A 121,101-nucleotide genomic window follows, 5' to 3' on the forward strand; every position below is an offset into this window, starting at 1 on the left:
CAAGGGGTCAATTATGACATTCACTCTTTCAAAAACCATTTTCGAGTATATATGAAAACAATGTCAAACATCAGGAACAAAGGATTTGGTTATGACTTTTCGTAGGATTGGTTAATTTGCTTATGTGCATGAGGAGGATATGTAATAATTCCTGAGATAAAGTTATAGGTTATCATTGTCGCACTGCACCTAAGACTGAAGGGTTTTTGAGTGTTTAAACTGATAGCCCCAGGAATGGAATTGAAATCCATTTCAAATTCGAATTTGCATCCAAACAAACGCGGCCTTATATATAGGTTATGTCGCTAGCATATGGAATTCTTTTATACTCGATCAGTCATGAATTTCAAAGGAGGTTCTTTGTGGGAGATCACTAGAAAGAGACCAAGGAGTATAGTCGCTACAGGTGCTTCGATTAGCTTTCTGATTATAATTACATGCATCCGCGTAGCACTGATTCTATTAACGCTTCGTGTTTTTCTAGTTTTTCTTGCATGTTTTTTAGCATACAACCGCCTACGGTTTCCTCTCGCTCTAGGTTTTGGTGGTTTTATCCTCACCGTCTTTATTAGAAAGATGCCTTACCAAGCAAAGAAGGATTTGGCTCGAAAGCTTATTACTACTGAGCTAAAAAGGAAGAAATTGGCTCGATTTGCGGTTCGAATTTTTACTGTTTTGTTTACATACTACCGCTTGACATTGCTGGATAAAGAGAAGCTAATGTCGAATATTATAACTATTCTGCTGAAAGTAAGAAGAAGAAGAAGAAGAAAACAAAATCCAGAAGATGAAGAAAGCAGCAGTGCTTGTACTAGCTTGTGGTCCAAGCAACTGCCAGAAGATATCATGCAATTGATTCTACAACGGCTACCCCTATCCGATTATCTTCAATGCAGTAAAGTATGCGTTTCTTGGCGAGCTACTGTTAAAAAGGCGATTTCGAGCCAGCATTGTCGTCCTCTTCCTCAACTACCATGTCTTCTGCTCTCATCTCATCATTTTTCCCTCAATAATCATTGGTTCTTTAGTCCGAGTGATCAGAAATTTTGCAAACCGAGTTCACCATATATAGATAGACGGAACTGTATTGGGTCATTTGAGGGGTGGTTGATCATGTCTGAGTGCGAATGTTTGCGTCCCGAAGGTTATTTGAATCCTTGGTCAACTGACCTACTGTATATGCAGAACCCTCCTACCTTTGATTCTGTAATCTTCTTTTTGAATCCAATATCATGTGACCGAGTCATGCTCCCATCCCCATCCACAATTTCATTGCCCAACAACTATGAATTTTTCTTCTTCACCAAAGCAGTAGCCTCTTCAGCACCAACAAGCCGGCACTGTTTTGTGGCCGGTTTGTGTACGGGGAATTGTCACTTGGCTTTTTGTAGGCCAACAGATGAATCATGGACTCTCATAAAGGCAGAAGACATCGGCGAGCTTGTGTTTTTCGATATAGAAATAATTGATGCAAAATTATATGCTGCAACTTGGAAGGAACCGGAAGTTTCAATAGTAGTGTTTGAAATCCAAGATGCTGAAGATGCCAATAAGCCCCTTAGCTATAGGGTTGAGAGTTTGAACTTGCTTCGTTCATGGCCGACTCCGGAGTGGTGGATGGCTGATGGACTCCACGTTAATGACGGGATTTACTTGGCAAAAGATTCTTCATCAAAGGAGTTATTTATGATTTTTCATAGGAGAAGTTTTGCCCTTGAGGAGGATCCAATAATCTCTTGGGAGGAGATCTTATATTGTCAAAATTTCAGCATCCCACCTAGGACAGAAGGATTTCGAGTGTTCAAACTAGAGTGCAATGTTAATGGTTCACGGTGGATAGAAATTGAGGACCTGGGTGATCGAATATTGTTTATCAGTAACTTTAGCAACATATTCATCCCGGCAACTAATAGCCTAAATCTTCATAACCCCGCTAACTCGCTTGGAAGAAACTGTATCTATTTCGCTTTTGATAATCCCTGTTTATCATCATCATCAAGTGGGCGCGACGTTGGGGTACTTTCCTTCGAAGATCGGCGTGTTGTGCATTTCAGTTTCTCCAACGATCCTTCTCAAACCCAACTATTCACTGAACCTGTCTGGTTCACGCCCAATCCTTGGTAGCTAGCGGAATTGAATTGCTTTTTCTATTTTCATCAGACCCGACTGTCCTAGTACATGTCACAAAGCAAAGTCTTAATTTGTTGCAAGTGCCAAGTTCACATGAACGATGATTGTATTTCATTTTCCCAGCAGTACTGAAAAGTTTGGTTTCTAGCACATGGTTTCATTACCTATTTCTATTTGAGATATTCTAATACCTATTGGCATAACACAGCTAGCAGACTAATGACTAATAGGGTAGAAAGTACAGAAAGAAGGTGAGCAAACTTGGCAGTTCCCAAGCAGAAAAGAGCAAAGCAAGTATACCATAATGTATCTGTGTAGTTAAATTTGTGGATAGTGCAGATTAGTCACATTGAAGCTAAAACTCTACATATAAGCATAAACATGCAAACCAAAAGATAGACCAATGATTTATAGTCTGACAGAAGGCAGCTGACATCATCAAGGTAGAAGTTTGAGTTGCCATCCCATATAGCTAGAAAAGGTTCATATCAATGGCATAGTGCTTTTACTGACCCAGTTCCGCAAGAGTAACAAAACTGAAAAGCAATCCACATAATTTAGCTATCTCCCTCAGTATCTTCTTCTCCATTATTGTCATCATCGTCACCATTCTCCTGCACGAGCAGATTCAGAAGTTGTCAGAAATCATTAAATTTAACAATAACTGTAACCAACATACAGGACTCAACTAAACGCACTAAATACGAAGCTACAGTCCAAGTGAGAGCATCACTAATCTTTACGACAATAGTATAGGTGAAGTTATATTTTTTACCTCTTCATCACCTTCAGAGTCCTCTTCATCTGCCTCCTGCAACAACAAATTTGAAAGTTACACTAGCGTACCCAGGTTAAATTGAAAAGTAAAACCTTTCAAAATCTAAAATCTCTCAAGTCCACACTTAAATAAACGGGGAAAATTTTGAAGTACTTAAACTAGAAAGCACGCATATATGATAAGAAATCTTACATTGTTGAAGTACTTTAGAGGATTGGGCCATAAATCCTCCTTAATTATCTCTGCCACCTGCAATTTCAGTAAGCGATAGAGCAAGAAGCAAATGAAAGGGCACTCATAGGAAATTTCCATTGATTTATACTGAGAATTTGAGATCATCAAACGAGTTTTTTTTTTTTTTTTTTTTTTCCTTAAAGAAGAGGAGTATGTATATCATAACTCAGTGAATAGAGTACACGGGTTACCTCATCCTGAAACTCAGCTATATCTTTCTGCTCAGTCTCACTAAACCAACTGAAGAAGCTGCAATAAAAACATAGAAGTCAATAACAAACTTAAAGGTTAAAAAGAGAGCAAGCTTAGATAAATATGACCAGAAAAATGTGAACACAATCTAACACAATATTTTATGATCTTGGTTCAGATGTATGAAACAAATGGACTCCATACATTGTACCAAGCAACCGAAGATCCTAATAGCTCATAACTTCAACCACAGTTGACTTGAACAAAATTGGCTACAAATAGACACATGATTCAAAGAATATAACCTCTCCTCAGCAGGTGGTCGTTTGTTTCCCTTTTTCCCGTGATTGGCTCCATTTGCTGTACCCTTCACAGTTCACAATTTTTGTAAATTTTCTGAAAGGAGAAAATAAAGAGAAGACAGCAAGGGCCAAAGGTTCAAGGGTTCTGTTAATACCATGCCCTCCTTCCACTTGATGGTGGTGCCAGCAATTTTAGTTGTCCCATCATCAAAGAATGTGAAGGTTTTAGTCAGCTTTGTATCTTCAAAATAAGGATTCTCGTTAAAGTTCTGAAAATAGAGGAATTGGAAGAAGTATTAGCATAGGGTAATTCAAATCTTAGGGGAGCAAAAGGACAGAATATATCAGAATCAATATCCAAGAAGAAGAAGCTTACAAATCTGATAGCATAACCTGACTTAACATCTTTGAAGTCCTCCACATCAAGAGAACTTAAATATTTGAAGATCTATGCCAACAAGAAAATAAATGAAATAATAAGTTCACACCCTGCAATTCCAGTCAGCTGACATAACTAAGAAGACAATGATTAGGGAAAAAAAAAATTGAAACTTCCCAAAATTTGTAGTTTTTGGCCCATTATCAATATTAATAGTCATACCTTCTGGTCTTCCTCACTCAATAGATCGCTTAGTGCAGGATGGCTAAGGAACTGCATAGATCAACAATGTACAAGTCATACATATGCACAAATTCTCAATCAATCGTTAAAATTCTCAGAAAGACAAATTGGAAAAAAGCATGAATCACTAACAGCAGTTAGCCAGAAGTCAGGAATGGTTTTTATTATTTCATTCCGTTTCAAATAGACCGGTCTGCGTATCACATTATACTTCTGCTCAACTTCCAACACCTTGTCACTGGCTTCTTCATTAACCTATTGTTTGACAATGCCATATCAACCTTCATCAGCATGACATAACAATGATAGATCTTGAGTTCAATGAAAGGCACAATTATAAACAAGGTACGAATACGCATAATAGGCAAACTTAATATCTGTTACAAACTGAAGAAACCACCCCTTACCCTTTTGAAGGGCAAAAAAAATACATTATATTCACGGTGTTATGACCAATTGAGATTGCCAAGCACACTTACTACTAGTACATATATGCTACTAATCTCAACCCAACTCTATAAACTGATTCCAAACAAAGCTAACAGAAAGACGATCCTATGTGTTTTCCTTGAACAAAATGAGTCTCGCGCTTCATTTTCAGCCTCTCAATTCCCAAAACCTTGCGAAAACCGAAAATCCAAAACTCTAAATTAGACAACTAAACATGTATATGGATTCCGCATCAAGCTACATTTCCACAATACCGACACCAACCATCATCCTCATTCAAACAAAGCGAAACCCCGAAAATGCGAAATGCGAAATCGAAATCCACAACAACCACACGCATATAAATACTTCGTAAATACGGATACAACTACAATACGCGTACATATACATAACGGAGACGAAGAGAGGGGTTACAGAACCTTCTCGAGGTCGTCTTGAGCCTCCTGCAATTTCTCGATGGAAAGCACGAGGTCGCCGTCAATGTGATCGGCTTCGGCGTTCTCCTCCGGAGCTCTCTCGGCGAGCTTGGCCTTCTTCGCCTTGTCCGCCACCATTTTGATTTTTTCCAAGGGAGAAATGGAAACCCTAGAATTTCAGAGCGAGGGAAAAAAATCAGCGAGGGTTTTAGTGACAGGGAGAAGATCGAGGTTCCCAAAAAGGAAGAAGGCTCTTGCTGGGCTGGCTCAACAGGCCTATTTATACTTGGGAGGGTGGGGTGGGGGTGTTTGTGTAATTTCAACGCATTTCTGTTGGTACAGTTGAAATCGTTTTCGGGTCTCCATGGTGGGCTCTTGCTATAAGTGGACCCGACTCCCGGTTTTCTGGAAAGATTTTTTTTTTCCTCTTTTTTTTTGGAATAACTCTTCTTTTCTTTATCTTTTGGAATGGAGTTCGGAAAATCTGTATGGTTACATGGGGATGTGTGTCGTGTATAATGTGGGAGGATTTAGAGCAGCGACGTGATATCAATAGTATTATTACTTTTCTATTGTGGTAAGTTATACATAACAGTAGTGTAGTAGACAAACTCTACACAATTGTGTAGATGAGACTGATGAAATTGGCTGTGACAAGCATTAGAAGCCAGAATTAGCAATATGACTCTTATCATAAGGCTCGAAGGTAATGTAATGAAGAGATTTATTGTATACTCAAGCTGAACTGCATAGTACACATTCCCAGAAGAAGGAAAAAGATGGGAAAATTATCAAAATTTCGTATCGAGTAAAGAATAAGAATCAAAAGCTATTACAGTTGCACAAACTCGATCTTAACTAAGAAGAAAATGGGGATTGAACCCCTTCCATATTGCATCCTCTCCTCTCAGTTTGGAGATCAAGTCATCATTGGTCGGACCAAGAGCATCTTCATGAGATTTAAGTACTGAAAAATACAGGTTAGAGATCAGAGGGTTCTTCAGAAATGGACTGATAGTTCTCCCGACTTCAACAACATCAGACAGTAGATGCGTATTATCTTCCGTATTCCCTTTCAACATGCAGTTCGAGATGGCATGAAATGCAAGCAAACTGGAATACAGGGGGAGAAATGAATCCTTATGGTTGCCCACTCCACCAACCCAATCGGCTCCACCTAGTTTCGCCATGCGGTCCTTGGCAAACAACATCAATTGGCGGGAAAACCTGAGTCTCCAATCATGTAAATAATCCCTAAACTGCTGTTTGTCTGAAATGTCGACAGCACAAGATTTTGTAATCGGAAGCTTCTCTAATTGAGAACAGCAAAGCTGGCAGATCAAAAGCTTTTCCTCATGATGATTATCGATTTCCTTATCAAATACCTGTCTCACAAGATCTCCTTTGGACACCTCATGGCTTGCTGCATTCAGTACACTGTGTAAAAGAAAATCCAAATACCCAATCCAGTGACCAAAGATGGAAGTTAGATGCTCGAAACTCGACTCTATCACTTTCTCCACTTGAGTTGGAACTTCTCCAGTAAGAGAGCTTCTTCCGGATCTTTGGCAAGAAAAACACCTTTGAATACCCATGGCGAGCCTTTGCCTAATCTCGTCATCTTCATCCTCCAGCAGCTTGATACATGTGAACCATATATCTACTATTTGATGAGCATAGATATTAACCGCTTCTTTTCCTTCAAAATGAGACGATGAACTTTCCAAATGGGTTTGGCTATTGAACACAGTAGAACCAATCAACTCAGCTTGCTCTAGCAAACCAGATGCTATGATAGACTCTGCTGCTGCCTTACGCATGTTTACCGGCTGAGATGAAGCACTATGTTTCTTAATTAATTCAGTGAAAAAGGAAATTCTACTATGAAGTGCGCCCAGTTTTTCTAACTGATCAGACTCATTGTTGTCCGTTACATCAGAAAGAACAGAAGTTGTAAATAAACCTGCAAACCTCTTTATGCAGATTCCAATGCAGCATACGAGTGTTTCTCGAGTCTTTGCATGTCTTGTGAGATTGTACAAGGAAATCAACTTATCCCAAAGCAGAAACACAGAATCACATTCCATACTACCAACATAAACTGATTCAGTGCATTTTTCATCCCTAGGCTTCTGGAACTGTAGCGCATTCCAAGTGAATATAATTCTCAGAATGTAATATGAGCATCTGTAATACTTCTCCACATCTAAGAGATCAACCAATGAGGTCTGGAGTTTAGTTCTGATCCAGTGGCGAATGATCCTAACCTCACTGCTAAAATTATGGAACCCACTACCAGATTCTGTTGATGTTAGGAATTTCAGTAGCCACTTCAATGTTGCAAGTCGAACTTCGTATTCCGAATCTGACAGAGACCGGACCAGTCTTTCCTGGAGTCCTATAAAAGCATTCTCTGTTTCAGGTATCTTCTGATTAGTTGAATCAATATGAGAGTACCTCTGAGGCATCTGAAAAGCCTCTGCAGCCATTTCCTCAGTTGCTTGAAAGACGCAACTGAAATAGGATGCTGCTGCTTGTTGCCGGAGTTGAGCTATTGTCGGATCATAATAAGAGAACCCATGAGAAGCTTCTACATCTAGGCATTCTGTAGATAACTGTAACAGTAGGTTGCGGAGGGCATAAAAATGTCTGCTGGTATGGCTTGTCCTCGCAATACTGAGCATGTGGTCCAGCAGCTTTAAGAAAGAGGCATTGAGGATGGGACAAGGGCAACATCTGGGCTTTGCCATCCATGAATGACTTAGAAGAGCTTCAAATAAGTCACCTAAAATCTGATCTTTCTTTACGACATCGGCCAGATTTCTACAGTTTGTATCCAGGAGAGAACTCAACTGCAACAGAACTCCATGAATCCAATTACTTCTTCTGGTTTTGTGAAGTAGCAAGGACGACTCAGGAGTCATTGTAGCTTGGTTGTCTATGCTAGGCAACTCTGATACTATATTGAGAATAACAGTTGGCAATTTCTCATTAGATACAAGGCCTGTTAAAGCTCTAGATGCAAGGACACGGACTCTGAGATTGCTTTGGGTTGAGCAGCTCCTAATGAACGGCATGAACAAAGAAGGATCTAGGTCATCTCCAGCCTCACTTGCAATAGTTGAGGGCTTAAGCCTGGATAACAGAATCAACACAGGACACAAGCTTGGGTGCACAGCATCTTCCAGATTACACCCAGACTGTCCAGATGGCCCATCCCCAAGCAACTCAGTTGCAGCTTTCAGTTCCTTGAATAAAAATGGATGCAAAGAGGGATACCTTCATACGAAAAGACATTCTGATTTAGTGGTTACTCACGAAAATGTAATTAATCTTGGTGCGCTGAGCAAATATAATAAGAATGTCTAGACCTATGCTTAACCCCACAGGCATTAAGGTTGCGAGCTTATCTTAGAAATTCCTTTAGCAGGCTTCAGATTGAGCCTTTAAAAGCCAAAGGGAAAAGTGTAACATAGAAGAAAAGATTTAGGCCTTTCTTAACATGATATTAATTATGCTGTGCAAACTCATACAAACTCCTCACACTAACCGTCATATCAAAGATCACCAAAAGGATTAAGGTGAGTCAATGAAAGTGTATACAAAGCATAGTGGTACTTCTATGAAATTTCTTCATTTTATCAGAAGCAAAATGCATTACAAAAGCAATAAACAAATCAGAAAGATGCATAAACAAAATGATCAGCTAATGAAGTGGTCACCAACGAGTGGTTAGTATCAGGCTCATGGTTCGCTCTCATGTGGGCTGAGGTTCAAACATCCTCAGTCCTTAGCTATTTCCTTGAGTTTCCCGTCTCCTAAAGATTTAGGGTTCGGCAAGAGGCCCCAGCTTCAAGCCAGGGTCAACAAAGTAAGGGGGACTTCTGGGGTATCAACAAAAAAAAAAAAAAAACAGTAACATAGTGGTCCTCCTAAAAAGTTTATTTTCGTCAATGTGGAGAGTGACAAATGAGAGACCTTGTGAGGATGACAAATTAAACTTCCAGCTCAATTATGACAAATTTTATACTTTCTTGGATAGTTGGATCATCATATATACTTCTGAAAATATAATAAATTTCAAGTTTGAAAGAGGCATTAGCCAATTTTTTTTTTTTTTTTTTTTTTTTTGGGGGGGGGGGATATCAACTTTATCAAAGAATCCATACCTATGAAAAAATTCAACCCCAGTTAGTGCACGCCTTTGCGACTCCCGTTTCTGGACATTAAGGAATCCAATCATGCGACGTACTAAAGCAGTGTATGCCTGACAAGCACTGTTCCGAACCTCCCAGTAGGGAGAAGAAAAGGAGCGAATTGAAATAATCATAGCCTCAGCAGAAAACCCTGATGTATCAGTGGCCAGGTTGGTGTCATTGAAAGCAGCCCTAAGGACATTGAATGCATGTACGGTAGGAACGACACCCTCATCTCGGATCTTTGAAACTTTGTCACTTATATTTCTCTCTGATGGCAGTGCAGAATCAAAACTATTGTCCGACTTTGTCGAACAAAATTTACGCATGTCACCATTGGAGCTGCTGGTTTCAAATTGATCCATAAAAGACTCTTTAGCAACATCTATCAGCCACCGCAAGGCCCGTGGGAGAAGTTTCTTAGGTGCACCTTCAGGCTCTGAGAGAAATAGAGCTGTAAATGCAGCAGGAATACCTGCACTTCTCCTTAGCAAGTCATCCACTACTTGACCCTTGGCCACAGTTCTTTCCATAAGTTGCTCCATCCAGGACTCTGTTAACTTACAAAGCCTGAAAAAAGAAACCTATTAGAAAATGGATTCATCTAAACAGTAACAATCTCAATGACGCAGTGAAAGAGTTCATCAGGCATATACACACGTAAATTTCTTATAGACAGAACGAAATTAAAATCTGCTAACTATAAGGATTTGACAAGTAATCTTCTGAATGGTGAGCACTTGATTGAACAAATTAAAGTCATGAAGTCATTATATACATGAATGACTTTACTATAAAATTGTGCTGAAGACATCGAATATAAAATGGAATACAATATTAGAATGTACCTAATTGAAAAACAGCTCAAATGAAACAGAAAAAGAAACATACCTAGGATCATTTGAGCAAAGTAAACGGTTGCAAAGAGCTGTAAATCCAGCCCTTGTTTTATCAATGGCACCATTATGCTTCATTTTAAGAAGGACTTCCAAGAAGTGATTCCCAATTGTTTCAAGTTGTTTCAAATCAAGCATTGCATCCGAAACCATCATATCTGAAACTCCAGAAGCACAAGAGGTGGCTTCTGCATGTAATGATTCTGAGGAAGGGCTACTTGGTAAAGGAACCTTTCTTACAATAGTTCCCAAAAGAAGACTCACCTGAAAATTTTGCATAATTAACCTTTAGTGCAATGAAATTTACTAAACTTAGTTTTGCCAGTACATACTGCATGCTACAATAGACCATCCTAGGGCCCAGGCATTTGATGGTAAAAGACTTTTAAAGTATGTTTTTGCTTTAATTGGTTTACAACTTTAAGTATATTCGTTCAACTAACAATCTTTTTCTAAAATAACTTATCCCAACAATGAATATTAGTTGCATATTTCAGTGCAAAGAAAAAGGTAAAAAGAAAAAAAAATTCAAATACCTCTTTCATCGCCAGCCAGCAACCAACCATTACAGTTTGTTCCGATCGCCTATTATCCTGCAGAAGTGTGGAGTTATTGTCTCCATGCTCCAAAAGAGATGTTTTTGCCTCCACCTCTTCTGGAACCTCGGATAAGAAAGTTTCATCATCAACCATATCATCCATGTCCTCAGGAAGCTGCAAAGCATCTGCAGAAACCACCCAAAGTGCCAAAGAAGTTATTCGCATCACAAGCTCCAAGAGCTTCTCTAATAGATGTCTCATCTCTGAAATACTAGACAGTACTCCATCAGTGCTGAAGTCTAGTTCCTCAAAAGTATATCGTAGTGTAAGTAATACTCCATGGACAAAGCTGCTTTTGCAGGCTTCTGAAAGATCCCTCTCCCCTTCCACTATGGAAACATCCAACCAATCAATCAGTGATCTAACATATTCTATCACAGGGTGCCTAGAATTATAAGTCTGACAATCTCCGTTTTCCAATCCAGACTGTGATTGAATGCAAGCTACACAAACTGAAGCTTGAACTGTCCATCCTAGCTGTAAGACATACTTCCTGAAAATTAGCCTTAAAGCCAGAGCTCCAGCATCACTTTCTCTCACACGCGGACTGCAAACTAATTTCTTAGCCCATGAAACCACGTTCTGGACCATATCTTCGTCTGAAATTCCCGGAAGTGGATTTGGAAAGTGTAACAGTATACGAAAGAAACACTCTCTCAGCCTGTCCCAACTATCAATTATTGATCCAACTAACAACAAAGTTGTATCAGGTGAAGTCGTTCCCTTATTATAAGGATAGAGACAGCCTTCTAAAGAAACAGAGCCAAATTTTTCTTCAGTAGCAGGCACAATGGACCAAACATTAAGCATTATCAGAATCAGCTGTGTGGCCATTATTTTTCTCTGATAAGGGGCAGAAGGATAGCATGAGAAAAATAGAAATGAACTTAACCACCTCATGAAATGAAAAAGATCACTTGCTCTGTGAGCTTCAGTGTGCTCACTTCCATTTGAAAGATGTTTTCCACTGTTGTTGTTATCCTCAATCGGCTGCCAGCTTCCCTGCTTGAATTGTCTCTCCAAGGCTGTTCGCACACGAGAAAAAAACTTTCTAAACAAGCTACTCCACTTCATTTGAAAACCTGTAGAGCAACATCTCATGTTAAGTGGGACTGCTTCCCTGAACAACATGAGTTCTAAATGGGAAGGCAAACTAGCCGTCTTGGGATTCAAGAAAAGAGTCTCTGCAGCATCCACACGTAATGACTCATCAACATGGGTCAACGCAAGCACTAACCACTCGACCACAACTTCAACTTTTGTTCCCTTGATACAAACAAGAGCATACTGATCAGAATCTTTGCACCAATCAATGTCCCCTTCAATCAAAGCAAGCAAACGAGATACCTTGAGCAATGAAACTAAGATTGCCACCTTTTGTTCAACCCTCAATACTATGTTATCACAAAAGAGCTCAGGATTTAACAGTTGATCATCACCCTTACTCGGACCAACTGAAATAAATGCCAGCATGGAAAATAAGCTGTCCTCATCCACTTCAAGTAAAATTGGAAGAGCATATGTGTTCAAATTAGAGCGGAGCCTTGAAACCCCAGAAGAAAGTCCATACAATAATGGGGGCAAACAATGCCCTCTGTAAAGTGCATAACCACCTTCAATACCATCGCTGCTCCAACACTCGTCACGCAAGTGCTCAAGAAAACACTTCAAAAATGATGTGACAGCACAGCAGACATCATCATCAACATAGGCATGTACAATCTCATACATCAGGTTAGGACTCATATTTAACATAGTTTTTGCGCCCAATCGCTTGGTCAGTGAAGCTAAAGGAACATACCTCCCCTTGCAGCGAGGACCCAAACGAAGAAGATCAGAAGCAATATTTTGCAAGAATGACCTTATTCTCTCACTACCTTCTGACCAACAAAGGGTGGAACGGATGTCTAGGAAGAGATCAAAAATAAGATGAGCTTGTTTAACTGTTTGACTTAAAGGATCTTCCAGATTATTCCATGCAATTCTCAATATTCGGGCTCCCATTTCCACTGGGATTGGATCATAATGCTCCGAGGGTATTGTAAGATTAGCTAACATTGAGGATTTTATTTGTTGCAAGCAAATCTGCAATACAGTTAACGCATGAAAGTTAAAATGGCTATCTGTAGGGTTCTCGCAGTAGTTACACAGTTCAGGCAAAATTCCATCATACAGTATAGACTTAACATGATCATCCTCATTTATATGTCCCAGATAGCCATTCGAATTACCCCCGGACATATCAAACCGGGTATTAAGCACTGTCCTTGAAACCGCAGTAAGAATCCCTCTTATCAAGCAAAGTCTACTCATATCACACAAACATCCTATTTCAGAGTACACATCCCCTTTATATGGAACTTTAGCAATAGCATTCTTTAATTCACTCTCACAATTAGAGTCAGTTCGACGAAATATACCTTCAATTATAAACCAGCCAAGCTCTGCAGGACCAAGACACACTTGCAGAGCTGCACAGAAGCTCACACCAGCAGCCACATAACAGTCCCTTGAAAACGCCACCGACTTCAAAATGCTCAAAATGACAGCCATACTCATCTCCAAAACACCCGAATCCCCAACCTCAACACCAACCCCACAAAATTTAGCCGGAAACCGTTGAAGCAAGTAATACAAACAAGACAGAGCCTCCTGGCATTGCTCCATTACAATCGGCGAAGGCCTAGCAGCGGCTTTCGTCTCCGAAACCAAAGCATTCAAGCTCGAAACCGCATCCAAAGCGATCAGAACCGCACATTCCTCCACAACCTCAACCAAAAACCCCAACTTGGGCATACCCATCACCGACAACGCCGCCCTCGAAACGCAGAACCGCTTCCCTTTACCTCCACCATACTCCTCGCAAAGATTCCGGAACCATTTTCCGATCAGAGCCTGGAAAGTTCGGGCCTTTGCCAGAGCAGAGACTAGGGTTTTATGCAAAGGCAGAGAGTTTTCCAGAAACAGAAGCTCCAAGTAAAACGGCGCCGCTTCGGCGACGAGAGCTTCGTCACCGTTGGCTAATAAGTCGCCGAAGGAGGAAGAGAGGGCCTTGGTGTGGTTGAGCTGGGCGTATGTGGAATTAAGGGAGACTAGGTCGCTCAATTGGGAGAAGAATTTTGAGGTGGAGATTTGGGGAGGGAGTGACGTCAGCGAGGCGGTGTAGGAGGCGGGAAAGACGACGGTGTTGTAGGTGTACTTGTGGCGGTGCTGAATCGCGCGCCATTTGGAGGACATGGTTTTTTTGAGGTTTTGGGGGAGAGGAGAGGAGAGGAGAGGGGTTTAACAGTTTGTGTTGGTTAGGAGAAGTTGGGGGCTTTTTAGAAAATGGAAGTTAGGGCAAACGTCAGATTGGAGGTAAGTAAAAATGTTTTACAGTTTACTGTTTTACTGTTTTAGTCTAATCGGGTAAAAATTTCGGGTCGAACCCCGATCTCGGAATTGTCATCTAATTAGGAAATAATCTCATCAAAATATCGATGTTCTTGTGATTCGAGAACTCTTATATTTCTAAGAATGTGTTTTACTCTCGTAAATTTTATTTTAGCACAATCAAACTTCTACATTTGACATAGTCATGTTGTTTCGTATTACAAGTTAAGCACTTTGATCTTTGTAGTTTTTTACATACACGGTATCTTGACTCCCTTGAGAGATCCTACTTTCCTAGATGTTTCTAACTTTAAATTAGTCGTTTTTTTATGAGAACTTTGAGAATTTAGAATGGAAGAAGAAATTGTACTCCAAAATGTGAGTGATAAAATAAAAACGAGCGATAATAGACACCATGTAAAAAAAATTAAAATTAATTTTTTTGAGAAGAAGAAATTATATTATGTACAGAAGTGAGGAGAGCTCAACTTACCACACATGATAACCTAGATTAGAATCTCAATCTTAAAACAATTAATCCTTATAAGTTAATAGTAGACAAAAAAAAAAGGAGAGGTTTATTAAGAGGTAAAATGTAATTTACAAGTTGTTTTTAGGGGGGTGTATTGTATATGGAATTAGTAGAACTTTTTAACAAATCTATGGAATTTAAAAGTCCAGGTGTATTCAATATAGACTTTTAACAGTCCATGAAAGTCTCGGGGTATTCAATCAGGATTTTAAAAGACTTTATGAATTCCACCAAAATCTAGGAGTATTCAATTAGGACTTTTAAAAATGAATGAAAGTACAGATGTATTCAAAATATCATTCATACTTAATGACTTAAAAACTCATGGATAATTATGGACTTTGTAGTGTTAATTATACACACCAAACTCTAATAATTTTCCAACCATCAGACCAAAGATTTGGAAAAGTCTATGATAGACTTTCTTTATGCGTGGGAAGAGGTTGATCTTCCATCATCTCTCTTTCTTGTTTTTTTTTTTTTTTTTTTTTGTTTTCTTTAATCATTTATGATATCAATGTTTTTGGTACCCAACATGTTCACTAATACCCAAATACTGTAGTCTACCCTAAAAACCTAGAATAGTGTTGCCTATGAAATATTGGATTGTGTCTTCTTAGTTATTCTCATTTATTTGAGTTTATATTTACAGTTCAAATGAAGCTTGAAAAATTGAACTTCAATTGATTGAATATATATATATATACAGATCTTATCCAGAGCGGAGCTCCGCTTTGAAATTAACGTGTGAACTTCGAGTTTTTGGTCACTTTTCGGTCGCATATCTACATCTCTACCGTTCAGTTTTTAGGTACTACTGTATAGATCATCTCTGCAAATTTTCAGCCAAATTGATGATCGTTAAGGTATCTAACTTGCTTAAACCAATGGACATACTGAATTTGTCAACCTGAACCGTACGCTTTAAGGCAGTTATCAATGCCTTAACCATCATCATTTTGGCTGAAAATTTGCAGAGATGATCTATACACTATTATCTGAAAACTGAACGGTCGAGATGTGGATGTGCGACCGAAAAGTGACTCAAAACTCGAAGTTCACATGTTAATTTCAAAGCGGAGCTCCGCTCTTGATAAAATCTGTATATATATATATATATATATATATATATATATATATATATATATATAAAGACAGTGACCAATATTTTGTTATGATATATGTTAATCAGCGAAAACAAGATTGATGAGAATAATTAACTTTAACTATCAAGTCATTTATATTTTATCTTTATGTTGGTTGGGAGATTAGGAATGAGAACATACTAGCTAGACAAAGTAATAATCATTCATTTGAATCAATATCTACCAGAAGATACTTGACCATTGAAAGAGTCAACAAGCTATTATCTTGTTTTGCATTTGGGATGGATTGGTTTTATTTTTTATTCTTTTTATGTGTTGGGAAATCTATAAAAGTCATTCATAATAAAAGTATATAGATTTCATAAATCAATAAAAAGTCTATGACTAAAATCAATGGTTTTTAGAAATCAATAGCAGTCTATCAACTTTTCAAAGAGTCGATGGACTTTTCAAAAAATCTGTCATTTAAAAAAAGTCTACACAAATCCAAATACAATACACCCCCCTTAGTCTTTAGATTGTTTTAGCCTTTTGGGATCCCATAACTCATAAGTTTTTGTATTCTACCTAGGTCAAAATTCCCGGTCAAAATTGGTTAGTTTTTCCCAGTATGCCTGTACTGTTAGTCAGTGGCATGCAAATTGTGCTCCCAAGGGCCAAGGCACCAGTATATGCATGAACGAAACTGGGTTCTTCCCATCTGAGCATCCTTATAAATAGACACATGGTTGCTCTTCAGTCTTCAACTCGTAAACTCAAACAGAGTGAGGTTGTAGATAAGAGTTGAAGGACGCTGAACCAATTCTAGACCAAAAGATCTTCTTATCTACCCTAGTATGGTTCGGTTTCCTCCAACATCTTATCTAGCACCTCCTCTCCGACATTCATTCATTGTTCTTTTGGAAGCCGTATGTGAGAATTTGAGAGGACTAAACAAATCAAACTCTCAACGAAGAACTTTTAGTTTGTTTAGTTTTCTCCAATATCTCATTTCCGGCATTTAAAGTAAAATTTATGGTTATTTTCGTTAATTCAGAGGTTGTACGTGAGAACTGGAGGGGACTAAACGTATTAACCTCTTAGTGGGAAATCCCTAGCTAGTTTGTTTAGTTTCCTCCAATGTCTCATCTCCGGCGTCTAAAGTGTAATTCTTATATGTATTCTACGTTTAGAAGTTGGATGTAAGAATTAGAGGAAATTAAGCAAATTAACATCTCAGTGAGTGATTCCTAATTTGTTTAATTTCCTCTAATATCTTATCTCCTACATCTAAAGCGAAATCTCATGATAATTTCTCTATTTAAAAGTCGTATGTGAGAGTTGGAGGATACCAAACAAATTCACCTCATAATGACCGCAATTTGTTTGGTTTTCTCCAACATCTCATCTCCGACTACTAAAATTATTTTCCGGAAGAGCTTTTGAAATTTTGCTGCCAACTCCCAGTGTCTTTGTTGTCCCTCTGGTGTTCACTGTTGCCTGAAGGGCTTCTATGTATTCCTCAGTTTTTATTAATTTTATTATTATTATTATTTTATTTGAAAAAAAAACAAACAAACTGAGGAAGGCATAGAACCCACAGGCAACATTGAACACCCTTTGATTCCTTGTATGTGCAAGTTTGGAACCAGTCTCTCCCCCTTACTGCTTCTCAGGCTTTCCTTTTCGATTCCTTAAATGTTGGTTGTTTGAGAGGTTTTAAGTTGTAATCTTTATTTCTATTTTTGAAAAAACAGTGAACACCCTTTCTCAGTTTATTTTCTTTTGTTTGCTGAAATTATCCATATCCTAATTAATTTCTTTCCTTGTAATGAATATTTTCTAGTTCATCAAGAAAGAAGAGAAAATCTGTGAGTGATATCACCACCAGCAATCAAGAATATTTGCACAGATATTCATTCTAACAGAGAAGAAAGTGAATAATTGCAAAACACCAAACCAGATAAATAGAAAGAAAAAAAAATACATAAAAGCTCAGACTACAGCTGAACAACAATGCTAATCAGAGAAGAGTCAGAAGACCGCGTCCAAAGTTTAGGTCCAGAAGAAGTGTTGATATCATCGAAATAACTATATATAGCGTCGAAAACAGTTAACTTTGAAAATGTTTTCTTCCAACGCAAGCATAGAACGATCCCACAGTCACAAATTTAACGAATATGAGGAAATACTTGAACTGTGGGAATTAAACAAAGAGGGAGTCGATTGAACTTCATTGGAACCCACCCAAAGCCTGTAAATATCCAAGAAACAATATTCCAACTAGCCAAATGTAGGATAAATTATACAGGCTTGTGCCAAATAACAAAATAAACCAACCATATAGTGCTTCTTCAAGCAAGATACCTGTACAATTTTCTATCTGTTTTATCCCTCTCCAAAAACTCCCGCTCAATGAGGGACTCAATACGCTTCTTTATTACTACAGGATTGGGTAAGAATCGCGCCTGCAGCTGCTTCGTGACCTCAGCAACTATATTATTGTGATCCAGTACCCGCCTTGACTTCATGATCCTCACAATTGCTGCTTCAATCTGGGGCTTTCTGTCTTCCTCTACTCTCTGCCGGGTTTCTAGGTTTTCTGGTTCAGACTCCCTTTGTGCAACCACGGTACCTATCTTTACTTTAAAGAACTTGCTCGTGAACTTGTCATTGAAGAAAAAGGTATCATCCTCAACTATGTCCTTGCTCATTGGCTCCTTCCGAAGAACATTCTTCCCCTTAACACAGGCCAGAGACTGCAGGCACCTCTTCAATTCAGTGGCTGGGATCTCTGTAGCCTGCTCGATTTCCTTATACGTCAACTGGTCAGCATTGTTGAATAGCATCAGCACACACATCTGATACGTCGAAACATTCAGCTCATGCTTCTGGCCCTTTCCAAAAGTTGTTTTCAAATCAGCTGTTCCCATATTAGTTTGCCAGGACAATCTCCGCCCAGTATGGGTCCCAAGATAATAACTCTTGAACTTCTCACATACCCACATAATTTCAGCTGGAAGGTTGCATGTCACACTTGGCTGAGTGGGCCATGAACCTGTGGTGAGGACCTGGACAGTTAGTGTTGGGCTATCACCTAACTGAGGGCCAACTGCAGTGTAGAACCCATGCATTGTATCTTGAGAGGTTTTCATATCAGTGAACATACCCTCCAACTTGGAAGTAAATTGATATCCACACTCTGTTTTGAGCTTTACAATCAGACTTCTTTCTGCATCGTCAGAAACAGTTTTGCCTGAAAGAAGCCTCTTTGCCAAGTGTTGCTTGTAATACTTTTCAAACACATCTTTCTCCTGAAGGTAACGGAAAAGCATCATGACCTTGTCCAGTACAACCTCTACATCCTCCTCGCTAACCCCTCTAAGACCTTTCCGAAGCTTGTCATCCACAAAGAGAGAAATAAATTCAGGGGACCGGGCATTCAAATTAATGAAGTACTCAAAAGAAGAGTTTAAAGCATTCTGGAATGTCTTGTCATTGTTAAATGCCAAACTGATGATTTTGTCGTACTTATCCTTCATATCAAGGAGACGTTGCACAAAGTCTACAGGATCCCTTAACCTTTCTGGGTCAGTAACTAGATGCTTTCCAGTATCTCGGATGTAAGCAGTCATGACATCTCTTACAATTACAAGCCCATTCTGCACTCTGCGAAACAAGTTGTACATTCTTCCCAAGTCTTCATATTTGTCATCTACAAGCATATTAACTAAACCTGAGCTTTCCATATGAACTAGCCTGTTCATGTGACTTTCAATCATCTCCTTTTCCACCACACTGGTAATCTTAGCTTCACTTTTAGCATCTAAGTAATGGGACACTCTCTCCATCTCCTCATTTAGGCGCCTTTCGGCCTTCTTTAAATAGTTTCCACAATCACATGACTCGATGAACTCTTGAGACTCACAGCGGTAAAAATCAGCTGAAACTTCAAGAAAATGCTTCTCAAAGTCTTCTTGGTAAACATAAGAACCTAAATCCATTAACATTTTTATAATATTCCGCATCAAGCCTCTGTTGATTACATCACCATTTCTTTCTCGAAGCACAAGCTCAAGAAGCGTGTCCAAAAGCCTAGACTGGGTTTTGCTTGAGTGAATGACGACATCCCTCCAAAGGTTCAGACCAAGCTCATGAACAGGGGTTTTGTGGGTGCTTGGAATAAAAGTTCTGTCCATGTACATCAATATGTCTCGAATCATCTGCAACGCCTTGTTATGCTCTGCCCATTTTCTGTTAAGCTCTTCCAGAAACAGCTCTCCCTGAGCAGCTTCAATCGATTTGGATATTTCCATCAGATGATAAGTCATGGTTCTCACCAGACCAGAGTACAGTTTCTCTCCAAATTTGTGCAGCACCATATTGTAAGCATTCCTGAAAGACATGTACTTAAACATCAGAAGCATAGAGTTCTAATATCTGAATCAAACTGCAGTGAGAAAGTACAACTCCTAGGCGCTTGCAACTTATCTTGCAATGAGAATATAAAGTAAACTATTGAAAATAGATTCCAGACAACTTTCTTAAAAAAAGAAAGCCAGCATGATTAAGACTTAAGAGAGTGGAATAAGAACTCTAAAGCTTTAATCTTATAATCAATGATGGTTAATATTATAACCTAAACATTATTTTGTTCATATGAAGTGCATAACAGAAAGACATCAGACAAATTGACTAATTTGGATAGCAGTACAAATCACAAGTCATATTACAGGACACAAGGTAAAAATGCTTCTTGGTAAAACTGTTTGCTCTAACATTAAGCATGATAGTATTGGCAAGCCTCAAATGAAAGGGGACCTACCATGTCAGACAAGTTTTCAGGCTATCAACTTTTATTGCATGGCTCACTAACTTATGCATGGTCTTTCTCTTTTCTTTTCCCTCTCATATATTCTCATTGTTAACTAAACCTGCCCCTCTTTCCCACTCAACCACATGGGTATAATTCTCAAATAGATAAAACCTCCAAGAGCTTGTCAAAAAAGACATGTATAAATATTTTTTTGTGTGTGTGTGTGTGAGAGAGAGAGAGAGAGAGAGAGAGAGCAGAGAGACAGAGAGAAGATCTCATTTCTTGATAAAGTAAGAGTCTAGTGATGCATATCTTTCTCAATACACACAAATCCAATCAAGGTACAGAAATGGGGTAGGATATGTAGTCCAAATTTATCCTTATGGATACACAAATCAGGATCATTTATTAAAATATGAAAATACAGACTCTATAACTAAAACAAGAAACAATAGAAATAAACAAACTATTGAAAGGAAAATTCTCAAAAAAAAAAATAAAAAAAAAATTGAAAGGAAACCCACATTCTCAATCATGAATAAGCCCAAAATATACATCTGAAAAGATATAGACAAATTACATCTTACTAGATAATACAAAAGTTCTCCTAGGAATCCTAACAAAAACCACAAGCTCAATTGACATAAAAATGCAGATATTGTTTTACTATTCTCATGTTTTTTCTGAAACCTGAGCACAATTTTCCCTATGGAATCAATATGCCTATACTCTATTAGACACTCCAACTCTTCATATAGCAAAGAACCATGCACCTTTCCTACTATAACACGAGGACGAGAATCCATGTAGACCTTTCTTTCTTAACACATCATCAACAAAACGATTACGGAAAACACCACAAACATACATGAGAATAAAAATCCAACAAATTCAGAGAGCTCCGCTACAAAGTCGCTTAATATGATCAGACTAAACCCAATCGTTACGAAAATAATCGAGTCCCTAATCACTAATTCCTTGTAACAAAATAAAAAAGAAAGCATCCGAATCAGTACTAAAGCATAAATTTTTGTCTACATGCAAAGCAAAGAGTAGCAAACCTATAAAGCTCTTCAAAACTGAGCCCGCTAGCATTGTGATTATAGATTTCTTTGATGGCATGCTCCAGGATCGTCCAAGTCTTCTCTGCGTATTTCGGATCAACCACGACCCGATGCTTAAACGCCTCAATTTGGAAGTTCCTCTTCTTCTGAGCACTCATCTCGTCGAGCTTCGCCTGCTGCAAAACCCTAAATCGAACTTCAAGAGCAGCTTCGGAGGACTTCAATTCGAAAACCCTAAAAATCGCGATTGAGTATTGGATGGGGTTGGTGGAGTTGGTGAGATGAGGTTGGAGCGTGAGGAGGGAGAAGCTAGGGTTTGAGATTGGGGAGCGGAGAAGTGAATTAGCTGAAAAGGGAGGGACAAATTGGGGATGATGAATTGATGATGATGATGGATTCAGGAATGCGCTTGCTATTTCTATTTTTATTTGTGGGACTATCCAAACACCGTACGCCTCCACGTCGAAAATAAAATCATCCATAATCAATAATAGATAATCAATTCCTTTCTACCTTCTTCATTCGTTGCATGTCATGTGTATTCCACTATCTACGGAGAGTTCATCTTGACTTGTTGTACGTATTGAGAGTGACAAAATCTCAAACATACATAGTTAATCAAAACAGGAATGTTAGCAACTTTTTCCTTTCTACTTTCTTCATTCGTTGCATGTCATGTGTATTCCACTATCTAAAAAATTCAAATAACCTTTCAAAAAAAGAAAAAAAATTCAAATAATTAATACAATTAAAAGGTAAGTTTTCACTTCCCCTCTTTATCCTCATATAATTTCACATGCATTTAATTAAGTAATTAATTTCAGTTTCTCAACATTTTTTTCTTTCTTTTGTGAATCATTTTTATTTGCAATTTATATCATTCTTGTGGGCTTACGTACGTATTTACATAAGAAATATGTACATATTGTAAATACATACATATATATTTAAGAACATACTTCAAATTTTTTCCCAAAAAAAAAAAAGAATTGAAATTAAAAAAATGGCCAAACGTTTGCTTTGCTTATATACATGTATCAAAGAGAATTTTTTGTTAAAAAAACAAAGGAGAAAAAATTTATATAATCATTTAATGTCAATAAGCTTTACCATTTTTTGACTTTCTCGAATTATATATTGTGCGACCAACTAAAGGAGATTTGCATCTAAAAACTAGTACTTAAATCAACTAAGAATTCCAAAAAACTAACTTCTCTAACATGAGTCTAAGATGGTTATAAATCCTTGCTGTCAAATATAGTGACAACCCATCAACAAGAGTAGCTCAAATTCTACTCGATTAATATGAAAACTTGGAACCACAGATAACGTAGACTCACTATAAATACTTCACCCCTACAAAATGATTTTTTTAATTTTATTCTAGAAATTTTATGATGTATCTCGAGTCGAATCGTGCACCTTCCACTTATAGAAGAAGAAGAAGAAAAATTTCTTCCATAACTTAAAAGGGCCATGGACCAAGCCATCGGGCCTCTTCACCAACCCATCCATCCAGAACAAAGAAGCGTGGGCCTTCCGGGCTCAAAGACAAGTTGATAGGCGCAGCCCAACCCAGTCACATCCCTAGGGGCAATAGAGTCATTGCGGCCACGCGAGTAGGGTTTAATCAGTTTTAGGGTTTGCATATAAAGCGAACGTGGTCTCATTTTGTTTCATTCCCTCGCCTCCTCTCACTCCTTGGCAGCTCGCGCTTACCCTCTTCTCGGAGATCTGAAGGAGGAACTCAACCATGGTTCACGTCGTCTTCTACCGCAATTGTAAGCCCCTCACCTCTCTCTCTCTCTGTATGCCTTATCTCTCTGCAACGATTAGGGTTTTGAATCAACTAGTTGTCTAGGTTTTTAGGTTTTATTTGATCTGCGATATGAGTAATCATCCAATCCCCTAATTTTTTTCACAGTGATCTGCGAATATGAAGCTGCTATATCGATTATTAGTTCCTTTTTCAGATTGATTTGCTTGCAACCGAATGATGGTTGCAATATATTTCAATTAAACTGTGTTAGATGTGGCTCAAGTTTGTCTTGGCTAAGGCGTAGTGTTTATTTTCTTAATATGTTTTCTGGGATGGAATAAAGTCCTGAAAATTTGAGTTTTTTATTTTTAATTTTTGAAACAAATTTGGTTTTGCGAGTAGTAGTAGTGTATAGTACTTATGAAATGAGAATGGTGGAATTTGTTCTGTTGATCTGTTCGAGTTGTGATTCAATTTGGTAGATTATTTGTAAATTTGTATTCGGGTGAGTGTCAAAAAGTGAGTTACTGTTAGTGTGTTTATGCAATTTGATAAGTGGTTGTTCTGTTGTTTTGGTGTTGATTAGATGGAAAGACTTTCAAGAAGCCAAGACGTCCTTATGAGAAGGAACGTTTGGATGCTGAGCTGAAGCTTGTAGGAGAATATGGGCTTCGGTGCAAGAGGGAGTTGTGGAGGGTTCAGTATGCTTTGAGCCGCATCCGTAATGCTGCCAGGGAACTTCTTACCCTGGATGAGAAGAATCCTCGCCGTATCTTTGAGGGTGAGGCTCTTCTGCGCAGGATGAACAGGTATGGGCTTCTGGAAGAGAGCCAGAACAAGCTCGATTACGTCCTTGCACTCACTGTTGAGAACTTCCTTGAGAGGCGTCTTCAGACCCAAGTGTTCAAATCTGGTATGGCCAAGTCCATCCATCACGCCAGGGTTCTCATCAGGCAAAGGCACATCAGGTATAAACCGTGTTTGCTTTTAGTGGCTAGTTAATGTGGATTTGAATTGATAATGACGGTGTTTTGAGTTTCTACTGGTTATGTTTGAATCTGTTTATGTGGTTATGGGAGGAAGTCCTAATTGGAAATAATGTTGTGGTTGTACTTTGACCAAAACAACTTGAAATGACTGCTCCAAGTTTTCTCTGTTCTCTGATGGTTTCTAAGATACCTGTATTCTAATGTTGGGGCAAATACTTTTATTGCAATGGCCTAATCAGGGAGGTGCACTAGTATTAATTGTTATTTTTGTTTGAGCTTAAGGCAGGTGTTTAATGGACTACCCTGCTTGTATATGCCCATTGATTATTTGGACTGCTCTGTGTTGTTCTTTGGTTCACACCTTTGTCAGTATGTAGTATTATTGCAATGTTTAATTGTAATAGCATCAAGTGTTATATTTAATTCTCTAATGTCGTTGACAGGGTTGGAAGGCAGGTGGTGAACATTCCATCATTCATGGTGAGAATTGATTCTGAGAAGCACATCGACTTTGCCATCACAAGTCCCCTTGGAGGAGGCCGCCCCGGAAGAGTGAAGAGAAGGAACCAGAAGGCCGCTGCTAAGAAGGCAGCTGGTGGTGATGGAGATGAGGAAGATGAGGAATGAGCAAAGGATACAGACATTTAGGCTTTATGGCATTTGAATCTCATTTAAGTTTATGCTCCTTTTGGCTTCTTGCTAGTTACCTTCCCAGACTTGAGTTTATTATTGTAGTGAATGTTTGTCAAACTATCCTGTTCTGGTTTTAATTCGCGTTAGAACTCCATGTTTTGCTTTGAACATCCCCATATAGCTGGTCTTAAGTAATGAATTTTGTGGTAGCTTATTCCTATTGTTTCTTTCATTCAAGTTTTCTCGTCCCATTTACTAGTTTGTCACAGATGATGTTGGGTTGATTGTGCTTGGGCTTTGCCTAGTAGATGCAGAGATTTTGGCCTTATGGTTTGTCGGGTTGCGGCTTGTTAAAGCGGGCTTTTGGGTTTGGGATTGGATTTCTCCGACACACAGGGTCAGGTTTACCTTGAATAGTTGTTGATGTCCTCATTTACGTACCTGATTTGCAGTTCTAGATTGGTCACTCTCGTGCACGCATTAGAATTAAAACGGATCACGGGTTTCATATGAATCCTTACCACGTGTATTGGTTCTTTACAAAATCTTTTCATAATCACTCTGATCATTCAAAGCTTAATGTGATGGAAGTCGACTTGACCCCCTTCAACCCCGTTCGACCGCAACACTTGTCCCGACATCCCTAAAATATCCCCTAAATTAACACATGGCTGTAAACCTCCCAACACGTGTAAACCATTGTATTACTAAATTCTCAATCAGATTACGGATGTAACTGAAATTTGAACACGAAGGATTTCATCAACTTGATTTACCAGATAACAAAGACTGGGGTTACCTATAATCACAGTGACGTGGCATCCACCCCGTTCGAACGGGGCCGTTGGAGCCCGGGTGTCCAAGTCAGAGCTCTGTTAACCACAGTTTCTATCAGGCCTACGACACGTGACACCCCTCTTTTCTCTCCCACAATTTCCACGTGTCGCTCAACCACAAGCTTCCTACCCAGTCTCCCCGTCACACTATAAAAACCCAAAACATCCTCCAATCCCAAAACGAAAGCTCAATTCCAAATTTCCAATCACCATGATCACAGTGAGACCCAAGCAGGAGGAAATGGAGGTCCGATTCGCAACGAAGCCGAAGGCGGCGGCGTTGGTGGCTTACGGCACAGACGACGACAGTGCCGGGTCGTCGGAGGAGATGGAGTCGCCGAGGTCGGTGCAGGGGAGATGGAGGAGGAGGAGGTCGTCGTCGGAGAATAAGAAGAAGGCGGCGTACGTGCACAGCCAGATCTTGAGGATCAGAGAGGAGGACTCGCAGCTCGGCGAGAGCTACTTTGGCGCGAAAGAGAAGGCCGCTCACGCCGTGGCTTCGCGCGTCGACGTTGTGATTTTGGCCCGGCCGGTCTTGCCTTCCTCGCCGCTCAAGAACACCGTCAACGCTTTGCACTGAGCGCTCTGCTTATTCTGGTTAGTTAGGGCTTTTTCTTCAAATAAGTAATCAATTTGTTCGTTTCTGCGAGATGCGAGATTTTCTTTCAGAGAAAATCTTGATGATCATGCAAAATTCTTGATGATTTCGTTGTTCTTGTTTGTTTCAATCTTCTGTTTGGATCATTGGATGCAAAGAGCTGAACCAAAATCTAGAGGATGAAGAAAACTATGAATTATGGATTTCGTTGTTCTTAATTATGGATATTTTGTTTTGCTAAATCTTCCAATCTGATCAAACTATGGTTTTGATTTCTTTTAGAGATGAGCTCATAAGAAATTCCATCGTTGGTAATTTTGGTTTTTGATTTCAAAGACGATCAGAAATTCTCAATCAAAAAAAAGGTCGGCTAGAAATCTCTGTTTAATTTTGAGAAAGTATATTGTTTGCTTTGTTTATTCATTTTCCCTCCATTTGGAATATCATATTCGCGCTTTACTTTTCACCTCTTGACAAATTTGACTACAATTTTTTTTTTCAGATATATGTAGTGGACTCTTGGCCTAGGCACAGATGTTCGTGTTTGTTTATATTTTGACTGGGTTCTGATTGCTTCAAGTTCTATCTAGGGATTATTTTGACTGGGTTCTAATTTTTCGAGTTCTATCTAGGTATAATGAGCTGATGGGGTCTTTTTAAGGGAGAGCAGCTATCTGAGAGACTGAGACCATGAAGATCAAAATTCCGAGAAGACCAAGAGTTCGAAATCAAGTCTTGCTTGACTTCGTCTCGCGTCTAGCTTTACTTTTTCTGTAGAATGAGTCCAGTCGTTTGTTGTGCAAACGTTTCTGTACAGTTATCAGAATTACATGACACAATGATGTGAGCGATTCACATTCCCTTTTCGGGAAAAAATATGCCCAGATATATTTGAACATCACAAATGAACATATCAAATTGAAGGGATGATAAATCGGTGGCACACCAAATTATTGAAAACAAAAGCTTCCGTTAATCCGAGATTACACAAATAAGAAAACTACGATGGCTTGTTCATGGTTGACAGACCAATGAGTCCATTGGCAGAACCCAAAACACAGCTTTGAAGACAAGCAAATTCTTTTATCCTCACCATAGAGCAATATCTAGTACTCATCATCCTCACCATCTTCACCCTCAGCTGACTCCAACCCAACTTCTTCATAATCCTTCTCAAGGGCAGCCAAGTCCTCCCTAGCTTCCGAAAACTCACCCTCTTCCATACCCTCACCAACATACCAGTGCACAAAAGCACGCTTAGCATACATCAGATCAAACTTGTGATCAATCCTTGAAAACACTTCAGCAACACTAGTGGAGTTAGAAATCATGCACACAGCCCTCTGAACCTTGGCCAAGTCACCACCAGGTACAACAGTAGGGGGCTGGTAGTTGATACCACACTTGAACCCAGTTGGGCACCAATCCACAAACTGAATGGTCCTCTTGGTCTTGATTGTGGCCACAGCAGCATTCACATCCTTTGGTACCACATCTCCTCTGTACATCAGGCAGCAAGCCATATACTTCCCATGCCTAGGATCACATTTGGCCATCATAGAGGCCGGCTCAAAGGCGCTGTTGGTGATTTCAGCCACAGAGAGTTGCTCATGGTAGGCCTTCTCGGCAGAGATCACTGGTGCATAGGATGAAAGCATGAAATGAATTCTAGGGTATGGCACCAGATTGGTCTGGAACTCAGTCACATCAACATTGAGTGCTCCATCAAAACGCAGAGAAGCAGTGAGTGAGGAAATAACCTGTCACAATCACCCCAATTCTAATTAGCAAGAGAAACATACAAATTGTCAATCACCCCAATTCTAATCTTTGTCCACATATGGAAAAAAATCATTCACAATAACAGAGCTGGGAAATCATGAAACATGTTATGTGCACAATAATCGTTATTGTCATGACTCATGACAATGGACATAGCTAGGCAAATCATCAAACACGTCATGACAACAACAGAGCCGGGTAAATCATCAAACACCTCATGTGTACACTAACAGAACTAGGCAAATCAAACAATAACAGATCTAGCCAAATCATCAAAAACCTTATGTGCACAATAACAGCATAGCTAGGCAAATCATCAAACACCTTATGTTCACAAGGTGAGGGTCAATTTTATACCTGAGAAACAAGCCTGTTGAGGTTGGTGTAAGTTGGTCTCTCAATGTCAAGCGATCTGCGGCAGATATCATAGATGGCTTCATTGTCCAGAAGCACAGCCACATCAGTGTGCTCCAAGAGCGAGTGAGTGGACAAAACACTGTTGTAAGGCTCAACCACAGAGGTCGAAACCTGAGGAGATGGGTAAACAGTGAATCCAAGCTTAGATTTCTTCCCATAGTCCACAGAGAGCCTCTCCAGGAGCAGAGATCCAAGCCCAGATCCAGTCCCACCTCCGACGGCATGGAACACCAGAAACCCTTGAAGCCCAGTACAGTTGTCCGCAAGCTTCCGGATCCGATCCAAGCACAGATCCACAATCTCCTTTCCAACTGTTCACACAAGGATCCAAAAAAATTGAATTAAAATCTCACATTTCAAAAAAAAAATTAGGGTTCCAATTGGGATTAGGGCTAAGGTCCTTACTCGTGTAATGGCCTCTGGCGAAGTTGTTGGCGGCGTCCTCTTTGCCGCTGATGAGCTGCTCGGGGTGGAACAGCTGACGGTAAGTTCCGGTCCTCACCTCGTCGATGACGGTGGGCTCCAGATCCAAGAACACGGCGCGGGGGACGTGCTTTCCGGCTCCGGTTTCACTGAAGAAGGTGTTGAAGGCGTCGTCTCCGCCGCCGACGGTCTTGTCACTCGGCATTTGCCCATCAGGCTACAAAAAAAACAAGAAAATGTCCAGACTAGGTAAGCATGAAATCGTTGAAAAGAGATGAAAACAAGGAAGATCGGAATCGAAAAAGACGACGGACGGACGGACCTGAATGCCGTGTTCGAGGCAGTAAAGCTCCCAGCAGGCGTTGCCGACTTGGATTCCGGCCTGACCGATGTGGATGGAGATGCACTCTCTCATTTTGGGAGATCTGGGTGTAGAGAAGGGAGAGTGTGACCCTGTGACGTATACAAAGACGTCTCTGGGATTTTGAAATTTTTTAGAATAAGTGTGGAAAAAGCGAAGAAGTGAGAGTATATAAAGGGAATCGGAAATAATGGGGTTGGTGGGTGGGGGTGGGGTGTGGGTAACGGTAACGGTGCCGTGTAATTCGGGTGGGGTTTTAAAATTTGAAAATTGGGTGGGTGGGTTACAGCTCATCGTGACCGGTCGGTGGGATTTTTGGTGTGGATTTGAAATTTGAATCTGGGTGGGGAAGCGGGAGAAAGGTTTTGGGTTTATTGGACTGGGCTGACTACCATACTAGGCCCAACGTCATTATCTTTAACCGGTATGAATGTACAGACTGCACACTCTTCAGTACACCACGGTACTAGAAAAAAGGGTCAGTCCAACAATGAAGACTCTGAAACCGACAAAGGGCCAACAGTGTTGGTAAAGTGATGTCGGCATACCAACTAGGTCATGGCTCTCCCTGTGAAGGGTATACATGTGCTCGAGTCAACTCCGCTTCCTAATGAATGAAGAGAAAAATTCAGTCACCGTCCTCAAATTATGCTGCCAAGGCCAATTTGATACTCGAATTCTCAAAAGTATCAATGTGATACCGAAACATGTATTTTGACATCAAAGTGATACTTCCGTAAAAAATTCCTAACCGGGCCGTCTGTTTGCTGACATGGCAAGCACGTGGGCCCCAAAAAAAAAAGTAACATGACCAATTTACCCTTTTTTAATTCTTTTTTTTTCTTTTCATTTCTTTTTCTTCTTTCTCTTCTTCTTTTCATTTCTTTTTCTTCTTTCTCTTCTTCTTCTTCTTCTTCTGGGATTTTCCTCTAGCCAAACCGCCGCAACTTCCGCTGCAAGCTCCGCCACCACATTTCCTTACTTACCTAACAACGTCATCAGCCACCAGCCACCCACCCCAATTTAATGATTTTAATCATACAATAGTACAATACAAGCCAATACAATTCGATAGCTCGATCAATCTAATCACGGTGAAATTGCTAAGCAACGGCAACGCCCAACCAACGAACTGGTCAACCAAGCTCCCAAGCATAACATGGTTCTGTCTTCCATTTGAAGTTATAGGAATTGAACAAACCACAGCACAAAGAGCACCGTATGCCACCGCAGCCTCTTGCCTCACCCCATAACCTTTGCAATTCAATTTCCAGACAAACAACATAACCAAAAATAATTTCGGCTAGATTACATACATGATTTTTGCATGACTCGAATCGCAAGCAAAGCCATTTTAAAATCTGATCCCTAAATATAAATTGAGGCATAATATGAAGCTACATACTTCCAATTTCAACACAGAAACTCACCAAGAGTTTCAGAGAGAGACTTTAACCTTGAAGAATCAGAAATCGAACCAGAAAATAACCAAGAGTTTCTGCTTTGCTGCTTGAGGAAGAGAGCAACCAAGAGTTTGAGGTTCTTCGATTGAAAACCCAAAAAGTAATGGAGATGTTCATGAGAGAGATTGATTGAAAACCCATAAAGTAAAAGCCCAGACAGATCGATTAGAACATTGCTTCGTCGTCTCCGATCTTGTCTCCGCCGCCTTCTCCGAGCCTCCCGGTGACTGGTCCTCCCTCCACAAGCTAGCCATTCTGCTTCTCTTAAATGTGAACACACCCAATCACAATCTCAAACCCAATAACCATAACATCAACCATCCTCAATATCACACACCCAGAATTTACCACCAAAAAAAAAAAATCTAATCTTTACCCAAGCCGTCGATGAACGCACGGCCGCTCGACCACTTCCGCCACCGCGACTCCGACGCCACCTCCGCCAGCAGCCGCTCATAACCCTCGACGTTGTCGTTTAATCTGAGTGACGACACTCCCCTCTGCCCCTGGTTCACAATTCGCCATTGGGGAGCAGCTGTGAGTGGGAAAACAACGGCGTCGTTTTGGGGATGGTGATCCTTGTCATCTTCGAAATCGACGGCTGCGGCGGCATCGTCGTCGTCGATGTTGGTGTCCGGATCGGCTGGTCGTGGAGGAGTACCAATAGGTACTATGGATATGGAGGCATGGTGGATAGTGAAGAAATCAAGGATGAAGTTGGTGAGAGAGAGGAGACGGGGGTCGAGAGAAGGAGAGAGAGCGAGAGACTGATAGCCTCCAAAGCCATAAAAACTCAGAAACCCGAAAACTAGAACCAAGTGGGGGGGGGGGGGGGGAGAGATGGAGCTCTGTGCTTAATTTTTTTTTTTTTTTAAATTAGTTAGTAGTAAAAGACTATTCTGTCCTTGATAAAAATATCACATAGGACCCCACGTGCTTGCCACGTCAGCAAACATACGGTCCAGTTAGGAATTTTTGACGGAAGTATCACCTTGATGTCAAAATACGTGTTTGGGTATCACATTGGTACTTTTGAGAGTTCGGGTATCAAATTGGGCTTGGCAGCATAGTTTGGGGACGGTGACTGAATTTTTCTCATGAATGAATACACGCAAAAGATTTATAACTTCCTTTACACGCAAATACTATAAACCCTAATTTGCCCAAAAGAATGACCTTACTGTTTATGTGGATGTTAACTATGTTAGCTTATATTTGGGGTATGTTTTTGGGTTCTGTTTTCTTTTTATTTTGTGTTGATTTGCTTGAGGAGCTGGGAGGATGCTTGTTCGGAATTTTAACATATGTTGCCCTAATTATCAAAACTGTGTTTGTTTATGTGTTTTTGTCTGTTTGATTTTGAAGTAGTGATGAATATGTGACCAATGAAATTGTTTGGGCTTGCATATATAAGCTTAAGGAGGAAGAACTGTATAATCATACTTTTTCTCAGCTTTGGAGTGTTAGTCCATTTTTTGGGTGACTGCAGTCCCATTTGCAATAACAGAATAGCCTATAAGATTTGATGATCATTATGATACCATTGACAGGGTTACAAGGCAATGTCCTATTGAATTTACGCAGAGTTTTAAACTTTTAATAGTGAAACATGTGCACTGTGTGATGTTATCTGTCATGATCTTGCTGATAGGGTTATGAGGGAGTCCTTTGAACTTACAGAATGGAGTTTATCCCTTCTACTAGATCATCAATTGAGAGTTTGCAGGAAGTGAGATTTGATAGTTTGGAAGAAACTGCTATTAAACAGAACCCATCATCTGCTATTTGTGAGGAGGATTTTGCCAAAGGTGGTGTTGATCAACTGATGAGTCCTTTACCTTGCACACACTATTATCATGTAGATTGCATTATCCAGTGGGTGATAAGTCACATGTGTCCCTTATATTGATAGGCAATGCCAAGTGAGGAAGTGGGCAAGCCTTCCATCCCTAACGGATGTTAAATTATACATGCATCTCCATTAGTCATGAAGTATGTGTCAATTGATCTCTGCGTAATTACTATTTTGTAGATTAATTCTAGAAGTGAATATACTTATCCAATTATATATCCTCTATCAAAATATGATATATGGAGTGAATTTGAGGCCCTGCCTAAACCTTTTAGGAGGGGAACACCGGCATTGGCATCATCCTTGTAGTCCCAATGCCTAAACCTGCAGTTGGCTCGGTCTGGATCAACCTCATGCCAATGTCAGAATGTCTGATATGTGTTGTCTATATATCTTCTAAGTTCTGCAGACTCACAATCTGTTGTAGGGAGCTGGAAAAGGTATGGTGCCTTTTCAAATGTTATTGCTCTCTAGATATTGTATAAAATTAATATAGAAGCATGCTCACAGCAGCAACAGGAAAAATCTGGTTCTGTTTTCTTGTCCTTCTAAAATTAAATTAAATCTATTTCCATATTCAATACGCATAACAAGCATGCATGGTGTACTGTTTTGGGAAGAAGATAAATTGGGTAGTTATATTAATGGAGAGAAATAGAAGAAAAGGAACACGATGAGGATTGATCCAGTGTTTTGACCAACGTAAGAAATCAACTTGCTTTCATAATGAACATGAAGAAAACCAAATTGTCTATTTATTTCAAACTGCTCCTTAAGTGTTGTGACCTCTTAGTTTCTTATGAACATGGAGTGCAGCTACTCGTGTACCTATGCAAGGGGAGCTAATTGGACATTCACTACTTTAAGTCCTTGTTTGCATTAATAATGTTCTATTCATTACGAACTTAAGGTTTTTGCAGGCAGTGTGGATTAAAGGAGATGCTTTGGTTGAATGGAAAGACGGTTCAAAATCATTGTTGGAATCTTGGAATTGCTAGAGGACTACTGTATCTGCATAAAAATTCTCAGCTTAGGCAGTGGACTACTTTATTGAGATTTCAAAACCAGCTCTTGTGGATTCAGGGAGCCACCACCAAAAACTTAGCAATGGGTTGTAGGTGGTTTGAAAAGGTATGGTGCTTTTATTGTTGCTCGCTACATATTCTATAAATTGATATAGAAGCATGTGATAGCAGTAACAGGCCAGGGAAGATTCGTTGCTGTTGTTTTCTCCTTCTAAAATTAGATTAAATCTATTTCCAAATTTAATGTCTTATATATAAGCCACTCTTTTGGGGATAACTCGATCATCTAAAAAATATGCACTGAATGAGAAATTTAGTTTTTATCAGTATAAACCAGGCATAGCTTGTTCTGTCAAGATTTGGCCATCATATGCAAATATCTTTGTCTGATATTTAATCCAGCCAATGTTGGAATTATAAAACCATCAGACATTGCAGGAGTTGTCTCCAAGCAGAAAGCCAAGAGATAAGCAGCAGATGCCCTCAAAAGAAAGGAGCTATAGTCTGGTACGAAGTGTGCCTCTTAAAATACTCTACTTTAAACAGACACGAATAATGGGATTTATGTAACAAGTCCTGTATTCATTGATACATCCATTGTTGTTTGAAGAAAGAGTTCGTAAGTTGTTAACCGAATTATGTAATAAAGCTTCTAGAACAATATTGAAGTTTGCTGATGGCAAGCTACATCTTCACGTAGGTAATAAGGATTAATTTAGATGTTTTTGGTGCAGCTCAATGCACTACTGAGTACTGACCTCTCTAGTGACTCCTGTAAGAAATGCTTTGAAGTAGCAATGAGAGACTTCCTGAAGACCATGGATGGATTGGTGGGTGTGTACATTATGCGAGTTGTTACATTAGATTCGAAATTTATCCATTTATTTATAGCCAAAACGTGGCTCTTTTATTTTTTGTTTCAGTTGAAAATTCTTAATTTAATAATTTATGAGCAAGATAAATGGTCTCTTTATTAATTCCAGCCTATGTATTGCTACAGAAAACGAAAATAAAATATTCTACTTGTTCTTTGTATATACTCTCTTTTACATATTTGAAATGTAGTGTAAGAAAACTTGGGAAAAGTTGATTAATCCTATGCCTAGAATACAAATAAGTGAACAACAGAACCATGGCAAACAACATTGGCATCATCCTTGTAGTCCCACAGCTTAAACCAGCTCCTTGCCTAATCAACAAAACCATGTTTGAATGAGGTCAAGTCTTGGTTACTCCAGTACAACTGTAATTGTATTAAATATTAATTAGGTGGTTTGCTGGATCTGCCGCCTCCAGCCAATGTCTGATATTTGATTTGTATATACGTTCACTTCAGTTTGCATGGATCAGTTTGTTATAATATAAATTCACTTTTTTGTTCTTTAGTTTGTAGGCAATGCATATAACCAGCAGCAGATTTGATTCTTGTGAAACTACTTTGAATCAGGCACAGCTGTATAACAGTTAGGAAACTTTTACAATGGAGGAGATTGGTGAATGATGATGAGGAAATGCCTGTGTAAATGCCAATGAAGGTGAGCAGCCAGATGTGAAGAACAAAAAGAAGAAACGTCTAGCTGAGGAGGATCATTGAGGTGCACAATGAGGTTCAAAATGTTGATCATAATGGAGAGAAAAAGAAGAAAAGGAACAAGATGAGGATTGATCCAGTGTTTTGACCAACGTAGGCAATCAGCTTGCAATGTGTTGAAGGGGGTTGGAAAAGGTATGGTGTTTTTCAAATATTGTTGCTAGCTTGCTATATATTCTACAAATTATTGAAGCATGCTGATAGCACTAACAGGAAAAGATTTGGTTCTGTTGTTTTGTCCTTCTAAATCAAATTAAATCTATTTCCAGTCTAATGTTTTATATATGAGCCACAAGCATGACTTGTTCAGGGATGACTCGATCATCCATAAAATATGCACTGAAATGAGAAATTTAGTTTTTATATAAACCAGGCATGGCTCTTTCTGACGAGAATTAGCCATCATATGCAAATATATATCTTTGTCTGAATATTAATCCAGCCAAACAAGTATGTTATATATAAATCAGGAGGCCATTGTTCTTACTGTCAAGAATAGGTCATCATATGCGGACTATATATTATAGATTGAGAAAAGAGCTAGTTTTACAAATTGCAAAACTAAGAACAGCTTTGAATTAAATAGTGTTATGCACATAACCATGCACCACTTCAGTTTTGTTTCATGTGTTCGTTGAGGAATTGAATTGCAAGATACAATCTCAATTATTCAAAATGTTTGGCTCAAAACAATTACCAGTCCCTCAATGTCACACATATATATGTTTCTGCATGTAGTAGCCTTTAGAGCTTTAAGCAACTATATGGGCCATGATTGTTTTACTGAGGAAGAGTTTCAGCTGAGGGGAAATTTGAGTATAACTTGGACAGGCTACTGCATAAACTACCTAAAGATGCAGCTTGTAACCCAGTATATCGTGTCACAGGGAGTTTGGGTTTACCTTCTGCACAGGGGGATTTGGTATATGGTATGGCACAATGTTGGAATTATATCACCGTCGAACATTGCAAGAGTTGTATAAAAGCAGCAAGCAAAGAGATAGAAGCAGATGCCCTCACAAACAAGGCGCTAAAGTGTGGTATGAAACTTCGTAAAGTACTCTACTGTGCCTTTCTTGGATTTAAGAGAGCCGACCAATGGGATTTATGTGACAAGTCCCGTAATCTTTGATGTGGATCCCTTTGTTGTTACAACAAACTGTACATAAGTTGTTAACTGAGTTATGTATTATTGCTTCTAGAAGTAAAAACAGGTTGGCTGATGTCAAGGTACACCTTCAGGTGAAGGATTTAGATTTTTTGGTCTGATTCAATGTACTACTGATCTCTCAAATGACTTTTGTAAGCAGTGTCTTGACGTAGCAATGAAAGAACTTCCAGAAGACCATGGAAGGATTGTGGGCATGTCAATAATGGGAGTTGTTATATTAGTTTTGAAATTTATCCCTTTATTTACAGTAATTAGACTATGGCTCTTTCATTTCAGTGCTCAAAACACTGCAGGGCAGGGGAGGTTTGCTTATACAGACCTGCATGTTAGCAATTTTATCCATCACTGAATCTAGCCTTTTCACCTTGCTGCCTTTTCTAGCTTAGATAATGAAACTTAATATCACTAAAATATGCTCCCCTTTTACTCTTTGTTTCATGCATTCTTCAAATTTACTACTCCAGAAAAGCTCGAGTTGATCAGTACTCTAGCTACAAGTATTGAAACATAGTACATGCAGTTACACTTCATTCTGGGAAGTGTCTAAGCAAAAAATAAACCTTATTCTCACTGATCCATTGCTTTCGAAGCATCGATCTCTCAAGGATTACTGCATCATTGAATACGGGTCAGCTAACCTCGTCGTGGTATATGACCTTTCTCAATGCAGGGAGATCTCAATAAAAATGATTGCCAAACTTGTGCATCAGGCAACTATGTTCAAGGCAGAAGGTGGCTTCCTATTGCAGTCATATATATACAATATTGCATGTCTTGTAAACACTTAATATTTATGGCTATAGCCTATTCCTATTCATAGTTAGAAATGGTATTATTGCAATCTTGTATTATTCCCTAGGGCTCCCTACCTTTATACACCTTTAATAAAACTCTCCTGTATACAAACAGTTGTCTTCATTGCCAAAAAATACAGTTGTCTTCATTCACAACAGCATGAAGACTCCCATAAAAAAACTCATGTAACTCGGACTATCACCAAATATAAATTGAAACTCATCAATATGTGTATCACTGAATCAGTAGCTATATGAACAAGTGCAGAATGAATGTGTGAGGAGCCAAATGTGAAGAAGAAAAAGAGCAAACATTTAGTTGAGGATATCGTTGAAGTACGTAATGAAATGTTGAGGATCAGGGAGAAAAACGGAAGAAACTAAGGACTAATCCAGTGTGATGATAATTTTGGCCAACTTTAGGCAATCAGTTGGCTTTTTTTTTTTCCTTACTATAAAACCTAGTGTTTTCATTTCAGCCTGCTTCTGTAGTTTTTGACCTCTTAATTTCTTATGGAAAACGAGAGCAGATATTGTTGCATTACTGGGATTTTGACCATAAATTCAAATGTTTATTCAGTTTCTACCCTTCCAATCTTGAAGCTAGCTTGCCTTTTCTTGGATTCTCGTAAAGCCAAGACCTGAATGGGCTTGAACTGAGAAAGATACACATGCCAGAGAGCATCATTAAGATAATGAGCACAGGAACTTTATGAATGTAAAGCCCTCCCAGGCTCAGCCTGCTCTTACTTTGGAGGCAATCATGCACCATTCCCACAACTAATAGTCATTAGCACTTTTTGAAAAGTAACCAACATTATTAGTTTCTATTGATTAATTCTCTCTCATGTTATTGGGTCCATTACGAGCTATGCTACACATGCAGTGTTTACTCCTAAATGGCTAAATAGTTTCTCTACTGTTTTACTTTACAGATATAACTCAAGCATAAACCAACCCTACAAACTTTAGAGAAAGTTTAAGCCCATCCCATGCTTGTTTTGTAAAGCTCAAATGTTTCTGTTAACTTATATTATAACATTACAACCTGAATGATGCTTTGTGTTTTGGTTCATAAAAAGCAAAAAAATTTACCAAAATATGAGTAGTCTATTTCTTCCAAATAAATCCAGAATTGGAGTACTGTAGGAGATTGACTAGTCAGTCTCTTGAGTCATGACCACTCATGATAATCGCAATAACGAGTCCACATCTCTTTTTCACACCTCTAAATGCTATGTTTTGGATCAAGTAATTCTTAACCAATAACATAGAACCTGTACTCCTGTAGTGTATACTCCATAAAGTAGGACTAATAATAGATATTATATTATCAGTCAGAATAATCAAGATTGTGACAAGCTAAGGGTGTGGTGCCGATGAGATTTTGTATATAGGACTCGGACTACAATGGACCACTTCACTTCTTTTTCCATGATTTTCAGGAGCTCTTTGATTATTAAATCTTCAACAGAATGTGCCTCTGCTGTCATGGTTTATGAACTTAGCTTTTGAACACAAAGTGGTCTCCAAAACAAGAATGATACAACAACACTTCAGTACACCAGATCATGTCAATTTAACTTGCTCGATATACAGATCGCCAAGGGCATAAGCTTTTGAGGACCATGGTTATTTGTCATTGTCGTTGGGTTTGTTCGCAAGAGATCCTAAGCTTGAATCATCGATCTAAATCAACTTGTTGTACATTGTTAGTTCATTTCCTAACAACTTAAGTTTTGAGGACACATTTATAGTTTAACTTGGTCATTTTTTAGTTTATCGTACTTGATTAATTAAGGTAATAAACAATGCGTGGTTGACTGGTTGAGGGAACAGACTCCAAAATGTGGTCCTTGAGCTTAATTAGACCCTTGCTTCCAGATTGTGGTCCTTATTCCTTCTGTGTTCCCAGCAGCTTCAACTTTTGCATGCTGGGCCAAGAATCTAATTGAAAAAGAAGATCAATTATTACTAATCTCTTTTAAATATTTCAAGAACTACTAAAAATGAATTAAACCCTTGATTTTAGAAGCATATCACATGCCTGGATATTATGTAATGCAAGCAAAACATAAACTAGGACAAAATTAGTTCACCAAAACGGATCTAGTGTCCCCAAAAGGAGCTACAATGAGACCAAAGCCACTTCAATTCATACAGAATTGCTTTTAGACCAATTGGGACTATGATTTATTTTTATATATGTACAGCTGCTTTCAAAATGAAAAACTCAAAAAGCTTTTTTAGACCATTGGGGCTTAGAGGTTACACAAAGTACACTTTGACAGTCAAATGGGTTTGATCAAACTTTTAAGAACAGACCCAGTTTTGCCTCTTTGTGAGGTTTAATCAAACCTTTGAGCATCTTTCTATTTGTTTTATAGGTCTCAGTCAATTGTATATGATATATTGAGCGGCTTGTCTCTGGCTTGACTGCTGTCACACTTATGAGTTATGGCTTTTAGAGGAAGAGTGGCTGAGGTTTTTTAGGGGTACAGATCAGACCTTAATAGGCTGTCACACTTGAGAGATCGGGGGGAGATCACAGATCATAATTGTTAATATGATGGAATAGATTGATCCAAAAGAACATCAGAATATGAAGACCTCATCTAGTTATACAGGGTCTGAAAGTCATGGAACTTTCATTTAAAGGGAGAGACGAAAAAGCTTGCATGTCAACTTGTTTTGTTCGTTAAGTTGCTATACTCGTAAATTCTTTTAAATAATTCTATTAAATATTTTTCTTATCAATACATAAACCCAGTTTGATGGTCTTTGAGTGAAACCAAACTTGCTATATACATGTGATGTAATAACAGCTGTTCCATTATTGGTTAGTTTTGAACCGAGTTTTGATAATGGCTTGCTAACAGCTTTCCAAGAAGATGCTAGTCACAAGCTCCATTCATATGTTGTTACAGCAATTAAACAAACATTATCTCTGTGATATACTTGCCGATTACAATATGATTAAAAGGTTCAACATTTTTCATATTTTTGGATAGTGCATTTTGATTTGTCAATGACAGAGATAGTAAAGATCCTTAAAAAAACTTAAGAGCATATTTAATAATACTAATTATTTTATAGTTTTTTTTTTTTTGAATCGAAATAGGTCAGTCAATTTTATAATTCAGCAAGCAGTACCAGAAACGACACATCCCAAATGGGCCGTTAGAAAGAGCCGTCCTTTAGGACATACAAAGAACCTAGTCTAAACAAATAGAAACCCCGCATTCCTGGGTACACCCACCTTTAAGGAAGTCTACGCACCTTTATTCTAACAAAAACCTAGATGCTCAGAAGCAGGTAAATAAAAGTTTCAACCGAGCTTCTGGTTTTTGCGATCTCTCCCCACTCAAAGAAGGAAAAAAGTAGTCATAACTTCTTTCAAAACAGAAGGAAGAATGACTAGAATTAAAACACAAAATAAAATAATAAAAGCCCAAAATAGCCCAGTCCAGCCCAAAGTCCACAGTGGAGCCCAACAATTCAACCTTCCAGAAACCCTAGCAGTCAACTGGAACCCCTCGCAGCCGCCGCCGAAGTTTCTATTGCCCAAAACGAGCTCGGCATCGTCGTCCTCCCTGCCATGCCGATCGCTGTCAAAACCACCACCAGGGACGCCGCCCTCACAAATGAAACCACCAGCCACCAAGGTATCGACTTCAGAGAAGCCAGAACCACTGGTATCTACCAACACGCATCCACCACCGTCAGGGCTCCACCCCTCACCGGAAGTCCATTTTGGTAGCACCTCAATAATCCTTGTAATTCCAGGCCGCCAGTCCTCAGCCCTAATAAAACCACTGCCATGCGCATCATTCCCCATGGAGACACCGCCAACCAAAAAGGACGACAACGCCGCATCACTCTGACGATCAAGAACCCAAAATTGGCCATCACAACCACCAGAAGAGACTACCACAGGACCAGAGACCATAACCATAATAGATATGCACATCAGCATGACCACGGGAAGATATCGGAACCAGATTCTGAAAGGTTCAGAAGCATGATAACGGAGAGGACCTCCATCTCCATCCAGGCACGGAACCAAGGGGTGGCTGAGGTGTGCTGCAGCCCACCTCATTTTTGAAAGAAATATATGCAAGGTATAGATTATAGAATAGTCTTAATATCCCCTAAAGACATTTCCCTCTCTCTCATCTCTAATTCATTTTCTCCTATTCTTCTCTTCTGTGATTCTTTTCTTAATTTTTTCTTTCCGTGTGTATTTAGTCCTTTCAGGTTCATTTAAGATAGACTTCTCTATCTGACCAAAACAAAATAAATGAATTCTCCAATTAATTTTATAATTTTTTCAATTAAGAGTTTAGCATTGAATTCTAATATAGGATCTAATTTAGATTTTCATCAAGGAACTGTCATAAAACAAATTAGTGAATTTGTTTTTTCCTTCAAACACATAACTTAGTTTGATTCAGCCCACCTTCTTTTACAGTCCTGGTTCCGTCCCTGTCTCCATCCTTCCCACGCTGATCGGATAGAGAGAGAAAGCAAACTACCCCGGCCATAATTTTCACGCCGCCGCAGAGAAACCCTAGCGGAGCCATTGGGTAACTGATGCTCTTGCTACTAATTATTTTATAGTTAAATTTTAGCCAATATAGTTAAATATTATTTTGGCTACTTTAGCTAAAATTTTACTTAAAAATTGATAGTTAAAAAATTATTAAAAACTAGCCAATTTAAAAATAGATAGGCATTAGTAATCTCTATTTTAGTTAGTTCTAAATTTATTTTATTTTATAATAAACAAAATATAGTTTAAATATATTTATAAATTACAAATAATAACTTAGAATTGTAACAAAAAAAATAGCAACTTAGAAGAAATGTTTTTTTTTTTTTTTTAGATGCAAGTCATGTGAGTATGTGACCCATGATTAACGACCCAACCTTCTCCCTTTTCCTATCCGCACAAGTCGGAGCGTTTAGGTTTGGGTGAAACAGAGTCTCTCGTCGCGCTTGTCCGGCGGCACCCTCACGACGACGACGGCTCCTTGCCTAGTCGGAGTGAGATGGGTGTAGCCGGATGGGCTATGGTGATTTTGGTTCGTAGTTCTCGGTGGAAGATGCGGTGCCTCTGTCTTTGTCTTCTCAGGCGAAATCAATGGCTGCTTCAAGGAGATCGTGGTGGTGGGTTGGTGTTCTATGGCAGATCGCTAGACCATGGTTGAGGGTTCTTCAGTATCTGAGTCAGATCAGGTCAATCTCTATGATTTTGGGTGGATCTGGGTTTGGATTATTGGGGACAATCTTCAAGGGCTGGATTAATGTGCGAAGGCGATACTGGAATTGGCAGCGGTGGGAATGGTGGTTGGCGGTGTACAGCTCTGTGGTCTACAATTGTTGGCTTGCTCTGGTATCTTCAGGCGATGTGTGGTGGCCTTCTATTGGAGGGGATGTGCAAAAGTTTTTCGTACTATGGCGGCGGCCTTGCCTTTGGACAAGGCTTTGTAGTTATGTGATTATGGGCACCAACCTCACTATGTGTTGTTCTTCTTGGTCGGAGTCGGAGTTTTGGTTGTGGAAGATGAAGGCTGACGTCGGCATCGACTCCTGCTATCTTTTACTTGCTTTTTGTTTTTTTAGGTTTTCGTCTTTAGTTCTTTGGCTAGGTCTTTTGAGTCCCTACTCTCTCGAGCTAGGGTTTGGGATTATTAGTGGTATGGTTGTGTTATTGTGGTGTCACTCTCAGAGACTATTGGAATTATTCTCGGTATCATCTTATGGTCGAGGTATTGGGGAAGAGCTCTTGCACGTGGTCTGGCGGTTTTGGGTCACGGTGTTGAAGAGAGTCATTTTCTTCTTGAGATTGGCTATGAGGAGGTATGGAGACTTCTGGGTTGGTTTATCTGATGAGCTATTGTTATGGCGTTACTTCCGAGGACTATATGTGATATTATCGGTGGTTTCTAGTGGTCAATATGGCGGCGATTTATCCTTGTACGTGGTCTGGATACTTTGGGACACTGTATGGAGGAGGATGACATGGCTGTTCTTAGTATTGGCGGCGAGATTTTATCGTGACTCTCGGGATTGGTATTATTATGTAGCCCGAGGAAATGGGCGACTAGTTTAGTTAGGGGTTGGGCCCATTTGGCTCATGGATGTCATGGTTGTTGACGGACCCGTAATTGAGGTTGTTATTAGGGAGGAGAGTGGGGAACTTATGTCCACCACCGGTCAGTCCCGTTTTATGTAATATTAGTATCTTGGAATAAAAAAAATTTCATTCTAAAAAAAAATGTGACCCATCATTAATAGAGGAACTTTGTGTGAGAGGCTTATTTTTAGACCTATCAAATGTAACTTGCATTTTCAGTTGTGACATATTGATATTACATGATACTATTAGAAGCAATTCACACCTTAACGTAGATTTGCCAACCCACCTACTCCTAACATGCAACATGCCATTGTTTCTTATTGAGTGCAGACAAAAGATAATGATAGGTTTTTAAAACCCCAAATCATGGTTTAAAAGGCTAAAATTGATAATGCAATTTACATAAAAAATTGTTCCAAATAGACTCTGTAATCTTATTTTAGGGCATATAGCCTAGAGAGAACATTTAGAGTTTTTTTTTTTTTTTTTAGCATTCATAATTAGCAGTAAATTGCCGGTTACTCAATTATTCATTCATGCTTCACAACATATATCCTACAACAATAGTCACATGTTAAGTAGTAACTTGTATTAATACACATTAAAGAAAAGTTAGACCTAGTGCTCTGCTAGGGTTTATCGTTGGCTTTCCCCCTTCGACAAATTTTTCTGGATTTCAAGATCTTGATGGTCATGGCTATTGCTCGTCTGGTAGCTAATTGTTCCTTTCTTGTTTTTGCTTTTGTTTTCTTGCTCGGAGAGCCGCCTTGGTGTGGGCTCCCTATGGTTACTGATTGGAAGGGTAGTGTTGCTGTTTGGATGGCTGATCGGAGGCCGAGCTCTAACGGCGTGGATCTGGTTTGGCCTGAGTTGGATGGGCGCGTCTGGGTTTTGGATCGGGGTCGTCAGACTTCCGACGGTGATAGGGATTGTACAATCGATTTGGGTAGTCCTGGTGGTTCGCTGCAGCGTCGGGGTGTTGCAGGAGTGGGGTTGGCCCGACCAGTTCAGGGGAGCGATCAAAGTTTGGAGGATCTTCAGGTTGTTCTGGGCGACTCCGATCGGGTTCAGTCCGCTCTAGGATCTGGTTTCTTCAATGCTTGCGAAGGTACCAGAATGGATCTGAAGTTGGTCCGAGGTGATTAGGAATGGGAGCTGATTTGGGTGTCTTTCGATCCTGGAGATGGTACAGTATCGTCGGCGGTGAACCACAGTGACGGCGGCTATGGGGATGGAGGTTTCCAGGGGTTCCCCTCGACTGGTATCGGCGACGGCGCATATGGTGTTTGTTGGGTGGAAGAACACGTGTGGGCTCACGGAACTAGGGCTGTGGTGTACCCTACTATTTGGGTCTGCTCTTGGTGCTGCTGGGCTTCCTGGGCCTTGACCTGGTTTGTGACCCTTAGGGTTGGGCACACTGGGCTAGGGTTTCAAGCGAGCTGGATTACCCTTTTGCTAGGGGGTTGGATGGATTGGGTCTCTATGGCCCATAGTGCTGTTTAATTTTTGTTTTGGGTCGCAAGAACCAGTGCCTTAGTTGGAACCATTTTATGTAAGCTTCGAGGTTTCTAGGTTTTTGTTAAAATAAAAGTGCGTGAATTTACTAAAAGGTGGGTGTACTCGGGATTTTTTGGGGTTTTATTCTTCTAGAATAGAGGTTCAGAAGGGTCTAAGGAACTATTGCTTTCTGTCGACCCCATAGGGGTGTTTCGTTTTTGTACTGCTTGCTGAACTTAATGAAAGGGCTGACCTATTTCGATAAAAAAAAAAGTAGTAACTTGTCGTTCAAGGGTTTATCTCTATTTCTTTTAAATAGAATAAAAGATCAATGCACGAATTTTCTGCTGAAAATATGCGTTACAAGTTTAAAGCTGCATTTAGCTCAGGCGTTGGAGGTTAAAAAGCGAGGATGAATTGCAATTCTCGTGTTTAGTGATACCTACAACATAAGAAACAAATCTTCTAAAATAAAAGTCGAAATCATTCATCCCACCCTTCTTTAGATATACTTATTTTATGAAAAATCTGTTAGATCAAATAAAATATAACCGTCCATTCAAAACAAAAAAAGAAAAGAAAAGAAAAGAAAAGACTGTAAAATAAAGTTTGAGTGTTTGGTTTGATTTAATTCACTATACGTATACTGTATAATGACTTGCAACTTGTGTAATAAAACTAGATCTGGTACTAGTGAAACAAACAAATCTTCCTTTCGTGTAAAATTAGCTGGCGTTTCGACGTTGCTACTATTGCGATTTTCATATTTCTTTGTATTTCCGATGCAATTTTTGCATATTTTCCTTTCGTGTTGTTTATTTTCATTGTTGATTCATCTTTGCATCGTATCGTTGTAATATTTCAATTTCAATAAAGGGCTGACCTCTTTTTACTCAAAAAAACAAATCTTCCTAACTTAATGTCTCTTTTTTCATGAGAGAGAAAATTTCTTGCAAGGATAAAAGGACTGTTTGAACTTTGAACAAGAAGGAAAATTACAGACCAAAAAAAAAAAAAAAAAACAAGAAGGAGGGCAGCTCTAGAAGAGCTACATAAAAACCAAAGGACTGCAACAGAACACATGCAGTGTCAGTCAAAAGGTTGCTTCTACCAATATGGAATACAAACATGGGCACATATAATATGTAAGATTTCAAAATCTTGGAGGAAATTATCTAAGGTAAATATCACTTGTGAGATTTACAGATTCATTAGTAGTCAATTATATGATGTGATGGTAAACTAGCTTCTCAAATATTAGAGATGGTTAGTCTACCACTACAAAAATTTAGTCCAGCATTGATGCATCCTATTTTAACTTTTTCATCGTATATGATTCTTAAGATTCTTTTACTGTTTTTTTAGTATATTTTCCCGAATAAAACAAACGAGACCTTATTTCATTTCATACCCGGAACCATTTATCTTAAAAAAGGAAGTTGCTGCTAATCATAGCTTCTTTTGTTGATCTTTTGTCATTAAACGTTATCTGAGGCCAAGGAAAAGACCCATCTTTCCATTCATTGATTTGAACCATCTCATGTTTACCATGTTTCTTATCTTCTTCTTTACATTTCCTTTTGAGATTTCTATTCTAATACCAGAAAAAGCACTAGGTAACGAGAATCGAGGCAAAGCCAAAGTAGAACAGTGAAAAACTGTTACCCAGATTCTTCAACTTTCACCAACCTGTAAATTCACAAAGCACCGCAGTTAAATAAAGCTCCGTGCTTCACTCTATATATATATAAAACACCTACACACCTCTCTCTCTTCAAATCTCACACCTCCTTTGACCACTGGTCCAACCCCCACTGCTTTTCAGTTTCTTTTTCCGGCAACCGAAGCCATTTTTCCAGTGTCAGTCTCGTGCTGATCAACCCAAAAAACTAAACGACATTGACATCTCTTCCGAGACAAAAAGATGGCTTCTTTATACGCACAATGATAGATCTCTCTCTTCTTCATTGCCAAAGAAACAGAGCTCTCTGACTCTTAACAATTAATGGCAAACAACTAGCACCACCCCTCCTCTCACCTCAACTCCTTTTCAATTCCTGAGTCAATCTAGTTTCGACCCTTTTTCACTCTGAAGCTTGAGCTACAGCAATGGCTGACACCACAGAGCCAACCAAGACATTACCGGAGGCAGAGAAAAAGAAAGAACAGAGCTTGCCGTTTTACCAGCTCTTCTCCTTTGCTGACAAGTATGATTGCCTTCTCATGGTCTCTGGCAGCATAGGAGCCATAATTCACGGCTCTTCTATGCCCGTGTTCTTCCTCTTATTTGGTGAAATGGTTAATGGGTTTGGCAAAAACCAAATGAATCTGCAGAAAATGACCGCCGAAGTAGCCAAGGTTCCAACTCTGTCAATCAATCCACCCACTTATATTATTTCACCTCAGATCTAGCTAAGATCTAACACGCCCTCTTTAATTTTTGCAGTATGCTCTGTATTTTGTGTATCTCGGCCTGATCGTCTGCTTCTCATCCTACGCCGGTAACCTACTTTACAATCAATTTTTAAAGGGATCAATACTCTATTAGCGATTTACGACCCTTAAAAATCTTTGCGGTTTTTTTATTTATTTTTTATCAGAGATTGCATGCTGGATGTACACCGGAGAAAGACAAGTGAGCACTCTGAGGAAGAAGTATCTGGAAGCCGTGCTTAAACAAGACGTGGGGTTTTTCGACACAGATGCCAGAACAGGTGACATAGTCTTCAGCGTCTCGACGGACACCCTTCTGGTCCAAGATGCCATTAGCGAGAAGGTGAGTTCGTCTTTGGGTTCGGTGGCCATTTTTTTTTCTTCCCGCATTCAATACATCACTCTACTTTCCTCCTGGGTTTCTCTTGTCTTTTTCTCCAAAATTACCTATCTTCTCCACTCTCTATGTTTTAACAGCTTTCACGTTTTTATCACAAAATCTAGTGCCGGGTAGCTTCGGGGTGGTGTTAAATTTGCAAATGCTTAATCTGTCTGGGTAGTAGTACCACAGTAATGGGGTGGTTGGGTGTTTGCATTATAATGTGGGGGTCCCAGTACCAAATCCTTCAGAGTTCTTCTGACTGCGCACGTTAGCAAACCTCCAAATCCTTTTTTTTTTATGATATTTCGTTTATTTATTTTTTGAAATTATGATCATGCAGACCTATCTAGTCGGTGGATCTTTGAATCTTTTTTGAATGATGTTTTGGATTTGTTAATATTTGGGTTTTGGTGAAATGAATTAAATTTGATTTTAGGTGGGGAACTTCATACACTATCTCTCAACATTTCTGGCGGGACTGGTGGTTGGGTTTGTATCAGCATGGAGGCTGGCGCTGCTGAGTGTGGCAGTCATCCCGGGGATTGCTTTTGCTGGCGGGTTGTATGCTTACACGCTTACAGGGCTCACATCCAAGAGCCGAGAATCGTATGCAAATGCTGGCATTATGGCTGAGCAAGTGAGTTGATTTAGCCTAACAAAACCCCTCATAAGATCAAAGTTGGATTCTTTGTTTCGGTTTTAATGTGACTTGTTATGAAAATATGTGTGGATAGGGAATTGAAGTGTGTGTAGCTTATATGTTTGTTAATATGTTTGATTGACTAGGCCATTGCACAAGCACGAACAGTTAAATCATATGTTGGTGAAAGCAAGGCCCTGAATTCGTATTCAGATGCCATACAGAACACCTTGCAGCTTGGTTACAAGGCCGGAATGGCCAAAGGTCTGGGGTTAGGGTGTACCTATGGCATAGCTTGTATGTCGTGGGCTCTTGTTTTCTGGTATGCCGGTGTGTTTATCCGAAATGGACAGACTGATGGAGGGAAAGCATTCACAGCCATTTTTTCAGCTATTGTTGGTGGCATGTAAGATTTTAAACCGAAAACTTTTTTCAGTTTTTATTATCGGATGAATAGGTCTGTGATATTAATATCAAAACGTGAATGCTACAGGAGCTTGGGTCAGTCATTTTCCAATCTTGGGGCCTTTAGCAAAGGTAAATCAGCTGGATACAAGTTGATGGAGATTATTAGGCAAAAGCCCACCATAATTCAGGACCAGTTGGATGGAAAGTGCTTGTCTGAGGTTAAAGGAAACATAGAACTCAAGGAGGTGACATTCAGCTACCCATCCAGGCCAGATGTTATCATTTTCCGAAATTTTTCAATCTTCTTCCCAGCTGGAAAGACTGTTGCCGTTGTTGGCGGCAGTGGTTCAGGGAAAAGCACCGTTGTCTCTCTGATTGAAAGGTTTTACGATCCTAACCAGGGTAAGTTGGAGACTTTTCTGATATGGAGTTATTGGCATTTTACTGGCATTGATTGAAAGGGTTATATCATATTGCTAATATTTCTCGTTGCCTTAGCAGGTCAGGTATTGCTGGATGGTGTGGACATAAGAACACTGCAGCTGAAATGGTTACGTGATCAGATGGGCCTGGTAAACCAGGAGCCTGCACTCTTTGCTACTACCATTCTTGAGAACATACTCTATGGAAAGCCTGATGCAACAATGGATGAAGTAGAAGCTGCAGCCTCTGCAGCTAATGCTCATAGTTTCATCACTTTGCTTCCTAATGGGTATAACACTCAGGTCAGTATTTACTCTATAAAACAGCATTGGTTATGTGAAAATTGCAATGCGTTCGTCCACTGACATCACTTTTAACTGAATGCCAATGAAAAATCAGGTAGGAGAGCGAGGAGTCCAACTCTCTGGAGGTCAAAAACAAAGAATTGCAATTGCTAGAGCTATGTTGAAAGACCCAAAGATCCTGCTCCTTGATGAAGCAACCAGCGCCCTTGATGCAAGCTCTGAGAGCATTGTTCAAGAAGCTCTAGATCGTCTCATGGTTGGGAGGACAACTGTAGTTGTGGCACATCGCCTTTCCACCATAAGGAATGTTGACAGCATTGCAGTTATACAACAAGGGCAAGTTGTTGAGACAGGAACTCATGAAGAACTGATTGCCAAAGCAGGGGCTTATTCTTCATTAATTCGGTTCCAAGAAATGGTTGGAAACAGAGACTTCAGGAATCCATCTACTCGTTGTTCACGGTCATCACGACTAAGCCACTCATTGTCAACCAAGTCTTTGAGCCTCCGGTCCGGCAGCTTAAGGAACCTGAGCTACCAGTACAGTACTGGTGCTGATGGGAGGATAGAGATGATTTCAAATGCTGAGACAGACAGGAAAACTCGAGCTCCAAGGGGATATTTCTTTCGGCTTCTCACGCTAAATGCTCCTGAATGGCCCTATTCAATCATGGGTGCCATAGGATCAGTACTATCCGGGTTTATCGGTCCAACCTTTGCTATTGTAATGAGCAACATGATTGAGGTGTTCTATTATAGAAATCCTGCTTCCATGGAGAGGAAGACAAAGGAGTATGTTTTCATTTACATAGGAGCTGGGCTCTATGCTGTAGTTGCATATTTGATACAACATTACTTCTTCAGCATAATGGGAGAGAACCTCACTACTAGAGTAAGGAGGATGATGCTTGCAGGTATAAATATCTGGTCTTTCTTCAATTTACACTTTAAAGTTCACTTCTTTCGTCACATTTTTTACTTTGCTCTTTGATTCTAACTGTTACTCGTTCTCCTTCAGCAATTTTAAGGAACGAAGTCGGATGGTATGATGAAGAGGAGAACAACTCGAGTCTTCTAGCTTCAAAACTGGCCACAGATGCTGCTGATGTGAAATCCGCAATTGCTGAGAGGATTTCTGTGATTCTGCAGAACATGACTTCACTGCTCACTTCATTCATAGTTGCTTTCATTGTGGAATGGAGGGTCTCCCTGCTTATCCTAGCAACCTTTCCTCTTTTAGTTCTTGCCAACTTTGCTCAGGTAAGCTTTCAGTTACAGCCTTCTTCACTAACCAAACCATTTTGCTTTGAAAAATACTAAGCTTTTCTCTTGAATGGTCTCGGTTTAATACTATTTTAATCTCTGTTGCATCATGGAGTCTTTTAACTTCATCCCCAATCCCCAGCATTAAACGACAAAAGAAAAACTGCTACGTGTCAGCACACCATGCCACTGCACGTGCTTCCTTCGAGTCGAGCCTTGTGCACATTAGCTCTTGGAAATCATGCAATAATAATCAAACTATATATAATACTAAACACTCCAAACAAGATATAGAATATTAAGATTCCATTTGAAGCCCCCATACCACCATGCTACTGCTAATTTACTAAGGGAGGGAAAAGGTTCATAATCCTTCTCTCTTAATCGTTCACTGATAAAGAACATTATCATATTATCTGTGAAAGTGTTCTTAAATGGCTAACTTGTTGCTCACTTCTAGAGCCCTATGACCCATTTCTTTCTTTTTGGTCTTTGTTTAGTCGCAGTCAAGTTTGACCTAGTCTGGTTTCTGTCTTCTTGTTGGCCTCTGTGTAATAGATTTAATCCCACAAGATGACACTGCTGATTACACAGCTTCAGTATAATATAATTTCTAGACATCTGCCATAGACCCAAGTTGAACCTGTATATAGTTGTTTAATTTCTTCAATGCATTTGAGCTTTTGGGTGGCCTTTTTTCTATTTTCCTTACAATTCTCTGCAACACAGCCATGTGAGAGTTTCATGAGAACTCTAAGCCCGTGATCACATTATAGAGGAGGAGAAATAACTCTGGCTTAAAATAGTCTCCTACTATTTTTTCTCTGTCTCTTTCCATTATTGACCTATTAGGGTGGTGGTGGCTAACTTACGCTTTGTGCATCCCCCAACCTTTCTTTGCTTTATTATCTTGTCGTTTTTGGCTTGAGGCTCAAGTCTTTGGAGGCTTTGGGAAATTGTTGGGTTCATTTTCACACTGTAGAAGTAGAACCAAAGCCTCTGTGAGACTGTTTGTCTCGTATGGTACAGGATTCTAAATTTTGCGCATGCTTTAGATACAGTGAAATAGTCTAACTGAGAAAAGGACGGTACCTTCAATTTATTTTTGTCCTCGTCCCTGTCTTGTAGAAAACTAGAAATCATGTAGACCCCTGCCCTTTACTCCTGGGCCTACTCATTGATCTCTGTTTTGTTGCTTTTGGTGGGTCTACATTGGTAACATAAACTGAAGCCCCTTGTCACTAAATTTTAAAGGCAATAACTCTCAACTAGTTCAAAAACATGAATCCAAAAAAGAGTAGGAATTCTAACTAATGAAAATGTCCTCTTCATCCACTCTGTCCTGCAAGGCCAATTTACTGGTTTATGCAGCCAACAAAAAACTACTGCATGGTTTAAGTGTAGTTGCTCAGAATCCAGGAAAAAAAAAATCCAACTTGACATTTTGTTTAGCACATGCAATTTGCTGACTGGCAATTGTGCTATTTTGTGCATTACACAGCAACTTTCGCTTAAAGGTTTTGCTGGAGACACTGCCAAGGCTCATGCAAAGACGAGCATGATTGCAGGGGAAGGAGTGAGCAACATTCGAACAGTTGCAGCCTTCAATGCACAAGACAAGATCCTCTCTCTCTTCTGCCATGAGCTTCGTATCCCACAACTAGGAAGCCTTCGCCGGAGCCAAACTGCTGGTCTCCTATTTGGCCTCTCACAACTTGCGTTATATGCATCTGAAGCTCTCATTCTATGGTATGGCGCCCACCTTGTGAGCAAAGGTGTCTCAACCTTCTCCAAAGTCATCAAGGTTTTTGTGGTTCTGGTTGTAACAGCCAATTCAGTAGCAGAAACAGTTAGTCTTGCCCCTGAGATTATTAGGGGTGGTGAAGCTGTTGGCTCTGTGTTTTCAATTCTTGATCGCCAAACTAGGATTGACCCGGATGACCCTGAGGCTGAGGTGGTTGAAACAATTCGTGGGGAAATTGAACTTAGGCATGTCGATTTTGCATACCCTTCACGACCTGATATTATGATCTTTAAAGATTTTAATCTCAGAATCCGTACTGGCCAAAGCCAAGCACTTGTTGGAGCTAGTGGTTCGGGGAAGAGTTCCGTGATTGCATTGATCGAGAGGTTCTATGATCCAATAGTTGGGAAGGTAATGATTGATGGCAAAGACATTCGACGTCTGAACTTGAAGTCTCTTAGGCTGAAAATTGGTTTGGTGCAACAAGAACCAGCTCTCTTTGCAGCAAGCATTTTCGATAACATTGCCTATGGAAAAGAAGGTGCAACCGAAGCAGAAGTAGTTGAAGCTGCACGTACAGCCAATGTGCATGGATTCGTTAGTGGATTGCCTGATGGGTACAAAACTCCTGTTGGGGAGAGAGGGGTTCAGCTCTCAGGAGGACAGAAACAAAGAATTGCTATAGCAAGAGCTGTGCTCAAGGACCCAACAATACTTTTGCTGGATGAGGCCACAAGTGCACTGGATGCAGAATCAGAATGTGTACTACAAGAAGCACTGGAGAGGCTCATGAGGGGCCGAACCACTGTGCTGGTTGCCCACCGTTTATCAACAATTAGAGGGGTGGATAGCATCGGTGTGGTGCAAGATGGGCGCATTGTGGAACATGGAAGCCACTCAGAACTTGTGAGCCGCCCAGATGGGGCATATTCGAGACTCTTGCAGCTACAAAATCATCGGATATGAGAAGATAATCAGTTTTGGTCAATCAAATGCAGCATGCATGGCCTTGTTGGGTGGTGTTGATTATCTATGTCCCATTAACCTTATGTATCCTCTATTTTTCATCTAGTTGTAGATATGGCTCATGTTCAGAACAATTTCTCTAATCTCAATGAAGTAGCAAGTATTATATTATCAATACCTTGTTCCTTTCATGAGCATGTTACGAATGTTGGTGGTTGGGGGTTTGGGATCATGGGTGTGATTATTCACTCTTAGCTTTCCTTTTTCCTTTTGTAGAGTGAAGATTTACGATTATATAACTTATGGGAAAAGCAACAAGGGGCCACAATCTTCGAACTTTCCTGGATTTTGCCTTTTCCATTGTAGGAAACACATGGTGTGATCTTCTTGGGTTTTAGATAAGGAAGTGACCTTTTTCTTAAGGCACCTTGGGACAGTTAAACCCCAGCAAGGGCAAGCTCACCTCTTTTTGATAAAGAAGAGACACACCCATTTGTTGCAGATGGTTTGAATTATTATAAAGCGATAGATAGATAATTTCTTTTAGAACTTGGAAAAGAAGCTTAAGATTAATGTGTTGTACTGAAGGGAATAATGAACCACTTCCATTCGTTTATCTTCCATTCCTGAAGAACTGAGGGCCCAACTTTTTCACTTCATTGAGTGCGCCTGTATTGTATTTCATCATTTGGGTTCCCTTGGTCTACTATGGTGATTTAGTGGGTTTCCAGAAAATTTGATGCCAACATGTAAAAGTCAGTGCATCTTTTTTGAGGTGTGCTAGAGTGCTTTCGGGGATTAAAACTCTCGAGTCAGGAGCCATTAGATTAATTCATCGTGTGAGACACACCGCAAACAATGACTAATCCAACGGCTCTTGACTTTGGAGTTTCAATACTCCAGAAGTCCAGAGCACTATAATACTTATTTTCAGTTTTAACTCTAAATTCATACATCTTGTTCTATTTTCCGATTTAACTGTAAATTCATAGTGAAAATTGTTGAGGAAAAAAGTGCTGTCAGATATGTACCTGGATTATCGATCTGTCACTGGAAAAAGATAAGGCTCTAAATGGAGATGGTGCATTGGTGCATGTTACTTTTAACAGTCAATTCATTGAGTTGGCAGTGAGACAGTGGGAAAAAAAAGAAGGGGAAAGAGAGGTATGGCAGATTTAATATGGAATGGGGATGATGATGAATCCACAGCAGCACACAGTCTCAATTATATATTTTCCCAGCAACTTCTGTGTGTTTATCTTTGGGTGATCATATCTTCTGGCTCTAGGACTATTGGTCTCTTGGTTATTACACTGTAGGATTTACTGAATGGTAAAGGACTATTTGCAGATAATTGCTGCTACTATGCTTCAGAAATGAACCATTTAGTTTGTTCTTTTATGCATGGTAATCTCTAAAGTTTCTTAAAAGTTCTCATCAGTATAAGTTGGAGTTAAAAAAGTTGAGACTAGAAATATTAGTAGACAGTGATGGTGAAAATGAAAGTGACAATGTATAGACAGAAATTTGGTAGCTAGTGCAGGTCTTTTCTTGTTAGATTCTTATAGGGCCCCTTATTCCCTCCCCTCCTTTATTTGTGTCATGTTTCTGCTTCTCTCTTGTTTCAGTGTTTTGACTGCTATGTCTATATGAATGAATGGGAAGCTCTGACTCTGAAGACTAACACTTCACACGCTCCAGCCCATTCTTTCAGGCCGTACCAGTTTTGGTTCTTTATGCCACTGAGATTTTACATCATGATCATAATAATTCATACCACTCAGTTCTAAAATTTTCAATCACAAGATTCACAAATGAATAATGCAATGCATGCATGTTCTCATTATGTTTGTGGGCCACTTGGATCTTGGACACCCCAAATTATTTTGAATGATTTTCCAGGATCAATAGGGACCCAATTTGTGAAGTCACCTCAAAAAGAATTACAGCTGCTGTAGTTGAAGTATAGGTAAAGCTACCAGATTAACTATAACTTATCACAATTTCAGACTAGTATTAACTGGTACATCTGTCTCTTGTTTAGGTTTCAAATCATTCTATTGTTTACTAGTTTTGGTTTTTTAGGAGCTCAAAAGGCATTGCATTCGACCTTAAATTAGACGAAAATTCTTACTTCAGATCAGTTTGTTTTTTCATCGATCGGAATCCAATGGTCGAAAAACCCTGAATAGAATGGAAGATCTCTAATTTAGTTAGAAGAGATTGCTTGCTGTTGATTTTGCCAGCTAGCAGTTAGGTTTTGGCTAGCCTGAAATCTATATAGCAGAGGCACATAATAGTGTTGGGCGCACAATTAGAGGCTGGTCCATTCCCTATTAATCACTCAGCTAGATCATATCATAGCCTCTTAATATATTGTGTGGTGTATATGTATATATATATAGAGGAAAGTGAACTGAGAAGGGTGAGTTGTAAGAAGAGCTAGCAATAACAGGGTGTGTGTGTTTGGTGGGGTGGTAAGGCTTTGGTCTCATATATAAGAGGTCAGGAGTTCGAGCCCCATCAAGGGTGGGAATGGGGTGGGGTTTTTTTTTAAAAAAAAAAAAAAAAAAAAAGTAAAAAAAAGAAGAGCTAGCAATAATTGAGATGCTTTAAAAGAAGTTGAAAGGGGCAATATAGTGCATATATATTCATAGCTTTAAAATCAGCAGAAAGCAGCTAGCTGTCTATGAACCAGAGAATATTAGGCCAAGGCCAACCAAATATGCAACTGTTGATCAGTAATTTTCAGAGCTTGGCAGACTATCTAGCTGCAAATTAATCCAAAACTTATAACAATCTAGAGCTTATGATCAATCACATAATTCATCCAAAGTCCTCTTCCCTCCTCCATTTGATTCCTAAAGTTCACTTTGCACAACAACAGGACCGTCCAACGGTGAAGAATTCGATCAGAATTGAATCGTCTTAATTAATCCTGCATATGCATGTACAGTAATCTTCAAGATATGAAGAAAAATTAGGGAGCTTTCATTACTATTTTTTCCTTTTTTTTTTTTTTTTTGAGGGCCGGTGCGGCTGCCCTCAAGCCTTGATTAATAAAATCATAGAATATAAGGGGGGGACATAGAGCCTGAACCCCGTATTACTATTTTTTCCTTTCTAATATTTGATAAAATTAATCACACTCTATCCAAACTCCATCCACCATTTTATTTTGAATGAATTGAATCGTTTTAATTAATATTCAAAAAAAAAAAAAAAAAAGTTGGGGAACAATCTCTTGTGGACCAATGGGTCATCAGTAAATGTTGTCCATGACTCTTCTCTTTAAGTGACAAAGAGAGAAAGGGCAAAATTGTCTCAAAAATAAATAAATAATATTTAATTGGATATTAGGGTAAAAAATATGTAATTTGTTAGGTAAGTGGGCAATCTTATAAGATGTTGGGATAAGTGAGGTTAGTATAACTCAAATTTGGGTAAATGGACATTTTCCCAAAATATCTAACAAAATTAATCACTTTTTGCATCCAAATACCTCTTTCCTCTCCAATTTTCATTTTACAGCCAAAGCAAACTAACGGTTGAGAATTGAATTCTTTTAATTAATCTTTAGAGAAGAAAAAAGAGATTAGGGAAAACCTTTTAGGGACAAATGAGTTGGTAAAGGTTTTTTTTTTGGCTAAAATATGATTGGAGAGACAGAGCCTCCCAACTTGATTTATTAAAAGAGCTGGATGATACAAACAGAAGAAGGGAGGACATCGCCCATACCCCTAGCCAAAAAATAGAAAAGCTAAAGAGGTTCTAACCTCTAGTCGATCAACAGATTAAAAACGACAAGAAAACTACAACTCAAATAAACCGAAAATTGGGAAGACCAAGTGAGTCTCGTTGACAAAGATCCAGAAGAAAATGAGGAGCCTCATTCCACCACACCAAGCTTGACGATGACAAACCAACATTCACTACTAGAATTTTGATCTTAGACATCACGACAATTACATCGGTGATGAATTCACGCGATGTAAAAAAATATTTTTAACATCGATTTCTGAAAATTCGATTTCTACTTATATAATTAACATCGTTTATTACTGTTGACCGATGTCTATATTTTGATTTCAAAATTTTCAAAAACGCGGAAAGACCAAGTTGGAAATTTTCATACACGCGAGGACAAAATTTTCCCACTTTAGCTCATTCACTTTATCTCCAACCTAAACTTGAGACCCATTTTGTCTCTCGCTCTTCCCCAAAACCTGTCCCTCTACTCCCTCCCCTCCCGCTCGCGCTCTCTCTCTCCCTTTCTCCCCCTTCCCTCCAATAGAACCAAAACCACACAACCCTAGAAGATGGTGGCCGGCTCATCTCGGAGGTGTATCCTGGCATTGACTCGTCGGAGGAAGGCGAAGAAGATGGTGGTTACGGTGAGTCCACCCCGGTGGTCAGAGATCGGTGACGGAGGAGAGAGATTCCTCCAGATCCACTTTCTCTCTCCTTTCCCTCTCTCTCGTCTGTGCTTCTCTCTTTTCTCTCGTCTGTACTCTGGTCTCAAGTAAACATTGAGGTAAAAAATTCGGCTAATCCATCCACTTAAATCTTTGGGCCTTTATCAATTTTCACTCTTGAGTACTTGGACTTGATCGGAATCAGTGATAGGGTTCATTCTATTTTTCAGGCAAAGAAATCCAAGGAGGATCTGAAGGAATCCTGCTAGTATGGGTTTGCTTAATCTCAATTTCAATGCTATTTAGGAATTGTGCGTGTAATCTCAATTTTAGTGTGACAGATCATGCTCAGATGCTCTTGAACATCCTATGAATTTGGGCCGTCTCCTTTTGCAGGTCTTTCTTGTTTCATGATTTTGTGGCAAACTGCTTGACAAAAGAACATCGGGTTTGCAGCTACTTTACTATAAACTACCAATGTCTTCTAAAGCCCTTTCATTTGCAAAATATGGACCCTTGTTCTAATGCATAGCATAAATTCAACTTAAAATGAAGAGTTGCACACACATATATATACTTTATAGCTTCCAGAGTTCAAAGACACAGAAATTGCACCAAAGTGATTAGGCTCAGTCTAGGTGACTTCGAATTAAAGGATGGTTCTATTTCTCATTTGAATTGTAGTAAGTTGTTTTTCATTTGTCTGTGCATGTTTCCAAGTTGGGATTTGGGTGTATGGGACTTAGTGGAATCTATAATGTGCCAGTTTCTGAAGAGTTTGGCATATCAATGATCAAGTACGCATTTGACAGAGGAATAACATTCTTCGATACATCAGATGTTTATGGACCACATGCTAATGAAGTTTTGATCGGAAATGTGAAATGTTTTCCCTAACAAATAGTTTTGAATTCAAGGTGTGGTTCACATTTATGCATCGTTTTCATATTCTTGCATAATCAACAGACCATTATTACCCCATGAGTGTTTATATGTTTATGTTGAAACCTGCTCTTGTTAGAGCTCTTAAACTTGAAAGTGATAATCCTATGTAAGGGTAGTTCACTAGTCACTAGCTATTGTTAACTTGCTTGCATACGTAAATCAGTTAAATGTTTTCATTTTCGATCATTTTATGTTGTCTTATGAGTGATGACTTGTCAGAGACTTCTATTTACTTATTAGTGTTCAAGTGTTTCAGGCATTGAAGCAGCTGCCTCGAGATAAGGTCCAGGTGGCTACAAAGTTTGGAATTGTAAAGGCTGATCCTGAGAAAGTTATAATTAATGGCACTCCTGAGTATGTCCGCTCCTGCTGCGAGGCTAGCCTGAAGCGGCTTGATGTGGACTACATTGATCTTTACTATCAGCACCGGATAGATACATTAGTCCCTATAGAGGATACCGTGAGTGTTATTTATTTCCCTGACCTGTAGAGTAATTAATTGCAAGCTTAAGTCTTTCTTTTTCATTTTGTGGTTAGTTTTTCTTTCAATTCTTTCTAAATATCAAACTGAAGTTATATGTTTACTTCAACCACTTATCATTAGTACTACTGTCGTAAGTCTAGATGGAGGAACTAAAGAAGCTGGTGAAAGAGGGGAAAATAAAGTACATTGGATTATCTGAAGCTAGCCCAGACACAATAAGGAGGGAATATGCAGTTCATCCTATTGCTGCAGTCCAAATGGAGTGGTCTCTTTGGACTCGTGACATTGAGGAACAAATCATCCCACTTTGCAGGTAACCACTTTTATCTTCAAGTTTCAATATTCTGTACAAAATCCACAGTTTTGACATGCGTCAGGTTCCATGTTATTGTACTTTTGGATAGGAGTTGTTATGGCTGTTTTGTATGTTGTACTAGCTATTAGCATTTATCTAAAATTTTCACAGTTTACATGTACTCTTTATACCCCGTTTGTGTAAAAGATGAGTAATGCGAAAACTATTGGGTTGTGTTTTTTGGAACATAGGGAACTTGGAATTAGGATAGTGCCATACAACCCTCTTGGTCAAGGATCTTTTGGTGGCAGGGTAGTTGTGGAAGCTATACCATCAAGTAGTGTTGTGGTAACCTAGCTATTCTTTTATAACAATCAAATAGTTTGGTTTCAGTTCCGCTTCTACTAACAGCGGTGTTAATAATGTAGACATTCAAGGAGACTGATTGCAGCTGGAGCAGGAATTGCCTTAATTGATTCAGTGGTGATTTCTCAATCAATGTCTTGCTGATAATCTAGGCTAATTATGTGTCCTGAACTGTTTGAGTGATATGTTTGCATTGAAGTTCAATTGATTGTGAGACTCTTCTTCAAAAAGATCAAAATTTTATATGGTGTAAATCTCGTCTCTTCCAATACATTTTGTTTCTTATCTCAGGTAGAAGAGTCAAAGAACAGCAGGGATCCACCTACTGGTTTTGCTTTAATAAGACCTCCAAGACACCATGCAATTTCAAAGGGTCTGATGGGGTTTTGTGTTTTTGGAAATATTGCAATTGCAGCTCATTATGCTCAATGTGCACATGGCTTGAAGGGTGTCTTTGTAATTGATTTTGATGTTCACCACGGGAATGGGACAAATGATGCTTTCTATGAGGATCCGGATATATTCTTCCTTTCAACTCACCAAGTAAGTAACAATTTTCGATACATTGTCTGTTCAAATTTATTTATATGTTCTTGTTATGCTAGTCTAGATTTGAAGTTTACTCCATGATTAATGACTGCTGATGGTAGTGTGAATATAGCCCTTGAAGTATGGATCTAGAAGATTCCAAATTCATATGTGGAAGGGATAGCTTGGCATAACTTAATCTCATTTTTATTTTTGTTTTGCAGAAAGTAGTGCAAAGATGGCCTTGCTTATGGAATGGTACACAATGACCGTTTTACTTATTTGCAAGCCTTTTGTTTTGTATATGGAGAAGTTTAGGCCATATGTCCCCTTCTCCATACTCTTTGTACACTTTTTATCAAAAATAGTATTAATGAGAATTTTCTTTTGGTTACCACTTGTATTCTCATTGTGATAATTTTCTAGTGAAAAAACTGATTTATGCACATAAGAAGCAAACCACTTTTAAACTAGAAATAGAAGCAAAAATAACGAAAACTCAACAACTTAATATAACAAACTGATGTCATAAATGACTAAGAACATCAGTTCTATCTATAGAACAGATGTCTAATATTGATATATAAATCAATTTCTTTCGTAAAACGATGTCACAAGAGGAAACGAAATCAGTTTTTTATAAACTAACCGATGTCTGGAGTCATTTTATACATCGAGACGTTATAAGAAACTGATGTCTAGAGTTATTTTTAACATCGGCTAAAAACCGATGTTTGGGTTTTCATGATCTTTAACATCACCCACTAAGACATCGGACAATTTTTTTTTTAACATCGGTTTCTGGCCGATGTCAAAGACCAAAATTCTAGTAGTGATTAGCAAGCGCATCTGCCACATGATTTCCCTCTCTAAAAATATGAGAAAATTTAAATTGCATTTGCGAGATACGGTGCAAACAAAGTAGGAATGAGTTGGTAAAGGTTGTTCCAATACAATTTTTATCTTCTTTTTAAATAACGAAATCATAATTCATCCAAACAGTGGTGTTCACCTGATCAGTAATTGATTAAAAAAATTATGCTCAATCACTCTCGTATGTAAATCCAATAGTTGAAAATAAAATAACTCAACTTAAAAGTAATTCTTCCCACCATTGGATGTAAATTAATGAAGTTTGGCCAGTAACTCACCAGGTAAACATTATTGTCCATCCAAATACCTCCTTCTCTTTCTTTCAATTCTTTTCTAAATTGATGAAATTAATTGGTTTTGGGCTTTTGTTGTTGTATTGGGTCAATTGCCCAAAACAAAACAAAATTGCTACTTTTAATGATTATATAAAGCTGGCCCAAAGATCGTTGACTAATGTAAAGCCCAATCTTCATGCTCATCCCTAATATAAAGCCTCTCAATTGACACTGCGAATTTTCGCATCCCACCCCTCGACACTTCTTTCATTCTTCTTCTTTCTACTCTCTTATTCAACTTGACTTTCGGACTCTATAACAATCTTGTTCTTCTAACAAACAAATTGTTTTTACTTAATTTCTAGTTTAACGTAAACTAGCTTAGAGATTTTAACCTATATGATCGGCATGATTTGTAAGTTCATTTTTAAGGAAGCTAACCCTCGAAAAAAAAAAGGTCATTTGGATTTCTGATCTTACAGATTTACTGTACATGCATATGCAGGATCATGGGATCATGATCAGTGGACTAACAGAAAGTAGAAAAAGTATCCCATAACTAGTGCCAAAATTCCAGGTCTAATTTGGCAGTAAATTAAGCAGTGTGGAAATTCCAGGCCTAAATTATTGATGGTTGTTAGATTAAACCCAGTTCCTGGCATTGCATTCGCATTCCATGCTTAGTTTTGTCCACGTATATTACTATATATTCACGTAAAAAAAAGCATCTTCAATAGGCTCCTGAATCCTAATAACCAGTTTCTAGGTTAAAATTAAGGGAAAAAAAAAGGTTTGCTACAATCTCCTCATGGTGACGTCACTGAAATGAAATTGGAAAATTCTACAATGTGTTAACGTATAACATGCATACAATTGCCTTAAAAGTGGTAAAATGAGTCCTCAAAATAGTAATATTAGTCTTCAAAGTGGTAACATAAGTCCTTAAAGTGGTAAATTTTCTTAGTTACCACACGAGTCCTCAAAATAGTAATATTAGTCCTCAAAGTGGTAACATAAGTTCTTAAAGTGGTAAATTTTCTTAGTTTACCATATGAGTCCTCAAAATAGTAATATTAGTCCTCAAAGTGGTAACATGAGTTTTTAAAGTGGTAAAAATAGTTGATGTATGAGAAATGTTAACATACCATAGTTTTACCCAATGAAATTTGCTTTCAAAATCCTGGTTGTGCTAAAAAAGTTGTTGAGTAAGAGAGAAAGTTCTCGTAATTTAAGCAAAATTAAAATAAAAAAATTACTCCGACCATGCTCCTTACAACGCTCTTAGAATTGCAAAATCATTTGGAGCTCTTGAATCTGATTAGATAGATCAATAGTGTCTCATAATGGCCTATGGTGCACCGAATAATCTATCTTCTGAATTTCATAATTCCAATTTCTTCTTATTTTCTGATTTGTTGTGAATAAATGTTAATTTCAAAGTAGAGAATATATTATTTTAAGTTTTTAACCATGCTTGAGCAACGTTTGTATGGCTCTCTACATGTAGCTCCCAAACAATTTATAGCTAGTTCTTTGACAAATTTAACCCAAAAAATGAATACTTTTTTTTTCTTTATTATAAAGAGGATCAAAGGATTTCACTCATATCCTCATGGTGACTCGAACCATGACTTCGTCATTAGGTAGTGGGTGCTCTAACCACTGAGCTAACACAACTTCGTTAAAAAAAAAAAAATGAATACTATTAGAGAACCTCAAGAGAGAGAGCCATCAAAATTAATTGGATCACTTTGAAGAGTCTTATTCATTAATTAATTGGTATAAAAGTCTGTGTTTCTTTGCGATCTTGTAGGAAGGCCGCCATATTTATATTCATTAGAGCATCTTTAGCAGACTCTTTATTGTGGCTCCTTAGCTATTTTGGAGAGCATGTTTAGTTTTTTATCTATTTTAGCAGCTGCACCAGACTCCTAAGTGACTCTCTATTATAACTTTTAGTTATCTCGCTCCTAAATATAGAGAGGGGGATGAGACTCTCTATAATTTAAAACATTCATTTTAAGTTATTTTATGTAATTTATAAATACATTTAAACTATTTAATATTCATTTAAAAAATAATATAAATTCAAAACTAGCTGAAATAGAGAGCATTGATGCAGACGTAATTCTAAAGTGGCTAGCTAAAATGACTTTTTAGCTACTTTAGCTAAAATTTGACTCAAAAATGGCTAGCATTGCTAAAGATGCTCTTAGGAAGCAACTATGTTCAAGCTAGTCGGTAAGGCATTCTTGCTGTATCGTATTTGTTTATGCATTAAGGAATTTCAGTGCACTCATTGGGTGCTACTAATTAAAATTCCTTAACTTGATTGTGAAAATGAAAATTCGAAAACGAAAATTCAACTAAGAACATCATTAAAGTTTTGTCGGAGATTCAAACCTACTTTGAATTGAAAGCATATTCAAAACTCCAGAATATGATGAGTTTGGACTTGTAGATTATATATGAAAGTCAAGTGCACTCGTGACTACTTCGACCACCAAAAAAAGTCAAGCATAAGGGTTTGAGTATTGTGAACTACAAAATTGCAAACACCAAATCAGAGGATTGATTTGTGGAGATCTGAGCATGCTTATACCTATAATTGGTTTTTCAAATTAAAAATGAGTGATTCAAGGGACTGATTTGTCGGAGACTCATCAGTCATCATCATCTCTAACTAACAAACTAAATCTGACCAATTGATGAGGTTTATATAGACAGAAACCATCATTAATCTAACAGAAACTGATCGAGTTCATTTCATCTAAGGTGTGCTCAAATAAGTCAAAACATGGCGCAAGCGTCGGTATAGGAACAAAGATATACTAGCTACTTGGAAAAGCATATGCAAAATCTTAGATGCTAAGTAATAATATATTGATTTGTGAAACTTTATCTCATCTACAATGTCAGATTTTCCAATTGAACCATTATTGGTGGAACTTCGATGTGAATGAATTAGATTATTTTCTTGTTAATTCGGGACACTAACAAGACTTGAGAGACGCCAACGCACTTTCTTTGTTCTATACTTCTATTCTTAATTCATCAAAACCTCTCTTCAAGTAATTTGTTAGCACTTTACATAAAACTTTTTGGAAACTTATCGGTCATTTCCACATAAGTGACATAACAAATTAATTAACTTTTCCTAGACCTCTTTTACACATATATTAAGCACCTTATTCCATATCAATACGACAACGAAATAACAGTATAACATGTGAAATTGTTTAACAAGATAGACATGTACGTAATAGATATTGTGATACTTGTGGTACCTGTTGCACTCGTAACTTAAAACTTCCTACGTTCATATACATAACTTTCAAGAAGATTCATGGAGTAGTATCCCATCATTGAACCTTTGGTTTAAACTTGATGTCCTTTCCACATAAAAGAAAGACCCCCAACAAACCAATAATAAAGCTTTCAGAAACATGGAGGAACACGACTGGCCCTCCGCGGACCCCAAAAATTGGCAACACCTCTTCAATTAGGAGGGACCTAGCTCGTGATTGATTCTGGTTTCTGAATCACGAATTTTTTTTCAAAAGAAGAAGAAGATAAACAACGAAGCTAGAAAAAGAAAAAAAGAGTTTGATTTTGCTTTAAGTGAGAGTTTGCTTTGTACATAACGTAAAATGTAGGTACGTTCTATATTGTTTAATTTTTACAGCAGCATCACATGCATGGACTATAACATAACCAGGTATAAGGACAATACGACATTCAATGTGATAAAGATGATATGGTGGTCAATTTTGTTACCAATAAAAGTTCCAAGTAATAAGCCATGCATGTGAATCGGTTTGTAATGCATGTTGTATATATGCATATACAAAGTGCGCATATTATACATTTATCTTTTTTGGTTGCACGTACAAAGTTAGAAAATTAGAGATCTATCTCTCAATCTTTTTTACAATGTTGAAAAGAAAATCTCGTCCTTAGAAATTTTATACACCAAAAAAATTATTAAACCAAATACAAGAATGATTGAAGTACTGGCGCCGCAACACAACCATAACAACTTTATTGAAATTAAAAATGATCAATAGTCTATATTGAGAGGTTCATAACATAACATGTTAAATTTGCAGACATGAAAATATATTGAGAAATAAATATCTAACAACAAAAATGTGAAAGATACCCAAATGGCCCTGAACACTATATTATTGTTATCCCAAAGATTATTTAGTTGGTGGGTGCCCAAAACGATCTTAGTTAGAGATCTTGCTGGTTGTTGGCTAAAACCGAACTTGGCTAGCCTATGGTAATTGCAACAAGCTAAGATCTGAGGCATGATCGAGAATAAACTCACCAGAGAACATCTATATCAGAGAGAGAGAGGGGTGGAGGGGTCCCTGGAGAGACAAAGAGGGGGTCGTCCAGAGTCCGGCCAGCGTGATAGTCTCACGTGACAGTGCTTGACAAAAGCTTGGAAATTAATTTGATAAGTATTTGCCTGTTTTAGAAACCCTAGCTCCCCACCTCTGATGTATGGTATGCCACCTGGCATGTCGTGAGTGTCAGGGAAATGGCATGTGAAGCCTGAGACTGGTCGAGCGAGGGCTTTGACAAATTAGAAGTAGTACAGCTCTATGCCATCACGTAGTTGTGTCCCAAATTAACAGGAAGGAAGAAACAATTGTACAAGTTAATAACATGGGCGGATCAAAGGAGATCAGATAGTGTGGGGATTTGCTAGCTAGCTTGTTGATCAATCTAAATTGAAATGTTTAATCTAAACTTGTGTAATTCATATTAAAGTTTGGGAAGTAAAATCTACACTCCTCATTTTACAATCCACACCTTTTTTTTTTTTTTTTGGTTGAATTTCTTATATAAAAAAAAAATATGTTACTAAAGACAAAATCTAAGTTACTAAAAAAGTAAAGGAGAAATGTGGATATTGTAAAATGAGGAGTGCAGATTTCACTCCACTAAAATTTTAACAAATATGATTTCAATAGGATGATATCATAGGCCAAGAGAAAGATCGAGATGCACGCGCATGGTTATGAAGGGAGTCTAATAAAATTTCTTAGAATAGCTAGTTTTGTGCATCAATCTGTTAAAATTTTCTTGTACGGGTGATCTTCTCAGTTTGTATATAGTCTTCCTAAACAACAACAAAGAAATATAAGTGCTCTATTGTTTTGTTTTGTTTTAAGTTTATGCTTGTATCTAAAACTACATCTTTTTAAATTTGTTACTTGATCTTAAACAGTACTACTAACCACTAAGCTAAAGAAATTCAAGCAAACTTCTAAATCCCAAAGCAACGTTTTTTGAACATAAGCAGAAGCGAAAATCAAAACAGATTTGATCCCATCCCAACCAAGAGTGCTTCTTTTTCAAGACAAAAGAGTAAACACCATTCGGTAATCTAATTAAAGATACGAATCCTTCAACTTTTAGGTTTTTTGAAGACGGTCCAATAAAAAATAACTATCATACAAGAATATGATGCTTAATTGTCGTTGTTTGAAGCTCAGGTGATGCTTGCAAGTTACCTAGAAGGTTCAAACAAATGAGTTTTTTTTAATTAAATTGCAGAGTAAATCTCTAACAATACGGTCCTTCTTTTGTCATATTTACAACAGAAGAGTCAACGGTCCTCATATGTATATTAAAGCGATGAAGATGAAGTATATTCGATCACCTGCATGCCAAGCAGACCTGTGGATCTTTCGGATTAAGAGCCAACCACAGCACTCTAAGTCAGGATCTTCGAGAAAACTAACCAGGTCGTCTCCCTCCAGCTTATACTAACTGCCCTGAAACATGGGAGTAGTTGTGAAAGCTAAAACGCTCAGGGACAGGGAAGAGGGCTATCGTGGCAATCAGCAATTGGTGGATAAAATTCAGGGACTATAGTTGTGTAAGTAGAGAGAGGGCTTAGGGTAATGAGTATCCTATGATGATCACATGGCGATGCGTATTGAGACATGTACAGCGAGTCCCCACCCATTGTTGGCTCAATTACAAACACATTTCTCCAAGCCCACTTGAAATCAAACCCCAACTTGGGAACATACACACAACACAACAACTCTCTCTCTCTCTCTCTCAATTACTTGCTTACAGAGAAAATAAAACGAGAGAGAGAGAGATAGAGACTGAGGGGAGGGTGGCCTAGTCCTCTTCCCATTTGCTTTCTCCAATGCAGTTGTCTTCTTCACCTCCAACATCGCTGTCTATCTTATTGTACGTTTTATGAATTAGCTCTGTGGTCCTTCGAGTCCTAGCTAAACCTCTTTATATCTCTCTTATCATTGTCGCCCCCCTTCCCATTGATTATCATATATATCTATCACTCCATCTTACAATTTTCTAAGACAAACTACCACTGCTACTCCCACTCCTTCTGCTTCTGCTATAGCTCTTTCTTCCTCGTCCTCTTCTATCTCAGCAATTGCTTCTCCCACACTTTCTTCTTTTAGCTAGGTTGTTCTCCTCCTCCTCTACTACTACCACTACCATATAATATACTCTAGCAAGCTCATAAGCTTTGACAAAAGCTAGATTGGTATATAAAACTAGGTGGCTATCTAGCTACTGAGCTAATAGGAATAGATATTCTGATCGGTCATGTCTAGCAGAAGGTCAAGGCAGTCATCGGGTAGTCCATCGATCAAAGATGACCAGATCATCGAGCTCGTCTCCAAGTTGCGCCAGCTCGTTCCTGAGATTCGCGACAGGCGCTCCGATAAGGTACGTAAGCCACGTCGGTCTCCCACTGAGATTTTGTTAACTAACTCAGGCCGGCCAGCAGAAGATAGAAAATGGCCGGGAAAGACAGATGGATGTAATTAAATTAAATATAATGCAGCTAAACTTGACCCGGATATTAAGCCTATGACTTAGAAATATTTATCTGCTTCAATTAATTATAGGCTTCTCGTTGAATTGACCCCCATTTATTATAGATGCTAAACAGTGTCTCGTGGTTTGAGTTGGGACCGTGGTAGTAGTAAAAACTATTCCATCAGGATGGTGTATTCGCCTACATATATATATATGTGTGTGTATTTATCGTATGGCTTGAGTATATCCAGTGTCATATAGGTCATCGATACACTCTAGCAACGTCCAGTGGCGTATATTTACCAATTGTTGTTTATATGTCGTATGCTCGCGAGTTTAAGATTTGATAAGTTCAACGAAACTCGTACTCTACAATCTTATTCATTACCCATAATTCATAGCATTGTCTATACATCAACAACAATTCTCAAGAGACCGAGAATAAAATGGTGGTTGTATTATCGATAAACGAAACAAATTAAGGGTTGTTGTAGAAATTCATCGAGAAAAAAAAAAGGGTTGTTGTAGAAAGATTGTTACGTCAAAAGCCACATGTTGTTGTTCTAGCTAGCTAGCTAATGGGGATGGGATCTAATTGTCGACTTTACTTGGTTGTGCAGGTATCAGCATCGAAGGTCCTACAAGAGACCTGCAGCTACATCAGAAACTTACACAGAGAGGTTGACGACTTGAGCGAGAGACTTTCCCAACTGCTCGCTACAATTGATGCTGATAGCGCCGAGGCCGCCATTATTAGGAGCTTGATTATGCAGTAGTAGACCTACTACTCTATAAATATCGTTATGTTAGTTAATTTATATATATCTATATAGTCGCACTACATCTTAATTACTTTCTAGGTTTTGGTCACCATGATTATCAAACAAAGGGTTAAGAGTACGTCTACTACGTACTCATCTACCCCATCTTAGACAAAGGGCTCGTGTAATGGATCATGTTTGTTTGATTAATAAAAAGGACTTGCACTAGCTAGCAAATCCTAGCTATCAGCTATTATATAGAGAAAACCCTAATATATATATATGTTTTTTTTTTTTTGGCTAAACCCTAGTATATATGTAGTCAATTCATACTTGCGTGCAATCTTCTTCCTCTTTTTCAATCTTTGGAGTTTTTTTCTTTTAATTGGTTATGATTTTCATGTGAGAGACCAAGTACTCAATTGTACAGATATCTCTACTATTAATCTGAGCTAAATCCCAATAGTCAATTTTCATGTAATATAATTAGTAATAAGCTGATTGTCTACTTTAATATGATGATCAATCCTATTCTCCTCTTGGTAAAGTGGCCAAGACAAGAAGTCGTAAAATGTCAGCACACCTGCCCACCAAACCCTCACGTGATAATAATTCGATCGATATGTGATTGTCGATACACTATTCTTAAATATGCAGGGTGAATAGCATTCAAATTGCAATGTGGTAAGTAAGTTGGTAACCAGTAACCACTATACTATTAAAACAACGAAAATTGGCTTCATGCATCGATCTCTGTTCATCTTTAACGTATACCAGCTGAATTTGTTGCCTGGCTTATGAACTTTATGAACCCTCGAAACTATAGAAGTTTGAGCTCCTTATTAGGGCCGGCCGGTGATATTTGAAGGCTTAGGACGAACCAGAAATATAAGTAAATACTTTGATTTGATTATATAGTACTGTGTGTGTATAGAGGGTCATTCCACTGAGGGATTCTTTTTTTTAGCTATTATAAGGGATTCCTTGTGGATTCTCAAAAAAAAAAAAAAAAAAAAAAAAGAATTCATTGTGGGATCCACTTTTCGATTGTATTTCAGCATCTCGACCATTCAGTTTTTAGGTCCTAATGTATAGATCATTTCTGCAAATTTTTTGCCAAATTGATGGTCATTAAGGTATTGAACTAGATTCAATCAATGGACGAACCGAATCTGTCCAACCTGAACCGTTCGTATTCATAATTGTAAATCGCAATCATGAAAGCCTTAATGATGATCAATTTGCTGAAAATTTGCAGAAATGATCTACTCATATATACATAAAACCTGAACGGTTAAGATGTGAATATGTGATCGAAAAGTTAATCTAATGAGCTATCCCTTAAAATGGCCAAAAAAAAAATCACTCACTAGAAGGGCCCTCTGCGTGTGTGTGTATTATATTTCCAAATTATAGTTCCATAATATCTGGTGTGGTACGTAGACTGTTGCCTACTAAGTACAGGAGGCCATGGTTCGTACATATCTTTCTAAACCAATATTATTTCAAATTGACTGCAAGCTAAAGAAGTTCATTCGCTACTTGTTACTATTTGGAAAAATGCACAATGCGATCTTTAAATTAAAAAATATAAAATAATTTAACAATTTATTTCTGATTGATGTGTCTTAACAATTTATTTCTGATTGATGTGTCTTTAATACGTGTATTGAATAATAAAATTACTACTCACATGCATACAAATTCCCTGTCATATCTGTCTTAATTTGGTTTCAGTAGTACTCTACGAGTCTGCGTCAAGCTAGGTTTCTCATGGGTTTGTCGATTAATTTGTGCAAGAAATTAAGAAACTTTCTATGCAGGGATGGTTGCTTTGGCTTATTTTGAAACCGTGAACAATTACAGTTGCTGATAACTGACTCCTCCTTTGGCCACATGCATTTATATATATATATATATATATATATATATATATATCATAACCTCATTCACTACATGTGTTTATGCAGTATCGATTATTAATATATATCGTTTGCATCCCGAAGACATCGCCCATCTGCCTATAACCTCCATGGACTTTTGACAAAAACCTAATTTCCATATATAGCTTAGCTAGGCCCCCGGACGGCCTAATTTGCCGAATTTTTCTCCCGTGCAGAGGTAGGTAATTGTCTCCGGACATAAATTTTCTAAGTCGCTATCCGGACAACATCTTATGTTTTCTTGAAGGTTATATGAGGGCAAAATGTAAATAGAAATTCCTCAAAGAGGCTGTTAAGAATACGATGAGTTGATTTTGTGAATTTTAATTATATATGCAAGAACGTGTCTTTTAGTATTGTTGTCTTTAAGAAAAAATTCGAAATACATCTACATGGCTACATGATGAAGATTTTAATTAAAGGTATGAGCAAGTGCATGCTTATATAATTTGAATACCATCGATCTTGATCTCTCCTTTCACTTCCTATTCTTAGTTTACCTGGAAATCGTAAACTGTTAGGAACTATGTGGTTCAGTACGTATTCTAGAAACATATATCTGCCCTAATGTGTTGATGAGCTTGGTAGCTGTGTAATTCGTTCAGTACTTAAAAGTGCATAATCTGTTGATGAGACTGGCAAAGTGGCAATCAAGCTTTTTGTTTGTTTCAAAATGTCATGGGGTTAATATGTATAGTTAAAGAGGGTTAGTGACTTAGTGGAGTATAAAAAACCCTAAACCCTAAACAAATTAATATAAAACAACGAAAGATACACTAAAATCTTTAAATCTTTCATGGGCAAGGAGTCTAATTTTGTACTGTGTATACACAAATAAAGAAGTATTAGATAGAGGAAAGTCACCCCTCGATAACAGATATCTTTGTTTCTTTTTCTGAATATTTTTCTTTCTGTTTGAGGACAAGCATAAATTGACAGAAATATAGAGAGAGTAATAATTCAGAGAGAATGGAGATTCATGTGTGTTTATTCATCTCATACAAGAGGGTATTTATAGGAATACATTACAAGTGTGAAAGCTCAAAGATAATATCAAGCTTGGTATCAACTTGATTTACAGCTGCAGCTCAACATGATAGCTGTGATGATGATAATTGCCATGTTTGTTGCCCTTTGGCATAAAGCTTGTCACACAAGTCTCTATACCTATATTATACACTCAAGTACCTTATCTATACACTCAAGTGCCTATTTATACATGATATAGACATTTATACTATGACTCATATATACTACAATATGATTCATGTATACTACAACACTCCCCCTTGGATATTTCATGTTTAATAGCATTGTCTAGGCCGTGCGCTTCGAAATTGCCTCGTTAAAAACCTTGCCAAGTAATAAAACCATGTGGGAAAAAACAACCTTGGTCGAAGGACAAAAAGAGCACAACGCGCGTTTGAGTGTGGAGTATGTTTCTGGATACTCCCCCTGATTTAGACTTCCCTTGAAGATCATAGGAGTTCGGATAACCTTCTTAATCCGATGCTCTTCACATGTTTCTCAAAAGGGGTTTTTGGTAACGACTTAGTAAATAAGTCCGCTACATTATCCTCTGATCGGATTTGATTTACTTCAATTTTTAGAAGTGTTTGCTGTTGCTGATTGTAAAAGAATTTCGGTGATATATGCTTGGTATTGTCGCCCTTGATGAAACCTAATTTCATTTGCTCCATACAAGCTGCATTATCTTCATAAATGCATGTGGGCTCATTTGTGGTAAACTTCAAACCACAAGTTCCTCGAATGTGTCTATTTATAGACCTTAGCCATATGCATTCACGCACAGCTTCATGTAGAGCAATAATCTCTGCATGATTTGAGGAAGTAGCAACAAGGGTCTGTTTTGTAGATCTCCAAGATATCGCCGTGCTTCACATGGTAAAGACATAACCTGTTTGGGAGCGACCTTTATGAGGGTCAGAGAGATACCCTGCATCAGCAAATCCCATCAAAACATCATTATCATTTTGATGGAGGGGAGGAGGAGAACGTCGGTCACCATGGATAGTGTCACCGGCGTCTACATTACGGAAGATGGCTTTTTGCCTCTTGGGGTCTGATCCCATGCTTCCGTCTTTTCTTTTCTCTCTGTAGGGATAAAACAAGCCCATATCAATCGTACCTTTTAAGTATCGAAAGATTGTCTTTATGCCAATCCAATGACGGCGTGTTGGCGCAGAACTATGTCGAGCTAACAAGTTCACTGCGAATGAGATATCCGGTCTTGTGCATTGAGCTAAATACAATAATGCGCCTATCGCACTTAGATAGGGTATTTCAGCCTCTAATAAATCTTCGTCCTCATCCCTTGGACGAAACGGATCTTTTGTGGGCTCAATGCTACGGCTGATCATGGGAGTACTTACAGGCTTTGTTTTATCTTCATTAAAGCGCCTTAGTAATTTTTGAGTATATGCTGACTGATAGATCATAATCCCATCACTACGGTGCTCGAGTTCTATTCCGAGGCAAAACCGTGTTTTCCCAAGATCTTTCATCTCAAACTCGGATTTCAAATATTTAGCAGTTTCCTTTAACTCATCTAGAGTTCCAATTAGGTTCATGTCATCGACATAAACTGCTACAATTGCAAATCCGGAACTTGTCCTTTTAATGAACACGCAAGGGCATATTTCATTGTTAACATATCCCTTCCCAATCAAGTAGTCACTTAGACGGTTATACCACATCCGTCCGGATTGTTTCAATCCATATAGTGAGCGTCTTAATTTTATTGAAAACGCGCTCCGTGGTTTAGAGCCACTTGATTTGGGTAATTGAAGTCCATCTGGAACCTTCATATATATCTCTGAATCTAGATCCCCATAGAGATATGCTGTAACCACATCCATAAGCTGCATGTCAAGTTTTTCGGAAACTACCAAACTGACAAGGTAGCGGAACGTTATAACGTCCATTACGGGAGAATATGTCTCCTCGTAGTCGATTCCAGGGCGTTGTGAGAAACCTTGCGCCACAAGGCGGGCTTTGTATCTAACAACCTCATTTTTCTCATTACGCTTTCTAACAAAGACCCATTTATGGCCAACAGGTTTTACATTTGGTGGTGTCAGTGTTATAGACCCAAATACCTGTCTCTTTGTTAGTGAATCCAATTCATTCTGGATCGCATCTTTCCATTTAGACCAATCTGCTCTTCGTTGACATTCTTCAACGGAGCGAGGTTCGATATCATCGTATTCTATAATTCCTTTTGCAATATGATATGCAAATGCATCATCAATAGTCATAGAATTTCTATCCATCATCACATGTATACTAGTGTAATTCATGGAGATCTCTCTATTCTCTGGATTTGGTTCTGTCATTGGAGCGTCCTCCAATGATGTCTCTTGGACATAACCATAATCCAGAATATTCTCATGAGATGGATTATTTGTATCGATGATTAATGGATTATTTTGTGCCAAACTCGCTTTCTTCCTTGGGCGAGAATCCATCGAACCTATGGGCCTCCCGCGCTTCCTGGCAGGAGCCGTGGGCCTAGCCAATGTGTCACCCATAGAGGGGATGTTGGCGCCATTCTCATGTACTCTTGAGATGACATTATGTCTTTTAGGGACATCAATCCTTGCAGGTACATTTGCAGCAGGTATGTGTGATCTCGTCACTTTAGCGATATCAGAAAACGCATCAGGCATCGATTCTGCTATGTTCTGAAGATCGAGAATTCTCCGCACTTCTATTTCAGACTGTGCGGTTCGGGGATCAAGATGAGACAAAGTGGGGGCAAACCACGACAATTCCTGTCCTTTTTGTTGAACATTAGTGTTCATGTCTCCCCCTAATGACGGGAAGACTGTCTCATCAAAGTGACAATCCGCAAATCTAGCGGTAAATAGATCACCTGTCAAGGGTTCTATGTAGCGGATAATGGTTGGAGAGTCATAGCCAACATAAAGGCCTAATCGTCTTTGAGGACCCATTTTAGTGCGCTGTGGCGGCGCAATTGGCACATAGACTGCACACCCAAATATGCGTAAGTGTGAGACATTTGGTTCATACCCAGTTACCATCTGGGACGCAGAAAAGGGTTGTGTGGCAGTGGGCCTTAGACGAATAAGCACAGCTCCATGCAATATTGCATAGCCCCAAGCAGAAATAGGGAGATTGGTGCGCATAACCAATGCCCTAGCAACCATTTGAAGTCTTTTAATGGCAGCTTCTGCGAGACCATTTTGGGTATGTACATGAGGGACAGGGTGTTTAACCTTGATTCCAATGGACATGCAATAATCATCAAAAGTCTTTGATGTAAACTCCCCAGCATTGTCAAGACGAATTGACTTAATAGGGTGATCAGGGTGGTGAGCCCTTAACTTAATGATTTGTGCTAGGAGTTTAGCAAATGCAGCATTTCTTGTGGATAAGAGCATGACATGTGACCAACGTGTCGATGCATCAACCAATACCATAAAATATCTAAATGGTCCGCAAGTTGGATGGATAGGTCCACAAATATCACCTTGTATTCTTTGCAAGAATGGTATATTTTCTTTAGTGTCCTTTGCATAGGATGGTCTCAATCCTACTTTTGCTAAAGAGCAAGCTTTGCAAAACGAATGATATGCTTGAGAAGTAATTCTTTGAATCTCTCTTGGGTTCGTACTTCTTTTCGTTTTGAAGAATGGATGTCCGTGTGAAGTTTTTAATATACGGATCATCATATCACGACCTGGATGTCCCAAACGGTCGTGCCAAAGCCTGTATGTGTCAGAATCCCATAAATTTTCATTCATGACATGGTTGGATTCAATGACTCTAATAGTGGTTGCGTACAATCCACTAGAGCGACACATAAGTTTCTCTAATACTCGTGTATTTCCGTAGTTATTAGAGGTGATGCAAAGGAACTCTTGTCCATTCTCACTATGTGTTTCCACATGAAAATCATTGGCTCTTATATCTTTAAAACTCAATAGGGTTCTTCTAGCCCTTGGAGCATATAGAGCTTCGGTGATATTAATATTTGTGCCATTTGGCAACAAAAATTGAGCTGGTCCTCGACCATGAATCAATTGTGATGGTCCTGCCATCGTAGTTACTGAAGTTTGACTAGGCGTCATCCATAAGAATAATTGCCTATGTCGTAATATAGTCTGTGTGGTGCCACTATCAAGAAGGCATTCCAATTCTCCCGAAAACATACTGAAAAAATAAAGTTCGGAATATTAACACATGTCCATGACATTGAATGATAATGCGATACTTTATTAATAAGGAAAAAGCCAATGATTACATCAAAGTTTCCAAAGTCTATTCCAAAATAAAATCAAACTTATACAAATTGTAATTGCTCAATCCGTTTGGTAATTCCAATGAAATATGACCAGGGAAGTAGAGAGATGTTGGTGGAGCGAGGCTCGCTTAAATACCCCGATCTCAATTACTTTCCTAGACATCATACTTCATTAGGTACGCCACATGAGAAAGAGTTAATACAATTGTCATTTATTGACTAAGGCACATTTGCCGTTTTATTGGAAAATAGAAAAGACTATTCTAATCAAAGTCTGCGGCATCCTCGTGCTCTTCATTTACAGCTTTGAAGTCTTCTATGGTGAGATTGACATCTTCACCATTTTCTTCTTCAGCAAGGTTGGCTTCTTGCTCCCTTGCTTCCCTGTACTCCTTGTAGCGTGCAGCTAGTTGAGTACTTGCCTGGCATTGCTTAAACCAATGCTCGATTGAACCACACCGATGACACATGTCATTGTGGTTGCCTCCCTTGATTTGAGGTGCAGGTGGTGCACGTTGTGGATATTCCCTAGGCGGGTTGTTACTGCTACTACCACGGCGTATGGTGCGACCTCCACGGCCCACAGTGTTACGGCCTATGGTGTTGTTATATCCACCTCTCCCACGTGTGTAGTTACCACCACGTGTGCCCGCACTATAGTTGCGGCTGCCTTCTTTGTTGGGGCGGTTATATGGACCCGTTCGTCCTTCATGTCCCCTGTTATTAGGGTACACATGTCCCCTATTAGTAGGGTACCGCTCCTTGCGCCCTCTCTTGGGTGCATTATAATTCGCCTCACGAACGCTTTTGGTTCCAACGGGCCTTGAATTATAATTCTTTACAATGATGTTGTCGTGCTTCTCAGCTACCGACAAAATATTGATGAGCTCATTTAACTTTGTAAGTCGTCCAGCATTAAATTCAGTACGATGCTGCTTTGATACTATAATTGCTGAGACGGGGAAGGTGGAGAGAGTTTTCTCAATTAGCTCTTCTTCTGTGAGAGGTTTTCCACAGAACTTCAGCATGGCCTTTAGGCGAAGAGCTTCTGAATTGTATTCAGAAATAGACTTGAAGTCTGAGAAGCGTATATTGTTCCACTGAACCTTCAAGTCAGGGAGGAGGGAATCTTGGATATTACCAAAGCGCTCTTCTAGCGCTGCCCATAGGTCCCTTGCATCTTTGATGGACATATACTCTAATCTGAGTGCTTTGTCCATATGGCGTCGCATCAAGATAATTGCTTGTGCATGCTTTATGGATGTTCGTTGGAACACAAGGCCCGCAATTGGTGCCTGTTTGATGGGCAATATCCCTTTCGATGTGAGATGGTTCTCAACGTCGGTTCTCCAACTATGGTATTCCAAACCTGTTGAGTCAAGGATTTGAAAATCGAGTCTAGGTTCATTCGACATCCTGAAGATAAGAAGAAAAGATATATTAGTTTCGGAGTTTAAACTTCCACGAAAACTAAAGTAATCAGATTTCCGAGCTATGCTACCAAGAAATCAATTTCCAAGAATATTTGGATTAGACCTAAACAATGATGTTTAATAGGGTCATAAATCGATGCTCGCGGACGCTCTTAGTCCGAATATTATGAACACTCTTAGTTCATTGGTCACGAACGCTCTTAGTTCGTTTAGCGTGAATTTCTATAATTCCGCTTTTTGATTGTAAGTTCCCGATAAAAAGAAAGAGGAGAAAAATGAATAAAAACTCAAAAACGAGAACTTTTAATAAGCAATACCTCGAAATAGTGTTGTCCGAAATGACCGAAAAGTTGCAGGAAAAGTGTCCCGAAAGTCGCCGGAAAAGTGCCCGGAAAGTTGTCGGAAAAGTGTCCCGAAAGTTGCCGGAAAAGTGTTCCCAAAGTCGCCGGAAAGTTGTCGGAATCTGTCGGCAGCTGCTAGGCAGGTGCTTCGGCAGCTGTTCGGCAGCTGTGCAGCAGGGCTCGGCAAATGCGCTCGGCAGGTGTCGGCAGCTTTCGGCAGGTGCTGTCGACAGCTTTCGGCAGGACTCGGCAGATGCGCTCGGCAGCTTCTCGGCAGGTCTCGGCAGATGCGCTCGGCAGCTTCTCGGCAGGTCTTGGCAGGACTCGGCAGGGCTCGCTCGGCAGCTTCTCGACAGATCTCGGCAGGACTCGGCAGGGCTCGGCAGGGCTCGGCAGGGCTTCGACAGCGGTTCAATTTTTCCAGTGGCCGGTTCAGGCTGTTTCCGGCCGGTTCTGTCGTTTCTGAAACCGTTTCTGGGCTTCTTGGATCAAGGGTTTTGATATGTGCTAGGGTTTGGAGGTTTTTTGTAGGTTTGGCAAAATGGCTTTAATCGGATTATGAACTTCCTCTATTTTGACAATTTCGATTCTAATTCTAGAGCAATTTCGTGCTGATAACGTGTTTGAGGACAAGCATAAATTGACAGAAATATAGAGAGAGTAATAATTCAGAGAGAATGGAGATTCATGTGTGTTTATTCATCTCATACAAGAGGGTATTTATAGGAATACATTACAAGTGTGAAAGCTCAAAGATAATATCAAGCTTGGTATCAACTTGATTTACAGCTGCAGCTCAACATGATAGCTGTGATGATGATAATTGCCATGTTTGTTGCCCTTTGGCATAAAGCTTGTCACACAAGTCTCTATACCTATATTATACACTCAAGTACCTTATCTATACACTCAAGTGCCTATTTATACATGATATAGACATTTATACTATGACTCATATATACTACAATATGATTCATGTATACTACAACACTTTCTTTCTTTTGGTGAAGGCACTTGTAGATGATCATATTCATTGAAAGCTAAGCTATGAATCAAAGACAAAGGAAGAAGAAGATGAGAAAAAAGGAAGAGAAGGGGTGAGAGAAAGCATATAAAACTGAATGGGCTACATTGTGTATTCTCTGTTAATTGTGAACAATACATCAACAATCTATTTATAGGCATAACAAAATTACACTAACACCCTTTCATATTCCTAACATTCATAATTTCATACCAACATTAACTCGGAGATTACAAATTACAAGATCAAACTAGATCTCAGCTAGGTAGATACTTAATTGGTACATCAAACTTCAAAAACCCAAAAGGCCAAAACCCTATTCTGTAGGTACATCACTTGATTAATCTCTTCATGATATGTTATAAGTTCCTCCCAATAAGTTAAACACGTACAACCATTCGTGCATGGATCTGAACGACTAAATGTGGAAACTGATCGATCAAACAGTACTAGAAGGGAGTAGAAGCAATAGGAGAACTAAATTAATCACATATGAAAAGTGGCACTGGTTAAAGGACAAACTCATTACCTCACTCATGATACTGGACTTATTAGTCGGGTTATTCCTTCTATGGTTACTGATGATGAGAATGTGTCTCTCATGGCTATTCCTTCTTCAGAGGAGATTCTCTTGGCAATAAAGGGTATGGACCTAGATAGTGCTCCTGGTCCTGATGGGTTTAATGGTCATTTTTTCATTGCATGTTGGGATGTTGTTGGGACTGATGTAACGAGTGCAATTCAATTCTTCTTCCATCACGGTACTTTACCGGGCTCTTTTAATTCAAGTCTTATTATTCTGATTCCAAAGGTGGATCATGCGGATTCTATTAAGCAATTTCGGCCTATTGCACTTGCTAATTTTGTTTTCAAGATCATCCCAAAGATTTTGTCTATTCGGCTTGCTTCCATTGCTTCAAGAATAATTTCTCCACAACAGCATGCTTTTGTTCCAGGACGTAATATTACAGATTGTATTGTTACAACATCGGAGTGTATCAATTTGTTGGATTCTAAATGTCATGGAGGGAATGTAGCTATAAAATTGGATATAACAAAAGCCTTTGATACACTTTCTTGGGATTTCCTTGTTCGTGTTTTGGAGGCTTTTGGTTTTAACCCGATCTTTGTTAATTGGGTGCGTGCTCTCCTGTCTTCTGCAAAGCTCTCCTTATTAGTTAATGGCAGATCAGTGGGTTACTTCTCATGTGGACGAGGTGTACGGCAGGGGGATCCATTATCGCCGCTCCTTTTCTGCTTAGCAGAGGAGGTTCTCAGCCGGGGGTTGTCAATGCTTTTAAATAGCGGTAGGTTCCACCCAATTTCTTCTCCACGAGGGGTATTGGCTCCTTCACATGTCTTGTTTGCAGATGACGTGATTGTTTTCTGTCGAGGTGATCAACGATCTTTGCATGTGGTTATGTCTTTTCTTGAGGAGTATGGGCATAATTCAGGCCAGCTGCTTAATAAGGCTAAGTCTCATGTTTTTCTAAGCAAGCATATTCATTATCAAAGGCATTCTATTGCTACTTCTTTGGGTATTCCTATAGGGCAGGTTCCATTCTCCTACTTAGGTGTGCCTATTTTTCGAGGTAAGCCCCGCGCATCTTATTTTCAACCAATTGTTGATAGAATTCGAGTTCGTCTATCTAGTTGGACAGGTTCCCTTCTCTCCATGGCAGGACGACTCCAGCTGTTGAAATCTGTTTTCCAGTATGCTTGTGTATAGCTTCCAAGTTTATGAGTGGCCTATATCTTTATTGCGAAGACTGGAGGTATGGTGTAGGAATTTTCTTTGGTCTGGGTCCATTGATAAGAGAGGAGTTCCTTTAGTTTCTTGGAGAACATGTTGTACTTCGCTGGAGGAAGGCGGTTTGGGATTAAAGCAATTGGTTGTTCTAAATCATTCTCTCATTCTCAAGAAAAGTTGGGAGGTTTTCTCCTCAACTTCAACAGGTTGTTCTTTCCTGCGAGCTCGCTTTTGGCGTAATGGGGTCTTGCGTCGATCTTATGCCTGCTCTTCTATTTGACCGGGTGTTAAGCGTTTTTGGGCTCAAGTCCAAGAGAACACAAGATGGATTATTGGCTCTGGGCGATCTGTTTCTTTTTGGCACGATAACTTCATGGGCAAACCTCTCATGGATTTTTTCGGATCTCATACATGTATGTTTGCACTTAAGGATGACTTGGTAGCTGACTATATTCATAATGGGGCATGGAACTTTCCTTCTTTGCTTCAATTTCACTTTCCCGGCATATGTAAGTTAATTGATAATGTTCCTATTTCACTAGTTCCGGATATGCCTGATAAGTTGATTTGGGTTCCTTCATCTTCCGGAGAGCTGACAGCAAAAGAGGCGTTCCATTTTCTTCGCCCACGCCTCCCACTCAGGGATTGGGGTAAGCTCATATGGTCTAAATTCATTATCCCTCGTATTTCTCTTCATTCTTGGAAAGTGTTACGAGGGAGGGTGTTATCAGAGGATTTATTGCAGCGTCGAGGGATTGCTTTGGCTTCCCGTTGTGTTCTTTGTGGTTTGGCTGGTGAATCACTACTGCATATATTTTTGAACTGTTCTTTTGCTGCATCTTTATGGAATAGCTGGGCTTGTTTATTTGAGTTAAGTAACCTGCCATATACCTTGATTGATTTATTAATTACATTGGGGGTGTGTTGGACGTAGCCAACAACTCAAGGAGATTTGGTTAATATGCTATACCTCTACCTTGTGGTTTATTTGGAAAGTGAGGAATAAAATGAGGCATGATGATGGTACTATTGTTGTTGATGCAGCACGCCAATTAATTATGGGGCACTTGAAAGCATCTAGCAAATTAGCCTCAGGCTGTATGTCTAATTCTTTAACTGAGCTTCGGGTCTTGAAGAATTTTGGATTAAATTGTCGTCCCCGACGGGCTCCCAGGATTACTGAAGTAAATTGGCACCCTCCCATCTTGGGTTGGATTAAGATTAATACTGATGGTGCATGGCAAAGTGTTTCAGGGAGAGCGGGTTTTGGTGGAGTTTTTAGAGATTTTCATGGTTCATTCCTTGGTGCTTTTGCTTCTAACCTCGATATTCCTAGCTCTGTTGATGCGGAGGTCATGGCAGTTATTCAAGCTATTGAGCTGGCTTGGGTTAGGGAATGGAAGCATATTTGGCTTGAGGTGGATTCGACACTTGTGCTTAATTTTCTTCGAGATCCTCATCGTGTTCCATGGCGTTTACGAGTGGCATGGGGTAATTGTTTGCATCGCATATCTCAGATGAACTTTCGATCTTCTCATATTTTCAGGGAAGGTAATCAAGTGGCAGATGCTCTTGCTAATATTGGTTTATCGTTGTCTGCATTGACTTGGTGGGACGAGCCTCCTCATGTCATTCAGGACCAATGTCGACGAGATAAGCTTGGTCTCCCTAATTTTCGTTTTCATTAATTTGTTCTTCCTCTTTGTGTTAGTGGTATTGTTTAAATTTGATGTCATTCTCATTGTTCTCCAAGGGTTTGGCTTTTGTGCCACCCTATTAGATTGTACATTATTTTTTTTTCAATAAATTTGGGGGTGGGAGAGCACTTGCTCTTCCCGACTCCTATCTTAACCAAAAAAAAAAATAAAAAAAAAATGCACCAGAAAGAGAAATGTGAGGTTGATGACGAAACGTACATGAAGATCAAACTAAACAATAAATGAAATCTGCGAAGGCTTGTCAACGTTAAAAGAACATTTGTTCTTCCTCTTTGTGTTAGTGGTATTGTTTAAATTTGATGTCATTCTCATTGTTCTCCAAGGGTTTGGCTTTTGTGCCACCCTATTAGATTGTACATTATTTTTTTTTCAATAAATTTGGGGGTGGGAGAGCACTTGCTCTTCCCGACTCCTATCTTAACCAAAAAAAAAAATAAAAAAAAAATGCACCAGAAAGAGAAATGTGAGGTTGATGACGAAACGTACATGAAGATCAAACTAAACAATAAATGAAATCTGCGAAGGCTTGTCAACGTTAAAAGAACATTTGTGAGGCCATCGATGAGATATTGCCTTGTAAACACGCCACATTAAGTTTAGTTTAAACAAAATTTAAATGTTCAGTAGTCGTCTCATGAAGTTTTGTTTGATTGCTAACAAACAAAGGAATGGAAACATAAGAAAATTAAGCTTGGATTGTACGTAAAATTCCTGTTAAAGCTATCATATTAATTGGTATAATAAGAGGTAGTTAAATATTTAATCGACTACTTTCTTGACTGTAACTTTCTCAGAGAGTCCAGGGTTATGCTTACAGTGACAAGTTATTGTACTTAATCAAATAAGTGACATAAACATATGAAATAACAGATTAACAAAAGCAAGTTCAGAAAAAGTAGGTAAGCTCATTGGGGTTAATCCAGCTAAGGAGGATTAATTAATGCTGGTAATTTTGCGCGCGCGATCAAACTTCTCTGACATTCCCATTGTGTAGCTCATTTTTCATCAGGAATAATTTGAGGGAAGGGAATCTGTTTGCACTGAATATATATCAGCATGTTACTAGCTAGGGTTCTCAACAGTCATAACACACTACAGTGACTACACAACCCTTTGTTATTACGTATTTTGATCATTTCTGATGTAATCCATTCATCAAATGGAGCCTGCTGCAGTTTCACCGTTTACAAGAACAAATATGACTATAAACCGAAGAAAGGGCCATTTTCACTGGAGGAGCTCGTTCACTCCAAAGTTAGACTATAATTCCAGTACGTTCATACAATAGTAAGTAAATTTACATACTGAAAGTGGTGCTATAATGACATTTCCCTGTGCTTATGCTAGGATTGTAATGTCAGCATTAGTTTTTTTTTTTTTTTTTTTTTGGTTAAGGACCGGTGTGGCTGCCCTTAGGCCTTGATTAATGAAATCATAGAATACAAGGGGGAACATAGAGCCTTAACCCTAGATTACAATAAGTAATATATTCTAACATGCACCAGTTAGCAAAGAGGCTACTCTATTTGCTTTGACAAAAGGGTGAAATAACGAAAATATAACTCTACTAAAGAGAAACATCATAACAAAAAGTATAGTTTTCCTACTATGTTGCCGCATCATAACAAAAAGCACAGCATTAGTCTTTAATTACTTCTTTGAGATTTTCTTTAACAGCTGCTATATATACCTCTTATTTTCCAATTCAAGATGGATTATTTAGTTTTTATGTCTTCATTTCGTCATCCTCGTTGTTGTCGTCCTCTTTTCCCTCTTCGTTTCCTCCCCATTTTCTGAATTCGTAGTTGTATACCTCCACAGTCCAGTCAATGCGTCATGTTCTCACAAAAATTTGCAACACCCTTTACTTATATAGGAAAACAAGAAAAGAGAAACAACCCAGATTTTCATTAGAGGGAAGGTAAGCAGAGCAAGCATATTTAGCTATTTACAGATTTAAAGAAAAGAGAGAAAGAACCTAATCCACTGAGCCTCACTTGTAAATTTGAATCGCAAGAAGAAAGTTGAAAGTATTTCCTTCCCCGAATTCTTTTGGCGGGTTTATTCTTTGGGCCTAGTTCCTCAGCTCAACCTTCCCTTTGGGCCTTCGGCCATGACTATTGCATCTTTATTCTTCGACCAAAAAGATCATTACCCAATAATTTCAGGTGGGCCGAAAGATGATCTAAAGCCCAATTCTTCGACCAAAAAGATATTTTCAGGTGGGCCAGATTAATAAGGGTAATGATCTTTTAGTCATTTTTTTTGACAAAATTTATAATCATTTACCAAAATTTATGATCATTTACCATAAACTATCACGCTTACTGCAAAACCTTAAACTCGAGAGTCGAGAGGGTCGGTTGTTTGACATAGAATGAATGACGGCAATGTTGAGCTTTTAATCTACACAACGGATCTTTTGTACATTGTATTGTAATTCTATATACTATTTAGTTCCCATTTTTTTATCTTAACTTCAAAATTGAGCAATCGTGAATTTTTTGTAACATGGGTAACAACGAGAATAGTTGCAAGACTAACAATAACAATAAAGTCTGAGTTGTATTTTTGTTCTTTCTGTTGTTCATTACTTCATTTCTCAGTTGTTTAACATTGGTTCAAAACTTCAAATATCTTATTTGTAAAGTTGACTTCTTTTTCATTTGTATTCATTTAGCTCTCATCAAACCGAAAAAAATAATTAGTATAAATTCAATTAGAAACATAGACTCGAGTATTAAGATGGTTACTTTCTTACAATATTAGTTTTTTTTTTTTTTTTTTGAACAATTACAATGCTACTTTGTTACACATTTACACTCATAGTCCTAAAAGCAAGATATGAAAAACATTAAAAATGTTCCAAAATTTAATGAAAGCTTCGAAAGTGTTACCTTTTCAGTTCGAGACAAGTAGCGCTGACCCATTTTGCACCTTTATCTTATCTCAACTGAAAACCAGATTCCCCGCCAATCGGATCACAGACAACTCCGGCGGCGGCCCAAAACCGGAGTTCCACGTTCTTTCAACCCCATTAAAACCACGCTCCTTCTTCTTCTTCTCTCCGACCCTCATCATCAACATTCAATCCCAGGTATAATACATAAACTTTCATCTCTGGGTTTTTGTTTTCAAGAATCATAATCCCAGTTATGTCTAATGTAATCAAATTATAAAAATACATGCTTTCACTACATGTTAGAAGCGTTTTGTTTCTTGGGACCACAACAAGATGATGGCTTTGGCTTCTATCCGTTTTGTGATAATTTTCCTTATCCCTATTATTGGTTCCTTGATTCAAGTTGAGATTTTGATTGATTGGGATTCAATTCATTGAGGAATTTTTATGCAATCGAAATGCATTTGTAACTCCAACTAAAATTGTCCCTAGTAATACCATTTAAGCTGCTTGTGTTAGCTGGTTTTTTTGTTACCCTTTAGTTTTCCCAGGTTCAATCAGTTGAGCTTGTAAGAGGGTTTGAGGAAAATGTACCCTGGTGGTTACACTGCTGAAGTTACAAGCTTATCTCCTCAAGCTACTGAGAAGGATGTTTACGATTTCTTCAGTCACTGTGGTGCAGTTGAGCATGTTGAAATCATGAGGTAGATTTCATCTGTCCCAGATTCTAATTGCTGAAAATGACTCCTTTTATGTTTAATTTTATACATTTAACTGATTCTTGAAAATTGTATTTAGTCATTGAATATATATAGGTTTGTCCACCATAAACTCATTGAATTGGTCAGAAGCTGTTTGTTTGTTCAAGATAGCTTTTGTGAAGCCTGCTTCGCTTCACTTCTTAGTCTAGATTAAGTGTAAAAGAAACTGAAGCCTGCATTATCGGTTATGGTAGAATTTTTGTTGGCTCATTTGCTCATTGTTGTTGTTTTCTATGAATTGAATTTATTCATAATTGCCTCACCTGTAGCCTTATTGAACCATAAGCATTACTATACATGACTAACACTGGAGTACATAGTGGAGTTACTTTCACTAATTCTCTCAATTACCATTTGACAACTAACTGCTTTCAATCAATAATAACTCATTACAAATGGGACCATTCATGAGAAATCTTCAACTGAGAAGACAAAGTCAAAAAGATTGAACGTGGAAACTCATGTTTTCTACAATATTAATTTAGTTTAAGTGCATTGGATTTTGTTAACGATTGTCTATCTGATTGGAAGAATGCTTTAATTGTTGAAAACAGATCTGGCGAATATACCTGTGCTGCATATGTGACATTCAGAGATGCTTATGCTCTTGAAACTGCTATTTTGCTCAGTGTGAGTTGCTGGTCTCTCTACCCTGAAAATGCTTACTGTCGATAAAGTTACTTCTTTAACCTACATTAACCTGACTTTTGGTACCTCTCTCTCTCTCTCTCTCTCTCTCTCTCTCTCTCTCTCTCTCTCTCTATATATATATATATATATATATATATATATATATATATATATATATATATGTATGTATGTATGTATGTATGTGTGTGTGTGTGTGTGTGTGTGTGTGTGACTTGTGACTAGCTGTAGATGTCCAGACTCCAGAATGAGTCGGCTAGAATTTGGAATTGCATGACTTTGGTTATGGTAAAATTATGCATTGTCGGGATATCAAATGGGAAGGCACAAGTTTTCTTTTGTCTTTCTCCATTCTTTATTCTATTCATTGATTTCTGATAATTAGCCCCCATTGAAATTCGTTTGTCCGCTTTTACTTTAACAAAGATGATTTAGGTTTCATCTGATATTGAAAAGCCTCCTCTGGTGTAGATGCTCAAATCCAAGGCTGGTGCTGAGTGATCACTGAGTTTTTCTTATCCCATTGTTTAAAATTTTCAGGGAGCCAGGATTGTAGATCAATGTGTATGCATAGCACGCTGGGGAAATTATGTTGATGAGGTTGATTCTTGGCACAGTCCCGCATACAACTCTGAAAACCACAGTAGCTCAACGGTATGTGACGAATCCCTATGGATTGGATTGGTTGCAGGTTCATACCAAATTTAAAGCACAGTACAAGCTTAGCATAACTACTTCTTCATGTGATTTGGAACTTCCAAGTGTTTGTTGCTTTAAGATTTTAGTTGAATGGTTAAATAATGTCTCCAAATACGTGATGTTGAAGCTTAGATTCCGATAATCTAATTCATTTCTTAAAATGCCATTGTTCTACTATCTTCATATCAGCTAAGTTACCTTCTGAATATTATTCCAGGCTATTCACACAAGCCAGTTCGTTTCTAGCCCTGGAGAGGCAGTAACTGTTGCTCAGGAAGTTGTCAAAACATTGGTAGCCAAGGGATATGTTCTGGGACAAGATGCATTAGTCAAGGCGAAAGCTCTTGATGAGTCCTATCAAGTATCAGCTACTGCAGCAGCCAAGGTTTATGAGCTTAGCAATCGAATAGGGCTCACCGAGAGAATTCAAGAAGGCAGGGAAGTTGTTAAGTCACTAGACGAGAACTTCCATGTTTCAGATATCACCAAATCGGCTGCAACTGCTACCGGAACGGCAGTAGTGGTAGCAGCAACAGTTACTGGGAGAGCAGCCCTAGCAGCAGGAAGCGCTGTAGTGAACAGCAGCTACTTTGCCAAGGGAGCTCTTTGGGTTTCGGACATGTTGACTCGTGCAGGCAAAGCTGCAGCTGATTTGGGCAGTCATGACAGTAAATAAGGAACACCATTTCTGTAGTATGTTCATCTGTATCAATCAATTTCTTTACAAAAGAATAACAATCTGCTAAATGCCAGCCTAGTATATAGAGATTGTCTCTCTAAATCCTCTATCTGAATATTTGTACATCAAAAACAATGTTGAAAATTTAGTAAAAATTGTTGAATGAAAACAGAGGTCAGTCTAAATTGTCTTGACCATGAATCAAAATGACTCATTCAACTTTCTTCATCAGCATGTTTGACCTTGTTGTTTAACCAAGTATTTACGAAAGGTAAACGCCCTTGATGATTGGCAACGATGGTCGACTCTGTGACAGAATGTCACTGTTTCGAGACCATTAAGTCAACTGCTCTTCCATCTCTGAACTCTCTCTAACACAGTAATTTCTGAAGCTCTTCCTAAGTCAGAGTCAGAGAGAGAGAGAGAGAGAGACAGCAAGGTTGTGGTTACTTTCAAAATTTAAGGGGGAGGCTTCACAATTCTATCTGCTTCCCATCAACTACTTTCTAATTTTTCTTAATAATGCTATTCTCATCTGCCAACCAATCATTATATATCATCTAGTACTGCAGCAGTCTTTACCTCCCAACGACCCCGTGATTTTGAATGTTGACATTATATTCTTCTCTTGCAGCATGTTGATGCCCAAATTCCGGACCAACAATAACATCCGGAAAAGAACAATACAAAAAAAAACACATTATGCGTCTTTCTCTCTAACCGCATTGTTAATTCTATAATTTTATTATCTTGAAAAGCAACCTTTCTCTTCCCTTTTTTTTTTAGGGTTTATGCCTTACTTCATGGCATGGACAGAAATCGACTAAACAAAGAGCTTCTAAGATCTGAGCTTTATGCTCCATTATGACGTTGAGTCCACAAAAGCAGACAAGCATCCACGGACTTGTAAACATCGCAATGTAAGAGCTCCATCATTTCAAATCATATAGTACAACTAAAAAAAGCTAGAATTTGGCTTCCCTTTTTCACAATTTGGGTATCACTTTCCACTTTTCCAGAGAACATGCAAGCAGAATATTGATCTGACAACACGGACCTGAACCCTTATTTCTCTTCTTCAATCTTCTTTTACAAAGACGAAAGATCCCAGTGGAGGAGTGGACCCAAGAAGTTTTTTTAGATAATATTGTCGTTACCTCCTTAGAATTAATGGAAATGTTCTTATTTCAGCTGAAATGGCATTTTGTTTTCGATCAGAAGCAGTTGTTCATTACCCTCCTTTTCGTTTTGGGCACCATTAATACCCTCTATCCCTTTGAACAACCGAAATGAAAGGATATGGTTTGATTAGATGGAGATGTGATAGCCTATTGTGGTTTTCTGGTGTTGATTGTTAAGGGCATAGAATGAGAATTGTGAGCAGGTGAAGATAGATACATTTTTATGGCACTCATTGCTTTGTAGTATGCTGGTGTCCCTAGTTGGCAACTCCATTTCTATATGGCACCATCTCCTAATATAATATTCAGGCCCCATATATCTCCGCCGTGCCTTAGAGTCTACTTTATTGAAATAAAAATTGAGTATTTAAAATTCTAAATCAATAGATAGTGAGAGGAATGCTAGCAACCTTCTCTTTAACTTTTTTTGCAACAAACTTAAAGTTTTTCAAATCTCGAGTTCTAACACCTTGTGAATCAATATGCAAGGCTTCATATTTTCAATGGGTGACTATGACAACACTCCAACGATCAAGATGGGTATTTTTATGCCATTATAATAGGTTTTTGTATGCAACTTGGTTTTTACATATTCATGAGCTTCAAGTGATTTCAAGCTTGTTGAAACAGTTGGGGGTCACACATTTTGCATTGACAACAAAGCCTAAGCTAAGGACTCAATTGTTTATTTGGTTAAGATTTAATTAAGGGATGGATTTGATTAGCTTGGAGTCCCTTTTTAGGGGCTCAAAATGTGATGCCCGTTCAGAAGATGAAGAGCAATATTCAACCACTCTTTCTTTTCATAGTTTTCATAGCCTCTGTTTTTAGCGGCCTGAAGTCCAAAGACGGTGGATTGACCAGGTCACTCAGCTCAACCTTGATTCACTCGCCGACTTTGACATTGACCCAGATGACCATTTCTAATTTGCTTCTAAACTTTTGCATCAACATGTTTGATGACCTTTCCCATCTTTGAGATGGTTGTTTCCAACTACTGTAACCGTAATATGATATTTGAGTAGAAGTTGTATAAACAATTTCATATTAAACCAACTTGTTTTCTTGTATAAAACTACTACACTGTCTAGCACCACAAAACAGAATTTTCAATTGAAGCTTCTTTAATATTTGGTTAATATGGAAGATAGACATAAATAATAGCATTAGGTGGTCCTTAACAACCTTTGTGACTGGCTTAGAATCAACTTCAAGTCAGATATCTGTTTCATTAATTATAGTAGGAAAGTCTTCAAGTATCTTTAAAAAAAATCAGTACCCGACCTACAACGTTTGAGAATATCGATTTTAGGTATGTGGTAAGAGAGATTAATGTTATCACCAATACCCCGAAGCTGTCAAAGTGGCGAAGCACTGTGCTGCAATGCACAGTTGGAGCATTTCACATGCGCCGAAGGGGTTTATCTTGGGCCTAAGAAGCCTTTGGGTTCCCCTTGACAAAGTCAAAAAAAATGTTATCACCAATACAATGAGATTAATGTTATCACCGATATCAATGTCTTATTAGAAAAATGCATTTTCAGCTTTTGACTTAATCGATCTGAATTAAATTGTTACCAACAATTTTGCTCTTATAATTTCTCTTTTGCCAACAACACAAAGTAAGCTGAATGCAGAACAAGATCCTAACAAGATCGTGCATTTCATATGTTTCTTTGAATTCTTGTAGAGGACATACAAATATACATTACAGGCCTTTCTCATTTGTTTTCAGGAAAAAAACAAAACTAACAAATTATACAACCTTCATGACACTGTAGGGGTTGAGGAACCTGCTAGAAACATTATTCATTGTTTCCCTAATGCATTTTTTTTTTCTCTCATCCATTTCTTATGAAATGTAACATAACTCTCTTTACTGTACAAGTACAACAATCAACTCACCAAAGATGGAAACCCAAAAGAAAAGGAAGCACAAAAAAGGGTCAAAACTAAGTACCTGGTTTTAGGCCATAGAAAGAACACTAATAGCAACAAATGGGGCAACGTATTAGGCCATTTTCATTACAATCTGGGCAGCGTTGGAATCCACACTCACACTCTTTTGCTTCTTCTTCTTCGCCTTCATGTTCTTCGTCTCGATCATGATCATCGTCTTCATAGTAAATTTTGCAGCTCCCGGAACATGTCTCACATGGCACAAACCTTATATCCCCACAAGCCTCACAAACACTACCACCACCTACACCGCCATCAGTCAACTTTTCACAAGATTCAAGCAACTTCTCGAGCTTCCCGTCTTCATGCATTTGCCGTATCTCTTCAGCTCCACCAATGTACTTTTCCCCCACAAACACTTTAGGCAAAGAAACTCCACTACACCCATCTTTCACTAGCTCTTTCAACTCCTCCTTGAACCCCGAATGCATCGAAACATCTCGCTCATCAACCCGAACACCTATGCCTTTTAGAATCACCCTCACATGGCAACAATCCTCATAAGTCTTCCGCACCCCTCTAAGACTAGTGAAGTACAACACCACTTTCTCTCTATCCTTCGCCTTACCAAAAGGCACTTCACATTTGTAATCCGAAATAAAGCTATTTACCTCCTTTTCATCCGAGAAACGATAAGAATCATCCGCCTTGAGCTCTTCTTCTCTATCCTTGAAATGAAAAGAATCATCCTCCTTGAGCTCTTCTTCTCTATCCTTGAAATGAAAAGAATCATCCTCCTTGAGCTCTTCTTTTCTATCTCTAAAATGAAAAGAAATATCCTCATTGAGCTCTTCTCCATCTTTAAAATGAAATGGATCATCTTCCTCGAGCTCTTCGAAAGACTTTCTAAATCCGGAAAGGACCTCCGGATCAAATTGTGGAATCCCAACATTGGAATTGAAATTCTCACAATCAGCCAATTGAAGCCACAAAGGCTTAGGCGAGGCCGCACCATTTTCTTGAAACCTTGACTTGGGACGATCAATACCCCCTGAAACGGGAACAGGGCATGGACTTTTGATAACATCAAAAGAAAAGCTCCGAAGATGAAGACCTGAAGATCTCAGAGGACTTATGTCTTCAAGGCCCTCCATCAACTCCCAAGCATTGATCATCTCCGGCTCCCCCGGCGGCGTTCTCGTCGGCGTCTTGGGTATAATCTTGGGAATCTTCTGGTTGATCATATTGGACCACGTCTTAGCCTCAATTAGACCCATCGAAAATTCCTTGTTGTTTCCATTGACATTCTCCTTCTCCACCTCCCCAAGTTTCTTCTCCTTCACCTTGTGGATGTGATCCTTATTGTCATTGACAATCGTCTTGAACTCGTACTCGAGCCGATTATTGTTGTTGAGAGATCCCAAGGTGGAGGAGGTGAGGGCAACAACATGGTAGCTGTCGCCTCTGTTCTGAGGTGGATGATGAACATGCATTGAGTAGCTCCGGCCAATCGGAGAAGAATAGTGGTTGTGGCAGTGGCGGCACCGCGGAGATTTCTTCGAGCTTGCGCAACCCATCACCCAAAACACCACTCACAAACAAACAAACAAACAAACAAGCAACACTTGAGATTGAGATTGAGATTGGTCCTTGTTTATATGAAAATTGAAAACGTTGGATTAAAACAACATTCTTTGGTTGGTGGTGGGATTGAGGAGGAAGGCACAAACTTCCGGGAAATGAGATTGTTTGGAGGATTTGGATGAGATCACTGAAATCCCGGAACTTGGGATTTTACGAAATGGGATTAGGAACCGTGTGTTTGTTCTTGGATCTTCATCATGCATTTATTTGAGGCAGACAGAGACAGAGGAGACAGGGACAAGGATATAAATATGAACAAGAAAAAATGTGGAAACTCATAAATTTATGAAACTGTGAAAACAGAGTTGCACGATTGGCCTTTAATGAATGGTGAACCACCTCAACCAGCGCCAATCTGCAAATTTGGGGTGGAGTTTCAGAAGGGTTCCAATTGTTCAAATTGAAATCCCCGTGAACTGTGATGGAAATTCCAGAAAGTTATGAGAATACAAAAGTCAAAGAATGAGGGCGAAGACTATTGAGTTGTTGGTTCCCACCTTTGATGAGCGATCCTTCTTCCCACTGTCTCTCTAGAAACTAGAAAGAAAGAAAAAGGAAAACTGCAATGGGGTAGAAGCAGGAAACCCAAATTGCTTTTCAAGAATGTGTCAATTTATATGTGCTTACATGATGAATGACATGGTTTGCTTCTTTTTCATAAACTAATGAAATAGTAGCTCAACTTTTACTATTATAATATTACTAGAACAAATTGAACAATTTTTTTTATTTTTTATTTCTTGAGAAAATAATTATATGGGTTCATGCATAATCTCCCAAAATCGTTCCTCATACAATCATTTATCCTACCAAAATTAGAACGACACGAGAGTAGTTGTCATGATTTTAGTTTTATCGGACAAGAATTGAATGTCTACATATGTTTTGATTTGACATTTTTTTTTGTAAAAAAAAAAAAAAATTTATTCAAACAAGATGCGTATTTTGAACAGTTTCAATTTTATCGATAATTAAACTGCATTGCATTGTAACCAATATAACGAAGATTGCCTATGTTTATAGTAGTGAAAAAGTATGTAACATGGTTCTTTGAGTTGAGATTAATAAAAAATTGTTGTGATTTGATTCAAAAATATAACGAGGATCGCTGTAATTACTTTTAAAAATAAAATCTCTATGTGGCCTCAATCAATTAGTACTTTTTTTTTTTTTTTATATTTTAAAAAGAGGATCAAAGAGTTTCACTCCTGCCCCATGGTGTCTCGAACCCATCAATCAATTAGTACTTGAATAGATGAAACACTATTACTCTTGGTCCATTAGATTGATATAAAAACTACTTTCTTTTTTTTTTGGAAATAATTCAAATACTAAATCTATAGATTTAAGTGCGGGATATATTGCTTGAATGGCTCAAGAAGGAGTGAGTCCAATATATGGTAGGACCGTAGGGAGAAATTTTTCATACTTGGTTTAACGGGCCAATAATACATTGACACGTGGCCAACAGAAAAAGAGTATCACACAACTTAATGAGAAAATCTTTTCAAAGCTTTCTATATCCAATGGGCCATCGTCTGCGAACGACACAGAGATTTTGAAGGAGCAACCAACGATTACAATTTATTAGAATCAAACTCTACACAAACCTCTCTTTCCCCATATGCAATGAAGTGGATCTCTTGTTTAATTATCAATTGTAAACAAACTGTGCCCAGTCATGTATTTGCATTTGGGTGCTGAACACAGTTCCCCTAGTTTTTAGAATGAAGCTCGCCGTTTTGCAGGCTTTATGGATTACTGATGCGCATTGCTAACTTCATTTCATGTAGGTATTTCCGTATTGATGAAATACATGGTGTTATCGTTTCATGGTTGCAGACAAGAATTGAAAATCTATGAACAAAGTGCAGGCAAATAAGGTCTAAACTATTTTTCTCTTTTATACACGTGTCAAAGAAATATTGGGCGGTCAAACTAGGTGACAAAGTCTATGTGGTTTGACCGTAGTATGGAAAAAATTCTCAGACTATAGGAGACGAATGTTTAATCCATGAAGGGCGAAACAGAGCATTAATCGCTGCTTGACTCGAGTAAAGACCGTGACGTGATTTTTGAGATAGTGGTTCCCGCGTGTTCTTGTAATTTTGCCTCCAGATTAGAGCATGATTTGTAAACAAACCGGAGGCGCGTGAGGTTAGACTTGATGTTTTGTGCCGCGTGAAGTGAAGGTTTAGGTTATTGACTTAAGTATTGAGATTAGGAGAATAACAATCTTTCCTGGGATGGCGTTTAAACATGACTTATCTTGTCTTTTCTCTCCCGAGAGATTCTAATCACGAATCACATCCTTTGCATTTGCCATCTACATCTCCATTTCAAATGTTTTTTTTTCTAAATCACTATTTTACCCTTTTTTCTGTTAGAAAAGAAATTACATGAAAGTTGATTAAGATTGCAGACAGAGAAACCCTAGAAGGGATACCAAACCAAATTGTAGCATCAATGAACTCATATCCTAAGTCAGATAAGGCATTAGCTACACCATTGCCTTCTCTATTTTACCGTTATTCTCTAGTATCTATCTTTTCTATTTTATCCTTTAAAAAAAAAATTATATGTAAGTATCTATCTCCTTCATTTTATTTTTAACCTTAACTCACCCCACCCTTACATATACCAGTGAGAATCGAACTCATGACCTTTACAATGTTGAAATTTATAATTTACAAACATTTCACAACTCACCGTAAGTATTTACCTCTTAATTAAACTTCTCTTTTTCTTGTGTTTTTCCCACCATAATCGACTCATGTAGTTGTCTCCCCTTGTCTGAATATATTAATTGACATTAGATGACTGAATCTTGATCGCAATTACCTATTTTAATATAGAAAAACATATAGAGAGAAAGAAAGACGAACTTGATGGATGTGAAAGGCGAAACTATTGCATAATACAAATTAAATAAGTAAATAAATAAAATTAAACGTGACATTAACATTGCCCCACTCTTTACTATTCTTATAGACACTTATTTGAAATTAAATTTCTATTTTATAATACCAAAAAATCAGATTTGGATTTTTTTCTTCTCTTTAAATAGGATTCGAATTTTGAATATCGTTCAACCTAACTATAAAGTGTGGTAAGGTTGGTTGAATGGTTTAGCATGAAACTTTTCATGTCTAGCATTCGAGTCTCAACCCCCACTAGTTTGTGGCCAAAATGACTTTGTTAGGATACCCTCGTGGATCAGACTTTGATATGAATACTGATTGAGTGTGTTACTAACTCCTTAATGTAACAAAGATGGTTTGCCATCTCGATCACCCCGAATAAAATAAAATAAATTGTTCAACCCCGTAAGAGAAAAAACACATCCAACATGTTAACTGTTATTTTGAATTTCATATGCTTAATGAGTTTCAAGCTAAGCTTAGATGATGAATCTCAAAATTGAAGTGTTAACCAATACCATTAATGACATGAAGGTGTCACATTTATTATAAAATATTCAAGAACAGTTGTAATTAATTTGAACAACGGAGACTGGAGAGGGTTGATAGTTGATACCTCATTAACTCACCTGTAATTAACAGGTAAAGGGTAATAGGGTATGGCTACGCAGCACCAATAAGTCAATATATAAATCTATAATTTCCATATCTTAGAACCTAAAAATGTTTTATTACTTTTTGGCAATGAGAAACTAAAAAAGTATTAAACCATAATGATATCGGTTTGCTTGTAAAATTATCTGAAAGACTTTTGAGTTTTACAGCCAGGACAATTCATGGGGATTGGTTTCGAATGATTACTGAGGACAGTGATGATTTAGACCCATCCACGTGACGGCACGTGGACTCTTCTTCTTCTTCTTTATAGATCTAGATACCCAACACCATGAAACACCAGGAAACACCATGAAAGCAAACACACTTGATTACTACTGCTAATCGATTATGCTTCGAATTTAAAACCCAATGAGAGGTTTTAGGTGCGTACAGATTACAGAAGCAAAGAACGAAATGAATATATACCTAATACTGATGCTTACGAACCACCATATTCAATTTACGTGCATGCCACTCCCTCTTATTCTCTCTTAAACCCTATAAAACCCTAATATATGGCTGCAGAAACGATTAAACTAAGTCGAGCTGACCACGTTTTGTGGGTTTCAGAAATGGGTGACTGAGTTAGTGGCTTTCTTGGATGGAATGTCTGTCTGCGTTGGGGTATTCTTCATGGCTTCCACTAACCAATTAAGTAATTAAGCCACTGCTTAATAAACTACTTTAGACAATTCAGAGTCGGATCGGACGGTGGAGGCTCTCTAGTGGATGTCTAATTTTTTGAGATGGTAATTAAAACTTTAAAAGGAGATGTTTAGACAACCCATATTGCATTACTATATGTTTATTCACAGAATGTTGCATGTCGATCCATCGATCGATGGTTGATTGTGTTCATTCATCTTATCCTAGCTAATCCCTCCCTTGAATCTCCATCAACACGTTGCGTCTTTTTTGGTGAATTTTACACTATTAATGTATTGTAGCTCAAGTGGAGGAGGTTTGTTGATCGACCTACATATATATTTTTTTTAATATACATAGTCATTAATTTTGAGTGGGATGTAACTGTTTTTGTGTGAAACTAACCGACAAATTATTGACAAATTATTGATACAACAATAAACGAATTGAGACATTTGACAAATTATTGACTAGTCCATTGATCAGTTAATCAGTACTTAATTGAGACATTTAACAAATTTTTTTTTTTTTTTTTTGACGAAACATTTAACAAATTATTGACTCTAGCACTGCTTTCACTAATAAAAACATTTATCTCACTTCGGAAATTATAATCTGACATGAACATTTATATTTTCACACATTGCAAAAGTGCTCAGTCCAAATAAGAATTGAAGTTTTTTTTGCCATAAAGAGGGAAGTTGAGAAGATAGTTTAAGGTCAATAGAGGTGGAAGATTCAAAAATCCTTACTAGAAGAGAACGCCGGCAAAGCCTCCCGTCAGTCAGATGGCGGAGAGGTTGATGGGAGGAGGAAGTTTTTTGTGTGGATGTTGATGTGCACCGGTTTAGGCTGGGTTGTTGTGATGTGTTGGTTTTTGGGCTTCTCTTTCTGTTCGATCTGTCATTTACTTCTGTTTAGGCCGACCTAGCCTTTGAGACTACATTTATATAAGTTAACCATACAGAAATATTCTCATCTCAATCTTAGAGTTTCAATTTGGTTTTCTTAAGTCTGGGCTTTGCCAGGCCCTTTCAGAATAACCATCTTTTTATTAAGCACTTTAAATTGTCTTGTAATCTGCTAGGCCTTCTCTGATGATCATTATCATATGGGCTGCAATTGGAAATCATAATTCTACGATATTTTCTTCAAAAGACATGGGAACTTGGTTTTGATAAGAGTTTTTGGGAACTAGAATATTTCAAAATTCTCGAGTAACTTCTAGCAAGAGTCGAGCAAATGGTTGAAAACACAATATTTAGCTACCTTAACTAAAACTTGGCTGAAAAATAATGTTGTTTGTTGAAGTTGCTCTTATGAACAATCATTTCTGTCATTCTCTAATTTCTAAAAGATGCAATCCAATTATAGTTACAGGCATTAATTACTTATTTCTTGTTTGTGAAAATAAAAATTTCATAATTTCTCATGCTACTTGCTAGATGTATTAATTGTTGTGTCTGGGGCCTGCTTAATTAGTAGAAACAGACACCATATAAAAAAGTTTCTCTTTCCCTCACCCATCCTCATGTTAGGTTTTAATTAGTAGATACAGAGAAACACCATAATCTTTACACACATGTCTATTTTTCTTTCCCAATCCAGAATATATACTCCCATCTGCTTAAGGCAATTGAAACTCAATTGGATTCCCTTGTGATGCCAACTGATCATATAAGGGAGACTCTGCAAGGAAAGGTCCCCATCAGATTAAATGATATGATAAATGTTGAGAATCAGAAGTATAACTACAAGCAGCCGTGTTCCCCTGGTCAGCAGCTGACCATGGGGAATATGGTCACTCACCGTCCGATTGAAATCGGACGGTTGACAGCTCTCATCTCAGATTTCATCACTTAGCTGTCAACCGTCCGATTTCAATCGGACGGTGAGTGACCATATTCCCCATGGTCAGCTGCTGACCAGGGGAACACTACTGTAACTACAAGAACATAATGAACTAGAGGAAGTGCCATAAGATATTGGGATGGTTGGAGAATAGAAGAAGCAGATATTGAAATAAAACTAAAAGTTTAAATAACTTTTGTGGTTGAAGAATCCCCATCAGAAAGAAGGGGGGAGGAGGAGAAGTTGAAGGGCAGGGCGCGCACATGGAAACAGAAGGCCATGTGGGGAAGATTCAGAAAGAGCACTTTCTTTAATTCAAATTTTTTGACAGGTGGTGAGGTGAGCAAGCTTAGCAACAAAGGGCAATGACACGGATGGATCCACTCTATTCTAAAGGGGGGGTACCCTCTAAACTTCCAATAAAGGCATGTGATTGTAAGAGGAGCTTTGTTGTAGGCCAGGCTAATTCAGCGGTACTATCCCCTTGAGGGTCCCACAAACCTGCCCCAAAAGAACCTAAACCCATGTCTAAGGCTATCATCACCTCTTACCTCTCGATTTTAGATTGCTAATTAGTAATTACTAGTGTTACCTAATTTTATTCATTTCGATCGGGAGACCTCTTACATCAATATATTGATATATTTACAGTGTGCTGCAGAGTTAAATTGATTCTACAAACTAGTATATTAGTTTAGGAGTACTCTATTTCTATAGCGAACTAGTCTACGTAGTGAATTGATTAAGTATACTTGATGTATACTTGATGTATCATAAAACTTCTTTTGATCAAATATCTCACTTTAATACTTTGCTCTATACTACCTCTATGTTGAACGTCACTAAAATTTTATTCGTTTACTAACGTCTAGTCTAGCACTCTAACCTAATCTAACATAGACATGATTCACACTTGTGAAGACCCACGATGATGATAACTAATGAAACTATCTGACAAATCAAAATAAGGAGACAATTAATGAAAACTTGATGATACATCTAAGATGGATTCAAATTCAATATAAAACTGTCATGTGTTATAAAACATAATTATAGTTAATCATGATGTTTTATTAAATAAATAAATTTTAAGTATTCAATTAATTCTACATGACGTTGTAAGTTTTAATTGGGTGGTGATATCACCACAAAATAAAAATGGTGAGCAAATTTGAATCCCATCTCATCTAAGATAAAGGGACTGGCCAATCTATCCTAATCTAACATGAACATGATTGATTATGGCGAAGAGCAAGAATGCTGATAACTAATAAAACTAACCGACAAACTAGAATAAGTCTCGATGTTGAAAACTTAATGATACACCCAAGCTATGGACCGCCCAGTCTAGCCTAATATAACACGATGATTGATTCCGGTGAAAACCCACAATGATGACAGCTATTGAAACTAACCAACAAACAAGAATAAGGAGAGATGTTGAAAACTTAATGATACTTTCAAACTAAACGGATTGGCCGGAAAAGAAGTGTTTAGCTAAAAGAAAAAATCTCATGTAATGTTCTTAGTTACGGACAAAAATAAACACTTGAGAACTTTCAAGACATAATATATACATGAGAGAAAAAAAAAAAAAAACACATTCACACAGTTAGAATTGTTCTAGGTCTTGGCACTAGAAAAGTGAAAGCAACCATTGATTTCTCCATCCATGGAAAAATGACACAGAGAGTCCCATCATTTTTCCTTTTGAAGGCATATCTGCTTAGCTTTCAAAGCAGAAGATGGAGGCTAAGAAGTGGAAGAGATGACCCATTTTCAACCAATATGGAATCTCATGTGTTCTGCTATTCCCACATGAATCATGTCCTCAGGACAATATATGTCGGGGTACGTAGCAGTTGGTGATTACCTAAGATAATCATGGTTAGTGTTTCTTGTAGGTTAGGTAAGTCTGTATGTATGACATTTAAGCACTTCCATCTTCTTAATTAATCACTGAACCGTGAACAATAACATTAAAAATCTCAATTAGTTATTTTCTCATTTTACGTGACAGATTAAGATGTTTTCTTACAGAAACAAGCAGTGAAAAACTTGACACACTGACTTGCTTTTCTCACCCTCCATATCTAATATCCTGCACCGAAAAACAATGTACACATCGGAGCTATAGATACTAAGTAATTTCATAGCTTAATGGGAATTTGATGCTGACGGTAATAGCATTCCCTGGCTTCCCCCATCTGATACGGTAAAATCATCGTGAGAGTTAAAAAAATGGCAAGAGAAGTGTTGATCGATTTATAAAAGAGTTCATGTACATGTGTAGTACAGCAAATAAAAGCTTCTTCCTCACCCCCCAATAATGCTGCATGCCTTGATCACGGAGGACATGAGGAACATTAATCATGTATAAAATTGAACTAAGGTAGTAGTTCAAATTAACTTTAGGCAGAAATATCACTTTGGTCATCGAATTATGTTTCGTTCGACACTTTGGTCATCTAACTTTTAAAAATTTCACTTTGGTCACTCAACTATATCATCGTATATCACTTTGGTCTCTCTGTTTATTTTCTCCGTTTAAATATGGCAATTGAACCTCACACGCCTAATAAACAAGGCTATATTTGTCAATCCAGTTAAAAAAGAGTTGAGTGTTGAAGATTGTAGGTCAAACGTATACTTTACTCTCTCTCTCTCTCTCTCGATCTCGATCTCTATGTTTATCAGATTTCAAGCCACAAAGAAAAAGAAGCAGAGAGGAGGAAGAACTAGCTAGTAGAGAGAAGGTCCATGGTTTCTGGTTTCCTTCATGGTTTATGGGTTCTTTGTTCATGATTAAAAGGTCTGGAACATTTGGAAATTGAAATTTGGGGAGTTTGATTGGAATTTTGGGTTACTTATTTGGTGGTGGGTGATGGGGATTGAATATTGATGATGGATATGGGTTTGGTGGTAGTGTGATTTTGAGTTTGTTGAAATTTTTACCCATAATCTGGATTCTTCACCTTTTGAATCTATTTAAATTTTTTAAGGCTCAATTTGGACTTGGATTCGGGAAGACCACTCTATGGAAGCAAAAAATTGGAAGGGAGACAAAGAGAAGAGTAACTAAACTTGGGGACTTTGCAGATCTCAATCATGTGATGAAGAATCTCATCTAATTGAATTCCTATGTAAGAGTACCATCTTTACTTCTTCCAGCAAAAACAAATCATTTGATTTCAAGTTGAGACTCAACTGAAAGTGAAATTAGCAATTCCTCTCAACACCAACTTCTTATCCTATTTGTGAGTATCATCTTATCCTTTTCAATGTCATCACCAAGATGTGCATTCTCATCCTCGTATGCAATTAACAGGCAAATGATTATCGAACTGGCCAGGCCAACGCAAATGATGCATCTGGTTTTACTGACATGGATGAAGTTTTATGTTTAGACGGGAAAAATTGGATTAAGTTACAAAAATAGCAGGCAAAACTTTTCATCTCCTAAATACCCTTGAAGTTAATAGAGAAAATGAAGAAAACAGACGGAAGTGACCAAAGTGATATACGGTGATATAGTTGAGTGACCAAAGTGTCGAATGAAACATAGTTCGATGACCAAAGTGATATTTCTGCCTTAATTTATGGCCTTAGATTTATTCACCTGTGTCAAATTAATTTTTATAGTAACTGTGGTTCAAATCCAAAGGAGACAGCTGAGGATAATATATCCACATCTTTGACACAGAATAACCAAAATTCTCCAGCAAATGACAGACTCGGATTACTTAATTAATCGATAATGCAAGGTCCACCAAGATGAATATTGTTAATTTAGGGGGGTGTATTCATTTAAGAGTCTACAAGATTTTTTTGTATTTTGAAAATCTATGGGTATTCAATTGAGATTTTAAACAATCCTTTAAAATCTTGATGTATTCAATTAAGATTTAAAATTATCCATTCAAATCTGCAAATATTCAAAAGTATACGGATTTTTAAGGATTTCATTAAATGCTGGATTTTGAAGGATTTTATAGTGCTTTTTATACTTATCAAAACTCAAAAACAATCCAACCATTTTCCAAGAGATTTTGATGGATTCTTTCTCACTCAAAAAATGAAGAAGCTCTTCACCAAAAAAAAAAAAACAAAAAAAGAAGAAGAAGAAAAAGAAGAACAAGAACAAGAAGCAGCTCTCAATAGGTGACACTCATCTATTTTGTCTTAAACCTATCTTCCCACTATCCTCCTCTGCCTGTGCCTCTGCTCTCATCTAATAATTTATTTTTATTTTTATCACTATAGCTCTGGAAGCCTTAATCCTTCTAGCTAATTAAGCTCACTTTCAATGGTATTGTTAAGATGATACATACACACATGTTTCTTTTTTTTCAATCAAACCCGAAGCCGGGTGCCGATATATATACATATATTCATCTAAAACCAGAATAGGCCGTTACATACATACATGTTTCTTTTGTAAATTAGATATGAAATAAATTATGTCATTAGTTTACTACTTTATTTTTTGTGTAACATTTTGGTTGATTAGTTTTATCTTATTATTCATATATCATTATACACAACATAAAGAATGGTAGATTGCCATATATATATATATATATATATATATATATATATATAGACACACACGCACTTTTTTGTCACTGATCTAGCATTATAGTTGGATCCATACATCCATTGCTTTTAAAGAAGAAGAAAAAAAATAACCTACCAAAAACATCATAAGAACTTGTAAAATCTAAACAAATACTAGTAAATCAATCCATTAGAATCAATCAGAGTCCATATAGAATTTAAACAATCCGTGGATTAAGTAAATCCATGGATTATAAAAACTCAAACAAAATCTTTTAAAATCTGAATTGAATACACCCCCCTTAGTTAAATGGCTGCTAAAACACACATTAGCTTGCTCTATATATTGTCTATTATTTTCCTCTCCTTGGATTCTGGGTTTTCATGTTGCCAAGTTTCCTCGTCACACATGATGTGATCCATGTGGAAGCAAATATGTGATGCCAATTTGATTTAGGGTTTCACTTCTCATATCGCTTTGTTCTCGTTAATTTCTTGATCAATGCCAGATTTACGTTAACTCTCAATAAATTTATTCTATAAAATGTAATTTTTGAATCCGTCACGATTAACAGTCTTGTAACTGGGGGCTGATGGAATGTCATATGGGATCTAATTTTTTACAATTGTGTGATTTTAATTTTACATGATTTTCTGGGCTGAGAATTTGTTTTAACCCAGCTGATGATTTGTTAGTATAATTAATTTGTATGCAAGAGAGAGAGGAGGTATAGTTGTGTATAATATAGAGTAGAGCTTGGAGAGGTTTCTTGGACCCATCCTAGGATATGGATCTCTCTCTCTTTTCTTTTTCTCTTTCTTCTCTCTCTTCACCTAAAAATCGCTGTCTTTCAGTCTCTGCAGCACCCATCACCCTCTTCTCTCTTTCTGAAAGCTCTGTCAACATGAGAGTGAGAGCCAGACCATAATCCCAAAGCCCTTAAATTTGCTTCAAAAAAGCAACAAACAACACCCAAACCAAGGACACATATCCTATATATCCTTAGCTGCATGAACAGTACTCATACCTAGCCTTTTAGCAATAACATGCAACCCTGAGAGAGTCAGAGAGAGAGAGAGAGAGAGAGAGAGAGAGCAATTGCATTTTTGACATGAACCATGGCCTTTCCACCTTGTCATAGTTTCATGTTTCAAACCCATGAAGATCCAGACCTCCACCTCTCTGCAGCTTCTTCCTCCCTCAACAATCTTCCCTCTTGTCCACCACAACACTTCCATGGTCTTTTTTCTCTCACTCATTTCTCTATAATTCAATTATCATCTGTTATGTGTTCTGATTCTGTATATAATTGCAGGTGGTGGGGGAGTGCCTTTCATGATGAAGAGATCGCTATCGTTTTCCGGGGTTGATGATAAATGCAATCACCATCACTATGATCACCAAGATCTGCATGGAGGAGGAGATCAAGATGATTTGTCTGATGATGGGTCACAGCTGATTGGGGAGAAGAAGAAAAGGCTGAACCTTGAGCAGGTTAAGACCCTTGAGAAGAGCTTTGAGATGGGGAACAAGCTTGAGCCTGAGAGGAAATTGCAGCTTGCTAAGGCTCTTGGTCTGCAGCCAAGACAGGTTGCCATATGGTTTCAGAACAGGAGGGCTAGGTGGAAGACAAAGCAGCTGGAGAAAGACTATGATGTCCTCAAGAAGAAATTTGATGCTCTCAAGGCTGACAATGATGCCCTTCAAGCTCACAACAAGAAACTTCAGGCTGAGGTAATTAACACTACTACTAGTACTACTACGGGGTCTATCCCATATTCCATGCATAACCAGATCAGTTTTGGATGAAAACTACAAGAAGAAATTGATTTTTTCTTTGATGGAGTTTGATAAAGTTTGAATCTTTAAGTAGTTTATCCTATATTAATTAGATGAAGATCAGTATTGATTATGGTGCATTATGATTACTAGATCATGTTAATTCTACTAGTTGTTGGAGCTCTTGATCCAATGTACAATAAAATATATATAATCACAACCAAAAGTCATACTAATATTCCCTGATTTCTCTTATAATTAACTAGTCTGATCAGTCTGTCTGTCAGATGTGCATCTGATGATCAACAAGAGTATTTTACTCTTGGTTGATTTCGATTGCTGTAATATATATTTAACTGTTTGAATACTATGTTATGTTAATGACCTTCCTTCCCTAACATCATCGCTTTGTGTATACAATTACGTGTCTATTCATCTTATTAAGTGAATTCAGGCGTGCGCTGGTTTATATTCTTTCGTACTTCGTCTTGATTACTTGAGTTCAAATTCTTGATGATGCAGTTATTGGCTGTAAAAGGTAGTAAAGATTCAAACTTCGGAGGGGGGCTTAACAATCATTTGAAGAAAGAGATTGATCAGGGTTCATGGAGTAATGGCAGTACTGATGACAACAGTTCTGATCATGTCAACTTAGACATGTCAAGAAGTACCACACCAGCAGCAAACAGCCCACAATCAAATTCCCAGATCACCAATGGATCAAAGAATCTTTTCCCATCATCCCTATGCAGGCCACCAAATGCTAGCATAACCCAACTCCTCCAAGGCTCATCAAGGTCAGACCTCCACTGCCTCAAAGTTGACCAGATGATTCAAGATGATCAAACTTTCTGCACCATGTTCAACAATGGCTCCATTGACCAAGACCACCAAGGTAGCTTCTGGCCATGGCCTTCTGAGCAGCCACACCATTTTCATTGATCAAACCCATTACGCAGTTCCCGGCCATGGCGCATTTAGGATTCAGATTCCTATGAGTTTTCGATTATCAATTTAAGTTTTTGGCTGTAGAACATTGATGTACAGAGATCAATATTTTTGCTAATTTCATCAGTAATGGGGAAATGATTGCCTCTAAATAATACACTTAAAATTTCCATATCACATTCTTTTGTGCATATATTATGCTACATTTTCTTGCTTTGTTGGGTTAGATCATATTAGAGATTAATATATTGGAGAAAGATAGACACATGTGCCAGTGAGTGGATTTCCAGCTCTGGCATTGTTGGTGCTTTGGATTTGTATATATTAGGAATCAAAATTAGTAATTGGGCGCTGAAGTAATTGTCACAGTACGTACAGAAGAGAAAAAAGCTGACTTCATGCATCAGAATTCAGAAGTAGTGATGATGAAGATTAACTGAGGAAAAGTGTAAGGAAAATCTCAGTGGGAGAGGTAGCTAATATGAGGAAAGGACCAGTATCATTAGGAGGGGAAATTAAAAGAGGTAAGATTCTGAGCACACAGTCCAAGTAAGAAGAAGCCAGATAGAAGAGAAAGGTTAGGAAATGGTCACTGTATTGTTTTTGAGGTTCTTGAAGGTGACGTTTGTAAATTTGCATCTGACAACTGAAAGTATCCAACTGCGTACTCCCTCTGTAGCACATATAACCATGTGACCTTTCTGCCACCATATCCTTTTCCTATCATTCAACACCACCCCACCCCACCCCACCCAACACCAACTCTCTCTCTCTCTCTCTACAAAACGAGCAAGTTTTTAAGCCTTTTATCATGTGTACAGAACAAGCGGTTGGGACTAGGGTTACTATTTTGATCAGATTATTGATAACAATGCTTTAAGAGTTTAAGTATATTATTGAAATTATGGGAGGCTTATATATTTTTTGCTAAGACTTGATTTGCATTGGACTTAATTAAGGAGCTAGAATCGTAGAGTTGCGCCGATTACGAGGAGGATTTAAACTTTGTTCTTGCCGCCTTGGATTGTAAAGGTTAATCATCATTCTCGAGTACTAAATCTCCCGAGGGTACCGAAGCTCTTTTCAGGTAAAAGAGAGTGAATATTCATAGGCCGGGTAATATTCACACTCTCAAAACACTATCATACAATCCCATTGTTTAGTTTAGGTCATTCCGTCTCGTTGTTATAAAATGAATTGTCAAAACTGCCTCAACTATTCCCACTATATAACATCAGCAAGGGCCAAAGGGAATCCAATATATATACTGGATCGATCCTAAGGTACCCTCATATATAAGACCTTAATTTGAGGAATCCCATCAAACTGGAATATGAGGAGCACCATAATAGGACAAGAAATTAAGAAAGATTGAATAGGAGAAGCAGAAAGAGGAAATGTTACACGTTTTATGAGAAGATTGAATTAAACAAAATGATGGAGTGCGAATCCAATAAATTTGGTTCATTAGCTCACATTATTAACCTACTTTTTTCATCACATATAACAAATAACAAATTACCATATCTTCTTTGGACTCAACAAACTACCTTATCTTCCCACTTGATTTGGTAAATTTGAATGGAGTTAGAATTTGTTGACTCTAATTAATTTCCAATCTTGACCAAAAAAGTAAATAAATCAATTTCCAACCCTGGCCCAAAAAAACTAAAAAAAAACCAATTTGCAACCCATTTCCATCTAAAGAATCAAGCATGCAAAAGGAAAAAGGTTCAAGGTTCTCTTACCATCTGGGCTAAAGTGCCAAAGTCTCCAAGGAAAGATCTGTTCTTGGCCCTTTTGGAGGTGGCCCAAATAGAAATTGGCAAAGCTAGTGCTTTGACAAGTTCCACGCAAATAACCCGACAAGAAAACACAAAAGGTCCTCTCAACATGAAAAAAAAAAGCAACCAAAACCCAGAAAAAAACACCACCTTTCAATACATTTTTACCAATTTTAACGCTCAAATTTGGGCACCCACTTCCCCCAAAGGACCCATTTTTGAAATGCCTATTTTGCAGAAGAGAGTGGGGAGGTTTAGCGCTCTAGATTTGCCAGAAGAAGAAGCAGTAACGTAGTAGAGTGCCAAGTGGGTGGAAGCAAATATGGAAGTCTTGGAAGGCATTACATTACATCACTGCCTGTGGTTTTAACACCACCCTTGTTCCTCATCCTCACTCCTTTTCATGCTTAAAGCACGTTTGTGGTGCCCTTCTCCCTCAAAAAAAAAAACCAAACCGCATTCGTTGTGCTTCTTAGGTTTCTGGTCTAGCTTACACACGACGCCCTTTCTTTAATGTTGTTTGTCTTTCTCTGTGGCCTCTCTCTCTCTCTCTCTCTCCGCGAGTGAAATGTGAGTGTGTTTTGTGTTTATAAGTTGGAAATGAGCTGATCATTTTCATATGATCACTAGAAGAGAATCTGTTTCTGGGGTTGGCGTGGTCTTCTTTTTGCCCTGCATGTCTTTTTTTTTCTTTCTCAAATGGGTCTTGTTTCATTGAGAATCATGTTCTAGATTGCTCGTGTTGGTTTTGGGTTGAATTGTTTCTGAAAAGGGTCTAATGTGTTGTTTTTGAATTTTGATGTTTTGGGTGGGTTTCCTTTTGTGGGAGATTGTTGTGCATTTTCATTTTTGTTGAATTGGTGAGTCTGTGTTGAAGGGGATTGAAAAGATAGGTTCTTTTGGTGAATGAGGGTGTTTTGAACTTGTGGGGGGTTTGATTTAGGGTTTTGAAAACATGGGAGTTGGGCCTGAGGCTTTGCAGGTTGGGATTTGGAACAAGGGAAAATCAAAGGGGAAGCAAAAGGTTGAGGAGGAAGATGAAATCAGAGGTTGTTGGATGAAGTTTAGGTTCATGGGGAGCTGCATGTCTTCAAAGAGCAAAGTGGATAGTTCTACCAGTGGAAATAGCACACAATATGGTATAATTCAATCTGTTCCTTAAACTTTCTTATTATTTTACGATGTTTTTATTCCCCTGCTTGATTTTTATGGTTTTATATGGAGTTAGGTGTTCAATTTGATTCTTTACAATGTCATGGTGTTACTGTTTTTGACAGCATGCTTGTTGCCCCCACAGATATATGTGCTTATTGAAAAGCATGTCATGTTATGTGCTATGGCTTATGAATCTTCATAGAGTACTTTGTTTAACTATTTAGCATATATAACTTTGTTTGTATGGTCATTATCTGTTGCTTGGAATTGGTTTCAGTTGCTTAGTTGATAGCTCGTGTAGTTTCCTAATCAAGAATGGTTAGGAATTTTCAAAGTTCAACCATGAGGTGTTCTCATATATTTTTTAATTAGAATTGTACTGATGTGCGTTTAGTTGGATATATGTTTCCAGCATGTTTGATTCTGGTTCTTAACATTGTTCTATTATTTAGCTTCAACTTTGATCTGTGTTTTCTGGATGCTCCCTGAAGTATGGACGCAGAGCCATTTCTTTCTTTGATTATTTTAAATAGATGCCATGCATCTGTTAGTTCAACTGTGTGCTGTATGAAGTAATTCTGATTCCAATTCCTTGGGGAAAATGATTGAGCGTTGTGTTGGCATTAATGCATCTTCTGCAATGAGATGCGTTCTGTGTGCACGTGTCTTAAAGGCAAATCTAGCGTTATTCACCCAAATGTTATGGCTATGTGCTATGAAGTAATTTTGACTCCAATTTATATGGAAGATTGATTAAGAGTTGTCTTGACAATCAATGCATTCTATGTATGCTATATGCATATTTCGAGACTCGTGAGGGAAATGCTTGCGTTATGCACGTGTCGTATGGCAAATGCTAGCATTAGTCGCCCACGTGCGAGTGTGGCAACTGACAACAGCAAAACTCTTCCTTAAAAGTAACGGTCCGTATGTGCTCTGTGCAGTGTTTCATGCTTGTAGGTCACCAACTTATAACTGTAGTTCCATATTTTTGATAATCTCAAAAAGTTAATATTTACAGACACAAATTATGCTATGGTTGAAAGAAAATAGTGATCTGAAAAAGAAAAAATATAACAAGATACTCAACTAGGAAATGCGTATTATGCTATGGTTGAAAGAAAATAGTGATCTGAAAAAGAAAAAATATAACAAGATACTCAACTAGGAAATGCGTTATCCTATTTGCGAATTTAAGTGCATTACTTCCCTTATCAATACTTTATGCATATGTAGGCATGTCTTTAATGTATTATCATACTGGAAATTAGTTATTCCATTCATGCCATATTTAGGGTCTGTGACTGCTCCTTATAGCTCATCGAATACGTGAATCGTCATTACTTTCATCATCACCACCAGCATACTTTGAACCCTTGACCTCGAGCATTTAAATGCAAACATTTACAAGGCTCAAAAGAGGGCTGGGATGGCGATATCTGTTTTTGATGAGATATTCTAAAATAATTCTGATTTAATAGGGCTGAGCTGGTTTTCTTAAAATTTATTTGATGATATAATGTGTTATCTTTCTTTGAACCAGAAGATAGCAAGTCTACAGTTGACACAATCCAAGACCAAGCAGTAGCTCCAGGTGCTTTGTCTTCAACCACTAGTAACACAGAAAGTACTTTGTCCACTCCCAAAGCACCTGAGGAACTGAAAGTTGCTTCTCAGCTTCGAAGATTCACCTTCAATGAGCTTAAGTCAGCAACAAAGAATTTTAGACCTGAGAGTCTTTTGGGAGAGGGCGGTTTTGGCTGTGTATTCAAAGGCTGGATCAATGAGACTGGAACTGCTCCAGCAAAACCTGGTTTTGGGATTCCAGTTGCTGTAAAGACTCTGAACCATGATGGACTTCAGGGCCACAAAGAATGGATGGTATGGTGCCTCATTTTTATTTTATCTACATTACCACTGATCAAGAAGTAAAAGTATTTCTAATTCACTCCCATGATTGAAGGATAATATTTTGTCTTGTCCACATTTCAGGCCGAAGTTATTTATCTCGGTGAACTACTTCATCCTAATTTAGTCAAATTAGTTGGATACGGCATCGAGGATGATCAAAGATTACTTGTGTATGAGTTTATGCCTCGAGGGAGCTTGGAGAATCACCTCTTTAGAAGTATGCAAATAAAACTGTTTCTCGTAGGAATTTGTTTATCTGTAATTTGCTCTTCCTAGTGGCAATTTCTTTTAGTAATTTTTTTGGGAGGTACCATGAAATCTGAATTTACTCTATGAAAGTAGAGGGTACAAAAAGGTCCTATAATCACTTTGCAATCATTGCAGGTACATCTGTAATATTTGTTTCCTGTTTTATATTGTTACTTTGCTTATGCGTCACTGCAGTATACTTTAAATGTTCTGTTCTCTCCACCCGTACTTAATAAGCCTAATATTTTCTTGTTCTTGAAGAATTATGTTTTCCTTTAGATTTGCTGTTGTATTCGAACAGTTTTGGCCATATTGTGTTACACTATGGCCACTTTTCAATATGATGATCAAAATAGCTACATGTTAGTTTCACCCTACAGTTTTGTCTCATATTGTTTTTATATTTAGGGTGATAAGTTAAGATGGTGATATCATGATTACCTGACAATTTTCTGGTAGACGATTTATTATGTTTCAGTAATAGTGTTGTTATCCATTACAGGGTCCTTGCCTCTTCCTTGGTCCATCAGAATGAAAATAGCTCTTGGTGCTGCAAAGGGTCTTGCATATCTTCACGAGGAATCTGAAAGACCAGTGATTTTTCGAGATTTTAAAACATCTAACATATTATTGGATGCGGTGCGTAACTAAGCTGAACTTTCAAATACTTTGTTTTGTCCTCACCCTGTTTTCTAATGATTAATACTATTCCAGGACTACAATGCTAAGCTTTCTGATTTTGGGCTCGCTAAAGATGGTCCAGAGGGAGATAAAACTCATGTCTCCACCCGAGTGATGGGCACTTACGGTTATGCTGCCCCTGAGTATGTTATGACAGGTTAGTATTATAAACTGTATGTATTGTCTTGTTTGCCTTGTTCTGAACAGTTTTGACCGCTTGTTCTTCAATTCTGTGTTGCTTTTGTATTGGCATTGCTTGCACCCAAAATTCGATAAACCTGACGGTCTTAGGTATATACTACATAGATAGGAAGTTTGGTTTTGCTAATTTGTCCCCTAGCCTCCTAGAGAAGTTAATCTTAAAGAACAGTTGATCTATTATCCCTCATAGTTGCCTAACAAAACACAATTTGACAATCTTCAACACCTTTAAGCACACCAAAAGATGTCGTACGCTTTTCCAACCATGAGGGAACAAAAAAAATTGTCCGAGACCATGATTTCCTACCCAAAACCGTGGACTATATATAGCACACGGTTTTTTTTGCCAAAATTGCATTTCTTATTTTCTCACTGAAATCTTCCCAATCCTAAATCATGAATTTTTTTTTAAATTTTTTATTATTGTTTTATGATTTTCCAAAGTCAGAAAACTGAGAGAATCATTAAAATAAAAAAATTGGGTCCAGATTTTTGCGGTCGGTCACTTGGAGCAGTGACATTTTTTTTTTCATTCACTATCACCTCCCCTTTGTGGTCTGTCCATGGCTGCATTAATCTTCTAGTAAACACACGCTAGATATGTTAGATACCTGCTCTGGAGGTAATGTATCTCCAATTAACTCTGCCCGTCTATGAATAATGAGAAGGAAAGAATAACTATACACCACGTGCATACCATAGTATTTGAATTACTGTCTTTTTCCCCTTGACCCAGCTGGATACATTTTTGCTTATGGAAGGTATATCTATAATGTATGGGTCAGCCTTTCACGTTCAAGTTGAATCAACTATACTGACTTCTGAGCATTATGTCTTTTAACCTTAGCTTATAATTATCATCCTCTCATCTCCATGACTCTTGTGCATTATTCTCGACTCCATATGCATGACAGTACATCCATATACTTGTATAAAAGTGTTACGTCTGAACTAATTAAGGATTCAAGGGTATTTTCCAATTAATCCAAATTTTATGTCTTCATCTTCTACAGGCCACCTTACTTCAAAAAGTGATGTATATAGCTTTGGGGTGGTTCTGCTTGAAATGCTGATTGGACGAAGATCTATGGAGAAAAACCGACCCCATGGGGAGCAGAACTTGGTGGAGTGGGCACGCCCTCATCTTGGAGATAGGCGAAGATACTACCGACTACTAGATCCTCGACTTGAAGGTCGCTTCTCAATCAAAGGTGCCCAAAAGGCATTTCAGTTGGCTGCCCACTGTCTCAATCGCGACCCAAAGGCTAGACCTCTTATGAGTGAAGTTGTTGAAGTGTTGAAGCCTCTGCTCAACCTCAAGGACCTAGCCACCTCATCTCACCTCCAAACCATGCCCGCAGAGCGTCCTGGTTCCAATCTCAATTCTAGAAATAATGGCCTTGGAGTGCAGGGTGGGTTTCCAAGGAATGGACAGCCATCTAAAAGCCGCTCTTTACCAACTGGTCCCATTGTCTCACCATATCACCTTAACCATCCTCACCGATCTCCCAAACCATCTACTCCCAACTACCCCAGATCAACACCAAAATCACCCAAACCTGCTGCAGCTTGATTGTAAGATTGAGCCAGATGTAGAATCGGTGTTGGAGTGATGTGTTCTTTGGAGGGGCGATACTATAAGCTAGGTTATGCCTTTTGCCATGCAGTTACAGCTGGACTTTAGGAATCCATACACAGCATAGCATAGAATATCAACAAAGAAATATCTACAGACTACAGCTTTCTTTTCGATGTCATTGTCCTTTTAATCAAAATCACAGAGAAGAACCTTGTAGCTGCATGTTGTAATGTAAAGGTGATGGTTTTATATGTTTTCTTTTGCTGGTTCCTATCTTTGTAGATAGTTTGCGATCTGTGCATTTCTCCTTGATATTTTAATTTCCTTTTCTTTTCCTTTGCTTCTTCTGGTTGGTGAATGAAATTATAAACAAACTTAAAATTCAGGAATGCCCGAGGGGAAACGTCTTACTCTTTTTAGATCATCCGAACTGTTTCATGTGGTATTACATAAAACTTGTTTTCCTGAATGGACCACCTAGATAGTATAAGGGATCGCTTTGGGAGAAAAATTTGGCTACCCACTGTTTTTTCATTGATCGAAATAGTTATAATAAGGTACTTCCTCAAAAATCAAAATACATACAATCATACATCAGGCAACCAAATTATACACTTGCCTTTTTTAGTCAGCTCTAACAGATTTATCTACCAAAAATTAGACAGCCAAAGAGATTCAGAATGGAACAGTTACATGGCTGACGAGTTCAAGATGTTTTGTAGTTTGCTATGGCCACACACATTTGCATCTCAACTCCATCAATTCTCCACGAGTTCAAGATCTCCCTTTCTTATTTCTCCACAATGAATTCTTGAATTTCAATTCCCGTATGCCGGGCTCCTCCCTGTAATCTGAGCATAATTTCATCTCCGACTTTAAGTGAAGTCACAGGGATTGCAGTTTTTTGCCCTTCATTTTCTGCAGCAAATATAAATTGTCAAAGTTCAATGACTATGAGACAAAGTGTGGGGGGGGGGGGCAAAAAGTAAATGATTAAAAAAAAAATTCAGATGGTGAGAGTAGACCTTTTTTGGGACACACTAAGGCAACTGTTTCTGCATTTTGTACAAGGATACTGTAGATTGTTTGATCATCCAAACTCCTCTGAAGCACAAAAAAGATACCAGTATCAATATAAAAGTTCATTAAGGGCAAAAGTAAGCAGTTCTAACAAATTTGACATATTTAGAAAATGGAAGGTAAGAACAATGAAGATAAGGAAATTGTGTTATAAACGATTCTTCACGTTAGTTCATTAATTCCAAATTAAGTAGCAAAGCACTGCAAAAACCTCAAAACCAATGTTTCAGCAACCAACAAACTAAAAGTCATCATTGTGGCTAAGATGAAACATACTTAGCTATCGGTCTGAACTCTGCATTAGCTTTATAAGGATCAAATTTCAATTCTTTTTGAATCTGTCTTTGGAACTCTGTATCATTTAGTTTATTCTGATATTCTTAATTCAGATAGTTTCTAGAATCTAGCTAGCACCTTATGACACCAAAGTTATCAAAGTCCTCCATTTTGTGACACAATGTTTTCGCAATCTAACTAACTTATTAGTGTAGTTAATACAAATTCACCTACCAGCTACCGCATAGAAAGCTAACACCGATGAAAATTCAATTATAACATGATCTCGTCTTGTCCAATATCACATCCTGTCATTGTATTTAATACAAACCTTTGCCTCCACAAGGATTAGTGGTCTCGTCTCTATCTTTACACGTCCAACAATTGCTGGTCGTTGACGACCTTTCTGATCAACCAGAATCACCTCTTTTCCTGCTTTCAACTCCGAGAGGTAGCTTGTTTTTCCTCCTGGAACAGCAACATAGGCATGTACAGGTCCCTGCTCATTTTACAAACAGCATTTAAAGGAGCACTAGTTGGAGAAAAATTATATCAACACAGAAAGGCCTGATATCAAGTGATTCTAAGCATTTGCAGGCAACTTTTAGATCAAACTCACCGCATTGACACGGAAAGGTCTGCTGGCGATGTAATTTGACTCCAAGCATTCTGAATGAACCAGGAATAGTCCTCTGGCAAAGGATCCAACCTTGAAAGATACTCAGGCTATAAGAATGGTGACATGCTATTACTTCTGCAATATCAATAAAGGGAGCAATGTAATATCAGAAAAGAGAGCGATACATACAAGCAGTCCTTCACCAGGTCTCATGAGACTACAGAGATCAACACAAACCCGATCCCCCATTCCAGCTACTTGGACTCCAGTTACAATGGCTTTGGTCAAACTCAATATGTTGCCCACTTCGTCTCTTCTGTCAAAATAGTCCTGATAATATTAACCAATGTAAGAAAAACAAAAACCCTTTTTACACCAACCAAGAAGCCCTTAGACAATAACTAATCTACCTTTAGGTCAAGAACTGCTTGAACATCCTCAACTTTCAAAACAACTCCACCCAGACCATGCTCGAGAGCCTATAAGCACATTGAACTTAATCAGTAGTTCAAAAGTGAAACGGCTATTCACTTGTTCGATCTCAGCACATATCATTTCTACCTCAAAGAAGACTTGTGCTTCGACAGGGGTTTTCGAGACGGCAAACACTGTTTTCTGACTCCCTTGAAATGCTGCAACTATATTCTCCGCCGGTATCACCTGAAGAAACAACACCTCACAAGCTAAACTTCACTCCGAAAACAGAAGCAAACAAGCTAAATGCACCAGCAAGGAGCAACATTATCTAATCAGTCATCTAAAACCTCACCTGCCAATCTAGCAAATCAACGACAACATTCTCAGCCACCCCGTTTTCGGGTTGAAGCTCTTCCAACTCTTTGGGATTGGAAACCTCAACAACTGTAGCAACTCTCGAGTTCTCGCTATCGAAAATCCCTCCCTCTTTGATCAAAAGAGGATCTATCAACGCAATTGCTGCTCAAATTCAAAATGCAACCCTTAAATGAAACTCAAATTCCATTCATAACAAAAACCCAAATGCCATTCCACCTAAAGCTTTCGCTTTTATCAAAATCTCAATGCTACAGCAAAAACCCAAATGCAATTCCACCTAAAGCTTCCACCTTTATCAAAATCTCACACTTACAGCAAAAACCCAGATCAAAATAGACTCTGAAAGTTTAAATCAACTTACAAGACCAGTCATCGGCGAGTTTCTGACTCTGAAACAGGAAGGTGTTCCAGCCTCTCTCCACGGCGGCCGTCATGACCTGCTTGCTCTCCGTCCAAACCCACACCGTCTTCTTCGAGCTCCCAAACGACGTCGTAGAAGAAGCAACTGATGAACTCTGGGTGGCCTTGGTTTCCATTGGGTGTTTATTATGTGAAGAAATCAATCTGCAAATGTTACTCCATTTATCTGCAAGCATTAATCTTTTAATCAACAAACAAAAGAGGTTAAAAATATTTACTTTTTGGTTTTGGAGGGAAAACTGAGGCGCGGTAATTAACCTGTGGGGGGAGTGAAGCAGCGGATTCCGGCCAAAGAGGCAGAGTGCAGCAGAGACTGAGCCACCATCTTTCTCCTTGTCCGATGGGGATATTATCCCGTAGTACGCGCCAAGGAACCTCGGCTGTGTCTTTGTTTCAAGAAGCCACAAAGAACGACGTGTCGGTTCTTTAATTTTTCCTTATCTTCATAGGTAAAGCTAGGCTGTATATATTACATGAGTAGTGTTCACTTCATGTGTGACCAAGAATTTTACAGTTACTTATCATTAAAACACTTAGGGGGGTGTATTGTATTTGGATTTGTGTGGAGTTTTTTTAAATGACAGAATTTTTCAAAAGTCCATGGACTCCATAAAAAGTTCATAGACTTTTATTGATTTCTTAAAACCATTGACTTTTAGCACATATTTTTTTACTGATTTACAAAAATCTACAGACTTTATATGAATGACTTCTATAGATTTCACAATACTTATAAAAAAGAAAAACCAAGCTAGTTTATTAGTCAGAGAACAAAATACGATGCGGTAGCTATGTTAACTAATGTCTATTAGCGTAGAAATCAGAGAAGCTCAAATAATGTCATGAAAGAAATATATAAGAAAATGAAGGAAAAACCTCCAAATATAATCAACCAAATTAAAAGGTACCAAAAAAAGAGAAGGGGAAAAAAAGAACATTGATGAAGTTTCATGCTAAAGAAGCAAACGTCTTTGAAACAATGATATGATTTATTCTTCTCCTTCATTTTCACTTTCTTGATTGTCATTGTTTTCATTGTTGACATTTGGTTGGGCATCTGTCCACATATGAGTAGCAATACTCATTCTCCATTCATTAGCATTCTCTCTTTGCTAATCTTGGGTTTGAAAATCATCCCTATTCAAAATTATCTTCGTGATTGTCTATTGGATCTTCTTCTGGTTCAGGAGGAAATTCATCTGAACGGCATTCTGATAAGATGCATTATTTCAAAACGTGTACGTGTTTTTTTTTTCCTTTAAACATGCATTAAGCATACAAAAGGAACAATTGGGTACAGAGACAAAAATAGCAAATTTTGATACATTGTTCATATTGATTATTACCCAGACAGCTTCTCTCTTATTAATTTTTCTTTGTTTCATAATTCATTGAATTACATTTTGATCCACACTTGTTTGTTTTTTTATATCATGCCATACTATGTGACTATAAACAGTACTCATGATATGATGATAAATTACACAAATCAAACTCTCCCATAACCCCAAAACCCGATCACGAACTGTTTCCATGGGAGGTAATTATAATTCCCATAGCTATATATATAACCCTATCAATCTCGTTTGTGACCAAAAGTTTGATCATCATTGATATTTTGCAATTGCAGAGTCGCATCATAAATGTCCACAAGAACATCAAAATCCAAATAGTTAGGAAAGAAAAAAAAAAGAAATGTAAAAAGTTCAGCAAAATAAAAAGCACAATCCTTAAGTTATTTGAATCAAGTAAATTATCCTCTGTGTCAAGCTACTATTCTCATGAGTAAATCAGTAATTAAGAACCATGTAACTGGTGTCGAACTACTAATAGCTCACATAGTTGTTGAGTTGAAAAGAGAGATGTGGAGACACAAACTAGTGTAATCCTTTACGTTTAGTGTAGTACTTGGACTTGAGGAATAACTGAATAGTGAGGAGCATATAGATTTCTGCATACTTAAGTCCCACAAGTTTCATTAATTGTTCATGAATGAGCAGGGTAAAATCACACACACTATTTTAGTTATAGAAAATAAGATCTGGCATGAAAAAAAAAAAAAACCATTTGGCTTATCTACCCAAACTTAAGAGCCACAAGGGCAAAGCAGTTGCAAAACAAAGAGAACCAGGTTGATATAGGACGGCAACAAATACAAAAGAAACAGAAAGCCTAGAGAGAAAAATAAATAAGAAGAAGTGATGCAGAACAGATGGCAGCCCAATTTGAAGAACAGTTGGATCGTGCTAAATGAGGAAAACGAAAAGTGACTAGTAGACGCGAAACAGCTCCTCGGAGTCCGTTTGGGACGCACCTTACCTTTCCGGAAAGGGAATCGCGCCAGAAATCAAACTCGTCGCTTTGCCACGACCTGTGACCTTTTTCGGGCTTTCGGGGTCGTTTAGGGCCTCAAAACTGCATTTTTCTATTTTTCGGTGTTTTGGTTTTCCTAGTTATTTTCGGGTTGTTTTCGTTTTTACCCATGGGCTTTAGGGTTTCATTGTTAGTCGCCCTAGGGTTTATTTTCTTATAAATAAGCCGCCTTAAGGCTGCAGAACACATCTATTATCTTTTATCAATAAATTTGAGATTATTCTCTTTTATCTCTGGTGGACTCCAGAATCTCTTGCTTAGGTTTATTGCTGGTAAACCTAGTTATCAATCCGACTGCGTCAAGAAGAAACAGATGCAGCAAACAATTAGGACGACAATAGCAATAACAACAATAGCGCAAGATGCAGGACTATGATCGAACCGTAAAAGCATTAAGCATATACGTATAGACGATAAATTTGGGTTTTAGGGTTTTAGGAGTAGATGATAATATTTGGGTTATTAGGGTTCCAAGCATCACAATTGAAAAACAAAAAAAATCAAATTCAACAACAACAATGAATAGGTATTAGAGGTTGATACCACAAAATATTAGAGAGAAAAAAAAAGAATCATGAAAGAGAGATCATGGAGGACCAACCTCTTCACGCGCAGAGAGAAGAAGTTTGATAGACTTTTCCACGCTCAAAATCTTTGCTCTGGTGGTTGGAAAAATATTGGAATTTGGTATTTACACTAAACACTATAAAGTCCATGATTTTCTAATTCCGTATGTATGAATGATATTTTGAATACCCCTAAACTTTTATTCATTTTTAAAAGTCCTAATTGAATACTCCTAGACTTTGGTGGAATTCATAAAGATTTTTTAAAATCCTAATTGAATACACCTAGACTTTTATGGACTGTTAAAAGTCTCTATTGAATACACCCAGACTTTTAAATTCCATGGATTTCTTTAAAAGTGCCAGTAATTCCATATACAATACACCCCCCTTAAAATACTTTCATTTAATCCTAACAATTGAACTTAAATCTACTGATAAATTATTAAAAAATTAATGGTCACTGGTGACTAGACCAAGTAAACGTCTTTGTATGTTACATAGATGTGACTACTACTGATTCACTCCATACTGTTCAGATGACGAGGCTTGAGATCCCGATACATCACTACTCTGTAGTCGTTACTTTAACTAATTTTTCGTAGTGGATCTAGGGACCTTAATTTTTCCTTATCTTTATAGGTAAAGCCCGTAAAGGCTACATATTACATGAGTATTGTTCACTTAGTCACGGGTGATCAAGAATTTCACTCATTAAATAATCTGAATACTTAACAATTAGACTTAAATCTACAAATAAATGATTAAAAAATTAATGGTCACTGGTGACCAAGTAATA

At 38.2% G+C, this 121,101-nt stretch overlaps 13 protein-coding genes across 19 annotated transcripts; 7 read left to right on the top strand and 6 right to left on the bottom strand.

Annotated features, from left to right (window-relative positions):
• Positions 1-2,382: 2,382 nt before the first annotated feature.
• Positions 2,383-5,371, bottom strand: LOC133746193 (NAP1-related protein 2-like). Its single transcript, XM_062174358.1, has 10 exons — positions 5,128-5,371; positions 4,391-4,513; positions 4,238-4,288; positions 4,013-4,084; positions 3,792-3,905; positions 3,640-3,701; positions 3,334-3,391; positions 3,101-3,157; positions 2,906-2,941; positions 2,383-2,744 (listed from the first exon to the last, which is right to left on the bottom strand). The coding sequence occupies exons 1-10, from the start codon at positions 5,260-5,262 to the stop codon at positions 2,688-2,690; spliced, it is 765 nt and encodes a 254-aa protein (XP_062030342.1). The 5' UTR covers positions 5,263-5,371; the 3' UTR covers positions 2,383-2,687.
• A 460-nt stretch (positions 5,372-5,831) lies between these two features.
• LOC133726403 (uncharacterized) lies at positions 5,832-14,112 on the bottom strand. Of its 2 annotated transcripts, XM_062153948.1 has the most exons (5): positions 13,236-13,375; positions 10,753-12,900; positions 10,212-10,480; positions 9,294-9,890; positions 5,832-8,403 (listed from the first exon to the last, which is right to left on the bottom strand). In XM_062153948.1, exons 2-5 carry the CDS (start codon positions 12,871-12,873, stop codon positions 5,979-5,981), a joined length of 5,412 nt encoding a protein of 1,803 aa, XP_062009932.1. In that variant the 5' UTR covers positions 12,874-12,900; positions 13,236-13,375; the 3' UTR covers positions 5,832-5,978. The 2 variants fall into 2 exon arrangements, with proteins under 2 accessions (XP_062009932.1, XP_062009931.1); XM_062153947.1 differs by having other exon boundaries at positions 10,753-14,112.
• Positions 14,113-17,694: 3,582 nt separating this feature from the next.
• On the bottom strand, positions 17,695-22,086 carry LOC133726405 (cullin-3A-like). The gene is made up of 2 exons (XM_062153949.1): positions 21,682-22,086; positions 17,695-20,199 (listed from the first exon to the last, which is right to left on the bottom strand). Exons 1-2 carry the CDS (start codon positions 21,840-21,842, stop codon positions 18,159-18,161), a joined length of 2,202 nt encoding a protein of 733 aa, XP_062009933.1. The 5' UTR covers positions 21,843-22,086; the 3' UTR covers positions 17,695-18,158.
• Positions 22,087-23,332: 1,246 nt separating this feature from the next.
• On the top strand, positions 23,333-25,297 carry LOC133726407 (small ribosomal subunit protein uS4y). The gene is made up of 3 exons (XM_062153952.1): positions 23,333-23,465; positions 24,030-24,411; positions 24,876-25,297. The coding sequence occupies exons 1-3, from the start codon at positions 23,438-23,440 to the stop codon at positions 25,057-25,059; spliced, it is 594 nt and encodes a 197-aa protein (XP_062009936.1). The 5' UTR covers positions 23,333-23,437; the 3' UTR covers positions 25,060-25,297.
• A 2,152-nt stretch (positions 25,298-27,449) lies between these two features.
• LOC133726406 (tubulin alpha-2 chain-like) lies at positions 27,450-29,630 on the bottom strand. The gene is made up of 4 exons (XM_062153950.1): positions 29,444-29,630; positions 29,104-29,338; positions 28,639-29,009; positions 27,450-28,259 (listed from the first exon to the last, which is right to left on the bottom strand). The coding sequence occupies exons 1-4, from the start codon at positions 29,534-29,536 to the stop codon at positions 27,606-27,608; spliced, it is 1,353 nt and encodes a 450-aa protein (XP_062009934.1). The 5' UTR covers positions 29,537-29,630; the 3' UTR covers positions 27,450-27,605.
• Positions 29,631-46,763: 17,133 nt separating this feature from the next.
• On the top strand, positions 46,764-53,756 carry LOC133726408 (ABC transporter B family member 19). Its single transcript, XM_062153953.1, has 10 exons — positions 46,764-47,375; positions 47,464-47,518; positions 47,618-47,793; positions 48,269-48,469; positions 48,619-48,878; positions 48,966-49,282; positions 49,382-49,605; positions 49,703-50,522; positions 50,627-50,868; positions 52,373-53,756. Exons 1-10 carry the CDS (start codon positions 47,127-47,129, stop codon positions 53,579-53,581), a joined length of 3,753 nt encoding a protein of 1,250 aa, XP_062009937.1. The 5' UTR covers positions 46,764-47,126; the 3' UTR covers positions 53,582-53,756.
• A 4,027-nt stretch (positions 53,757-57,783) lies between these two features.
• Positions 57,784-60,988, top strand: LOC133746199 (probable aldo-keto reductase 1). Of its 4 annotated transcripts, none has more exons than XM_062174387.1 (7): positions 57,784-58,115; positions 58,227-58,875; positions 59,198-59,401; positions 59,566-59,738; positions 60,149-60,203; positions 60,378-60,629; positions 60,839-60,988. In XM_062174387.1, the coding sequence occupies exons 2-7, from the start codon at positions 58,732-58,734 to the stop codon at positions 60,881-60,883; spliced, it is 873 nt and encodes a 290-aa protein (XP_062030371.1). In that variant the 5' UTR covers positions 57,784-58,115; positions 58,227-58,731; the 3' UTR covers positions 60,884-60,988. The 4 variants fall into 4 exon arrangements, with proteins under 4 accessions (XP_062030371.1, XP_062030356.1, XP_062030363.1 ...); XM_062174372.1 differs by lacking the exon at positions 60,839-60,988 and having other exon boundaries at positions 58,227-58,307; positions 58,393-58,875; positions 60,378-60,825; XM_062174379.1 differs by lacking the exon at positions 60,839-60,988 and having other exon boundaries at positions 58,227-58,264; positions 58,393-58,875; positions 60,378-60,825.
• Positions 60,989-67,895: 6,907 nt separating this feature from the next.
• LOC133726409 (transcription factor PRE1-like) lies at positions 67,896-69,612 on the top strand. The gene is made up of 2 exons (XM_062153954.1): positions 67,896-68,491; positions 69,205-69,612. The coding sequence occupies exons 1-2, from the start codon at positions 68,369-68,371 to the stop codon at positions 69,358-69,360; spliced, it is 279 nt and encodes a 92-aa protein (XP_062009938.1). The 5' UTR covers positions 67,896-68,368; the 3' UTR covers positions 69,361-69,612.
• A 16,105-nt stretch (positions 69,613-85,717) lies between these two features.
• On the top strand, positions 85,718-88,737 carry LOC133746225 (binding partner of ACD11 1-like). 2 transcript variants are annotated; one of them, XM_062174401.1, is made up of 5 exons: positions 85,718-85,938; positions 86,286-86,447; positions 87,059-87,134; positions 87,693-87,806; positions 88,069-88,737. In XM_062174401.1, the coding sequence occupies exons 2-5, from the start codon at positions 86,332-86,334 to the stop codon at positions 88,525-88,527; spliced, it is 765 nt and encodes a 254-aa protein (XP_062030385.1). In that variant the 5' UTR covers positions 85,718-85,938; positions 86,286-86,331; the 3' UTR covers positions 88,528-88,737. The 2 variants fall into 2 exon arrangements, with proteins under 2 accessions (XP_062030385.1, XP_062030394.1); XM_062174410.1 differs by having other exon boundaries at positions 86,295-86,447.
• Positions 88,738-91,339: 2,602 nt separating this feature from the next.
• LOC133726410 (uncharacterized protein At5g39865) lies at positions 91,340-93,873 on the bottom strand. The gene has a single exon (XM_062153955.1). The coding sequence runs from the start codon at positions 93,185-93,187 to the stop codon at positions 91,697-91,699; it is 1,491 nt and encodes a 496-aa protein (XP_062009939.1). The 5' UTR covers positions 93,188-93,873; the 3' UTR covers positions 91,340-91,696.
• Positions 93,874-104,673: 10,800 nt separating this feature from the next.
• Positions 104,674-106,790, top strand: LOC133726413 (homeobox-leucine zipper protein HAT7-like). Its single transcript, XM_062153959.1, has 3 exons — positions 104,674-105,125; positions 105,202-105,620; positions 106,188-106,790. Exons 1-3 carry the CDS (start codon positions 105,005-105,007, stop codon positions 106,605-106,607), a joined length of 960 nt encoding a protein of 319 aa, XP_062009943.1. The 5' UTR covers positions 104,674-105,004; the 3' UTR covers positions 106,608-106,790.
• Positions 106,791-108,541: 1,751 nt separating this feature from the next.
• Positions 108,542-114,471, top strand: LOC133726411 (serine/threonine-protein kinase PBL34-like). Of its 2 annotated transcripts, none has more exons than XM_062153957.1 (6): positions 108,542-109,536; positions 111,099-111,433; positions 111,545-111,680; positions 112,215-112,351; positions 112,427-112,550; positions 113,608-114,471. In XM_062153957.1, exons 1-6 carry the CDS (start codon positions 109,353-109,355, stop codon positions 114,165-114,167), a joined length of 1,476 nt encoding a protein of 491 aa, XP_062009941.1. In that variant the 5' UTR covers positions 108,542-109,352; the 3' UTR covers positions 114,168-114,471. The 2 variants fall into 2 exon arrangements, with proteins under 2 accessions (XP_062009941.1, XP_062009940.1); XM_062153956.1 differs by having other exon boundaries at positions 111,096-111,433; positions 113,608-114,470.
• A 203-nt stretch (positions 114,472-114,674) lies between these two features.
• On the bottom strand, positions 114,675-117,778 carry LOC133726412 (uncharacterized). The gene is made up of 10 exons (XM_062153958.1): positions 117,622-117,778; positions 117,305-117,529; positions 116,918-117,084; positions 116,710-116,808; positions 116,559-116,627; positions 116,338-116,478; positions 116,149-116,238; positions 115,861-116,028; positions 115,199-115,277; positions 114,675-115,091 (listed from the first exon to the last, which is right to left on the bottom strand). The coding sequence occupies exons 1-10, from the start codon at positions 117,686-117,688 to the stop codon at positions 114,964-114,966; spliced, it is 1,233 nt and encodes a 410-aa protein (XP_062009942.1). The 5' UTR covers positions 117,689-117,778; the 3' UTR covers positions 114,675-114,963.
• Between the last annotated feature and the right edge of the window lie 3,323 nt (positions 117,779-121,101).

Source organism: Rosa rugosa, chromosome 1 (genome assembly GCF_958449725.1).
Source record: "Rosa rugosa chromosome 1, drRosRugo1.1, whole genome shotgun sequence".
Lineage (NCBI taxonomy): Eukaryota > Viridiplantae > Streptophyta > Magnoliopsida > Rosales > Rosaceae > Rosa > Rosa rugosa.

Excerpts from the sequence above, each read along its gene's own strand:
- LOC133746193 (XM_062174358.1), bottom strand. The coding sequence starts at position 5,262 with ATGGTGGCGGACAAGGCGAAGAAGGCCAAGCTCGCCGAGAGAGCTCCG. Across the intron at positions 3,702-3,791 it reads TCAAGTGGAAGGAGGGCATG|GGTACAGCAAATGGAGCCAA; the intron begins GTATTAACAGAA and ends TGAACTGTGAAG. Across the intron at positions 3,158-3,333 it reads TAGCTGAGTTTCAGGATGAG|GTGGCAGAGATAATTAAGGA; the intron begins GTAACCCGTGTA and ends CTGAAATTGCAG.
- LOC133726403 (XM_062153947.1), bottom strand. The coding sequence starts at position 14,052 with ATGTCCTCCAAATGGCGCGCGATTCAGCACCGCCACAAGTACACCTAC. Across the intron at positions 10,481-10,752 it reads GCTGGCTGGCGATGAAAGAG|GTGAGTCTTCTTTTGGGAAC; the intron begins GTATTTGAATTT and ends CAAAATTTTCAG. Across the intron at positions 9,891-10,211 it reads CTTTGCTCAAATGATCCTAG|GCTTTGTAAGTTAACAGAGT; the intron begins GTATGTTTCTTT and ends TTCTTTTTTCAG.
- LOC133726405 (XM_062153949.1), bottom strand. The coding sequence starts at position 21,842 with ATGAGTGCTCAGAAGAAGAGGAACTTCCAAATTGAGGCGTTTAAGCAT. Across the intron at positions 20,200-21,681 it reads AGTTTTGAAGAGCTTTATAG|GAATGCTTACAATATGGTGC; the intron begins GTTTGCTACTCT and ends CATGTCTTTCAG.
- LOC133726407 (XM_062153952.1), top strand. The coding sequence starts at position 23,438 with ATGGTTCACGTCGTCTTCTACCGCAATT. Across the intron at positions 23,466-24,029 it reads CGTCGTCTTCTACCGCAATT|ATGGAAAGACTTTCAAGAAG; the intron begins GTAAGCCCCTCA and ends GGTGTTGATTAG. Across the intron at positions 24,412-24,875 it reads ATCAGGCAAAGGCACATCAG|GGTTGGAAGGCAGGTGGTGA; the intron begins GTATAAACCGTG and ends TGTCGTTGACAG.
- LOC133726406 (XM_062153950.1), bottom strand. The coding sequence starts at position 29,536 with ATGAGAGAGTGCATCTCCATCCACATCGGTCAGGCCGGAATCCAAGTC. Across the intron at positions 29,010-29,103 it reads CGCCAGAGGCCATTACACGA|TTGGAAAGGAGATTGTGGAT; the intron begins GTAAGGACCTTA and ends TTGTGTGAACAG. Across the intron at positions 28,260-28,638 it reads TCAACAGGCTTGTTTCTCAG|GTTATTTCCTCACTCACTGC; the intron begins GTATAAAATTGA and ends TGATTGTGACAG.
- LOC133726408 (XM_062153953.1), top strand. The coding sequence starts at position 47,127 with ATGGCTGACACCACAGAGCCAACCAAGACATTACCGGAGGCAGAGAAA. Across the intron at positions 47,376-47,463 it reads TGACCGCCGAAGTAGCCAAG|TATGCTCTGTATTTTGTGTA; the intron begins GTTCCAACTCTG and ends TAATTTTTGCAG. Across the intron at positions 48,879-48,965 it reads TCAGCTATTGTTGGTGGCAT|GAGCTTGGGTCAGTCATTTT; the intron begins GTAAGATTTTAA and ends TGAATGCTACAG.
- LOC133746199 (XM_062174372.1), top strand. The coding sequence starts at position 58,732 with ATGGGACTTAGTGGAATCTATAATGTGCCAGTTTCTGAAGAGTTTGGC. Across the intron at positions 59,739-60,148 it reads CAAATCATCCCACTTTGCAG|ACATTCAAGGAGACTGATTG; the intron begins GTAACCACTTTT and ends TTAATAATGTAG. Across the intron at positions 60,204-60,377 it reads TTGCCTTAATTGATTCAGTG|GTAGAAGAGTCAAAGAACAG; the intron begins GTGATTTCTCAA and ends TTCTTATCTCAG.
- LOC133726409 (XM_062153954.1), top strand. The coding sequence starts at position 68,369 with ATGTCTAGCAGAAGGTCAAGGCAGTCATCGGGTAGTCCATCGATCAAA. Across the intron at positions 68,492-69,204 it reads GCGACAGGCGCTCCGATAAG|GTATCAGCATCGAAGGTCCT; the intron begins GTACGTAAGCCA and ends TTGGTTGTGCAG.
- LOC133746225 (XM_062174401.1), top strand. The coding sequence starts at position 86,332 with ATGTACCCTGGTGGTTACACTGCTGAAGTTACAAGCTTATCTCCTCAA. Across the intron at positions 86,448-87,058 it reads GAGCATGTTGAAATCATGAG|ATCTGGCGAATATACCTGTG; the intron begins GTAGATTTCATC and ends TGTTGAAAACAG. Across the intron at positions 87,807-88,068 it reads AAAACCACAGTAGCTCAACG|GCTATTCACACAAGCCAGTT; the intron begins GTATGTGACGAA and ends ATATTATTCCAG.
- LOC133726410 (XM_062153955.1), bottom strand. The coding sequence starts at position 93,187 with ATGGGTTGCGCAAGCTCGAAGAAATCTCCGCGGTGCCGCCACTGCCAC.
- LOC133726413 (XM_062153959.1), top strand. The coding sequence starts at position 105,005 with ATGGCCTTTCCACCTTGTCATAGTTTCATGTTTCAAACCCATGAAGAT. Across the intron at positions 105,126-105,201 it reads TCCACCACAACACTTCCATG|GTGGTGGGGGAGTGCCTTTC; the intron begins GTCTTTTTTCTC and ends ATATAATTGCAG. Across the intron at positions 105,621-106,187 it reads ACAAGAAACTTCAGGCTGAG|TTATTGGCTGTAAAAGGTAG; the intron begins GTAATTAACACT and ends TTGATGATGCAG.
- LOC133726411 (XM_062153956.1), top strand. The coding sequence starts at position 109,353 with ATGGGAGTTGGGCCTGAGGCTTTGCAGGTTGGGATTTGGAACAAGGGA. Across the intron at positions 109,537-111,095 it reads TGGAAATAGCACACAATATG|AAGATAGCAAGTCTACAGTT; the intron begins GTATAATTCAAT and ends TCTTTGAACCAG. Across the intron at positions 112,551-113,607 it reads CCCTGAGTATGTTATGACAG|GCCACCTTACTTCAAAAAGT; the intron begins GTTAGTATTATA and ends CATCTTCTACAG.
- LOC133726412 (XM_062153958.1), bottom strand. The coding sequence starts at position 117,688 with ATGGTGGCTCAGTCTCTGCTGCACTCTGCCTCTTTGGCCGGAATCCGC. Across the intron at positions 117,530-117,621 it reads CTGCTTCACTCCCCCCACAG|ATAAATGGAGTAACATTTGC; the intron begins GTTAATTACCGC and ends TAATGCTTGCAG. Across the intron at positions 115,278-115,860 it reads TAATCCTTGTGGAGGCAAAG|AGGAGTTTGGATGATCAAAC; the intron begins GTTTGTATTAAA and ends TTTGTGCTTCAG.